At 39.2% G+C, this 144,179-nt stretch overlaps 1 protein-coding gene across 4 annotated transcripts; it reads right to left on the bottom strand.

Moving 5' to 3' along the window:
* Positions 1–26,625: 26,625 nt before the first annotated feature.
* PRRX1 (paired related homeobox 1) lies at positions 26,626–110,227 on the bottom strand. 4 transcript variants are annotated; one of them, XM_033197100.1, is made up of 5 exons: positions 108,882–110,227; positions 54,258–54,433; positions 47,684–47,865; positions 43,743–43,814; positions 26,626–26,748 (listed from the first exon to the last, which is right to left on the bottom strand). In XM_033197100.1, the coding sequence occupies exons 1-4, from the start codon at positions 109,120–109,122 to the stop codon at positions 43,760–43,762; spliced, it is 654 nt and encodes a 217-aa protein (XP_033052991.1). In that variant the 5' UTR covers positions 109,123–110,227; the 3' UTR covers positions 26,626–26,748; positions 43,743–43,759. The 4 variants fall into 4 exon arrangements, with proteins under 4 accessions (XP_033052991.1, XP_033052990.1, XP_033052992.1 ...); XM_033197099.1 differs by lacking the exon at positions 26,626–26,748 and adding an exon at positions 34,813–38,166; XM_033197101.1 differs by lacking the exon at positions 26,626–26,748 and adding an exon at positions 34,813–36,507.
* Between the last annotated feature and the right edge of the window lie 33,952 nt (positions 110,228–144,179).

Raw genomic sequence — 144,179 nt, 5'->3', positions numbered from 1 at the left:
CAAACAGAGTAGACGTAGGTGTTCTCCCCAAAAAAAGAAAGCCAGAAGGAGTGAGGGAATAATGTATGCGAAGATGAAAAGATACTAAAAAACACTTTTTAGGGAAAAGGAGAAACTGGGAGGGGGTAAAATATAGGAAATATTAGCAGTACCTGTCCTGGATCCTGTGTGTTAGAGGACCATGTTTCAGCCCTCCTCCAGCTACATGCTTTTTAAGAATAAGAAGTCCATGGGCAAGAGGACTCGCTCACCCAGAGCCAGCCCTACAGCCTTTGCAGACCAGAGTTTGGTTTTCAGGGATCCAGAATTCCCTACCCACATGGACCCCAAACCAAATTAAGGGTCTGCACAAACTTTTCCCAAAGTCCATCCTCCTAAAGACAGATCATGCTGCTGATGTGGACAACCCTACACTGAGGTGGAGAGCTATTTCTGGAGCTATGGATGAGCTTGGATGTGTGAGCTGGAGTCCACATGGTGTATAAGAGGGCCTTCACATTGAAGGCTGGAACCACACATAGAAAGAGAAGGACTAGCAGACTGTAGGGCTCAGGCTGGGAGCCAACTAACCCCGCCCCACCAAGCTCAAGAGTAGAGCTCCTAGAAGTCCAGGAATTCTAAAGTTAAACCTAGCCTTTCAGATTGCTATAAATGTAGGACAATCACCATAGCGTAGTATGATGTGTTTTATTTACCTGTTTGTTACCTTGCTTTATAGCTTTTAAATATCTAAATACATGGTATGTGAGCTTACATTGACACTCTTTTTCTTATTTATTTATTTATTATACTTTAAGTTCTGGGATATATGTGCAGAACGTGCAGATTTGTTACATAGGTATACACGTGCCATGGTGGCTTGCTGCATCCATCAGCACACCATCTACATTAGGTATTTCTCCTAATGCTATACCTCCCCTAGTCCCCCACCCTCCAACAGGCCCCAGTGTGTGATGTTCCCATCCCTGTGTCCATGTTGTCTCATTGTTCAACTCCCACTTACGAGTGAGAACATGTGGTGTCTGGTTTTCTGTTCCTGTGTTAGTTTGTTGAGAATGATGGTTTCACCTTCATCCATGTCCCTGCAAAGGACATGAACTCATCCTTCTTTATGGTTGCATAGTGTTCCATGGTGTATATGTGCCGTATTTTCTTTATCCAGTCTATCATTGAGGTTGATGGGCATTTGGGTTGGTTCCAAGTCTTTGCTATTGTGAATAGTGCTGCAATAAACATACGTGTGCATGTGTCTTTACAGTAGAATGATTTATAACCTTTGGGTATATACTCAGTAATGGGATTGCTGGGTCAAATGGTATTTCTGGTTCTAGATCCTTGAGGAATCACCACACTGTCTTTCAGAGTGATTGAAATAATTTGTACTCCCACCAACAGTGTAAAAGTGTTCCTATTTCTCCACATCCTCTCCAGCACGTTTAGTTTCCTGACTTTTTAACGATCACCATTCTAACCAGCATGAGATGGTATCTCATTGTGGTTTTAATTTGCATTTCTCTAATGACCAGTGATGATTAGCTTTTTTTCATATGTTTGTTGGCAACATAAATGTCTTCTTTTGAGAAGTGTCTGTTCACAACCTCCCACTTTTTGATGGGGTAGTTTGTTTTTTTCTTGTAAATTTGTTGAAATTCTTTGTAGATTCTGGATATTAGCCCTTTGTCAGATGGGTAGATTGTAAACATTTTCTCCCATTCTGTAGGTTGCCTGTTCACTCTGATAATAGTTTCTTTAGTTTAATTAGATCCATTTGACAATTTTGGCTTTTGTTGCCATTGCTTTTGGTGTTTTAGACATGAAGTCTTTGCTCACGCCGATGTCCTGAATGATATTGCCTAGGTTTTCTTCTAGGGTTTTTATGGTTTTAGGTCTTATATTTAAGTCTTTAATCCATCTTGAGTTAACATTTGTATAAGGTGTAAGGAAAAGGTCCAGTTTCAGTTTTCTGTATATGGTTAGCCAGTTTTCCCAAAACCATTAATTAAATAGGGAATCTCTTCCCCATTGCTTGTTTTAGTCAGGGTTGTCAAAGATCAGATGGTTGTAGATGTGTGGCATTATTTCTGAGACCTCTGTTCTGTTTCATTGGTTTATATAACTGTTTTGGTACCAGTACTATGCTGTTTTGGTTACGGTAGCCTTGTAGTATAGTTTGAAGTTAGATAGTGTGAGGCCTCCAGCTTTGTCATTTTTGCTAAGAATTTTCTTGGCTATTTGGGCTCTCTTTTGGTTCCATATGAAATTTAAAGTAGTTTTTTTTTTTTTTTTAAATTCTGTGAAGAAAGTTAATAGTACCTTGATGGGGATAACATTGAATCTATAAATTACTTTGGGCAGTATTTTCACGATATTCTTCCTATCCATAAGCATGGAATGTTTTTCCATTTGTTTGTGTCCTCTCTTATTTCCTTGAGCAGTGGTTTGAAGCTCTTCTTGAAGAAGTCCTTCATATCTCTTGTAAGTTGCATTCCTAGGTATTTTATTCTCTTTGTAGCAATTGTGAATGGGAGTTCACTCATGATTTGACTGTTTGTCTGTTATTGTTGTATAGAAACCCTCATGGTTTTGCACATTGATTTTTTATCCTGGGACTTTGCTGAAGTTGCTTATCAGCTTAAGGAGTTTTTGGGCTGAGATGATGGGGTTTTCTCAATATACAATCATATCATCTGCAAACAGAGACAATTTGACTTCCTCTCTTCCTATTTGAATACCTTTTATTTATTTCTCCTGCCTGATTTCCCTGGCCAGAACTTCCAATTCTATATTGAGTAGCAGTGGTGAGAGATGGCATCCTTGTCTTGTGTCAGTTTTCAAAGGGAATGCTTCCAGCTTTTGCCTATTCAGTATGATATTGGCTGGGGATTTGCCATAATAGCTCTTACTATTTTGAGATACATTCCATCAATGCCTAGTTTATTGACAGTTTTTAGCATGAAGGGGTGTTGAATTTTATCAAAGGCCTTTTCTGCACCTACTGAGATCATCATGTGGTTTTGTCATTGATTCTGTTTATGTGATGGATCATGTTTATTGATTTGCATGTGTTGAACCAGCCTTGCATCCCAGGGATGAAGCCGACTTAATCGTGGTGGATAAGCTTTTTGATGTGCTGCTGGATTGAGTTTGCCAGTATTTTATTGAGAACTTTCATGTCGATGTTCATCAGGGATATTGGTCTGAATTTGTTGTTGTTGTTGTTGTTATGTCTCTGCCATGTTTTGCAAACTAACCAGCTAGCATCATAATGACAGGATCAAATTCACATATAACAATATTAACCTTAAATGTAAATGGGCTAAATGCCCTAATTAAAAGACACAAACTGCCATATTGGATAAAGAGTCAAGGTCCATTGGTGTGCTGTGTTCAGGAGACCTATCTCACATACAAAGACACACATAGGCTAAAAATAAAGGGATAGAGGAATATTTACCATGAAAATGGAAAGCAAAAAAAAAAAAGCAAGGTTGCAATCCTAGTCTCTGATAAAATAGACTTTAAACCAACAAAGATCAAAAAAGACAAAGAAGGGCCTTACATAATGATAAAGGGTTCAATGCAACAAGAAGAGCTAACTATCCTAAATTTATATGCACCTAATACAGGAGCACTCAGATTCATAAAGCAAGTTGTTCGAGACCTACAAGGAGACTTAAACTCCCAAACAATAATAGCAGGAGACTTTAACACCCCACTGTCAATATTAGACAGATCAACAAGACAGAAAATTAACAAGGATATTCAGAACTTGAACTCGGCTCTGGAGTAAGCTGACCTAATAGACATCTACAGAACTCTCCACCCCAAATCAACAAGATATACATTCTTCTCAGCACTACATCACTCTTATTCTAAAATTGGCCACATAATTGGAAGTAAAACACTCCTCAGCAAGTACAAAAGAATGGAAATCATAACAAAAAGTCTCTCAGACCATGGTGCAATCAAATTAAAATTCAGGATTAAGAGACCCACTCAGAAATGCACAACTACATGCAAATTGGAAAACCTGCTCCTGAATGACTACTGGGTAAATAATGAAATTAAGGTAGAAATAAATAAGTCCTTTGAAACAAATGAGAACAAATACACAACGTATCAGAATCTCTGGGACACAGCTAAAGCAGTGTTTAGAGGGAAATTTATAGCACTAAATGCCCACATCAGAAAGCTGGAAAGATCTAAAATCAACACCCCAACATCACAATTAAAAGAACTAGAGAAGAAAGGGCAATCAAATTCAAAAGCTAGCAGAACACAAGAAATAACTAAGATCAGAGCAGAACTGAAGGAGATAGAGACACAAAAAAAACCCTTCAAAAAAATCGATGATTCCAGGAGCTGTTTTTTTGAAAAGATTAACAAAATAGATAGACTGCTAGCCAGACTAATAAAGAAAAAAAGAGAGAAGAATCAAAAAGATGCGATAAAAAATGATAAAGGGGATATCACCAGCAATCCCCCAGAAATACAAACTACCATCAGAGAATACTATAAACACCACTATGCAAATAAACTAGGAAATCTAGAAGAAATGGATAAATTCCTAGACACATACACCCTCCCAAGACTCAACCAGGAAAAAGTCAAATCCCTGAATAGGCCAATAACAAGTTCCGAAATTGAGGCAGTAATCAAGAGCCTACCAACCATAAAAGCCCAGGCCAGACGGATTCACAGCCAAATTCTACCAGAGGTACAAAGAGGAGCTGGTACCATTCTTTCTGAAACTATTCCAAACAACAGAAAAAGAGGGACTCCTCCCTAACTCATTTTATGAAGCCAGCATCATCCTTATTCCATTGACCCTCTTGACCTGAGTTTTGTAAATGTTAGACACAGTTCTATATTTAAAGAGACTGGTCAAAGATGAAGCTGGAGAGAGAGGTTGGGACTAGCCTCTGAAGGGTTGTACATGAGAAGCTTAGTAGGGACATTTCTAAAAATAGATATATGAGCTGTCAAATGGCTCAAATCCTTCCTTTCACACCTTCTCCTACTGCTCCTGTCCTCAAAGGTGTCTTTCTCTCTTAAACTACTATTGTAATTTTTATCCACAACATATAATTTAGCTCTTAATTATAGAATCTCTAATTGCTTAATGAATATCAATGTTATCTCCCCAACCTGACTATAAGCTTTAACATTGGATGAAAAACACATAATGTTTCCATTTTATCTTCCACAGATGTGTTATATAGCTTTCGGGTGGTAGTTTCTCTAATGACTATTTAATGAGTCACTATAAAGGAGCTGTTGGTGTAAAACAAATTTCAGCATTACAGCTGAGCCAAGTTCTTATACCATACCTTTTATATTCCTTTACCTCTTCAGGACTGGCTGTATAATTTGCAAGACCTGGTGGAAAAAAAAATGTGGAATCTTTTATTCACAAATAATTGAGAATTTCAAGAAGTGGCAACAGAGCATTTGATATTGTTTGGCTCTGTGTCCCCAACCAAATTTTATGTCAAATTGTAATTCACAGTGTTTTAGGAAGGTCCTGGTGGGAGGTGATTAGATCATGGTCATGGGTTTCTGCCTTGCTGTTCTCATGACAGAGTTCTCATAAGATCTGGTTATTTGACAGTGTATAGCACCTCCCTTTTCTTTCTTTCTTTCTTTCTTTCTTTCTTTCTTTCTTTCTTTCTTTCTTTCTTTCTCCCTCTCCCTCTCCCTCTCCCTCTCCTCTCCCTCTCCCTCTCCCTCTCCCTCTCCCTCTCCCTCTCCCTCTCCCTCTCCCTCTCCCTCTCCCTCTCTCTCTCTCTCTGTCTCTCTCGCCATGTGAGGACCATGCCTGCTTCTTCTTCGCCTTCTACCATGATTGTAAGTTTCCTGAGGCCTCCCCAGAAGCAGAAGCCTGCACAGCCCACAGAACTGAGTCAACTAAACCTTTTTTCTTTATAAATTACCCAGTCTCAAGTAGTTCTTTATAGCAATGTAAGAACAGACTAAAGCAGGCATGGGGTCTTTCTGAGTGCAGGGTCCTGTGTAACTGTCCAGGTTTGCTTCCCTTATTCACTTAAGATGACTTTCCTTTAGAGTTTGTTACTAAACTCAGTGAAAATCGCCTCTGAGTCTTCCCAAAGTGTGGTCCAGTGGTTGATGAGATGATTTTTGATGGTGCACAGATGGACATTTGCTTAGTGTTATAGTTATCTACCAATGTTATGATATATGTAATAGTTATGTAAATGTGCCTTAGACAAATATAATTTGCACATCAATCAATAATTTCAGGTTTATTACTGTTTGGGATAAAACTAAGTTTAAAAATGGGCCAGATTAAAGAAAAATGCTAAGTGAATAAGAATACAGGTGTTATGCAAATATTGTAGAAAGTATAAAATGGTACTTCAACAATGGAAGTGTGGAAACAGTGGAAAACTGGATGACTACGGTGTTCTAATGACCTCAAAAATGTGGTAGCATTCTTGGGCCACACCTGACCTTTGATTTTCTGTTCTGGCTGATCTTTTCTTTGTGTTTTCTCTTTAGACTGGTAGAAGGTTTTCCAATATTGAACAAAGAAAGGCTACTGAATCTGGAGTCCAGTTGGAGGCAGCAGTCACCAATCGGATCTCAAAGTCCACCAGCCATTCCCCACACCCTTTCATGATCCTCTTTTGTACACAGAAAGACTCCTTACCAGGGAGGGAACACATACTTGGAATTGGTCACAAAGCTTTTCCTACCAATTTTCCAGTCAGCCCTGAAGTACTAATAACAGTCTTGACACTCTTTATTCATTATTGTGTATATCTTTAAAATGTGTGTATAATAATAATTATTAAGTAATAAATAATACTCATTTATTATTAACTCCAGTTATTGTCCTACCAAAATTTATACATGACACAGAAAATTTAGCAAAAATCACTTGAGATTATTGCCTGAATTTGTGCTCCTTATTTATCTAGAGTACACAAAGGGGTAGCATTCCTAACCTTATTTGGTATTATCAACAATCCAGCAAGTATGAGTATGTCCATATTGTAGATGCGTCTCAAGAGACCAGGTGACTTGCTTAAGGCCAGCTAGAGGTCAAGTTTCTGAAGGAAGGCCCATTTCTACTCTTCCAATTCCTAAGTTCAACATGTTTTCAACATTCTTTGCTTGGACACTTCACACCAGGGCTCCAGTATTCCATTCTAGAATGAAGTTTCTTCCTAAATTCAGGTAGGACTAGCATTCCAAATTCTCAAAGGTGTTAATCTTAGGGATTTAGGGTGAGAATTTCTGGGAATTCTCAGGAATTTCAAAAGCCCTAAGTTATTCTTAAATTACTTCCAACATTCCTTACACTCTTGACTCATTATGGATATCTAAAAATTATTTGCTTAAATTATTAATGTTATTTAAATAATGTAGCATTCAGATTATCTAACAACAGGAGCATACAGAGTCACATATCAATATTACCAATATCAGAAATTGTTTTGCTTCCAAAACCCATAATTTCTTGAAACACTACTCACAGAATTTGTGTAAAATATTTAGTACAATAAAACATAAAAATATTAATTTTATTTACAAGAATGATTCACCATTAGCAGCACACAAGGCCATGAGCACATAGTTAAACCACTGGTGCAACTACAAGCAAAACTGATTACACTGTGACCATGTCACTCTTTTTTTTTTTTTTTCTTTTTTTATTTTTTATTATACTTTAAGTTCTAGGGTACATGTGCATAACGTTTATATCATGTATAACTCCCCAATGCAATCCCTCCCTCCTCCCCCTCCCCATGATAGGCCCCAGTGTGTGATGTTCCCCTTCCCGAGTCCAAGTGATCTCATTGTTCAGTTCCCACCTATGAGTGAGAACATGCGGTGTTTGGTTTCTCTTCTTGTGATAGTTTGCTAAGAATGATGGTTTCCAGCTGCATCCATGTCCCTACAAAGGACGCAAACTCATCCTTTTTGATGGCTGCATAGTATTCCATGGTGTATATGTGCCACATTTTCTTAATCCAGTCTGTCACAGATGGACATTTGGGTTGATTCCAAGTCTTTGCTATTGCGAATAGTGCCGCAATAAATATACGTGTGCATGTGTCTTTGTAGTAGAGTAATTTATAATCCTTTGGGTATATACCCAGTAGTGGGATGGCTGGTCATATGGTACATCTAGTTCTAGATCCTTGAGGAATCGCCATACTGTTTTCCATAATGGTTGAACTAGTTTACAATCCCACCAACAGTGTAAAAGTGTTCCTATTTCTCCACATCCTCTCCAACATCTATTGTTTCCTGACTTCTAATGATTGCCATTCTAACTGGTGTGAGATGGTATCTCATTGTGGTTTTGATTTGCATTTCTCTGATGGCGAGTGATGACGAGCATTTTTTCATGTGTCTGTTGGCTGTATGGATGTCTTCTTTTGAGAAATGTCTGTTCATATCCTTTCCCCACTTTTTGATGGGGTTGTTTGTTTTTTTCTTGTATATTTGTTTGAGTTCTTTGTAGATTCTGGATATTAGCCCTTTGTCAGATGAGTAGGTTGCAAAAATTTTCTCCCATTCTGTAGGTTGCCTGTTCACTCTGATGGTAGTTTCTTTTGCTGTGCAAAAGCTCTTTAGTTTAATGAGATCCCATTTGTCAATTTTGGCTTTTGCTGCCGTTGCTTTTGGTGTTTTAGACATGAAGTCCTTGCCCATGCCTATGTCCTGAATGGTACTACCTAGATTTTCTTCTAGGGTTTTTATGGTATTAGGTCTAACATTTAAGTCTCTAATCCATCTTGAATTAATTTTCGTATAAGGAGTAAGGAAAGGATCCAGTTTCAGCTTTCTACTTGTGGCTAGCCAATTTTCCCAGCACCATTTATTAAATAGGAATCCTTTCCCCATTTCTTGTTTTTGTCAGGTTTGTCAAAGATCAGATGGCTGTAGATGTGTGGTATTATTTCTGAGGACTCTGTTCTGTTCCACTGGTCTATTTCTCTGTTGTGGTACCAGTACCATGCTGTTTTGGTTACTGTAGCCTTGTAGTATAGTTTGAAGTCAGGTAGCGTGACGCCTCCAGCTTTGTCCTTTTGACCTAGGATTGTCTTGGCAATGCGGGCTCTTTTTTGGTTCCATATGAACTTTAAAGCAGTTTTTTCCAATTCTGTGAAGAAACTCATTGGTAGCTTGATGGGGATGGCATTGAATCTATAAATCACCTTGGGCAGTATGGCCATTTTCACGATATTGATTCTTCCTATCCATGAGCATGGTATGTTCTTCCATTTGTTTGTGTCCTCTTTTATTTCACTGAGCAGTGGTTTGTAGTTCTCCTTGAAGAGGTCCTTTACATCCCTTGTAAGCTGGATTCCTAGGTATTTTATTCTCTTTGAAGCAATTGTGAATGGAAGTTCATTCCTGACTTGGCTCTCTGCTTGTCTGTTACTGGTGTATAAGAATGCTTGTGATTTTTGCACATTAATTTTGTATCCTGAGACTTTGCTGAAGTTGCTTATCAGCTTAAGGAGATTTTGTGCTGAGACGATGGGTTTTTTCTAAATATACAATCATGTCATCTGCAAACAGGGACAATTTGACTTCTTCTTTTCCTAACTGGATACCCTTGATTTCTTTCTCTTGCCTGATTGCCCTAGCCAGAACTTCCAACACTATGTTGAATAGGAGTGGTGAGAGAGGGCATCCCTGTCTTGTGCCAGTTTTCAAAGGGAATTTTTCCAGTTTTTGCCCATTCAGTATGATATTAGCTGTGGGTTTGTCGTAAATAGCTCTTATTATTTTGAGGTACGTTCCATCAATACCGAATTTATTGAGCGTTTTTAGCATAAAGGGCTGTTGAATTTTGTCAAAAGCCTTTTCTGCATCTATTGAGATAATCATGTGGTTCTTGTCTTGGTTCTGTTTATATGCTGGATTACGTTTATTGATTTGCGAATGTTGAACCAGCCTTGCATCCCAGGGATGAAGCCCACTTGATCATGGTGGATAAGCTTTTTGATGTGCTGCTGAATCCGGTTTGCCAGTATTTTATTGAGAATTTTTGCATCGATGTTCATCAGGGATATTGGTCTAAAATTCTCTTTTTTTGTTGTGTCTCTGCCAGGCTTTGGTATCAGGATGATGTTGGCCTCATAAAATGAGTTAGGGAAGATTCCCTCTTTTTCTATTGATTGAATAGTTTCAGAAGGAATGGTACCAGCTCCTCCTTGTACCTCTGGTAGAATTCAGCTGTGAATCCATCTGGTCCTGGACTTTTTTTCGTGGGTAGGCTATTAATTGTTGCCTCAATTTCAGAGCCTGCTATTGGTCTATTCAGGGATTCAACTTCTTCCTGGTTCAGTCTTGGGAGAGTGTAAGTGTCCAGGAAATTATCCATTTCTTCTAGATTTTCTAGTCGATTTGCGTAGAGGCATTTATAGTATTCTCTGATGGTTGTTTGTATTTCTGTGGGGTCGGTGGTGATATCCCCTTTATCATTTTTTATTGCGTCTATTTGATTCCTCTCTCTTTTCTTCTTTATTAGTCTTGCTAGCGGTCTGTCAATTTTGTTGATCTTTTCAAAAAACCAACTCCTGGATTCATTGATTTTTTGGAGGGTTTTTTGTGACTCTATCTCCTTCAGTTCTGCTCTGATCTTAGTTATTTCTTGCCTTCTGCTAGCTTTTGAATGTGTTTGCTCTTGCCTCTCTAGTTCTTTTAATTGTGATGTTAAAGTGTCAATTTTAGATCTTTCCTGCTTTCTCTTGTGGGCATTTAGTGCTATAAATTTCCCTCTACACACTGCTTTAAATGTGTCCCAGAGATTCTGGTATGTTGTATCTTTGTTCTCATTGGTTTCAAAGAACATCTTTATTTCTGCTTTCATTTCGTTATGTACCCAGTAGTCATTCAGGAGCAGGTTATTCAGTTTCCATGTAGTTGAGCGGTTTTGATTGAGTTTCTTAGTCCTGAGTTCTAGTTTGATTGCACTGTGGTCTGAGAGACAGTTTGTTATAATTTCTGTTCTTGTACATTTGCTGAGGAGTGCTTTACTTCCAATTATGTGGTCAATTTTGGAATAAGTGCGATGTGGTGCTGAGAAGAATGTATATTCTGTTGATTTGGGGTGGAGAGTTCTATAGATGTCTATTAGGTCCGCTTGGTGCAGAGATGAGTTCAATTCCTGGATATCCTTGTTAACTTTCTGTCTCGTTGATCTGTCTAATGTTGACAGTGGAGTGTTGAAATCTCCCATTATTATTGTATGGGAGTCTAAGTCTCTTTGTAGGTCTCTAAGGACTTGCTTTATGAATCTGGGTGCTCCTGTATTGGGTGCATAGATATTTAGGAGAGTTAGCTCTTCCTGTTGAATTGATCCCTTTACCATTATGTAATGGCCTTCTTTGTCTCTTTTGATCTTTGATGGTTTAAAGTCTGTTTTATCAGAGACTAGGATTGCAACCCCTGCTTTTTTTTGTTCTCCATTTGCTTGGTAGATCTTTCTCCATCCCTTTATTTTGAGCCTATGTATGTCTCTGCATGTGAGATGGGTCTCCTGAATACAGCAGACTGATGGGTCTTGACTCTTTATCCAGTTTGCCAGTCTGTGTCTTTTAATTGGAGCATTTAGTCCATTGACATTTAAGGTTAATATTGTTATGTGTGAACTTGATCCTGTCATTATGATATTAACTGGTTATTTTGCTCATTAGTTGATGCAGTTTCTTCCTAGCCTCGATGGTCTTTACATTTTGGCATGTTTTTGCAATGGCTGGTACCGGTTGTTCCTTTCCATGTTTAGGGCTTCCTTCAGGGTCTCTTGTAAGGCAGGCCTGGTGGTGACAAAATCTCTAAGCATTTGCTTATCTGTAAAGGATTTTATTTCTCCTTCACTGATGAAACTTAGTTTGGCTGGATATGAAATTCTGGGTTTAAAATTCTTTTCTTTAAGAACGTTGAATATTGGCCCCCACTCTCTTCTGGCTTGTAGAGTTTCTGCCGAGAGATCTGCTGTTATTCTGATGGGCTTCCCTTTGTGGGTAACCCGACCTTTCTCTCTGGCTGCCCTTAAGATTTTTTCCTTCATTTCAACTTTGGTGAATCTGGCAATTATGTGTCTTGGAGTTGCTCTTGTGGAGGAGTATCTTTGTGGCGTTCTCTGTATTTCCTGAATTTGAATGTTGGCCTGCCCTACTAGGTTGGGGAAGTTCTCCTGGATGATATCCTGAAGAGTGTTTTCCAACTTGGTTCCATTTTCCCCCTCACTTTCAGGCACCCCAATCAGACGTAGATTTGGTCTTTTTACATAATCCCATACTTCTTGCAGGCTTTGTTCATTTCTTTTTCTTCTTTTTTCTTTTGGTTTCTCTTCTCGCTTCATTTCATTCATTTGATCCTCAATCGCTGATACTCTTTCTTCCAGTTGATCGAGTCGGTTACTGAAGCTTGTGCATTTGTCACGTATTTCTCGTGTCATGGTTTTCATCTCTGTCATTTCGTTTATGATCTTCTCTGCATTAATTAGTCTAGCTGTCAATTCTTCCACTTTTTTTTCAAGATTTTTAGTTTCTTTGCGCTGGGTACGTAATTCCTCCTTTAGCTCTAAGAAGTTTGATGGACTGAAGCCTTCTTCTCTCATCTCGTCAAAGTCATTCTCTGACCAGCTTTGATCCGTTGCTGGCGATGGGCTGCGCTCCTTTGCAGGGGGAGATGCGCTCTTATTTTTTGAATTTCCAGCTTTTCTGCCCTGCTTTTTCCCCATCTTTGTGGTTTTATCTGTCTCTGGTCTTTGATGATGGTGACGTACTGATGGGGTTTTGGTATAGGTGTCCTTCCTGTTTGATAGTTTTCCGTCTGACAGTCAGAAGGACTGTCTGTTGGTCTGTTGGAGATTGCTTGAGGTCCACTCCAGACCCTGTTTGCCTGGGTATCAGCAGCAGAGGTTGCCAAAGATAGAATATTGCTGAGCAGCGAGTGTACCTGTCTGATTCTTCCTTTGGAAGTTTCCTCTCAGGGATGACTCCACCCTGTGAGGTGTGGGGTGTCAGACTGCCCCTAGTGGGGGATGTCTCCCAGCTAGGCTACTCAGGGGTCAGGGACCCACCTGAGCAGGCAGTCTGTCCGTTCTCAGATCTCAACCTCCGCGTTGGGAGATCCACGGCTCTCCCCAAAGCTGTCAGACAGAGTCGTTCGCCTCTGCACCGCCCCCGCTGCTTTCCCTATTGGACCTCAGCTGTGGGCTGTCCCCAGAGGTGGAGTCTACAGAGACAGGCAGGTTTCCTTGAGCTGCTGTGAGCTCCACCCAGTTCGAGCTTCCCAGCGGCTTTGTTTACCTACTTAAGCCTCAGCAATGGCGGGCGCCCCTCCCCCAGCCTCGCTGCTGCCTTGCGGATAGATCGCTGCAGACGGCTGTGTTAGCAGTGAGGGAGGCTCCGTGGGCGTGGGACCCTCCCGGCCAGGTGTGGGATATATTCTCTGGTGTGCCTGTTTCCTTAAAGCGCAGTATTGGGGTGGGAGTTACGCGATTTTCCAGGTGTTATGTGTCTCAGTTCCCCTGGCTAGGAAAACGGATTTCCTTCCCCCTTGCGCTTCCAGGTGAGGCGATGCCTCGCCCTGCTTCAGCTCACGCTGGTCAGGCTGCAGCAGCTGACCAGCACCGATTGTCCGGCACTCCCCAGAGAGATGACCCCAGTACCTCAGTTGAAAATGCAGAAATCACCGGTCTTCTGTGTTACTCGCGCTGGGAGTTGGAGACTGGAGCTGTTCCTATTCGGCCATCTTGCTCCACCGACACCATGTCACTCTTATGTGCTCCTGTCCTGGTAACAAAAACACGAACCTTAAACTTCCGCTCCAAGTGGCATCACTTTATGAGACTCATTTGACTCAATAACATTTCTATGTTGTTTATTGAGTTTAATTCTCTCAGAATATACTATTTTTCACATTTCTCCACTTTTTCAGCTGATTTTTCTTGGGAGCTAGGATTTAGAAAAGTGTATTCAGGTAGAAGAAATGCTAGGAAGAAATACCTGTGGGGAAACACTACTTAGGACAGGCAGCAATCTGGGATCATGAGCATTTGGGTACAGCAGGTAGGGCAAATGATTCGTGTTCCAAGAAAGAGAAGGGCAACAACTAAGTGAGGTTTTTTTTTAACAATATTTCCTCCTTTTAGAAATAAAGAGCCTTTTAAACCTTGTATTAGGTAATGAGTATCTACATGGAATTAAAATCCACTATCTTCCCAGGAAGAGGTATTATTTAGGAGTTAATTGCTAGTTGCTTGTTTAGTCTTTCTGTGGCTGTCAGATTATTCCTGAATGGGAGCCTCATAAACAAGAAGCTTCCTAGCATGTCCTCGCCAAACCAAATGGACATATGTTTCTCATTTAAACATTTCATTGCCCCAACTGAAAACAAATTAGCTGTGTCTTTCAGATCTTAAGGGGAGAAGGTTGGGATTTATTCCTGGACAAGCCTGAAGAAAACATTACCCTAATGGATGAAATATGTTTGCACAAAAAGACTTTTTAGATGTGTTGCATTGGTCTTTCCCAACTTGATCTCCTTTTCCTTGAAAAGAAAGAAAGTTCAGAAAAATTCATCCATATTAGCCTAGCTTTGTCCTTAAATGAGGAGTAATGGATTAACTTTGTTTTGGTTTAGATAAGCACCAAAAGAAATAGTCACTGTCTCCAGGAATTATTCGCACACCTTCAACAATGTAGTCTAGAAGTCCCATTCTCTCCTGGCCATATACAGCAATAGAAACCCACTTCCTGTTTTCTCAAGCCAGATTCCCCTATCAATTCAATTTTTCCCAAGAAGGCTCTTACTGATTTCTCAATGCTCAATGTAGTCAACAAGAAAAATGGTCCTGGAAAAAATATTTGACTTTCTGTGTAGAAAATAATGGTGTCTTTAAGATTGCAAGCCCACTGTGGAGGAATTTTGGCTTATTTTATGTTTTGTACCCTGATGAAGCACAGGAAATAGGAAAATAGATTATTTTTCTTGGCAAACCTGGGGTATGTTTGGTTTAGCAATTGGACAATTTTTAGTTTAAACTGAGCAGCACAACATGAAGCCACTCTCAAAATTGTGTGTCAGGTTCTCAAGCATAATTAGGAAAATTCATCATCACTGATTTTTTTTTTCTGAAATCTATGTGATAGAACTGCACAGCAAGTAAAATATGTTGGGTTTCTCTTTTTTGTCTTTTGTTTCTGATTTTGTCATAAGAAGGCTTAGAACCTCCAAGAAACTTGGGAGATGGCAAGGTCCACAATGAACCCGAAGAACAGCTCTTGTTAGCTAACTAGAAGCTGGCATCTTGCTCACATTGGTGCCATGCCACTCAGCATTGCAGATTTATAAGAATAGTATAAAAGGGTATTTTTAAATTATTCTAATATGGGTATCTGATTCAAACTTAAAATGAAATGTAGACGTCACTTTTTCATCACTCAAACAGGTGAGGCTCCATCTGGACAGAGTCTGATATATAATTCTCTCTTTTTTTTTACATTTTATGTTCTCGGGTATGTGTGTAATGTGCAGGTTTTGTTGCATATGTATACATGTGCCATGTTGGTGTGCTGCACCCATTAGCTCGTCATTTACATTAGGTATATCTCCTAATACTATCCCTCTCCCCTCCCCCAACCCCACAACAGGCCCCTGTGTGTGATGTTCCCCTTCCTGTGTCCAAGTGTTCTCATTCTTCAATTCCCACCTATGAGTGAGAACATGCAGTGTTAGATCCCATTTGTCAATTTTGGCTTTTGTTGCCGTTACTTTTGGTGTTTTAGAAATGAAGTCCTTGCCCGTGCCTGTGTTCTGAATGGTATTGCCTAGGTTTTCTTCTAGAGTTTTTATGGTTTTAGATCTAACATTTATGTCTTTAGTCCATCTTGAATTGATTTTTGTATAAGGTGTAAGGAAGGAATTCAGTTTCAGCTTTCTACTTATGGCTAGCCAGTTTTCCCAGCACCATTTATTAAACAGGGAATCCTTTCCCCATTTCTTGTTTCTCTGAGGTTTGTCAAAGATCAGATGGCTATAGACGTGTGGTATTATTTCTGAGGGCTCTGTTCTGTTCCATTGGTCTATATCTCTGTTTTGGTACCAGTACCATGCTGTTTTGGTTACTGTAGCCTTGTAGTATAGTTTGAAGTCAGGTAGCGTGATGCCTCCAGCTTTCTTTCGGCTTAGGATTGTCTTGGCAGTGCAGGCTCTTTATTGGTTCCATATGAACTTTAAAGTAGATTTTTCCAATTCTGTGAAGAAAGTCATTGGTAGCTTAATGGGGATGGCATTGAATCTATAAATTATCTTGGGCAGCATGACCATTTTCATGATATTGATTCTTCCTATCCATGAGCATGGACTGTCCTTCCGTTTGTTTGTGTCCTCTTTTATTTCCTTGAGCAGTGGTTTGTAGTTCTCCTTGAAGAGGTCCTTCACATCCCTTGTAAGTTGGATTCCTAGGTATTTTATTCTCTTTGAAGCAATTGTGAAAGGGAGTTCACTCATAATTTGGCTCTCTGTTTGTCTGTTATTGGTGTATAAAAATGCTTGTGATTTTTGCACATTGATTTTGTATCCTGAGACTTTGCTGAAGTTTCTTATCAGCTTAAGGAGATTTTGGGCTGAGATGGTGGGGTTTTCTCAATATACAATCATGTCATCTGCAAACAGGGACAATTTGACTTCATTGAATACCCTTGATTTCTTTCTCCTGCCTGATTGCCCTAGCCAGAACTTCCAACACTGTGTTGAATAGGAGCAGTGAGAGAGGGCATCCCTATCTTGTGCCAGTTTTCAGAGGGAATGCTTCTAGTTTTTGCCCTTTCAGTATGATATTGACTGTGGGTTTGTCATAAATAGCTCTCATTATTTTGAGGTACGTTCCATCAATACTGAATTTACTGAGAGTTTTTAGCATGAAAGGCCGTTGAATTTTGTCAAAAGCCTTCTCTGCATCTATTGAGATAATCATGTGTTTTTTGTCTTTGGTTCTGTTTATATGCTGGATTATGTTTATTGATTTGCATCTATTGAACCAGCTTTGCATTCCAGGGATGGTAGCAGCTCCTCCTTATACCTCTGGTAGATTTCAGCTGTGAATCCATGTGGTCCTGGACATTTTTTGGTTGGTAGGCTATTAATTATTGCCTCAATTTCAGAGCCAGTTACTAGTCTATTCAGGGAGTCAATTTCTTCCTAGTGTAGTCTTAGGAGAGTGTATGTGTCCAGGAATTTATCAATTTCTTCTAGGTTTTCTAGTTTATTTGCATAGAAGTGTTTATGGTATTCTCTGATGGTAGTTTGTATTTCTGTGGGGTCATTGGTGATATCCCCTTTATCATTTTTGATTGTGTCTATTTCATTCTTCTCTCTTTTCTTCTTTATTAGTCTTGATAGTGGTCTATCAATTTTGTTGATCTTTTCAAAAAACCAGCTCTGGGATTCATTGATTTTTTGAAGGGTTTTATTGTGTCTCTATCTCCTTCATTTCTGCTCTAATCTTAGTTATTTCTTGCCTTCTGCTAGCTTTTGAATGTGTTTGCTCTTGCTTCTCTATTTCTTTTATTTGAGATGTTAAGGTGTCAATTTTAGATCTTTGCTGCTCTAAAATTTGAGGCTTGCCCCTAGAACTCATCACACATGTGTCTCTTTGCAGAGAAAATTTTAACAGAACCAGTAGAGGTCAGTCTATGATTTTTATCTTAATTATCTTCTAGCTTTTATATTCCATTCTATGATGTCTATCTTTTTTAATTCTTAAAGACTATTTTTCCATATAATAGTCATTCTGGGATGTACAGTGAGACCTTACTTGGCAAGATAGTTCATATTCATGTGAAATATAAGCACATTATCTCCATTGAAAAATCTTCCTCAGTTTGTATTTGGTATTGAAATTATTGTTTTTCAATAAAAGACTATAGAAAATTTGATGTAAACATAGAGATATATTAATGTTATTCACCAAGAGAAGTATATATGTTATCAAATATAATAGCTAATATAATAATGATTATCAGTACTTGTTGTCTGATGTTAGCCAATATTATTTAGGCCTCAAGGGCAGGTCTGCATATATGATACTCTCTGAAGTCATAGTGGGAATTTTGTTTGGGTGTGGATGTCCAATTAATTGAATTAATCAACATAGGCCAACAGTTTGTTTACTACTTTGCAGCTCAATCTATTGATCAACAGCTTCTGTTCCTAGATCCCACATCTTACAGATCAAAACCTACATCAAAGGGGCATTCATGGAGCTTCTGTTTCCATTACGACATACTTTATTGGTCTGTCTACTTTTTTGTAGATTTATACAATTATCCTATTTTAATCAACTGTATTGAGGCATAATTTACATAAAATAAAATGTACATATTTCATGAATACAGTTTAATAATAAGCTTTAACAAAAGTATATAGTCATGTAACCACCATGCCAGCCATGAGAGGGAACAATTCCATTAGCTCAGATAGATTCCTGATGACCTTCCCAGTCAATTTCCCCAACCCAAGCCCTAGGCAACCACCTGGACTTCTTTCTGCTCCTATAGATGTTTCCTTTCTAGAGTCTCACATCATGGAATTAAATATATGCACTCTTTTGCTTTATCTTCCTGCACTCAACCTGTTTTTGAGATATATCCATGTTGTTACCTGCATCAGTGATTTGATCCTTCTTATTGTCATGCAATATTCTATTTTATGCATATGCCACAAATGTCTACCCACTCACCTGTTGTGGGCATTCAGGTTGTTTCCATTTGGTACTATTATGAATAAAATTGCTACAAACATTTGTGTTTAAGTCTCTATATAAACGAATGTTTTCATTTCTCTTGGAGAAATACATAGGAATATAATTTGGTTTAATGACGACAGTGTTTTCAGCTAGGTAAGAAACTGACAAACTGCTTTCCACATGATTATATACATTTTAATTCCCACCAGCAATGTTAAAGATTTCTAGTTGTTCTACACCTTTACCAATATTTGTTTCTGTTCATATCCCTAATTTTAGCCATTGTAATGGGTGTGTAGTGGAAATTAAGACTAGTGAAGAATGTTGCTTCAATAGCATTTCATTTCTCCTGGAATTAGGAGCCCACTAACCCATTATCTAACATCTATTTAAAAGGAGGGCCATCTCAAATGAATCTTATGATTCAAGTGCATTAATTATTTTTTCAAGAGTTGGGTCAAAGTGACCCAAGTTACTTTGGGTCAGATATGCCAGGTTACTTTGGCTCACTTTTGGGTCAAGTCTTTAAAAAACAATACGCTTGAATCACAAGATTTTTCACTATTTTGAGAAGCAATAGAATTTTTTTTACCTTTACAGAAGTAATTGATTAAAATATTGAGTAAAAATGTACCTACAACAAAGTCTTCAAGTATGCTAATGAATAAGCATGAACTTTGGGCATGATTATGCAGACAGTAAAAATTTTTATTCATTTGTACAATATCACCATCTGTCTCGTATTTGTCTATTTTTTCCTGTTAAGAAAGGAGGAACTTACTCAAAATCTTCTTGGACATTTTGAGCTTTCTAGCTACCAGCCTAAGGATAAAGCCATCAAGTAAAAGAGTACAAAAGGTCCACTATAATAAATTTCCTCTTTTTTTTTTTTGTAAAGGTAGAATATTTTATATTATTAGTGACAAAAGACATTGTTGTGTTCCTTCTCATGCCAGTTCAATATACTTTCTTCCCCTGTGTCCTTGAAAGGCTATGCTTATACCATAATACCTAAGTTCAGAATTTAGAAGGAATTTATTATTATTATTATTATTATTATTATTACTATTATACTTTAAGTTCTAGGGTACATGTGCATAACATGCAGGTTTGTTACATATGTATACTTGTGCCATGTTGGTGTGCTGCACCCATCAACTCGTCAGCACCCTTCAACTTGTCATTTACATCAGGTATAATTCCCAATGCAATCCCTCCCCCCTCCCCTCTCCCCATGATAGGCCCCGGTGTGTGATGTTCCCCTTCCCAAGTCCAGGTGATCTCATTGTTCAGTTCCCACCTATGAGTGAGAACATGCGGTGTTTGGTTTTCTGTTCTTGTGATACTTTGCTAAGAATGATGGTTTCCAGCTGCATCCGTGTCCCTACAAAGGATGCAAACTCATCCTTTTTTATGGCTGCATAATATTCCATGGTGTATATGTGCCACATTTTCTTAATCCAGTCTGTCACAGATGGACATTTGGGTTGATTCCAAGTCTTTGCTATTGTGAATAGTGCCGCAATAAACATACGTGTGCATGTGTCTTTATAGCAGCATGATTTATAATCCTTTGGGTATATACCCAGTAGTGGGATGGCTGGGTCATATGGTACATCTAGTTCTAGATCCTTGAGGAATTGCCATACTGTTTTCCATAATGGTTGAACTAGTTTACAATCCCACCAGCAGTGTAAAAGTGTTCCTATTTCACCACATCCTCTCCAGCACCTATTGTTTCCTGACTTTTTAATGATTGCCATTCTAACTGGTGTGAGATGGTATCTCATTGTGGTTTTGATTTGTATTTCTCTGATGGCCAGTGATGCTGAGCATTTTTTCATGTGTCTGTTGGCTGTATGGATGTCTTCTTTTGAGAAATGTCTGTTCATATCCTTTCCCCACTTTTTGATGGGGTTGTTTGTTTTTTTCTTGTAAATTTGTTTGAGTTCTTTGTAGGTTCTGGATATTAGCCCTTTGTCAGATGAGTAGATTGCAAAAATTTCCTCCCATTCTGTAGGTTGCCTGTTCACTCTGATGGTAGTTTCTTTTGCTGTGCAGAAGCTCTTTAGTTTAATTAGATCCCATTTGTCAATTTTGGCTTTTGTTGCCATTGCTTTTGGTGTTTTAGACATGAAGTCCTTGCCCATGCCTATGTCCTGAATGGTACTACCTAGGTTTTCTTCTAGGGTTTTTATGGTATTAGGTCTAACATTTAAGTCTCTAATCCATCTTGAATTAATTTTCGTATAAGGAGTAAGGAAAGGATCCAGTTTCAGCTTTCTACTTAAGGCTGGTTCAACATTCGCAAATCAATAAACGTAATCCAGCATATAAACAGAACCAAAGACAAGAACCACATGATTATCTCAATAGATGCAGAAAAGGCCTTTAACAAAATTCAACAGCCCTTCATGCTAAAAACGCTCAATAAATTTGGTATTGATGGAACGTACCTCAAAATAATAAGAGCTATTTATGACAAACCCACAGCCAATATCATACTGAATGGGCAAAAACTGGAAAAATTCCCTTTGAAATCTGGCACAAGACAGGGATGCCCTCTCTCACCACTCCTATTCAACATAGTGTTGGAAGTTCTGGCTAGGGCAATCAGGCAAGAGAAAGAAACCAAGGGTATTCAGTTAGGAAAAGAAGAAGTCAAATTGTCCCTGTTTGCAGATGACATGATTGTATATTTAGAAAACCCCATTGTCTCAGCCCAAAATCTCCTTAAGCTGATAAGCAACTCCAGCAAAGTCTCAGGATACAAAATTAATGTGCAAAAATCACAAGCATTCTTATACACCAGTAACAGACAAACAGAGAGCCAAATCAGGAATGAAATTCCATTCACAATTGCTTCAAAGAGAATAAAATACCTAGGAATCCAACTTACAAGGGATGTAAAGGACTTCTTCAAGGAGAACTACAAACCACTGCTCAGTGAAATAAAAGAGGACACAAACAAATGGAAGAACATAGCATGCTCATGGATAGGAAGAATTAATATCATGAAAATGACCATACTGCCCAAGGTTATTTATAGATTAAATGCCATCCCCATCAAGCTACCAATGAGTTTCTTCACAGAATTGGAAAAATCTGCTTTAAAGTTCATATGGAACCAAAAAAGAGCCCGCATTGCCAAGACAATTCTAAGTCAAAAGAACAAAGCTGGAGGCATCACACTACCTGACTTCAAACTATACTACAAGGCTACAGTAACCAAAAAACATGGTACTGATACCAAAACAGAGATATAGACCAATGGAACAGAACAGAGTCCTCAGAAATAATACCACACATCTACAGCCATCTGATCTTTGACAAACCTGAGAGAAACAAGAAATGGGGAAAGGATTCCCTATTTAATAAATGGTGCTGGGAAAATTTCCTCATTTTTTTAAGGCCTCCAAAAATGAAGATGAGCAAGTGTTTTTTAGAATCTCCTAATCTATCAGTTTACTAATTCTTCTGACCTAAAAAACATAGTGAACACATTCTACCCCCTTGTGTCCATATTCTCTCCTCCCCCAACCCCCAACTTTTTTTACTCAAAAACTATCTACTCAATTGTTTTCTGGGAAGCAAAATCAAACATGACAACAAATTTTAGTAGGGGGCTTGGATTGACCAAAAAAACAAACACAGACATCACATCAGTAAAAAAATCTGGATTCATTTTTCTAAAAGATCTTTAAAGAAATTGCTGTTAGGATACCTAACACATGTTCCAGGACAGAAGGATGAGTAAGTTTCCATACCCTAAATCCTGTACATTTGTAGATTACAACATCCAAGTGAATGATAGTCACATCAGTCTTCAGGTAGCCTACCTGCTATGCCTTTTCAGGCTATCATATATAAAACCAGAGGCTGGGTGCAGTGACTCACACCTGTAATCCCAGCACTTTGGGATGCTGAGGCAGGCAGATCACCTGAGGTCAAGAGTTTGAGACCAGCCTGGCTAACATGGTGAAACCCCGTTTCTACTAAAAATACAAAAAATTTGCAGGGCATGGTGGTGCACGCCTGTAATCCCAACTACTCAGGAGGCTGAGGCAGGAGAATTGCTTGAATCTGGGAGACAGAGGTTGCAGTGAGCCAAGATTGTGCCATTGCATTCCAGCTTGGGCAACAAGAGCGAAACTCCATCTCAAAAAAAAAAAAAACAACCAGAGCAGGTCTGAGCACTGAGCATAGGTTGGTATGCATATATGCTTGAGATAATCAAACTTACTACTATATAATATACTATATGATTACTGGGTACAGTTTGATATAGTACATTCGGGCATCTCTCACAGTCTGGGTAGACCAACGTGAGCCCAGTCCAGGTACACTCCTGAACTCAATACAGTGGAATAAAAAATAAGGTTGTTCTGATGTACCCAGAGGCCAAGTCAACCAAACCTTAGACTTGGTATAGGGCTTGTCCCTGTATACATACATAATAGGTATAATGCCTGTTATCGTCCTTTCTTAAAATGTTGAAATATCTTCCTGGCTCTCCTATTTTGTAATTCTTTCTACTGTCTATGACTTTTCAAACATGGGCCATGATGTTTACCCCATCGTGTTTCTTTTGTTAATTTTATTTAATTACAATAAAAATGAGTTCTTTGATGTTTAAAATTATATTATAAATATTTATAAAGATTATGTTTGTTAATGGTCTTATTTAACTTTTCTATGACCGTTCTAATTTTAAATCTTTAGCATTTACTGACAGAGGTATGTTAAAATTTCCAACTGTGGTTGTGAATTTATAAATTCCTTTTTGTGATTCTATTGATTTATCCTTTATAAATCTTAAAGCTCTGTTACTAAGTGTTGTTAGGTGTTATCTAAAATTGTTACAGCTTCATGTTGAACAATTTTGTCTTTTTATCGTTATCTAATGATCTTCCTGATCCCTAACAGTGATCTTTGCATTAATATCCACATTATCTGTTATTGATGTGGGGAGACCAGATTTCTTTTGCCTAGTATTCATCTGATGTATATTTTCTCACACTTTTATGTTCAAAATTCTATCTTTGCATTTTACATATCTCCTGTCAAGAGCATATTTGCAAAATTTTAAAATTCCGTCTGACCACCAGCAATTTATTTGGTGTTGGGGTGAAGTGGAGAAGGAGATGTATTCTTTCCCTGAGATGGCAAAAGCTGAGTTAGGTACCCAGAGGTACACACAGCAGGGGCTTATGGGAGCCAGCCCAGATAATTGGTTTTCTGAGGCTCAGAGGACAATTCTGTATTCATTCATAGGCCTACGATGCCTGCTTTCTGCCTTACTGACGGAAAACCAAGCATTAACTTCAAGTGGGCCCTTTGAAAACTCACCTGGAGCCAGGAAGGGTGGAACTGAGCAGGTGAGGAGAATTAGGGACTGCTCCCCTGGACAAAGAAAAGTTCTCCGTAACTAACTGGCTTCTAACACTTCATCCCTGACAAGAAGGGGCATTGCACAAACAGCAGGAAGAAGGGATTTAAGCCAAAGACTTCCGGGGATTTTTATTCACTCAAAAATTAACTCTGCTCTCTACTGCTTTGGGACTAGGCTATTTTGTTACAAGAAAATAGTTATTTTGTTAGAGGAAAAAGAAATTCTTCAGAAGTCCTCTCAGTTACTATTCTGTAGACTTTCCATTGTGCTGGAAAAAGGGGCTTCTAAACTTCTGAGTGCTGTTTTTATACATAAGGGGGAAGAAACTCAAACCCTCAACCTTGTGTAGCTAAGCAAGAGGGAAAGCATGTTGTATATACTTCTGGAAAGAGCAGAGCAGTCACAGATATTCCATGTACTCCCTCTTTTCCTTTCTGCAGTTTTCTTCCTCTTCTCACTGCCACGTTGCCCTTGTCTTTGAATTTCTTTTGCTGTAATGCCACACGGAGAATCTGAGCCTCCTAATCTGCAGCCCAAGACTCTTGCCAATGTATCTGAGTTGTCGTTTGATAGTATGGAAGGAAAAGGGAACCTGAAGTGTGACACAGGTACTGTGTTAATGTTTCATGTATGTTGTCTTTTTTAATTTTGCCACTAATCTCTGATGTAGGTATCATTTTACAAAAGAAAAAAGGCTCAGGGGATAAGCAACTTGCCCAAGATTACTCTGAAAGTAAGCAGCTAAGCAGGAACTGGAACCAAGGTCCATGTTTTTTCCATTACATCATGTTGTACCCTGAAATTCCCCTCTGTAGAATTCCTGTTAATGCTTGCTATTCCGCAGCAGAATCCTCCCAGACTTCACACATGTACTTCTCTTTTGCCTCGTCTCATGCATCAAAACTATGTCCTGTTCCTTTAAGACCAAGAAGTTGTGGAAATGGTTAATAATTATCTCAAGGCACGGGTTGAGCCCATGCCCCTCTTGCAACAGAATTAGTGAGAGACTCCTGGAAACTGTGCGGTGACGGCAGGAATAAGTCTCTGCTTGTGTCAATTTAGGTACAGTAGTAAACCAAGGGAGACATTTTTGGTAGAAGTCTTCTAGACACTTTGACTCTTTTACATCTAAAAGCTTGACTGGACAAGTTGAATTGCATGCAACTAAACTTTCTGTAGTTTTCTTAAAAATATATTACAATTTCCCTCCTCCCTGCTTGGCTAGAGCAAAGACAAGGATAGCACAAACATACCCACCCCAATCCCACATCTCCCTCTGCTGAGGTTGTAAAATATACCTGCCCATTCGTTCTTTCTACATTTAACAAATTTTAAACTATAACAAGCACAGAAAAGTACAGAGGTTAGCACCATAAACATGTTATACTCACCACCCAGCTTGTATCAAATTTAATATTTTGTTATATTTTCTTTTCATATTTTTAAGAAGTAAAATATTTCAAACGTGTTAGAAGCACCCAGTATACCTGTCCCAATCCTATCCTCTGCGCCCTTGTTCAGAAGTTGCTTTTACTGAAATTGTTTCTGAAACAATTCAGAAATTTTATGAAATTATTTCTCACATCTATGATTTTTTTGCTTTTTTACTACATACATATATGTTTACAAACAGCATGCTATTAGAGTGTGCATTTTTAAACTTTTTATAAAGGGTGGCACATCTTTCTACAACACGTCCTCCCCTCAAAGTTATGTTTCTAAGTGAATAAATGTAGCTGTGTTTCCTTCATTTTCTATTTCTGAATAGTATTCCATTGTTTGAACATGTCACAGTATGTTTATTCTCCCATTGAAGGACATTTTGTTTGTTTCCAATACTTTGTTATTGCAAACCATGCTGCAATGAACATTTTTGTTCATGTCTTCCTGTGCACATGTGTGAGTTTCTCTGACTGTCCAGGATTGCTAGCCTTATTTTACCTTTGCTTAACTGAATGACACTAAGCAAATGAATATGTGACTCTAGGAAATAGTTCTCAGATGCCTTTAATTTGTTGACGACCTAGCTATCTTTCTTTTAGGAATGCTGACTTTTTATAACTAAAATAACAGTTTGAAATATCTTCCATGAACTCCAGAGTGTCAGGCATTAATTTCTTGAAAGGGTTATTTAGTGTGTTTATTTACTATAGCATTCAATTTACTTTATTAGATTACAATAATCTAAGGGCACCAGGTGCCACAAGACTATGTATTACATATTCAAATATCTAATGTGGGAGAATAATTTCCCCTGTTCATTGAGAACTAGAAGTCTATGAGTTACCACAGGGATGTTAAAATGCTGGTCGTATGGAAGGAAGAAAGGCAGAAGGGAAGGGAGGGTAGGAGGGAAGGGAGGGAGAAAGAAAGAAGAAGGGGATATTTTTACGTAGGGCTGAGTTGCAGTAACAAATAGACCTTGCCATGTAATGGTTCAACATAATAGAACTTTATTTCTCTGTTGTACAACACTTCTGTATGGTTCCAGGTCAGTGAGGGTTGCAGCGTTTCTTTATGCAGTCACTTTTCTGGGTCCAGGCTGACTGTTACTTTACTATCTTTAAACTGTGGCTTCCAAAGTTAATCAGAAGTTGCCATCTCAGTCAGCCAGCTGGAATAAATAGCAAGAAGAGCGAATGGGAGGTCTGAGTCAGGATTGAAATTGTCAAATACCATTTATGCTCACATTCCATTGGCTAGGAATTAGTCATGAGACCAGATCTACCTGCAAGAGATGCTGAGAAATGAAATCTATCTGTGTGCCCAGAAGGAAGAACAAATGGACTTTACTAAAATGCTAATTCTCTCTTCCACAGGAAAGAGGAAAGAAGTTGTTATAGTTTTAATTGAAGTATTTGCAGCAAATATTTGCCAACATTAGTAAGAAGAAATAGGTAATACCAATTGAGCTAAAAACAATTTGCAATCAAAAGTGTTCTCTTTCTTCTTCCTTTCTCTGGTGTACCTGTGCTATTTTTGTCTGCCTACATTTCATTTCCTCATCTATCTTCTGATAACAACAGATCTCCACTACCCAGTCCTCATAGTTTTGATAAGAATGCAGCCTGAGTGGCCTCCTCCAAAAAGTGGAGTTGGAGGTAATGGCTGATAATGCAGGAAGTTTACTTGGAAAATGATCCCACAGAGCAGGAATGAGGGGTTGAGAGAATACAGGTAAAAAGCATGCATGATCAAGGTGGTCACCATTTCTATGGTGACTGATGGTCAATAACTGTATGCACACAGATTAAAATTGGGGAGCATTTATCTATTGGTTTAGTTGAAGTTCTATCTTCAAGGCTGGTGGAAATATCATGGAGACTGGGCACTGCAGTAATGACTGGGCTACAAGTGGGGACAAGAGGAGTTGCATTGGTACCCAAGTGGTGTCTTAGACAGGCAGGCAATGCTGGTCTGGCTACTCAGTACACCTGCACCCCCAAGGCACAATGATAGACTCATGAGTGTTACATACACCAAGGCAGGACAACAGAATTCTCCCTTGGGATTTCTATAATAGCAGCTTGTTTCTAAGATCCTTCTTCCAAAGCTAAATGGAGGTAAGTCTGTACCTTCAAGCAGCCCCTTTCCCTACTACAAGGAGAAAACTTGCCTGCAGAGGTAGGAGATGGAGTCCTGGTGACATCGAGTCTTGGTTCCAGGACCTGAGGTTCTCAGAGTTACTCTGATTCTTATAAATCCCCCTTTCATCCTGTGACCATATCTCATCCATCTAATAAATATTCTGATTGACTATCTTAGCCTAATTTGAGTTCGGTTGCTGCCACTTATAGTTGAAATGTACCTGAACAGAAATGTAAAAATGGATAGATGAAAGTGGAGTGTTATTTTTTTATTTTTTATTTTTTTTTAATTTTTTATTATACTTTAAGTTGTAGGGTACATGTGCATAACGTTTATATCATGTATAACTCCCCAAAGCAATCCCTCCCTCCTCCCCCCTCCCCATGATAGGCCCCAGTGTGTGATGTTCCCCTTCCCGAGTCCAAGTGATCTCATTGTTCAGTTCCCACCTATGAGTGAGAACATGCGGTGTTTGGTTTTCTCTTCTTGTGATAGTTTGCTAAGAAAGTGGAGTGTTATTAAGTGCATGCCTTCAAATCTAGACCTAGATCACCTGTGGTAGTTTGAAGAGCTGGAGGATCTCAATTTCAGACCAGCTGCCCAAGACTCCTGAGTGTCATACCAAGGGTCAGAATCTGCCAAATGGTAGAAACATTTTCCCATTTTCAAATAAAGCCAGGAATTGTGAAACACAGTGAAAAGTATTGAGGCTTAAAAGGAGCTAGAGAAATGACTGCAAATCTTCTTTCCTTAGCCCCTTCCCAATGCCTTCCTGCTGTCCTTGCTCCCCACGGGCCAGGACTCCACTCTCCCTCCCACTGTAAATTATAATCTGCTGGGATCTTGCCTGACAAGGACAGATTATCTCTGCCCAAAACTCTTGTGTCATTCTATCCAAAAGGCAGAAGATTAGAATGAAACCTTTAAATTGAGGTCCTAGGAATGAGCAGACCACTGAGTCCTGTCAAGAAAAATAAAAGAAGAAGAAGAAACAAAGTGGGGTTGGGATGGGTTCAGACTCAAGTATATAACTCAACAATATTTCTGACTCAACAATATTAGTGTCTAGTTATGGAATCTCCAGAAATTGAATCAAAAAGCAGCCAAGCCAGATCTAAAAGCATGTATGTCACTCATCCATGGGGATAATAGAGCAGGGCCTGTTTCCCAGGCCTGGGCATGCATGGGGAACAAAGCGTAAAGTAGGCAGATGTGTGTGCTGGATAGACTGGCCAATGAAACCACTTTATTGTCAAGGGATTGAGTCCTCCGTGTTCCTGGTGTCACATGCTACAGACAAGTGAACACTACATATATATATATATATTCTCCTTTAATCTTCCTTAAAAGAAAATTTTACTGTTGTTAGCCTCTCTTCTCCACACCCATTAGGAATGGTTAAAATACCTTAGCTATAGATGACAGGATCATAAGTTAGACCTACAGATCTAACTGAAAAATATGGGTGCCTCAGAGTTCTGAGATAAGTGTTCTTGAGAGTTTTTGGCATCATGTTAAGCAGAGGCACTACGAATTGGAAGAAAGTGGTGTGTGTGCTAGGCCCCCCGGCATGGAATGAAATTGAATCTTTGCTGCTTTTGTCAGTCTGTTGTCCCTTTCCTTCCAGTATAGCACTTCCCTTCTTATAGAAGGCTGATCCTGCTCCATGACTATTTCTCTGTGGTACTCAGGGATCTACATATCAGAGTGTCCCTCATAAAGCAGTCTGGTCAATAAGAGGGTCCCCCACCCCCTGACCACAGTGCTGTTTCAGAAAGCAATATAACCCCAGCCAGGCTAACCAGAATCTTTCCCCTAGATTGTTCTGCTTAGAACCAGCATGGAAGATTCTTTGCCCCTCATTAGAATGTGAATCTCAAGCTGCCACTACCCATACTATTTGTCTGCTCAAAGGCTGATTAGTTGGAAAGAATCAAGATAAGAGAAAGTAAGAGGCCAAAATAAGAGATGGAAATAGAAAGAATGCTGGAGTGTGGAGCCCTTGTCCAGTCTTGTGCTCAGAGCAAGAGTAGAAATGGAAGGTCTGCATATTTATATCCATATATTTGTGTTATAAATCAAGCTAACAGATTGTTAAAGTGTGTTCTAGTCTCCTACTACAACAAACATACCTTCATAATGACTTGAACAGCCAGGTTTGCTGTTAGGATTCTCATACTATTTGAAGTTTCCTTCCAGAACATGGCAGTGGTGGAGAAGAGAGTTAGACCTTGGCCCCAGCCTGTAGCCTTCCCATTTCTCTCCTCACCCCAGCCCCATTGTTCACCAAAAGTGGACGTGTGTGTGTGTGTGTAAACTGTAGCACACATACCCCAGGTCTACCTCCACCAAAAGTAGCCTTTTGACTGCCCCTCAATGATATATGAACCACAAGAAGAGGCCTGTTCAGGCCCTAAGAGTGGGTTTGGGATCACTTGTTTAGGGAATTTCAAATCTCAAGTACCTGGAGTATGGTCAAGAACTGGGGACGTAGGCTCCAGGTGGGCACATGCAGGTGGCTCCATAAACTCTTTTCTCAGGGGAGGCACACAGTCAGAGGAATATAGGTAAGGCTCAGGGCATGGTATATGGGCCTTGCCTGATAGAAGGGTAAGGACTTACTGCTATGATTTGGTTGTGTCCTTACCAACCAAATGGAGATAATTGAATCCCAAATGGGACCAAATGGAGATAATTGAATCATGTAGGTGGTTTCCACCATACTGCTCTCATGGTAGTGAATAAGTCTCATGAGATCTGATGGTTTTAAGAATGGGAGTTCCCCTTCACAAGCTCTTTTGCCTGCCACCATGTAAGACATACCTTTGCTCTTTCTTCGCCTTCCACCATGATTGTGAGGCCTCTCCAGTCATGTAGAATTGTGAGCCCCACTAAGCCTCTTTCCTTTATAAATTACCCAGTCTTGGGTATGTCTTTATTAGCAATGTGAGAAGAGACTAATGCAGTACATTGGTACCAGTAGAGTGAGCTGTTGCTGTAAAGATACCCGAAAATGTGAAAGCGACTTTGGAACTAGGTAACAGACAGAGGTTAGAACAGTTTGGAGGGCTCAGAAGAAGACAAGAAGATGTGGGAAAGTTTGCAACTTCCTAGAGACTTGTTGGATGGCTTTGATCAAAATGCTGATAGTGAATGATATGGACAATATAGTCCAGGCTGAGATGGTCTCAGGTGGAGATGAGGAACTTGTTGGGAACTGGAGCAAAGGTGACTCTTGCTATGTTTTAGCAAAGAGACTGGTGGCATTTTGCCCCTGCTCTAGAGATTTTTGGAAAGTTGAACTTGAAAGAAATGATTTAGGGCATCTGGCAAAAGAAATTTTCTAAGCAACAAAGTGTTGAAGAGGAAGCAGAGCATAAAAGTTTGAAAAATTGGCAGCCTGATGATGCAATAGAAAAGAAAAACCCATTTTCTAAGGAGAAATTCAAGCTGGCTGTAGCAATTTACATAAATAACAAGAAGACAAATGTTAATCACAAAGACAATGGAGAAAACATCTCTAGGGCATGTCAGAGACCTTCACAGCAGCCCTGCCCATCACAGGCCTGGAGGTCTAGAAGGAAAAACAGTATTATGGTCTGGGCCCAGGGCCCCTTTGCTGTGTACAGCCTAGGGACTTGGTGCCCCTGCATCCCAGCTACTCCAGCCATGGCTAAAAGAGACCAAAATACAGCTTGGGCTGTGACTTCAGGGGTGCAAACCCCTCAGAAGATGCATGGAAATGCCTGGATGTCCAGGCAGAGGTGAGCTGCAGGTGCAGAGCCCTCATGGAGAACCTCTGCTAGGGCAGTGCAGAAGGGAAATGTGGGGTGAGAGCCCTCAAACAGAGTGGGGCACTGCCTAGTGGAACTGTAAGAAGAGCACCACAATCCTCCAGACCCCAGAATGGTAGATCCACTGACAGCTTGCATTGTGCTCTTGGAAAAGCCACAGACACTCAAGACCAGCCTGTGAAAAAGCAACCAGGAGGGGCACTGCAGCCTGAAAAGCCACAGGGGTGGAGCTGACCAAGGCCATGGGAGCCCACCTCTTCCATCAGCATGCCCTGGATGTGAGACATGAAATAAAAGGAGGTCATTTTGAAGCTTTAAGATGTAACTGGGCTGCTGGATTGCAGACTCACATGGGGTCTGTAGCCCCTTCTTTATGGCCAATTTCTCCCTTTTGGAACAGGTGTATTTACCCAATGCCTGTACCCCCACTGTATCTACAAAGTTACTAACTTTCTTTTGATTTTACAGGCTCATAGGTGGAAGGGACTTGCCTTGTCTAAGATGAGATTTTGGACTTGAACTTTTGAGTTAATGCTGAACAGAGTTAAGACTTTGGGGGACTGTTGGGAAGGCAGGATTGGTTTTGAAATGTGAGGACATGAGATTTAGAGGGGACCAGGGGTGGAATGACATGGTTTGGCTGTGTCTTCACACAAATCTCACCTCAAATTGTAATAATCCCCACTTGCCGAGGGCAGGACCAGGTGGAGATAACTGAATCATGTGTGCGGTCTCCTCCATACCGTTCATGGTAGTAAATAAGTCTCACGAGATCTAATGGTTTTATAAATGGGAGTTCCCCTGCACAAGCTCTTTTGCCTGACACCATGTAACATAATCCTTTGCTCTTCCTTTGACTTCTGCCATGATTGTGAGGCCTTCCCTGCCCTGTGGAACTGTGAGGCCACTAAACTTCTGTCCTTCATAAATTACCCAGTCTCAGGCATATCTTTACTAGCAGTGTGAGAACAGACTAATATTCTTACCTTAAAAGGACTGCGTGTTTGTGTACCCTCTAAATTCATATGTTGGAACTTTAACTCCCAATCGGATATTGCTAGTAGGTAGTGTCTTTGGGGGTAATTAGGTTTAGCTGAGGTCATGAGAGTGGAGCCACCATTGTGGAATTGGCGTCATTATAAGAGAAAGAAGCTAGAGCTCACTCTTTTTGTCATGTAAAGCCACAAGAAGATGGCTGTCTCAGGAAGAGGGCTCTCACCAGATATGGAATCTGCCAGCATCCTGATCTTGGATTTCCTAGCCTCCAGAACTGTGAGAAATAACTGTGTGTTTTTAAAGCTACCAGACTATGGTATCTTGTTAGAGCAGCTCAACTTGACAAAAACAGGTACAGGTTTTGTTCCAGGGTCTAGGATCCCTGGGGCTGTTCCGGCTCTGGCAGCATGTCTCGGCTGCATGAGCTGTCCTTCAAATAAAGCCTCTTTATAAATTTGACTGACTAGTTTGACGTTTCTGCTACCTGCAAATGAAAGAATCCTTATTAATAGGCTTATAATGCCATGCAAGTGGTTCCATTTTTTTAAAGCATTTATTCCTACCATAACTGGCTAAATCAACCTTCCTCCTCCAGTACTCAGGTAAACTGTACTTTCAAAAGTCATGAATCCAACGGCCTTTCCTCCATTCCCAATTAGCTGGTCTTCTCTATAACATTTGAATATATCAAACATTCCATTCTTATTGAAAACCTCTCTTAACTCTGAAATAATAAAGAAGATTAAATCTCCTCCTATTTTTCAAACAGCTTCTTTTAAATAGACTTTATTAGCCATCTCTCCAGCTAGAGATGTTCTTCAAAGTATAATCTTCCTCCCTGGCTAAAACTACTTTCAAAAGTCATTTACTGGCAATAATTATTTGAGTCATAATGGCACTCTCTCATTTCAATGAACCCATGTGTTATTGTACCTCTAAGTATCACCTCCTTAAATATTAATTTCAAACTTATATCTCCATCTTTGACTTTGGTACCAAGTCCCATTTTTTTGTCTTCACTTACTGGATGCTTACCTTTGGATTTTCAGCTTCAATAATACAACGAAAACGGTGTTTATCTTCTGTAGCTGAATCGTTCCCATTTTGGGTAGATTTTGTCAGTTTTGTCAATGATTCATTTTCCCAGTCCCCAGGTTTTAAACCAATATTACCTTTGACTCCATTCTCTTTTTCTTGCTATGAAGTCCCAGTGATTCTTTCCTTGCAAGATGTTTTCTAACCATCCTTTCTTTTTTGTTCTTCTCACAGTAACTTCTATCTGATCTGCTTCCAGTTCCTGTTCTGTTCTAGTTTACCTTCATTCTTTTGATCCTGCTAAAGTAGCATTTTTTTCACATGGCTTTTTTTAATGCTCAAAAGCCTTCAGTGGATCTCTGTGGCCTGAGGAAAAGTCCAAACATATTTGACGTGTAGTACCCTGCAAGATTAAGCCTCAACTTGCATCTCTAGTATCTTCCATTCAACTTTAAAATTAACTCTCCATCTCATCCAGGCCCATCTTGCCATGTATCTTTGAACACAAATTCCTCATTCTTATATCCCTGTCTTCACCCCTTCTTCTCCACACCCTCATTTGAAAAGCCATCACCTGTTCCTCACCTGTACAGATCCTACTGATAAAATTCAAGTCCCAGTTCCTCTGTAAAACCCGTCTCCCACTTCAGCTCACAGCGTGCTCTCTTTCTTGTTCTTCTGAACTCCTTTTATCTGTTCTGTTTAATACTTAATATATTATCTTGAACTGTTGCATATTTTTCCATGCTAGGGTTGCTTTTTAAACCAGATTTTAATTGATTTTAACCAGATTTTAACTGAAAACAGCATCTACGTCTCACAATTTGGTTTTACTGTCTTTCCCCATGACCACACACCCCATGCTATGCACCATGGATGCTTAAGAAATTTTATTTTTTCATTTCTTTACTCCAAAACAGTCATGCTTATATGAAGTATTTTGCCATATGGTGTCCAGTATTGTGAATGTTAAAGATACTGATTTTAATAATGCTAAACTCTCATAAAAGTTCCACTCTATTCTCATCTATTATAATAGTTAAGTGTCCCCTCTTCTTCCTACCGTTGTCTTTGTTTCTGAGGAAAAATAGATTATTTTCCTGTTTTATAGAAAATAATATCACACTTGGATATAGTTCTCTTGTCTATGAGCCCTTCTTACCTTCACTCTTCTGCATGTAATCTCAGATTCTAGCAGATCTGTGTTTTCGAAGTTCAAAGAGAAGAGAATCAGCAGGCTCAAGTGTATATAGCAAAAGACATGGTAGTGTCCTTTCTTTTTATTGAAAAGAAATCATTTCTATTCTAGCGCAAACAATGTATATTTTACAACATAAAGCAAGATATAATTTACATATTACATTTCTTATGAGATCTTTATACCCTAAATGTCATTCCCTTTTTTATTAAGTCAACTCTTCTGGTTTAATTTAATCTGCCAAGTACCCTACAAATCAGCATCTTGTTTGGAGGGAGATCGAGGACACAGGCAGATAGTTCCTACGTATTCACCTGTATCTGGTATCAGGAGTACCATGATGGTGAAGAACAGAGATATGTCTTGACGTTTGTGGCCCTGAGGCCCTCAACTGACAACTGGCTTGAGATCCAGAAGGTTTCTTTTCCAAATCACATACCAAACTTGTATTTTAAAAAACTGATACTAAATGAACAAAATTGAGAGCTTGTACAACATGTATGCTTCTTGATCAAGTGCTTAGATAATACATGCTTATGGTGTTGGTTCACTGGCAGTGAATGTTTCTTTGGCTGACCAGCACTGGTTACTCTAAGATATTCCCAGACATTGCTTGCCTGGGACATTGGATAAAACCACCCAATTTCACCAATCATTTGGGTTTGTGGGTTCCGGCTTTGCTGTTTGCCACTGGAAATGGATGTCTGAATCAAAATTTCAAATGATTTTGTTTCACATGTCCCTCTATCTAAGGTTTTTCCCTTCTCAAGAAAACCTTTTCGTGTATGGTTTCTGTTCCCTCCCTATAATTCAAATTCTTAGCCATTCTCTCCAAACTCCAAACCTCCAAAGTTCATCCATTTCTTGGATTATACTCATTTCACTTAGAATGTGTCAGTCTGTTGGGATGTACTGTTCCTTCAAAGCTTGAAAATCCACAGCAACTAGCGGGACAAAAGGATGAGCGGAGGAGCTCTTCAGGAAGCAAGTAATGCATGCTGTTCAGCAAGCCTACATGAACCATTCAGTAAGACATATTTTAATAGTGTGTTAAAAGAAGAAGGAATCAATTGGTGAAAGCAAAATGCATAAGATGAGCTTCATTGTTATTTAAAGAACTACAGAATCAACATTTGAAATACAATTTCAGATTGGTGGCTGTTAGATTGAAATAACATCACCATTAGCTCAATCTGATATGCCAAGGGAAATACAAATGTGTGCTAAAAGTGCATCTTAAATCCAAAAATCCTTGCCTGTCACTCAGACTACAAAGTTGCCATATTTGACCAAAATTGATCCAAAGTTTTTTAATCACTCACAACTAAAAATTATTAGAACTAAGCTGGTCAGGATGAAAATATAAATTAAAAAAAAATTCTGTTCTATGTGTCTTAAATTATTCTTTGGTCAAATGATGTGATTTTTGAGAGATCTGAAAATATAAACCTATTTCTCATTTCCAAATACAAGGTTATAAGTATGTACAGCAAGGTAGCATTTTCTTACTAGAAAACAAGGCTTTCAGGTACCGTATCATTCCATTAACACTGTACACTTTTATAGTCCCTTTCCTCCCATGGCTACAAAGTGCTGGACATACAGAGAATACAGGAAAGAATAAAGGAGCAAATGAATACAGCCTCACAACACCCCTGTGAGGTAGGTAAGTATTGTTAATCCCATTTTACAAATGGGTAAACTGAGGCACAGCATGGTAATATAGTTGATCAAGTCCACCTGGCAAGTTACAAAAGCATGGCTGGGAACAAAGAAAAAGAAATGAAAGATCAGTCCTGGCTCCCAGCCCTAGACACTAAACTTTATTTCAAAATATTAAAAAATAAAAATAGCCCACAATTGCCTTTTAAATGTTGGAATTTAGAAAAACCTTTAGGTATTCCTCTTAAACATGTGTCTTTCATATTCCTGCTGAGTGAAGAAAGGGTAGATGACTAAATGGTTTTCCCTCCTCTCTCTAACTGCAATTCCCATGATAGATCAGATGTATCAGCATTTCACCAGAGCTCAGGCTCCAAACTCAAGGACATTTTTATAGCCTCAAATAGTTTCTAATCCATTTAAAGGCCTAATGTGAAAATGAGACCTGTTCTAAAACAGCTGCTGTATCAATTATTCTGTGGCTTTAATGAAAATTTTGTGTAGAAAAAGAAAAGCAGCAAGATCCCTAATTAATGTCTCATCACTATAGAGATAAGAACAGTGGTGATGGTGTATAATTTGCTTTTTGTACTGTTTGGGAAATTGCAAACTGAAGCTTGCAATATTATATATATATATGAAATATATATATAAATATATAAATATATACAGTATATATATATAACTGTGCATCTCACTATCCTTAAGGCATGAAAGAGATGTGGGCATGCCTTTTGCGACTCACTCTTTGTGTTACTAGAGAAATTTCTCTTCCTCTCTCAGGTGAAAAATATTTCTTCTACCAAATAGTCTGTGACAGCAAATCATTCAAAGACAACAAATATCTTTAAGATGATTGATATTGATTGATTGATTGATTGCATATGGTGAGGGGTGGTGGTGATAGTGATATAATCTATAGCTTCAAACTTAAATCTATAGCTTAGATGTACACCTTAGTGCTTAGAATTAGCCAGACACAGCCAATTACATTGGATCTGACAGTCCAGTGACCAGATGTGCACAACTGTTTTTTCAGAGGCTGATGGAAAAACCTTACCATGACCAACAAAGATGGAGACAATGAGAAAGGGAATTATGTCTGTCTGGAACAAATTCTCCAGAAAGACTTTGGCTTTTCAAAAGCTCCTAGAGCTTCTATCAAGAGAACTGGGAAGAGGACAGGGTAAGGCACTGAGGTTCAAATAAGTCAATGAGGAGAGTAGAGGCAATCATTCTGGATGTATATATGGTTTCTTTGGCTGCTGTAGTTTTTTTAAAAACCTCATACAATCATGGGGTTGGGTGGGCTGAACCTAGCTGAAGAAGCTTGGAGTATATTAAGCAAAGCATGAATAGAAAGAAAAACAAAATAAACACACACAGAAACAAGTGGTGGTGGTATCCCAGAGGGAGGAGGAACATTTGTTAACTAATTTTCATTTTGCTCCTCTCCTGCTTTTCTCTGCCATGGTCCCAATATTTTAGTTCTGTTTTTTGTTTGTTTGCTTGTTTGTTTGTAATTTACTTTTCTCCCCCAGCAGATGAAGAAATAACAGAGCGGGATAGGTGTCTTATGGTTTTTGATTTCTTCTTAGGCCTGTTTAATAATTTTTTTCCTCAGTTGACTGTTGGCACCTGGTTCCTCTGTAAACTATATTCCTTGGCCTTCAGTCTCAGGTTGGCAATGCTGTTGGCCATGTTGATGCCCTGTGCAGGGCTATTGTTGGCACATGTGGCAGAATAAGTAGCCATGGCGCTGTAGGGACAAAGGAGAGAGCAGGGAGAATAACAGGCATTAGTTTCACAAAGCTGCAAGTCCATGCCCCAGATGGAGGTACTCTCAGCATGGGGGCAGGCAGGGGCAATGGCTTGGACTAGATGACCTCTAGGGTCCCTTACAGCCCCAGCTTTCCATTTGTCTAAGGTACTTAGAGAAGAGTGATCATATTTTGAAGAGCAGGAGAGAGTGGTGTAAAGTGAGGAAAGGGAGGGAGAGGTATTTGTTGTGGTGGATACAGTGAGTAATGATTTATTTCTGGGGTAGGAGAAGAAAGTTGCTCAAGTTGAATAGCAGGTGTTTCATCAGCTGACTAATTAGAACAGTATTTAATCTCTTGTCCTGCCTACCTCCCCAGCCTGTGGGAACAGTGAGGAATAGAAACAAACTTTTGAAAACAAACTAAAGGGAATTTTGCTCCTTCACTCTAGATAACTGACCTTAATTCTAACACATTTTAGATAATAAATAGCATAATAAATAATGTGCCTGGAGAACCAGTTAAACATCCCGACATAAGTTCTCTGCCATTCTTAATTTACTGGTTGATAGTACCAAGCATTGCTGAATCAAGAGGTTACTAACCCACTGGCCTTGATTTTAAAAACTCCTCAAAAGAACTTGAATAGCACACACTGCCTTTTGGGTCAGTTATTTTGAAACTGTTTAAATCTACTAGATAAACTATCAAAGTCTCCATTTTCAGCATTCTTGACTTCAGAGGTAACTGTTTCTCACTGTCTTTATTGCTGAGAAAAATCTGAAGTTGTTTTTCGTTGTCAGAGGTTACAATGAGGACCTAAGAACCTAAGAACACTGGTAGGCAGAAATTTATCGTTGGTGAGTTTCTGTTAATTGCATCCATGAATCTCTATTAAAGGAAAAAGAAATGGTTTCATAGACTTAAGAGTAAATTACTCTTTCTACTAAATAGTTAAAAGGATATGCATTTTAATTAAATAAAAATGTTTTTAGTTGCTTCTAAGATTAGCAAAATCTTTCAACTCAGGGCTGGAATGAGATAGACTTATAAATGGAATGACATGTGCTCTTCTGTTGCCTACATTCCAATGGAATTTCGTCAGCCATATAAAAGTTTGTGGTTCTGGGGATCAAGTGACAAGATCAGAAAGAGAGAAAAGTAAAGCTACTCCACAAATAGAATGTAAGTCATTGATTCTTATTTGGGACACACAGAGTCAAAACTCATAATAACCTATTTCAGCTCAGTTACTAATAATTAACTCAAAAAATTAAGAAATATAATGAGTCCCAAATCACTATGTATTTCCAGAAATATACATCTTTAATTTAAAATCTTTATAGCCCTGGTTAAATGTATGGGTGACCCTGTGTGTGTGTGTGCACACAGCTAGACAAAGCTATGTTCTATCATAGCACACTAAACTTTTGCTTTTAGCCCTCGATTCAAGTTTAGTTAATAATTTGTTTAATATCTATCACTATTTCAACTATAAGCTCCATAGATTAGACATCACATCTGCCTTGTTCACACTGTTTCCTCAGGTAGAAATGACACCATATCTAGTACTATGTGTTCAATGAATAAGCAGATAACTAAGAAATATCTGGATATAGTATGATTAAATTGATTCCTGCTCGATGTCATTGGTTTCTGTCATTCTGCTGTGAGCAATGATTTCTAAATATATATATATATATATCTTACCAATATGCTTCTATTCACAGGAACTGGTCCTTACTGCCAATTTTACTATCTTAATAGAAAGAGCAAAGTCAGTAGGTCATGACAAAAGCAGAAGCTGATGACTGTGTATACCTGGACCCATCAAAAAATATCTTTCACAATAAAAACTGAACAAGTTATTAGTACAGTTAGACTATCACTTCTACCACTGCCTATCAAGGGATAGAAGCAGAAGAGTTCCCAGTTAAGGTAGGTTTAAATTAGAAGTGAGATAAATGACCGGAACAATACACTAAAGTGGGACAAGTTTTTTTTAGAATATACCAAGAAATGTCATCTATTTTCAAAACTCATATATGTATTATCATTTAGTTCACAGTTCCATTCACGACCTTACCATAAATGTACGTAAACCCACAAAACCTATATTCAAAAAATTTCTAGGATATGCCAAGAATCCGAAGATCTAAGTATTGGAGAAAAAACAAAAAAAGATGATTGAATTTGGGAAATGTACCTAAGTCATAGATTATTATAAAATCAACCAAGTCCACCTTTCATAATCAGGTTTCTGTGACAGAATTAAGCCCTAAAGATGATGCACAGTTAGTATAATTTTAAACACATAGAAGAGAACCTGGAATTAGGAGTTGCCTGTATTATTTGCTAAGTATTGAGAAGAAATTTGGATGGCTTCTGAAAACAGAAAGCTAAAACTTCATGAGAGAGGATAAAGAAAAATTTTCCGACGCTAAATTGTAGATTGTCATAGAATATTGTGCTTTAAGTACTTGGTCTAATTTTCTGAGAGATGTGTTTTTTGAGATTCTGAACAAGCAAAGTCCTATTTAACAGAAATTTGCCCTTTCTTAGATAATCAAAGTTGTGTTCCATCTCTTTAGCCAAAAAGGGAGATGAGAACCTTGGGGAGATTATTTTAGTTTACTGCAGATGCTATTGCTCTTTCCCAGATATGTCTCCTAGAATAGTGACTACGAGTTGTCTATTTCATAACCATTTTTGTTGTAGTGATTTCATAGTCAACTAGCTTTACCACCTGATATTCTAGTCTGAGGACTTAGTAGGGTCATACATTTCTTGGAAATATTGAGTTTCTCTCTCAAATGTAGGCAAGACAGTGATAGCCCAAATGAGATGAATGTTAATGCACTTTCTATCTCAAAAACAAATTAATGGGATTCAGATCATCTATTGCACAGGAGATTGGATATTCACTGGGACATTTTTCACATAAATTGCAGCCTGCTTTTCCACAGTAAAGAACAGTGCCCTTGTCTGATTCTACAGTGACGTTGTATAAGAACACCAGCAGAGGCAAGTCTGTGACAATGCCTTATAGCTATCTCTCAAATTAGTGGAGCATGAGGATTAAAAAGCAGTTGTTTTTAATGAATGAATTTTGCAACTCCCTAGGAGCTTGATAGATGATAACATTTTCACTTGATAAATGCTTAGGTAATGTATAAACTTTCAAAATTGATTTAACTTGTTCCAGCATTCCATAGCCATAAGAAGTAGGATAAAAGAACCAAAGCCATCTTAATTCACAGCCTCTTAAACATTTTTAGAATATGTAATCCTACAAATATGGATTCCAATAATATTTTGTACACATACTAAATAATTGCAAGTCTGTTTTCCAGTAATTTGACATGGATCTAGCTTCTCAATTTAAGCTAAGGGTGCAATATAGCAAGCAGTGAGCAGTCCTTGGATTTACTCGTGAAAAGCAAAACTTATTACAAGTCAGAAAAGACAGAATTAGTGAGTCCTCTAAGAGTAGCTTAGTCATTCTTCAAAAATGGCATTAGAAGTAAGATGGAGAGGACCTGCCTCCTAAAGTGTCAACAGATGCAAGAGAGTCTTGAGTGGCTGCCAATATGAAATTGTTTGTGACCACCTGCTTTCCATGTCATGGAAACTTCTGAAGTTCTGCTTTAGGAAAAGAAAGAGAACCCTAAAATGTTTTCTTAAAAGTCCAATCAGGATAATTAACTGTTTTCAACCAATTTATAGAGCCATTCAGAGCATGTAAAATGACCAGTCCTTCCTATACAGGATTAAGCTTGCTCGGATCAAATGGTGAGATTGAAACTAAGTGATTTGTACAGATTAAGCACATGACAACAACCAAAGCCTGCTTAACAACAACCAGAGATCCTGCCTGTTGGTCTTGTCTTCTAAGTAAAATCCATTTATTCTTGGAAGTAGGGTACAGACATAAGTTCTGGGACTGAGTTTTTAGGCTTTGGCTAAAGCTCCATTTTTAGTTAGTTTTAGTTAAGTTCTTTGTGTCAGTGACCAAGAAACCACATTACTGAATAAAGTGCATTGAGGAATTAGAGATTAATAATAAATGCTTGCACCACATCTGTTGATTTAGCTAGTCTGCACTGAGACTTACGCGGAGCTGACACATTTAAATCAGCTTCAAATGTTTGCATTTCCTTATTTGGAGATTCCTAACAGATGCAGCACAGCCATAGATAGCAGAGTGCTAATCACCAGCAGGGTTCCAGGACTGTTTTCACTGGGGACAAATCATTTTTTATCACTTCAACCTACCTTGAAAGTTGTAAGGAAAAAAAAATGTGTTAAAATGACTGCCAAACATTGAGGAAGTACAGAAAATACTATTCGTAGTACGATTTTAAAGCCAGGAAACTTACGGACAACTGCCCCTCTGCTTTCTAAAAGCCTATAGTGTTGAGTCCCACAAATCACAAAACAATTGATAGCTTGGGAAAAAAATAATACCTGACTCTATTTTCAACTCTTTGTTTTCTATGTGGCCCTTTGAACAAATGATGACGTTTACAATTTCACCCTAAAGACAAATCTGTCAGCCAAGAAGTCTATGAGTTTTCCTGAAATCCTTGGGTTTCACCAGCTCAGGATTTTTTCAAAGACTGTGGGGGTTACAGTGTTCAAGACTGTGATGCATAGAAGTTGCAGAAAGTCTCTGATTTGTTCTTTTGTCAGTGCAAGTACAACAGAGGCATATTTGCCTCACCTGATAAAATGTAATACCAGTTTTCCTAGGGAAATTTACTTTTAAAAAGAGATCTGGTAAATTCTTTGGAAAGGGATCTTTTGTGATTTAAATAACTAACTTCTGTTTCTAACTTCTGTTTTGAAATTCAGAAGTTGACTTTCTAAGATGTATATTTATCTCTTAAAGTGAACACACTTGCACATTTCATTGGTAAGCTTTCAGTTTGTACTATATATTCAGTGATCTTTCTGCTATTTTTAACTTTTCATTTTAGAAATACTTTTATATACAAAGCCTCTTATATCTTTCTATTGTTGCAAGACTTTTTTTGAAGTGCACATTGCTTATCAGTAGGTTCCAAACACCCCTGTGAAATAAGCAATAGGGAAACTATTGCTAGCTTCATGTTAGATACAAAACTAGGTAAAAGAGCAATGATCTGATTGGCCTGAGGAGCAGCAGAAGCCAGGACAAGAAAGTAATTCTTCCGAACCCTGTCCTGTAACCTACAAAGTCTCACTATTCAAAGTGTGCACCAAGTGTCAGCAGCAGCAGCATCACCTAGAAGCGAGTTAGAGATACAGAATCCAAGCTCCACCCTGGACTTCGTATCAGAGTTTGCACAGTCACGTGATCCCAGATGTTTCCTGTGCACAGCAATCCCCGAAGAGCCCTGCTCTAGACTAGTATCATCCTACCCTTCATTTCGTGGACATGCTTTCTTGCAGCTCTGTTTCCCAACAGTATTCCTTACTTGAGGACTTCACTGCTGAAATTTCTAGAACTGCAACCCCCACTTTCTTAAACACTCTGAATTCCCACTTAAACCCTACCCCAAGCAGCCGCCCTCTTCCCCCTCTGACAAGTTACCTTTTCAGTGTCTTCCGTTAGAATCCGTTATGAAGCCCCTCGTGTAAACAACATCTTGGGAGGGACGAGGATCTATTTTTGAAAGTGTGAAAGGGAGAAATAAGCCAAATGCGTTCAGCAGATGTCAGGCAGCACCATGACCACGATCAAATGAGGGGAGGAGAAGGATGGGGAGGGAAGCTGTGGACGAGGACAGCTGGCCTCTCTTTCACTGATCACTAGCTTTCTTTTAAGCCCAGGCTTCCCCCTGGAAATGGCACTTCAGGTCAATAATGCAGAACTAGGCCATTCACTATCCACTTCACCTAGGAAAGGATGTTTCTGGGAAAATGTTTCTTGGCTACTTCATTTCAAATAACAGTCAAAAGTTCAGGACTTGGTTGGTCACTGCTACCCAAGAAGCAAAGCACTGCAAGATTAGTGAGTCTGAATAATTCTGGTGCTTGTGTGTGCTTTCATTCTTACAAGTTGCCTAAGAAAAATAGCTCTGAGTTAAGCAATGGGGGTGTGTGCCAAAAACAAGCTTCCTTTAACTGGCCATGGATGGATAAAGAAGACACCTGCCTGGACAACAGTGTCCATGTTAGGGAATACTTTATCCCTCTGGTGACTCAGTTGCCTGCCTAATGTCATCACCTCTAACATGCTCAATCAAGGGAATGAGTGAGGTCATGACATGCTATAATTAGAGCAAACTATATGTCCTAGGGACAATCCTGGCTTATACCTGTTGTCCTGGTATAATTATTAATGGCGCTCCCCTTTCACTCTAAAAAAATGCCCTAGTTTGAACAATAAGTTACACTTCCATCACTCTGGATGTAAAAGACACCCAGAAAAAAATATGTTGGCTGTTTTCCAACCCAAAATTCTGACCATATGCAAATAACTGCTTTTATGCCTTGGTTTTCTCCTTTCTTTTTTCAGGGGATAACTGAGGAAGTCAGCAAACTATCCTTTCTAGTAAAACTGTCTGCTCACTGTCTCCGGCTTCTATGACCAAGCCACATCTATCGGTCCATTGGGATGCCCATGCCCCATGGAGTGTGGACCTCAGCTGCAGGCATGCCTCACTGATCTGAGATAGCTCTTGAATAAAAAGGGGATTTTAAATAGTTTTCCAATATTATACTTTTTTACTACTTTCGATACAATGCAAGGTTTAATTTGAATGAAAGTACAGTCATGTGGCTTAACATGTTGAATAAAAACAGGGATCACAAGCATTAGTTCTAATTCTGCTTGCTGAAGACTTAAATTTGGGTAAGTGTTTAGTCTCTTCTTTGGAAGCAAAGCAAGACAGAGCTATCACACAGGAGTGTTCCAAGAATTAACCAAGAGAAATGCCTTTTAATGAGTGTCACATGTAAGATAACTAACTTGACATAATAGTATCAACAAGAACAGTGAGTTAATTTTTCATAACACGAAAGGTCTATCATTTCCTTTGCTTTGGATCACTTGTTTTTCTTTTTTATTTCCTTAACAATATTTCCTATCAAGCTTCAAAGTGTGAAATTATAACATAGTTTGGTTCTAAACATAGCAGAAAATTCTCCAAATAACAGAATAGCTTTTTGCTGCTTTTAGAAATTAACCAAAATATAAACACTTCAGTCAACATTGGATCAAAAACATTATTATTGATTAAATTACTGTTTTAACATCACTTTTCTACTTATATTTGAAGAATAATTTATTCTTCATACAGAATATGAACATTTTATGATTTTTTAATTAATTTTTACAAATTCAATTTCTAAGAGAGAAACGATATAAAAGCATACCATGAAATGAGTAAAAAGTACTAGGTTATATGATTTTAAGTGAAAAGATGAGAATACAAAATAATATATACACTAAGGCTACACCTATATAAAATATTGAACTCTAATCACAAAAATGAATATACTAGTTATGTCAAGATGGTGAATTATGCATGTTTTTAAAAATGTATCCAGTATTTCTACCTAATTCTTTCCATTAAAATAGAATATTTCCAAAACAGGCACGCATAAATTGCCATGTTAATAATTTCAGTTAGATGTCCATATACTAAACACGTATGATGCAGACACTGAGGCTCAAACGGCTGAGGTCCAAGTAATATAACCCTACATTAATTCAGGAAGGATTTCATCCCCATTCATGCACTGTGCTGTGTGAAGCCTCTCACTGGTAAGGACCACGTGGCAGCCATCTGGATTGTTTATTGCTGGTGTGAAAAATTCCTATGGAGGACCCAGACAGAAAAAGGAGCAATACTTCCTGGTTGTGACCATATTCAAACCAGAGATCTTGAAGCATCAGGCTTTGAACCACACCCATTTTCCAAGTCATTTAGCATGTTCATGAGCATACTAAATTTCTCTTATACCAATATTTATAAGAGAAATCAGACTTTCATTTATTTAAAATATTAGAGAATATGTGATTTTACAATGATCTTCAAAAACTATTTTTAGTAAATCTTATAGGAGAAGAGTTTAAATTTAAAATAGGGCACACAGGTATAACTAATGTTTCAAGATCAGCAAGGCACACCACATCTGAGTGCAAGAGGGCCCAGAATAAGACTTTCCTAGATGGAGGGTCTCTATGTGCTAAGACCAAAAGAATTCAGGCTAATTTTATAACAGGGGATTAAAAGAAATTTCCAAATGCATTTACCGTGTTTCTCTAAAGGAACTGATTCGGAACAGAAAGAAACTTTTAGATGAGGCTTTTTGCTTTGATTAAAGCTATGAACCTTTGAAAAACACTTGCATTTTAAAAATGTAGCATTTCATGTCAGGAATTCAACTTCATCTGAGACATAATCTCCTATATTTCATTTAAAACCTCTCCTTAAACCAATAATTAATGTTGACAATAAAAAGGTAAACAAAAGCATAATAAATGAATTTGTGAATAGTTCTGCCTCCACTGAAATCAGCTAGGGAGAACACGTAGGCTTGGCCTGGTTTCTCAGAGTACTCAGGTCTGCTTTCAAAGAAAGGCACTCTAGACTAATCCAATGGGTTAGGCACTTATGTCTCAGCTTCCTTTGTGGCAGCCTGTATTTTCTGAACAGCATAATAATCGGAGGTTAAAAACCTCTTTATGAGATTGAAATAGTACTCTTATTTGTTTCTTTAAAATTGTTCAACTTTTTAATATAAAAGTTTAGTGTAAATTATACATTCCTTTTTTATTTAAAAGAAACACACACATAAACACACACAGACACACACACACACACACACACACAAATACACACAAACTGATCCCCAGAGAAACCTTCAGACAAGTAGACAAGAATTAGCAATAGATTAGGAAGGCATTTGGCATTATAAGAAATTCACACCTACTAACAAAGAACCTTGGCCATGAAAGTGATCAGAATGAACTTGGGTTTTCCTTCCTTCTCTCTCTGTCATAGTCCCTCTCTGTCTCTCTCCTTCCTTCCTTCCTTCTTTCCTTTCTTTCTTCCTTCCTTCTTCTTTTTCTAAATTCAAAGTCAGTTTTACTGCAAAGTTTGCCTTTGGCCCTATACTTGGAGCTTTACAAGTTAAGTCCCTACATTTGCATAATACAACGAATTTATCCTAAATTTGGAAACAGGGTAAAGTTTTGTTGCAGAATTGTTGCAAGAGGGACACTGGGCACAGCTTAATGATCTTTTCTTTTAAATTCTTCCTCATCTTTGAAATCTTTGCAAGAGTTCCTGAGTCCAAGAGGAGATTGCTGAGATAGCCTGTCCCTCTTACTTCTGCCCCAAACCCTGCTCCTGGGGCAGCTAATAATCTCCTGGGAAAATGTGGGGATGTCAGCAAGTTGAATGTCTCTGAAGAGATTAACTCAGTAAGAAATGTCGGTGGGCTGCACAAGCAGCTTGAAACATGACCGACCGCTGAGAAACATGTGGAAGTGGAGCAAGGGAGAGTGGGCCAGTCATTCACCTGTACGGAGACGCTGTTCCCCAGGAGAGATAATCGGTGGGTCTCGGAGCAGGACGAGGTACGATGGGCTGCTCCATAGCAGTCACGTCTCCTGAGTAGGATTTGAGGAGGGAAGCATTTTTATTGGCTAGCATGGCTCTCTCATTCCTGCGGAACTTGGCTCTTCGGTTCTGAAACCATACCTGGAGGATTGTTAGGAGGTGAGAAGGCATAAGGAAAGAGAGGAAAAATAAAGAAGAAGGGGTTACAAGGATGAAATTCTGGTTGATTTTACTATATAATGCCTTCCCAAGGAAGATATAAGATGGCTGTGGAATTCTCCTTAGAACAATAGAAACATGCCATACGCCTTCCCTCATGAGGGCCATTCTTAAAGGTCTAGACTATTACAACAAGACCATGAAATTCTCCAGTAATCAGGTCTCCGGAGATGGGATCTGTGACTTACAGACAGAACAGCAAAATATGGGTTATAATCCCTGTTACAATTGTAATCAAGAAAAATCTCATTAGACTTCTGCCACAGAAATAATGACTTTTCTAAAAGCTTTTTCAAAATTCTTCAAAATGTGAAAATGTCATCTGCTTTCACAACAATTATATTTTAAGAAAATTCCCCATCTCCCAAAAGTAGATGTTCCAACAAAGATTTAAGAAGGAAGTGTTTTATTTGGGAGGTGCAAGGAACACCATTTGGGGAGCAAGGAAGTAACAGAGAAGAAAAGGCAACCACTAAAGAGTGTGCTACTAAACCAGCTATCTCTGTGGTAGCTCAATCCTACAGAGATCCTGAAAACTAAGACTAATGTAGGACACACACTTCAGAGTTATCCCTCTCGGGGCTGACGGAGTTGGGTGTGTGTACACTGGATCCTGTCAGTCGTTGGATATTAATGTTCTAGCACTTCTGGAATGCTGAAGGCAGGGCAGTCTCCTGAAGTTCTAGAAAGAAACTGCTGGCACAGAAATGCAGGCACTAAAAGTTGGAAGCTGACCAGACTACACTTAATTGTAGGGTTCAAGGGAAATGGACAGCACAGACAGCATTTGCTACAGCTAATAATAAACCTATCATTTAATTTTATTTATTTTTATTTTATTTTACAAGTTCTGGGATACGTGTGCAGGATGTGTAGGTTTGCTACATAAGTCAAACTGTCTCTGTTTGCAGATGATATGATCCTGTATCTAGAAAACACTATCGTCTCACCCCAAAAACTTCTTAAGCTCATAAGCAGCCTCAGCAAAGTCTCAGGGTGCAAAATCAGTGTGCAAAAATCACAAGTATTCCTATACATCTACAACAGAAGAGCAGAGAGTCATATCATGAATGAACTCCCATTCACAATTGCTACAATGAGAATAAAACATCTGGGAATACAGCTCACAAGAGAAGTAAAGCACCTCTCCAAGGAGAACTAAAACCATTGCTCAAGGAAATCAGAGAGGACACAAACAAATGGAAAAACATTCCGTGTTCATGGATAGGAAGAATCAATATCACGAAAATGGCCATACGGCCAAAGTAATTTATAGATCTAATGCTATTCCCATTAAATTACCATTCACATTGTTCACAGAATTAGAAAAAACTACTTTAAAATTTATATAGAATGAAAAAGAGCCCATATGGCAAAGACAATCTTAAGCAAAAACAAACAAACAAAAAAAAACAAAGCTGAAGGCATCACACTATCTGACTTCAAAATATACTACAAGGCTACAGTAACCAAAACAGCATGGTATTAGTACAAAAGCACACACACAGACCAATGGAACAGAATAGAGAACTCAGAAAAGACTGTACATTTACAACCATCTGATATTCAACAAACCTGAAAAAAACAAGCTATGGGGAAAGGATTCCTTATTTAATAAATGGTGCTTGGAGAACTGGCTAGTCATATGCAGAAAATTGAAACTGGACCTCTTCATTACACCATATACAAAAATTAACTCAAGATAGATTAAAAACTTAAGTATAAAACCCCAAACTATAAAAACCCTAGAAGAAAATATGGGCAATATCATTCAGGACATAGGCATAGGCAAAGACTTCATGATGAAAGCATCAAAAACAATTTCAACAAAAGCAAAATTTGAAAAATGGGATCTAATTAAAGAGCTTCTGCACAGAAAAATAAACTATCATCAGAGTGAACAGGCAACCTACAGAATGGGAGAAGATTTTTGTAATCTATCCATCTGACAATGGTCTAATATCCAGAATCTACAAGGAGCTTAAACAAATTTATAAGAAAAAAACAAACAATCCCATTAAAAAGTGGGCAAACAATATTGTTTGTTAAGTGTTACTAGGGCTAGGAACTTATATAAGCACACTACATACATTATTTCTAGTCAACATGACAATTTCACATATTAGGTTTTAATATTTCTATTTTACAGTTGAGAAAGCAATTTCAATGAGATTAAATACAGTCATATACCACATAATAATGTTTCAGTCAATCATGGACCTCATATACGATGGTGGTCTCATTAAATTATAATACTTATAATTTAATTGTAATATAACTAAATTAAATTGCTATTTGATATGTTTAGATACGCAAATACTTCCCATGCTATTACAATTGCCTACACTATTCAGTAGAGTAATATGCTGTACAGGCTTGTGACCTAAGAGCAACAAGCTATACCCTATAGCCTAGGTGTGCAGTCAGTTATACCATCTATATTTGTGTAAGTAGACTCCATGATGTTTGCACAATGACAAAATCACCTAAAAATGCAGTTCTCAGAACAGATTCCCCATTGTTAAGCATTACATGACTGTAATCTCTTGAAATTCATATAAATAATAAATGGCTGAGTTTCTGAACTCAAGGACATCCAATTCATGATCATACAACTCTTCTAGAGTGCTGTGGAATTCTACTCATTCATTTACTCATTCAAGAAATCTTTATGGAGCTCCTGCTATGGTCCAGGCCCTGTACTAAATGCTGGAAAGAGAGGGATGAGAAACTTATTCTCTGCTTTTAAGCAGCTCATAACCTATTAAAGGAAGACATGTAAATTTGAAAAACTGCAAAACAAGTATTTTAAATGCAATTATAGAAATGTATAACAAGGTATGGGAGAAGAAAATTATTTTTGTGGAGTGAGCAGTTGTACAGCTCAAGGGGACAACATACACATAAAATACCATGTGATCAGTTCCCTGTAGAGCTGTGCAGCATGAAGGGCCTGGGTGGAAATTGGCCAAGGTGGAATCGAGACTTGGCTTCCCAGACTCCTGGCTCTTCTGTTTCTATTGTACCTTCACATTGCTCTTAGAGCTATCATCTTAAATGTTAATATAATCACATTAGTGCCTTGTTTTATATCATCTACTGGCTCCCCATCAGTCACAGAATGAAATAAAAACTTCTTAACCATAGAACTAAAGCGGTTCAGGAATTAGCTCTTTGTCCATCAATCCAGCCACAAGCCACATCACTCTAATCTCATACACTGGCCCTCTATGGCTCCAGCTCCTACCCATGCTCAAAATCACCTGTGGACTCCTAAATGTGTCAGGCTATTTCCCACCTAAAAATATTCACACCAGATATTTCCTTTGCCTATCATATTCTTTCCTGCTTTGTCCAGGTATCTAAGGCTACATATTTTTTTCAAAGTTCAACTTTAACATTGAACATAACTTAAAAGTCACACTGGCTACACTACTTTCAAGATTTGTCCTGGGGGTTGTTTAATTTCTCTGCTCCTTTTTCTCCTAATCAATTGGAGATGATAATATCTACTTACAGGATAGTTTTGAGAGTTGGCCCAGAATTGGTGTCTAATAAACATAAATTCTCTCCCTTTTCCCCCAGGCAGATTAGATCATTCCTTCCTCTGGTCTATCACTAATTATTGTACATTCCACTGATGTAGGAATCATATTATGATATCATAAATGTATGGTTTGCACATCTATCTTCTCCACCCCAGTCCAAACATCCTTAAGGAGAGGGTCGGTGTCTTATTCATCCCCAGCAAACCAAAACTGGGTTCAAGAGCATAATATGTGCTTGATAAGTGTATGAGGAAAAAAAGAGGAAAAAGAAGAAAAAAATAAATTTTGCAAAGATGAATAAAACATGGCCTCCATCCAAGAGGCCTCCTCAGTCCTGCGGGGGAAGTTGGCCCAGATACAACTCAATATAATACATTTCATGTTATGATAAATGCCATAAACATCAAGAAGCCCGGAATCAGAAGGGATTGGTTCAGACTGGGAAAAGGTAGGCTTTCATGGGGGAAGAGTAAAGTCATGGAGGGAAATCTCTGTCCTACTCACTTAGGAAATGTTCACAGCTCTAAAAGTCATTAAATCATAGCAAGGTGGGAAAAGAGAAAGAAAAAAGTAGTTCCAACATATAAAAAAGACATTTCCCTGTCATGATAGGGGCAAGACAGTCCACCAACCCCAAAATTGGTCCTTCTTTTTTTTTTTTTTTGAAATGTCCACCATTGCCCTCTGCAGGTTTCCTTATTTAAAATTTAGATCACCGTAACAAAAGTGGCACATTAGTGTGCTGTGGGTTACTGCACTAAAAGTATTCATTACACCACTGCAAGCTGAGGTGTGGCATAAAAGACGTGGGGTTTTTGAGGAGAGAGGAAAGGATTTAAGAGCGGAGTTAGAGATTTGCGGTGAGCCGTGTGGGGGAAGAGGGTGTGGGAAGACAAATTTCATAATCTGCCCTGGATGGCGAATGGGGGAGCAAAACTGAGTGTTGTCCCTATGGGTCACTCTGACTTGAGCCCAAAGGGGCACCTGCACTCACACTTCCTCCTAACCTACCCTCAGGGACCCCACAGGCTCCCATGACTTTCTTCTTTTGTCACTGACATTTTCATTTTTTCTCTTGGGGAGTACTTCTTGGTGAAGTCCCTGTTTCCCCATAGGGAAACTTTCACACTTTCTCTTCAGACTGAAGGGAGTACCAGGATCTCTGCATTAACTCCACAGTGGTCTCCCACTGTATACTGTGTCTCCTCCATAGACACACACCCTAATCAGTGGGGTAGAAATCTACCCTGAGGTCTAGCTCAAGTTCTGGCCTATCAAGAGGGTTATCATTTACAGAAAGAAATTCTTAACACTCAGACGGGACATAGATATACAAACAATAATTTCGTAAGGAAGACAAGACAGACTGGACCTACCCACCTTATCAAAACAGCATCTTGCTACTGGCAATAGGGCAAACAATAAGATCTTTCAGCAGAGAGCAAAGCACTACTCCAAAAGGCATTTAGCCAGGAGACTCTCATTCATTCGGTTTTTGGGGTGGGTGGGTGAGGGTAATTAAAAGCATGAACTCTGGATCTGCATGTCTGCATTCAAGTCCTATTTCAGACACTTCCTAGCTATGTGATGCTGTGCAAAATACTTTAACCTCTCTGTACCTCAGTTTTCTCATCTGCAAAATGAAGAACACTATCCATATCGTTGAATTAGTGTGAGGATGAAATACATTACTTATGTAAAGAACACTATTTGGCATATAAGGGCTCCAGTAGTGTTAGTTATTATATATTGTCATTATTGTTATGACTGTTAATCACAGGTTGTCTGATGTTCTAGATGTCTGGCTTGCAGTTGATGTGTCATAGCACTAATGTTAGAAAGAATGGCTATTCTCTGTTTCCTGCCTTTCATGCTCTTACCCTCTTTCAGTTCACAGAGACCCTGAGGGTAAATAAAATCATCCACTTGAGTGTGCTCTTAACTCAGTTCCTAAGTATTCATTTCCCACTCCATCAGTGCTCATATTCACGGGTACTTACAACAAGTTTCTTGAAGACTGGGGAGGAGAGCTGAGGTAGGGGACAGAGAATTCATCTCTTTAACCACTTCAAGATCAAAGTGAAATCTAAGGGTTCAGAGTAAAATGCTCAGATGGACAATGTATATCACATAAATCTGGAAGTGCCAGAAAGAAACGGGTGCTGGGAGAGGAACCTGTAGCAAAGATTATTCTGCCCTACCTGAAAACATTCAATTTTATTTAAAAAAAATACTTGCTGCCCAAAGAAACACAGCTGGAAACAGGATTCTATCCTCATGCTGACCATTTGTAACCCTTAGGAGTACCAGCTCCCATCTGAAGGCTCTAACTTGTGTATTATTTGTTTGTTTATTTATTTATTTATTTATTTATTTATTTATTTATTTTTGAGGCAGGGTCTCAGTCTGTCACCCAGGCTGGGGTGCAGTGGCACAATCTCAGCTCACTGCAACCTCCACCCCCTAGGCTCAAGCAATTCTCCCACGTCAGCCCTCCAAGAAACTGGGACCACAGGCACGCACCACCATGCCTGGCTATTTGTTTATTTGTTTTGTATTTTTGGTAGAGATGAGGTCTCACCATGCTGCCCAGTCTGGTTTCAAACCCCTGAGCTCAAGCAATGTGCCTGTGACAGCCTCCCAATGTGCTGAGATTGCAGGCATGAATCACTGTGCTGGGCTATTATTTGTGTTTTTAAACAGTCTTCAGAGATGTGCCTCTGAGGAGGGGACCACCTGGTACCAGCTTCCCACAGCTTCAGTTACCTGCACTCTGGCCTCGGTGAGGTTCACCCGGCGGGCAAGGTCTTCTCGCACAAAAGCATCAGGATAGTGTGTCCGCTCAAAGACACGTTCCAAAGCCTGCAGCTGGCTGCTATTGAAGGTTGTCCTATTCCTTCGCTGCTTTCGCTTCTTTTTTTCCTCTGAGTTCAGCTGATCATCTGGAATAGAATACAATGATGAAAAGAAGCCAAATTCACTGTAGGAGTCCCAGTTAAAACATTTTTTAAGGTCTATATATAGTGAGATATTGCTCCATTTGCTCACATCTTCATCAAAGTCCTATAGCCAAATGCCACTTTGCATGTGCAAATGTGGGCATTAGTGCTCTCAAGTTCGTATGTTAAGAATCCCAGCAATTCTAATGCTTGGCTGTTGTCTCTAAATCTGGGACAAGATCTGAACTGTCAGAGAGAAATTACTTGCATGCTCCTTGATGCCTTGACAAACATGTCAAAGAAAATCGTAACCCTGTCCATGTTCTCTGAACTTCTCTAGAGATAAAGGAAGAAGAGTAGATGTTTTTGTACCTTGTTTGTCTTTGACAATATTATGCTCACTCATGCAGTTTAACAATCAAGTAGACCAATTATCTCCTGGTTCCTTCTCTCCTAACATATATACATGAGCACAAATGTAGAGTTATAGAGAAGAAACTCTGTTCAAACCACATTACATGGATGTGTTTTACCATGCACTCCCCTTGAAGCAGCAAGTAATTTCTAACAGCATTCACTGAAAACTCCATGCTGTTGCAAAGGCAGGCTTCAGAGGCCTCAGCCTAGATCAGGACTAGTGCTACAAAGCCATCAACCCAAGCTAACATTAGCCTTGGGCTCACTCCCTGGGAACCCAAGAACAGGAAACAGTTTAGAAAGATCCCTGAAAATGTTTCACTCAAACTTGAGTTCTAGGACCCTAAGATCTTAGGCACCTTTGAAGAATCACACCACCATTTTTACCTGTCAAGATCCTTCCTTGTTTTTTTCTGAGCTCCCCTGAAGGTAGCCTGGTGAGATAATTGTCCAGGTTGTCCATAGCAGTCAGAGAGTAGTATGCTCCTGTCCTGCTGCCCCCACCCGGACCAGTCAGGAGCGATGTATATGTGAAACTGAGTGGAATACCAGCTGTGCTGACACCTTCATCAAACTGTCACCCTAAAGCCTGATCTCTGTAGAGCCCATGTGAGTCCCAGAGATTTGCAACACCATGCTGCCAAAACCAAAGTCATATGCTCCATCTAATGACCTGGACTTATGTTCCCCTTAGCTTTTCCCCAAAGAGGCTCAGCCCCAAGAAAATTATGAGGCATTGTAGTGAGGATGGGGAGAAAGGAGAGCTTGGCCATTCGCTGTTTAGAAAGTACTTTTGGCTGTCTCTTCTAATATGCAAATTCTCCTGATTCTTTCTGATTATAAACAGAGAGAATATAAACACAACGTACTCAGTAAAACTATTAGCACGAGTCATGATGACACCTACCTCAGCTATAATATTGTTCTTATTACAAATTGAGGGAATGTTCTAGATTTGTGTACAGAGTCAAAATGTAGCTTAAATCCAGAGGCCTGACAACTGAGGTCTCTAAGTCTTTTTGCTAAGAGAACCCTTCTACATCAATGCTTCCTTACCAGGAAAACCCTTGAAGCTTAGAATAGAGACTGCACATTTCCTCTTGATAATTAAAGCACCCATATATAGTAAATGCTTGTTGAATTTGTTTTCAGGGAAAGTGTGAAACTCCTCTTGTCCTTAGAAGACTGTTTCCGTAGCAAAAATGTCATATGATCTCAACCAGATTCCTGCAGCCAAGAAGCTACCATTCTGTCTGCTTTGTGGTTTTGTGCAGTCAACTTTCTCTTTAGATTTTTGCATTTATGGTGCCTCAACTAGGGGCCCAGCTTTGGTGGCACTTCTGTGACACTCAGTAAGAATGTAAGATCAGCTGCATCTTGGAAATTGAACAAATTTAATAATAATTTTTGACATCTACCAACGACTAAAATATTCTAACCAACATCACTGATTGTACCACTAGCGATTAGCAAAATTAGTTTGTAATAAGATTAGCACTAGAATTCAAACACCTAGGATTAAATACCTTTTAGTAGTTACCTTGCACTTGTATTCTCCTTCCTATTTAATATTTGGAAGCATTCCTCCCGTTCATGTTCATTTTTCCAAATCATTTTGTCTTGTACTTCAGGTCTTTCTAGATAATACAAGCCCTTGTGATAGCACAATAATCTGAATTTCATGCCCCCGAAACAGAAGTCTGCAAAAAAAAAATCCTTAGCTTCTATACTTTGTTTTAACTGACACCAATTAGACCCTAAGCCATTTTAATCATACAGATAAATTTCTGTTTTTAATAATGTAGAGATAATAATATTTTTAATCATATAGAGAAAATCCCTTATTAAGCCAATCCCATGATTTGTTTCCTTCTCTCAGAGAAAATTCTTTCTTAGGTGCAACCACAAATTGTAAATCTTTTATGTTTTTTATAAGCCTATTTCTTCTTGTACTGCCAACTGCAATCAAGACCAAGAATATTTTATGTTTTGTTCTTAGTATTACAACCTGCTACATAATCTCGGTAGTTCTTTGAAATATTCCACTGTTCAATCAAATTCCACTGACTGTCCACCATAAACCACCAACTCCCCTGATGTGGGAGTAAGGGAAATGGAGAATTACAGTTTATGACAGGGAATAAATAGCTATGATGACCTGAAGCAATTCCAGCAAAAGTTTCCCAGTGAATGTTCTTGTTGTTTTTAACAAATGAAAACACTAGTTCAGATCATGTTGAAGGTGAGAAAAGACACAAATAACAGGGATCCAGGGAGTCTGGCTCTGGCAAATGTCCTTCAGGGTGCAAGTATAATAGAAAGAGACGATGAGTGGGCAACAGAGACAGCTCAAGCAGCAGTGCTGGGGATGGTCTGTCTTTGCTCACTAATCACAAAGTGTGAGCTCCCTGTTTTTCCCCAAGAATGCAGAACAGGACCCAGCACAGTATCTTCAGCAGTACAAAAGGAAACATAAACACTGTAGAGGTTTACATCTGCAGGGCATCTGAAGGACCTGTGATAAACACATTTATCAGATTCTTGGCTCTGGCTGAATACAGGGGAGAGAAAGCAGTGTGTTTTTACAAATTCCAAGAGGGTCAAAACAACTACAACTAGCAAAAACAACTACAGTGAAGGTTAATTTTGAAACATGCTGTCTGAGGATACTGACATCCAATTGAATATTAGGATGCATCTCATTCTTTCGCATACTAAAATGGGAAGGATTCACCAAGTTGCAGAATAACCAGCAGAAACATGAATACATTTTTTTTTTTTTTTGAGACAGAGTCTCGCTCTGTCGCCCACGCTGGAGTGCAGTGGCTCAATCTCGGCTCACTGCAAGCACCACCTCCCGGGTTTATGCCATTCTCCTGCCTCAGCCTCCCGAGTAGCTGGGACTACAGGCACCCACCACCACCTGTGGCTAATTTTTTGTATTTTTAATAGAGATGGGTTTCACCGTGTTAGCCAGGATGGTCTCGATCTCCTGACCTTGTGATCCACCCACCTCAGCCTCCCAAAGTACTGGGATTATAGGCGTGAGCCACCGTGTCCGTGTCCAGCCTACATGGATACATTTTTATCAAAGTCACAGTGTTTCAAATCCAAAGTGTGTTTGGATTTTATACTTTTTTGATGATTGAGTAAACTGAAAATATGTAGTTATTGTTGCCCTTAATAAAAACAAGTGAAACATCCTTATAAATAACTGTAGTCTTGCTTGGGATCATGAGTCATAAAATATTGGCATCTAAGAAAACCCATGAAATTGTCTAATTCAACCATCTTATTTTACAGATGAGTTAAATTAGATCTAGAAGAACAATGTGACTTGCCCAAAATCACAATGCAGATTTGGGACCTCTAGCCAGAGTGAGAAACCAGGATTCCCAATTCTATTCCACTCTTAAGTGCAAATGGCAGCATCCACGTGGTGCAAGAGAGAAACAACAAAGCATCCGACACATAAATGGAAACCATTCCCCAGGGAAAATGGTTATAAGAAAGACAGATTTTTCCATACTAGCTGTTATAAAAAGGGTCTGAGAAAGAGGGTCGATGAATATCACATGTTGTCCTTCCTACCAGAATAGCCATTAAAAAATGCAGCCATTCTCATCTAGAAAGCTATTTTGATCCAGATGTTCTTGCCTTCTTCTTGACAATGATATCCGTAAGTCCTTGCTTCATCAGTTGAATACGTGCAGGGTTATTTCAGCTTAGTAGTATGCCCTATCTTCTATCTTCTCCCACAATCATGGAAGATGATTTTCACTTTAGGACACAGTTTAAAATGTCTCTGTTCCTAAAACACATCTCAAATCTTACCTTCTCTATAAACCTTTTCTGATAGCACCAATTCATATCGATTTCCCAGGCTCTAAATTTATATACATATATGAGTATATTATCAAATACTTTTTTAAAATTATGGTTCAATTTTTTCTGTGTAAATATGTTGTCACCTTAGTGCATTCAGGTATTTCTATAGAAAAGAGATAGGATTCCTTGACATAGTATGTTACAGTAAAAGTTGAAAGAGTTATAGTAATGTCATGGTATACAAGCAGTCCCAGAATATCAGAACTTTAGTGATTTATTTGAAGTTTTAAAGGACTGAGTAGTTTCTGAATTCCAATTATTCTTTTTAACAATACATAGCAAGTAATTATGTTAGCATTGTCTTTTGTCTCTGGATAGTTTTACCCACAGAGGAAAAATTCTTTCTTTATCAGATAGAATAGTTACCAGATTTAGAGAGGGAAAAGGGCTTGTTGTCTGATTGCTTTGCAAATGTAGGAATTATTCTTTCATTTTTATCCTTTACTAGAAAAGCGGCTGCAGGACACATGAATTATTTAAACTACCAGGAACGTACACAAGAAAGAGGTACTAAAAGAGATGGGTGTTTCTAATTGGTCACAATGTTAGAATACATATGAAGAACTTCTTGAGAAAAGAAGTCTGCAAGCCCAAGGTAGGATACCCTCTGTGTATTCAAATATGAGTTAAAGAGAACAATAGCCCTGACCTTGACTCTAGTGTGAAGTTCACTCTGGACTCCTCATGTGGCTGCTGACATTGCTCTAGAGGGAAGGTGGAGGAGAAGGCAGAAAGTGCCATCCTCAAGCATGGGGACCTGACAGCATGTAGTGATCCCTATTCACTAAGGCCTTGCACTCACCATGCAAGCTTCAACTAACTCCAACACCCCTCACCCTCTTCTGCTCTGCATCCTGTGGGAGGAACCTTAGAGATTCCAAATCATTGGTCAGCCAAATGTAATTTAAAGGTATGGTAAAAACATATTTTAGGAATAAAATCTGAAGAAAAATGTGTTTCCTATGCCTGGGTCACATCAGTTTGGGAAAAAATCTGATGCAAGAAGATAAAATGCCAGCTCCAGTAGCAGAAACCAACTACCACATCAAAGCTTGTCATCTGCCTGTTGGTTGAAAGCATGGCAGGCAAGCGGATCTAAAGTGCAGCCCGCTGATCATTTTATGGGCATTGAAGAATGTTTTCAAAGGAACTTATATTGCACAACAGCTACTTACTTTAATGGGATTTGTGTGGTTCAGGCCCTGTAACCTTTGGAAAATTGAAAGGAAGTGTAATTGCAAAAGCCACTAAAAACCATTTAGCTTTTATTGCAAGGCCTATGAAAAGCAGTGAAATAGAGCTGTGGCATTCATTTGAGTTTCTTTGGCTACACTCAGCATTAACTGAAATTAGGACAGCATCTTTCTAATATGTGCCCTGATAAATGGCACATGGGTCACTTAACTGGGAAGACTGTTGCAATATAGACTGAGCTTAGTGCATCACAATGACCAAAGCCAAGTTGAGCAGCACACCCATACGTTCTCAACAGCATAGTCCTTCAGCGGTCCTCCACTATTGACTCCCAGCAAGTATCAAGAGTGAACAGGTCTCTGCCAATACAAATACCCAACTGTGTAGCTACTATGCATTACCACAGCGCAGCTACCTGAACTAAAGCACACTAAATCCCCTAAACTTTGTTTGGTGGTCTTGACTGTCATCTTGATAGAGACTTGGTTCATTTTTAGTCAAGTATCAGACTAAACCTTAGCAAATAGGATTAAAACACCTTATATGTAATTTGGGAAATGACATATGTTCTCTGGAGAACAAAATGCTGTAAGAAGTGTGACATTACATTATTTTGAATGGTTTTGATCAAAAAGATGTGTCAGTGGCTCTGTGTAGACAGCTCAAAATTTAACTCTCTCAATAGAGCCAACCCTCCTTTCAAGTAGAAAACACTCAAGAATATGAGGTACTCTAATGTGATTTGCACTGCTTTTAGCTTCTTTGTTATGTATTTCTTTTCACTTCTATAGAACAAATACATTTCTATAGCACCAAAAATGTTAACACAATCCATATCACCTTAAGTGCTTTAACTCTCTTAAGGCTTTTTCCTTAAAGGATTATTGACCAGAACCCCTGAGAATATCCAACACAAAGCAAGGACACTTGCCAGGACTGACTTTCTGTGTAGTCCCATGTTGGAACCATACTTACTTCTGAGGCTATGTTGATAAATCTCCCCTCCCCCCATTGTGTGGGCATTTTCCATGTGATGATGAATCTGTTTTAGACTATAACTCCAGAGCACAACATTTGTGTTTGCATTTAATTGAAGCTCTTATCAATGCTCAGTAAGTGAATAATCAGACACGAAATAATAATACTAATAATACTAAGTGCTCATGAATGCATAATATTACTAATACTAATAACAATAATGTATTCATTAATACATTATTTGACTTAGGAATTTGACTAGGATTACAAACAGAGCTGAGGATGAGGCATATGCTCTTGCCTTCTTCTGCTGAGCTTTTTTTCCCTTTGCAGTGAGACTGCTATCACTTTGTAAAAGAGACAATATCAATCTTGCCATTACCAGTAGAAACTAGTGTTTTCATGAGAGGCAAGCATCATATGTCATCTTTTTCAATGATTCCTTATCTTTTTGGTTATAATTTTTAATGTTCTAAAGAAAAATCTGGTAAACACAGGTTCTAAAAAACCGAGACTGGAAGCAGACAGGAATGAAGGAAATGTACATAGTTAATGAGTAAGCTCAGCTCTTAGAAGGACAGGAGTGATGGAGCGGAGCTTCTCCGCTTAGACAGAAAGAGAGTTACAAGGTATTTGAACTTGTGAGAACAAAAGCATGACTTGAATTTTCTTATAATTGTTAATCTTGTGTTAAATAGACAAGGTGCTTATAGCAGAGAAAGCCACAGTAACAGAGAATTAGCTTTCCATCACAATAAGAGAGAGAACCAAGTGTAATTCTGTAACACTATATAGAATAAATGAAGAGGTCTGAAAAGGATATCAAAGTTCTTGGTATTACTCTGGTCTTGGATGCCAAATAAATCTGAAGATGAAAACACACTAAAATGGTCAACATAAGAAGCTTGATATTTTAAAATATTTTTTAGATTAAATAAAATTCTCTTTAAAGAACAAAAATTCAAATTTTATTTAAAGAATAAGAAAAGTTGAAGTGTAAATAATGGCTTAAAGCTTGACTTTTTAGAGGAAAATACCATTCTTTAACATCTGAAGCTTTCAATTTCAGTATCTGTAAAATGGTTGTTGGCTTAGTCAGCTCAGGCTGCCAAAACAAAATACTATAGACTGGGTAGCTTAGACAACAGAAATATGTTTCAGAGGCTGGAAGTCTCAGGATGAGGGGGCTGGCCTATTTGGGTTCCTGTTGAGGGCCTGCTTCCTGGCCTGGAAACAACTGCCTTGTTACTATATCCTCATATGGCAGAGAGAGAGCAAAAGAGAGCAAGCTTCCTGGTCTCTTCTTCTAAAGACACTGCTAAGTCCATCATGAAGACTCACTCACACGACCTCATCTAAACCTAATTACCTTTCAAAGTCCTTAGTTCCAAATAGCATCACATTGGGGATTACGGGTTCAATATATGAATTTGGAGCAGATATAAACATTCAGTCCATGACAATTGCTTTAAGATACAAGTGATACATATATTTTTAAATCATACAAATTGTGATTAGTTGTACACATTTCCTTATATTTTATTGTAAAATATGTATTATGGAGCAATTGTGGAAATGGCTTTGGATTGGGAATAAGGAGGCTTTGATTCTAAATCAGGGGAGTTACTGGGAAAGCCTGTGATGTTAGCCCTCAAGTGTCCCAACTGGCATAATTATAGGTTGGGCTATGGGACTAAGATCTGTTTCAAATTCAGCATTGTGGAGTTATAGGATAGTTTTTACATTTCTGCTGCCTAGCCTAATAAAAAAAAACTTTCAATAATTGCTCATTTAGGGTGATGACTGAATTATATTCTTTTGGTGGTGATGGTGTTGGTGGTGGTGTTTTTTACTTTTTTGAGAAACATTTAGGCTGGATTTTATCTTGTATAAGGGCTGCAATGTAATTACCAGGCCTGGAGAAATCTTCAGTGATTGACATATTCCTCTATGCCCACAGCACTCTGTAGAGACAACACTCCAGACTGAAATCAATGTGAATCTTTAGAAGACATTAGTTTACCTCTAACCACAGTCTAGAGAAAGAAGAAATGTATGATTTTTTTTTAAGAATAACCATAAAGAGTTATTCTATCTTCTAAATTTACTAAAAGGAGATAAGAATAACTACATACTTCTTTTCTCTGCCATCCTTGACCTTCTAACCATGAGTCAAGTGGCATCAGCCTTGCTGCAAACACTGCCTATATCAACCATTTTAAGCTAATCCTAAAATGGATGCCACTAACAATGGTTACATTCAATCTTGACTTTCGCATCCTCTCACTATCACTTTATTCATTCATTTGAACAAATATCTATTGAGCACCTACATGCCAAGCAATGAGATGCTCTGAGTAGACAGAAATGTTGTATGTTGTCTACACTTCAAGATACTTACTTTATAACTGATCTGGAGAGAGAAGTAAAAAGCACTTGACAAGTAAAGTAACAGTAGAGAAAAAGACATTCCAGTACACTTGGTGGCCATCAGAGCCAGGAAAGGGCTAGGAAGGAGGGCAGAGATACCAAAGTGAGTACAAGGTTAGAAAACACTGCATGGGCCTCTCTTTGTCATGCCTAAAGCTTAGCATCCTTTTCTCAGCTGACCTATTATTTCTCACCCAATCACTCCACTCTAGTTGTACTGCTAATGGTGATAAAAACATAATTTTCTTGTCCTTTTCATTTGTATTTTTCTCCGTCCTTGTCTTTCTTTGCCTAATAACACATCACAGACCTTACCCATATCTACTAACTTTTACATTAACGGCTCCTTCTCCTTCCCTAAGTCTCGGCTGACCTGTCAGTTCTTTGTAGAAACCTTCTGTGATCAACAACCAGAAGTAGTCTTCTCACTATTCTTCACCCAGCATCTTAACCATCTGCTTTATAACACTTATGACAACCTGTAACTATTTATGTTGATTGCTTCACACTAGAATATAGCTTCATGAATGTAGGCACCTTACCTGACTCGTTAACTGTGCTATCCCGGCACTTGACATTAGTCTGCCATATTTTGGGTACTTTTCTTAGAATTATTAAATTAATATGTTAGACTGTCCTTGGTGAAAGTGCCTACTCTGAACAACCTGGTCAGTTCACACTCAGCCACCAAACCTGACCACTCTTTCAGGGATCAGTTTCTTTAATAAGGTCTTGACACACACAATTTCCTGCTTACTGCATTTTTGTAAGATGTAAATTCCAGGACCAAGTGTTTTGCAGGTTTTTCATGCACTTTCTCAGTGAATGACTTTGCAGCAGTAATTATTCCAAATAGAAAGTAAGCCTTGAAGGCAGGTGAACAGAGTTTATAGACTAGAGCCCTAAACCTCTTAGTAGTGCTCAATAAATGTTTGGCTTTGATAATGATGACACATATGGAATTATTGACCATCTTGCTCCTAGAAAAGACAAAGGAAGTCTCAAAAGGCATGACCTGATACAGTTATTTCTATGTTCCAAAAAACATATTTAGCTTGAGGTTGTATTTTCTTCTAGTTAGTCATTTCCAGTCACCGTGTTTTCTGTTCCCTTTCTCTGGCAAGGGAGCTTGGGCAAAAGCCTAGCTAATTAATTCATTCTCCAATATACAGGAACATTACTGCCTGACAACCACACCTAAGCCTTAATTATATGGTGATTTCCTCTCCAAGGATATGTGACTGTTTTAACTAGTAAGGAAGCCGATGCACTAAGGTCATATGAGAAAAAAAAGTTACATTTGGGTAAAACACCCAAAAATTCATGTGGAATAATCCTATTCCATTGAGTCATGTCCCCTGTTGTTGAACAGCCCTAAAGAAGTCCTTGTTAATAGTCATTCTGTCTGCCTGGAGTGGAAATCTATGAGTAATCTACGTGTCACTGTGACTCATGTCATGGCCAACACTTCCAAATCCTCATCATCTGAAATTTGGCAACAAGAATTTACACCGCTCAATTCATAACAGGAAGAAAGTGGATGAAGGAAAGACCTAATAAAAAGTTGTACTGATTAAATATAAAATGATAACCGGAAAAGGAAGATAATCAAGGTTAAGGAAGGACAATGACTCTTTAATCACCACCTGGGTCATTCTCTACCTTGGCATCTGTTTCCAATATGACTTCCACGGCAATTACAGATATATTTCCTCCTATCACCTTGGGTCTTTTTTCAGGTTTTCCCTGTTTCTGAAAGGTTTGCAATTTTTAAATTACTTTGAAAAAGGACTTTGATAGTGATATGTTGAACCAACAGCAAGGACAAACTGGATATACTATTGTTTAATTCCACTGCGAGAGCATTCCCAACAATTGATAAAAGTTTCATTTACCAGCCTTCTTATTTCTTTTCTTTAATCTATTTGATTAAAATGGCACAGAGTGTAATTAGGTGGCTAATTTATTCAGAAGTCAGTACCTTTAAAATAAAGTATCATAAGAATAAACTTGAAATTTTCATGGACTCAGAAGATTCTTATAGAAAACATTTACTGACTAAGTGAGTAGATGGAAGAAAGGATTTGAGAAAATCAGATTTTATAAACACAGTGTTTGCATTAAATCAATTAAAGAAGATGTGTGCATGGTAACTGATTTGGGCAAAGGTGGGGACATTCTAAGCTGCATTTTATTTTTTTAAATCTAGCCAAGAAGAGAGTTAAAGTGAAATATTTTCCTTTCTTGCTATTCATCTGTGTTATGCAGACCCCTGCTGGGCTCCTTCACTTTGTTCTATTTGGTTATTTCTATACTAGGGCTTTTTAGTATTAGCGGTCATACCTTCCTTGATGATATCATTAAACTTATTCCTTTACTACAGATCTGTTAGTTTGAGGAGAAAGCTTCTTGGCTGGAAGGATTATTACAATTTTCTTTCCTAGAGACATCCAGGGATTTCTTTTTTTTTTTCTTTTTTTTTAGGGACAGGGTCTCACTCTGTCACCCAGGCTGGGGTGCAGTGGCGTAATCACAGCTCACTCCAACCTCAAATTACCGGGCTCAAGTGATCCTCCTGCCTCAGCCTCCCCAGTAGCTGGGACTACAGGTGCACACCAACATGCCCAGCAATTTGTTTTTTTGGTAGGTATGGGGTCTCACTATGTTGCCAAGACTAGTCTTGAACTCCTGGTCTCATGCAATCCTCCTGCCTCATCCTCCCAAAGTGTTGAGATTACAGGTGTGAGCCACTGAGCCTGGCTGAGACTTCCGGTTTGAGCACCAGTCTCAGGTCTTCCCAAGACCAAATGGCACTGAGCTTTTCTGGCCATTAAGTGTAGGTGGTCACCAAATGATACCAATGTAGGTAACTTCTTAACCTGAGAGAGCCCATTTTTTATGCCAAAACTTATCTCTAATTAATCATAGCCCCAGACCAAAGTATACAACAATAATATTATATTCTTTCCCACATTTTCAGCAATTCAATGTTAGTGAAAGTTTTTTTCATATAAATTTATGAGAAGTCAACTTTATATAATAGGGTATGGAGGAATGTCAGTGGATTAGAAGCCAGACAACCTGAGTTCTCTGTCTCTGGCCCAAAAATGTCATGTGATCTTGAGAATGTAACTTTGCCAATCTAGATTTCTATTACTGTTGCTGTTGGAAAAGGGCATAGTATTAAATTGTTTTTAATAACTCTTTATAATTTTAAATTACAAACTCCTCTTCAAGTACTTGACCAATAGATAATTCTGTGCCTTCAAAGAGGTATATATTAAAGAATAATATACTTAATTACTAATTATCCCCATTTTTGGAATCTATGAATTTAACAATGGATTAACTAGATACTGTGTAATTCCATGGATATACATTGCCGTGGTCAAATCTGCAATGTCTTTGATTGTTTTTAAATAACACTAGTAATGATATTTGCAGAAATTAGGATTATTTCAACATTGCATGAATGCTTATTTTCTTTCAGATAATTTTTAAAGATAATGTTCAGATTTAGCAGGTATTCAAATACTTAACAAGAAACCAAAGAAAACTATTGAAAAACCATGTATAAAGTTCTAGAGTTTTAAAACAATCTAACATTTAAGGGTGGAGAGGCATAATTTCTTATAAAATGTGTGTGTGTGTGTCTGTGTGTGTATCTATGCGGGTATATATGTGACTTAGCTCAGAGAACCCAAAGTTGAACTGGTAACAACAGTGCTAGAAACATGAAAACTAGAAGCAGATTCAATTGCTCACAGTGGGAAGGAACAACCTCTTGCAATGCGAAAGTTTTACTTGTTTGAGTTCTCTGCATAGCCCACTAAACTGCTGAGACCTACTGTCATTACCTAGTACAGTACTGACTGTATCTGGTAGCTCACTTTGACATAGCAGTTTCTGGTAGGAGATCCCAGACAATAGCTAACATGATATCAATGCCTGCTGAACTCAACTGTAAACAAAATACATATATATTTTTTAAATAGATATTTCATGGCCAGGAGAGGTGGTTCACGCCTGTAATTCCAGCACTTTGGGATGCCAGGGCGGCTGAATCACTTGAGCCCAGGAGTTTGAGATCAGCCTGAGCAACATTGCGAAACCCTGTCTCTACAAAAATAACAAAAATTAGCTGGGTGTGGTAGCGTGTTCCTGTAGTCCCAGCTATCTGGGAGGCTGAGGTGGGAGGATCACCTGAGCCCAGGTGGTGGAGGCTGCACTGAGCCCATGATTGTGCCACTGCACTCCAGCCTGGGCAACAGAGTGAGACTATATATATATATAAAATAGAATATAATATATTTTATATATAATATGCATTATGTATATTTTATATATAATATGCATTATGTATATTTTATATATGATATGCATTATGTATATTATATATATATATTATGTATATAGTCTAAAATTTAAATAAACCAAGTCAGAGGATATAAGTTTCCAAGTGAAGTAAATTGCCAGATTATACTGGTTGGCACAACCATGAACTATATAAATGAGGTCTTAAATTGCTACATAATGCAAACACGGAGTAGGAAAGTGGCAAAGTGGTGACAAAAAAAGGAATGGGGTACATTTGAGATGAATCACTAAGGATGTTTTTCCATTTAATTGTGAGAGTTTATATATTGAGACCATTCCACTAGGACCCAAATAACACGTGTGCCTTTGGAACTATTTGCAGTATATGTTTCAAAGTTCAGACCAAAGCCACTAGGTAAGTTTTATGGGTCCCTCTAGAAGAGCAGTTTCTTGTCAGGGCTGGAAAAATAATGGCACAAAGCATCCAGTAACAACAGAATCTAGGCCTGTTAGTTTGATCCCAAGATGATGCCTCTTCCAAAAGGAGAGAATCCAGAAAAACAATGTATTCTCCAGACTGAGTGTGAAAGACTAATATTTAAGATTTGGAAATGTTTTGGGTATAGTCTATTACACACTGGGTGCAGATCTGTTGGGGAAAATCTATTTACCATTTTATTTGTTCCAGCAAAGACTCTCATGAAGTTGAGTTTCTCCAAGATCATCATTTGTGGAGGCTAAGGACAGGAAACAGGAAAGATGTATGACACCAGTTTTCCAAAGTCTATCTTACTTCTCAAGGTTCCTTTAAGAACACAGTACAGCGGAGAAGGCAAGTTTGCATTCAGGCCTATACAATGACTGCAGTGACCAATGGCCAATAAATCAATTACATCTTGTGTACCCTACTTAACCTATGAATATGATTAATATTTGGAGTGTGTTTTTTGTGGTCTCATGCCAAAAGTTAACCACAGCTTAGAGACTCTTGAACTTCAGAAAAATAAGTAGAAATCTATGTCCCCCACTTTATTCTCAGTGCAGTTGGAAAGAACAGAATTCCATGAGAGAGAAACTTAATTGTGTTCATAACTTCTGAGCGTTGAGAGGTTGTATTTATATAGGCCTTTCTTTCAAAGATCATAAAACACCTCACGTATGTTATTTCATTTATATTCCAAATGTGTTTATAGCATAACAAAAGGACAGAATACAATTTTAATTTTAAAGTGTTAATTTAATAAATTTTAACAAAACTAAGCAAAGTTACATTTATCTAATTTAACATTTGGGGAAATCAATGTTTAGTTATATTTCAGAATAAAAATGGTCAGTGGGTAAGTTGATTAGTTTAACCTTTAATTAAAATTTTTATTTTTGCTTTGCTTTTCCCAGTACTCTAGGTCACATTGATTATTCTCCTTCCTTGACTCTGAGCTAGTGCTCGATTCACACAATTTAGCACATGGCTGTATATTTTCATGATGTCTTCTTTGTTTTCTATGTATTTTGGTCTCAACTACATATTCAGGGGGAAGAGCTGACATAGACTGGAAATGACATTAATTAGAAGACAGAGCCTTGAGAGCCAGTCCTGTCACTCACTGTCTTTCAGCAAACTTGTTCATCTTGCCTGAGCCCAGGGCATGCAGCTGATATCTGGTAGTTTGGCTACAGAGACCAAGTTCTGAAATAAAATGTAAAATACAAATGTAAAGTGTCCTAAATGTTTTCAAGAGTTGTTGTGAGGTTCAAGTAAGATGACTTAAAAAAAACACACTATTATGTAATTTATTATTATTATAAACTCTGTGAAGACAGAGACAGTAATTTGTACTTTTCCTATATACTTTCCAGGAACTAATGTAATGTCAAGTCAATATGATTTACCAAGTAAATACTTAATAAATATTTCTGAATAACAAACAATTATTAATTACTAACTACTTGCTAAGAACCTCTGTTAAGTGCTGTATGTGGACCATTTCATATTTCACTACACTAGGAGGTCTTGCACATGAGGAGACCAAGGCTTAGGGAGCTGATCATCCAGGCCCAGGACACACAATGGACGATTTCTGGTAGTTTGGCTACAGAGCCCAAGTTCTGAAACACTTGACATTCATAGAACCGATGATCCTGAAAGAATTCAGAGGTTAGAAAATTTTCTTCCTATAAACTATTAAGAAGTGGAGGAACTTTTAAGAAGTGGATAGGAATTTGTGGCAGTGTATCGAGTATAATTTTAACTTAGAAGTTAAATTAGATAAACAGATAAACTTCTTGATATGATTGGATTGCAGCTCTATGATTTTCATAAGAGATGTTTTCGTCAAAGAAATGCCTCTGAACATTTGATTTGGCTTTACAAACTGAAGTTCCAGCCTGCAAGATATTTCTGTTCTTCTCTTGATCAAATGATTATAAATCCCTCTCAGAAAAGTGGGAGCATTAATCTGATTATGCACGAAGCCAATGAGAGCAAGATAATTGCGTAGATCTACCCATCCATTTCACCGAACATTGTAAATTATTGAAATGCTGCAACCTAGCTTTCTGGAATCTCCAAGTTTTAAAAAAACACTCGGCTATTGCCACTTATGGGAGAGCCACATTATATTGTCTTTTTTCCCTTAAGTACCATAAAAATAAAGTTTTAAATTTGAGCATTTACCCTTTACAGGGTACTCATGTGATAGAACAACGGAAAACATGTGATACCTTCTTCTACGAACACGGGCAAAAGTCTTAATCCTGGGAACTAGTTACCCTCGCTCTTAGGAAATTAAGTTGAGGAGTTCTCTTTTTACTTGTTATAAATTACATTTGTTAACAGAAATGTGGATCTGCTTTGCCTGCACACATACCCAATGTACAGCACTGCCAACTCCATAGGGAGGAGTCCGACAAATCCACTTCTTAAAAGTTCTTCCAAGTAGAGAGTACAATTGTGGTTATTAGAGGCTTGAAAGCGTGAGGGGAGGGGAGAATAGGAAGAGGTTGGTTAATAACATACAAAATTACAGTAACAGTCCGTGACCTGATAGGAACAGGGTCACACAGCAGGAGTTGAGCAGCAGGTGAGTGAGCATTACTGCCTGAGCTCTGCCTCCTGTCAAATCAGCGGTAGCATTAGATTCTCATAGAAGCAGAACCCCCCCATTGTGAACTGCGCATGCGCGGGATCTAGGGTGCAGGTTCCTTATGATACTCTAAATTAATGCCTGATGAGCTGAGGTGGAAGTTTTATCCCAAAACCATTCTCGCCCCCTACCCCCGCCTTCCCCCATCCATGGAAAAATTGACTTCCATGAAACCGGTCCCTGATGTCAAAAAGGTTGGGGACTACTGTTCTATACTGCTATCGGGTGACTATAAAATAATTCACGTATATCTTCAAATAGAAAAGAGGATTTTGAGTGTTCTCAACACAAAAAAAGATAAACGTTTCAGATGATGGATATGATATTAATAATTACTCTGATTTGATCATGGCACATTGCATACATGTATCGGAATATCATGCTGTACTGAATAAACATGTACAATTATAATGTGTCAATTGAAAATAATAATAAAGAACATCTATTTTTGGTCGGACTTTAGGGCATTTGTAAAACTTGTAGTTGAAGCATTCTCCCTGTTGCAATAACCCTTTTGAATAAAATCTTTCCTTAAAAAAAATTATTCTACTTCTTAATAGTTTTGGGAAAGAAAATTTATTAAACTCTAAATTTGTAATTCTCGAACAAAACAAGCAAAACATTTGGCCTGAGTAGAAATAGAATGATCAGATGCCCACAAGTTAAACTGATTTCATGCCCAAGGATTATATGAGCCTTTAAACCATGGAATTCAAATCAAGTTGCAATGACAAACCACAATTCAGAGTTCCTATGTTGTGTTTTCTTTCTATTTAGTGTAACATATGTTTACTACTGGTGATGAGTACTGGCCGATAAGTATGAAAGGTCAGTGGTTCCCACAAGGAGCTCAAAATTTAGTGAGGTAAAACAGATATATAAGCAAGTAACTTCAAACTTGAATTATGCAAAATAATGGAGGATATATAGAGTAAAGTTGTGATGCAAAGGAAGGATCAACTGTACCTTAATAGATGAGATAACAGATGAGTCATAAAGAAGAGGAACTAATTGCACTAGATTTTGATGGAAAAATACACATTTTGACCAGTGGAAAAATACTGTTTGTAATGTACAGATCAGGATAATAAAGGCAGTATTACTCAATCCTAAAAGTGGATTTTTACCTCATTTATTCCTCGTAACAGCCCTATGAGAAACTATGTCACTGTCCTAATTTCAGGGATTCAGAAAAGTAGACTTCTCAGGAATGCAGTACTGATAAGTGATATGATCATGATTTCCCTGTGTTATCTCAGCCTAGCATTTGAGAGCCTTGAGAAGATGAAGCTGTAGTGGGAAAGTAGGACCAGATGGTAGAGGACCTTTCCCAACACGCTAAGACTCTTGAACTGCATCCTCCAGGGTAGGGCAGTCAGTAATGGGTTTTCAGCAGCAAAGTGGGTGATAGGGGCAGTTTTGTCTCCAGGTAGCAACCTGGTAACATGGAGCTTGGTTTTTGCTGAGCATGAGACAAATATTAATGCTTTACAGATTCAGAAGGACAGCACTAATAATACGGCCTGTCTGCTACTTTTTTTTTTTTTTTGAGACACAGTCTCGCTCTGTCGCCCAGGCTGGAGTGCAGTGGCGCGATCTCGGCTCACTGCAAGCTCCACCTCCCAGGTTCACGCCATTCCCCTGCCTCAGCCTCCCCAGTAGCTGGGGCTACAGGCGCCCGCCACCACGCCCAGCTAATTTTTTTGTATTTTTAGTAGAGACGGGGTTTCACCATGTTCGCCAGGATGGTCTCGATCTCCTGACCTCGTGATCCACCCGCCTCGGCCTCCCAAAGTGCTGGGATTACAGGCGTGAGCCACCGCGCCTGGCCAACTGTCTCCTACTTTTAATGAATAGGATGCTTAAGGCCTCTCTGATAGCTAAATTTTCGCCATAGTATCTCTGTCCATCATATCCCACTTTCTCCCCTGTCTAGGTCTGTTTTTAATTCTCCTGGTCATCTTTGTTTCAATCTATGACATATATGTATATCTAAATGACTAGATAAGTAAAGCAGGAATTCAGGACAGGAGAACATGCCATTTTTGAACGTATGGAAGAGCTCTGAAGGGCTTTCCAAATGTTCTGAATATATATCCTAAAGGTTCTCCCACCCTATAATAGAACCTGCAGTAACACACTCATCAGCAGTTCTATACTAGCTAGAAGCACCTCCACCTGCCAACGTTTCACCTGAGACCTACTGGACTTCCTGGGCTCTGGAATTATTTCCTATGAAGGAGGTTGGCTTGAACCAACTCATTCACAAAAAATAATTTCCAAATGCATCAAATTGAATATGATGTTTCATTTGCTTAAAAAAATGGCCATAGGAGGCCATAGAATGTTTTCAAGTTTGTAACCCCATCAATACATTTAAATGTGATTACAGTCATATATATGAAAACCCTTGAAATCCATCCACTTGGCTGGGCTCAGTGGCTCACACCTATAATTCCAGAACCTTGAGAGGTTGAGGCTGGCAGATCACCTGAGGTCAGGAGTTCAAGACCAGCCTCGCCCCATCCCTACTAAAAATACAAAAATTACCAGAGTGTGGTGGCAGGAGCCTGTAATCCCAGCTACTTGGCAGGCTGAGGCAGGAGAAACGCTTGAACCCAGGAGGGAGAGGTTTCAACGAGCCTAGATCATGCCACCACACTCCAACCTGGGCGACAGAGCGAGACTCCTTCTTAAATCCATTCACTTGTACTTTTGGGGCACACTGGTATTTCTCGGTGCATTTTTGTGTTGCTTTGTTACATTGTGAAAGGTATGAATCTCAATTTATATCCAAGCAAGCCAGTCTTCCTCTCAGCTCATAGGAACCTGATTTCTCTCCTTTTTGCCATCCTCTGGCCCATTTTACTATAATTTTCCCTTCAGTCTTGTGGTGCGCAGACCCTTGGGGAAGCCTTTCCCCAATCCCTTTGGCCATAATACAGTTTTCTGTGAACGGACTAGAGAGCCATCCTCTTGCCATTTATCTAGAGGAGCTGTGTGCAAACCAGATCTCCTGAATGGGACAGAGAAAGAAATGAGAGCCATTTAAAAACTCAAACAATTCTCATTGCAAGGAAGCAAACATTTGCCCCTCTGAAAGGGTTTTGTAAAAGAATAAGATAAAAAAGTAAAATAAATAAAAATCCTTATTAATGTTCACTAGAGAAACAGAAAAGTCTTTTCCACAGAAAAGTCCTTTCTGTGCTGAAATTGGCAGGCAGAGGGCCTGAGCATTTATCTCCTGCATAGAAAGTGCTCTGTCAGGAAAGCTGTGACTAACAATAAGCTGAAAAACACACCACAGACTTCCACTGTATTTTATTTGGCAGAGAGGAATTATTCCTCAGCACAAAGTATTTGCAACTGGCATCAGTTAAACAAGAAATTACAACCTTTAAAGGCTCTATTTGTCATTAGCTGCAAAAGTGCAGACTTCACCGTCAATTACTCTGACAAAGGATTACAGACCATCAACACTGCACACAGGATAACAGTCTTGGCAGTCAAAAGGCCTTGCTGAGGGGAGGATTAGACAGCTAGCTAATAGCCCGGGGCCCCTTCTCCAGACACCCCCTTGACACTTTCTCAGCCACCCTCCTCCCCTCTCAGGACTGACTCTCCCATCTCTAGCCCTCCTCTCCCTTCACCTCATCCAGTGGAGACTGCTGGACTGACAAGGTTTTGGCAGAAAGATGTGACAGTTGTGCCACTGTCATTTCTTAAGAATCATTGGCCAAATCAAGTCAGCAACAACTTTACTCCAATTCTGCTCTGAATGTGTTCTGTGGATTAAAATGGAAATTACTAGATAGATATCTGAAAGCTGAAGAAATAATATGGTGTTACTCCTCTCAGCTGCTTTGCAAGGCTAAATGGTCAGGAAAATAAATGATCTATTTTAATAAGCAAAAGGCCTCTACTGTGATTCTAAAACAACTTTCTAAACCCTGAATAGTGCCTATGTATTTTTGGAAGAAGCCTTTTTGCATTGAGCTGAAACATTTCCCCATCTTTAAATGATTCCATTCTCTAGGAACAGAAAAATAAAGAGACGCTTTGTTTTTCAGTTTTTAATTTTTTTAAAAAGTGTTTTTCTCAAGTGGTTATATAATGGTAAGAAATCTCTTTCAAGAAACATATATAAGTATATAGCCTTATTTAGCTTTAAGTTTCCAAAAAAGTACAAGGTAATAATCAGTGTTTCAGTCACCTTGTTGCCAGTTAAGTTAGTTTGAAATGGTCCTGGAGTTTCTCGCAGAAGCACAAAGCTTACAGATGATTATTATTCTCTTAAATATTTTTGTTTTTATTGGCTATATTTGTCTCCATTTACAAACGTGAATAATTATTGAGAATAAAGTAAATTAGTGTAATATGTGTAAACCACTTACATATGGTTTGGTTCATAATGTTTAACAAACGGTGATGATAATGATCTTGGAGACGATACTAATAAAGATGATGATGATGGGAAGGTGGACTATGCAGTATTAAAAGTTATGTTATATAAAGGCCTTTTAATAATACAAAAGAACATGCTGATTTATCTATAGATCTAGATCTAGATACATATAAATATATCCAGACCTAGATCTAGATCTGGATATATTTATATATGTATATACATATTTATATGTATATATAGATATACATATTTGCATATGTATATATAGATATACATATTTGCGTATGTATATATAGACATATTTCTACATATTATATATTTATATATTTTTTATATATGTATATATTTATATATGTATACGGATATCTGTATTTGTATATTTATAGATGCATATATAAATATATATGCATATTTATAGACATGTAAAAAATATGTATTTTTTTTAAGGATTCCAGCTACAAATGTGGTGTATTCTTAACTATAAAAGAAAATGTTCAGCAAAAGATTGGAAGAAAGTGCCTCTGAATAATGTAAAGATTGGAAGAAAAACCTCCGAGTGATGCAATAATGAAGACTTTTTCCCTTATCTTCCTTTCTATATATTTCTCTAATTCTTTAAGATAAGCTTGTCCTACATTTATTATTAGAAGAAAATAGAAAAGGTCAATACAGGAAAGTAAATAAATCAAAACAAAAATATCACACTTAGAAGATTATGCATTTATACACATGCAATATTATAACCCTTCAAGGGACACCATTGTTCCCATTTTACAAAAGGAACTAATGTTCAAAGAGATGAAGCTGTTTTCCCAATGGAAATTAGTTCCCCAGCACAGCCAAAGCTAAGACATGGCTTATCTTATTCCTAGGCCTCTGCGCTTTCCATTTCTCCTGGCTGTCTCCTGCCTGGAGAGCGTGTGCATGCATGTTCACATTCCATATCTTTTCCTGTTAATGTGTATTTAAGAAGTGAGTCTATTCATGTATGAGGCCCCTAATCTCTCCAGATTAGAGAATGTTCCTTCACGTTTAGTCTGCTATGTTCATGAAAACTATCACAGGGCTATCGCTTGTAGATGACCTCCTCCAAAAATCACAAGAGTTTGGATAGTTTTATTTAGCTCTATTAAGTTCAAAAAATGTGCCAGGCAGATTCTCAGTCCAAAAATAACCTCCTTTTATTGGTGTTCTAAATTAACTCATGGAGGAATGAGCCGAGCTAAATTAAAGCTTTCATACAGTGAGGCCCAGGGATTTTTACTGAGTGGTAAACGTTTTCTTTCTCTGTGAGAACTTTACTGTTTCCTTCCTCTAAGAGAGGCTGTGCTTAGAGGCAAAGAAAGTAGCTCAAAGCAGATCTGCGAGAATTCATTTTATTTGACAAAGACTCTTAGTGTAAGCCCCCAGTGTGGAACCTTTAAAATTTTATAGGTTTTCCTACCTTTTAAAGTAATTTGCATGTAAATAAAGGGATATTAATCCCTAGCACAAATGGCAAAATGTGTTCTTTGCCCTGTTTTAACTGGAAAATTGAATTCATAAGAATCACTGAGTGAGGTATTTTTACTTATAAATGATTTCAAATAGTTTCACAAATCTTAATCACATCTCTTCTGGACTGCTGGCTGCACCTTATGTTATCTTTTCATCACTATCGGAATACTATGGTGCATTCCTCTCTGAGAACTGCACACTAGAGAATAGGCAATGTAAGACGTAAAATATATTGTTAAGATTCAGGGTTGCCTCTTTTTCTCTAAAACAGACATGTCACTGCTGGTCATGGTTAATGGCGTATTTATCGCTGTTCTTGCAGTGTGGGGATAACACCCACAGGGTTTACAAATAGACCTAGACAAGCATGCCTGGACTGTCCTACTGCCATCTGGCCTGGAAACTTTTCATGTGTCATTCTCTCCTTTGCTCCTGCCCACCTTGCACCTTGAATGAGTGACCAGTGCAGGTGTGAAGCATATGCTGATCCCTTCTGTCTCTTTTTCTGTACTGGTCTTGTCTACTGCTAAAGACAGAGAAAACTAAAATGCCAAACAAAGCCTTTATGTTGAAATGTAGAGAAAAGCATGTTTTATTTTATTTCTCCACACTGGACATCTGGATGATCCTAGAAAAGTCATCCTAAATTGCTCCAAGCATGTGCTATGCATTCAATAAAGGTTCCAGCAAAGGCCTCAGAGAATAGAGAGGGGGAAAAAAGCATACCCAGGAAAATAAGGGAAAATAGAAAATAAGGATGGGGTCATGATATTTGAAGGAAAAGATGCACGTTCTTACTGATCACACAAAGAAATGTATGTGAGAGTGAGGGCACGGATTCAGGGACTCTTTACAGATTTCTTGTTGACTGGAGAAGTGTTTGAACTAATAGGAAATATAATTGATTGGAATTGATATGTTTAATTAAGTTGACAAAACTCAAGGCTGGCCACATAAAAAAACTGTGGTCTTGATTCTGAAGAAGAAAATACTCTCTTCTATCCAACTGTGGCTGAGGATCCCAAACATCCGCAGCAGAGAAGAATAGCCTTTCTATCCCAGGACACTTACTCCTTCCACCAAGCGTATGTCAACAGACAAATGACACTCATAACAAATACATTCTAAAAAGGTTTTGGTAAAAAGAGAAAAACATCCAACTGATTGAACTTTTAGGTATGTAGTATTAAAATAGCATCTTGTTTAGAGTGGCTACAACCATAATGCAGCTACGGGAAAGCCATTGGTGGGACATAATGAGCATTACATAGGGACTCAGATTCCAGTCACAGTTGTGTAGCTAGCTGGCTGATCTTGTGCAAATCACTTCAGCTTCCTCATTTTGCCAGTAAGAGATTTGGAAGGGCACCCTCTCTAGCTTTTTCTATCTCTAATGGTTCATGGGGTATGGTTATTGCATTTAATCATAACAACATCAGATATCTTGCAAATCAGGCCTTCAAGGACATTTAGCAAGCCATCCCCACCATCGCTGGGGAGATAGACTCTTCCAGTGCAAGTCTTTGCAACTCCAAGTAAGGTCAGATCACCACAGCATATCTCCCAATGCATCGGATCATTAGACTATGTCAGTTTCTCCAACTTACTACATGAAGAGACTGACTGACATATTAGAAGCATTGATGCCTTTAGCCTACTCTTAATTCCTAAGTCTACTGTTATTCTAACAACAACAAAATCCTTAGATGTTATCATACTTTTAATTTTTATCTATAAGGACACTTCAAGCACAGCTGTTACTCATTAGATCCAGTGACTGAGAGCATTTGATTACTACAGGAAAAGGAAAAAGGAAAATCAGTAAAGTTTCATTTACAATCTGCTTTCATTGTAAAAGAGCAGAAGTCCTGAATCAACAAGAAGATCTGCTTGGTATTAAAAGCATAAATATGCTTTCTTAAAACAGCAGTAAATACTGTGGGCACATTTCCCAGATTTAAAGTACTATCCTAATTCTATCTTATTTTCCCCATAAGTACCCTCATACTTCTCAACCCGTGCGACTAGCTTTTGAATAAGCAAATGCAATTATATAGGGAATATGCCTCTCCTAGATGGAAATATAAATTATGCATGCATACACACATAGACATTCACAGAATTTTCATATAAATTTCATAAGAACCATTTCCACTCTACAACGAAAACAGCTGTTTTGTGTGAAAATCTTTAAGTAAGGCCGGATCCTGTCTGCCAGGAATACCAGAGAAGGAATTTCAGCTCCCAGAATAGGTTTGGTTTGATCATTTATAAGCTTTCTTTCAACTCTGAATTCAAAGTTTCTGTAAGTTACTATTTTTTCCTAAATTCATTTTAAAAATTCATCAAACCTTTCTACCAGGTGTTTCATGTGTTGGCAGGTACTATACAAAACACAAGTGAGAAACTGAAAGCTTATGGTGCTGAAATGTGGAGATATTTGCACCTGGGGTTTGGACGCACCCGCACCTGGAAACCAAAGTATGTGGTAATAAAGTTCTTCACGGCGACACCTTTCCTCCAGGAAAATTGCAAAGTTCTTTACAAAACTAAGCCTCTTTCTGCTTCATGGAATCTCTGTGTGGTGAACACATGAAAAAAAAAAAAAAACTAGTAATAAAATATGTATAAATAAGATGGAATTATTGCTCCCAACCATTTTTCTTTGTGGGCACAAACCTTGCCTGAGTTGTATACTACGCAGACCCATTGCCTTGCCACTATATCTTGTTTTCTCCATTCGGGTCAGATTTCTTAGAGAATAAATGTCCCTCGATCTTCTATCTCCTCTTATAAATTTAGTCTGATTCAAGGTCTGAGCTTCTCATCTTTTTGATCCAACTTCCAAAGAAATTTTAAATAGCAAATTGCCAGTTTCCATCATACTATCCACACTATCAAATTTCTTGTTTCTAGTAGTTTTTCTTTTAAGAGTCTAGCTGAGTAAGTTTTATCTAACAACATACATTTCCAAATTATTTACAACAGTGATTATTTATTTTAGTGGGAGCTGGCAGATAGGGAAAGTGGAAGATCACAGCCCAGCAAAAAAGTCAACTGTTGTTCTTTCCTGGTACCCTTCAGAAGAAAGGCTGTACTGCCATATCAAATATCCTGCTTCCTGAGAGCCTGCCTCTGAGATTGGTATGTGCAGGAAATTACATCATACTAGAATTTGGTCATACTGACCCTAAGTACACCCGTATTCCAGTGTTTGCCCTTTGACCCCACCTCCCTAATCACATTTGCATGCTGTCTCCACTCTTTATAGTATATTTAGAACCTTTCTACAGCATATTCTACTTTGCAAGTCATTTATCAATGCTAATTCATCTCTTCTCACCCTGATTCCTTTGAGGTAGAGTCTTGTAATTAGTAGTAATAACAAAACCATAGTATTTACCTTTTCTATAGCTTCTGTCTCCTGAGAACTCTACAAATATTAACAGCACACATTGCAGTCTCCCAGAATTGCTTAGGTCACAGAAGGACTGGGGGAAAATGTTGTGACTAGCCTAAGTGGAATAAATTGAAGGTTGGGTTGGAAGTGAATCAAGATGCTGGTGTTAACATCCCTGAATATTTAGGAAAAGTTCCAGGATCACTTAATGATGAAAAGCAATAAGGCTGTCAAAATTTGTCTGGAATATATATAGGATTAGGCCAAGTCCTAAAATTTCCCAAGGCACCTCAAGGTCAAGGGCTTTCTGCAGAAGGTAAGTCTTTTGATGATATAAAAATTCTGGAAGTCTCAGTTGCAGAAAAATGTGAGAGATGCATGTGCGTGTGCATGTGTGTCTGTGTGTGTGTGTGTGAGAGAGAGAGAGGATTAGTTGTTAGCTAAGGGGTTTTTTCCACTTATTTCCATGAAGATTCTCTATTGGACCCATTTTAATCCCCAATACTTGTTGTAGATTATTACTTCCTATCTTGAAAAAAATAAAAAGATTCAACTAGGACAGACCTGGTTCTTGAAAAAATAGTGGAACTCTAGTGGTCTGAATTAAAAAAAAAAATTAATTTTTCGTCAAATATACACAACAACTTAAAAATAATGTAAGGTGATCCCTTAACTACATTCTAGAAAGTTAGCTACATTCTAAAATATGTCAAGCGTGAATTAAGGAAAGAGATCCCAAGAGGCTCATCAATTCTATTTGTTGGAAGTTTGTAGGCTTTTATTTTGAGTTAAACCTTTCAAATTAAGAATTTAATCAAAAGTATTGAAACAATGGAAAACAAATTGGATTCTTACCCCATAAGGATTTATGTCAGTTATTAGAAAGGGCTTCCTGATCCTGGACAATTGTTAATAATAATACAAATGTACATTTTTCCTGGAAATGTAAACCTGAATAGATCCAACTTCAATTTTGGTCTGCCAAGATAAAAACAACTTTATTATGGAATTGGCTCCTCTCTCATGGCATCACTTTCCATTTGATATTATATTTATGTGTATATCTAGAGTCTAGTTTCTAGACCAATATATGACCTCTTAAGTTTCCTAAAGGACAGGGATCTTTGTATTTCTCATAGCACTTAACACAGCACCAAGCACACAATAACTGTTTATATTTTATTTATATTTCTTGAATAAATGTGCTGATAAGGCAGGCTTAGAGAACACTACTTCCCCTCACCCTAACAGAAGGCCCCATAGTGCTCTGAAACCTGCTGCTGGAATTCTGTTGATCACGACCCAGGGCACAAGGTTAATATTTTCATACTTTACATTAAACCGTTTGGACTATGCTTCATTTTGTTTATTTCCAATACTATCTTTGTCACAACACACAAGAGTAGAAGAGAAAGAGGGAAGGAGAGGAGGGGAGAAAAGATGAAAAGAGAAGGGAAAAGAAAGGAAGGGAGAAGAGGAAAGAATAAAATTAAAGAAAGCAATTGACATAACAATATATCTGAAATAAAAACAAAAATATTAAAAAGAACTAAAAAATGGAGAGAGGGAGGAAGAGAGGCAGGCAAGGAGGGAGGAAGTAAGGAAGAGAGGGAGGGAGGGAGGAAAGAAAGGGAAGGGAAGGGAACGGAAGGGAAGGGAAGGAAAGGGAAAGGAAGGAGAGGGAAGAGAAGGGGAAGTAAGGAAAGGAAAGGGAAAGGGGAAGGGGAAAAGGAAGGGAAGGAGGGAATAAATTTTTTCTTAGGGATGTCAGAATCCATTTGAGTGGCAACTCTATAAAAGCAAGCTGTTTTTCATCATTTGTGTAAGTTTGATCTGATTAAATCCATCAATAGTTTCTGAAACACATTACTTTATATTTCACTCTCTGGTTGGTTAATAAACATTTTTTTAATCCAATCTTTGGTTGCAAACATGCAACCCATCTACTTTATTTCTTTCATTTATTCATGCAACAAGTACCTTTTGCACAACCATTTTCCAAGTCTGTGATTGGCACTGGAAAAACAGTGGTGAATAAAATATGGCCCTCACTTGAAAGGCTACATTACTTTGCTCTCTCAATAGCTTTCTAAAACCCAAATTAGTGTATTATCCGTCCCTAAATTTTGTCAAGCATCTTTTTATTACATTATCCTCTCAAGCCTCTTTTTGTCTGTCTAGATAAAACCATGAGTACCTTCTCTTTGGAATCAAGCATTTTCTGATGGACTATGTCTGATCAGTTCATGCATTTCCTTGTTTTGATGCTCACAGCAAAGAGTGCATCGAGCTTACTGTTCTCTCTGTAATCTCTTACATTTTCTGAAATATCCATCTCTCTGAATATCTTCTAAATTTAATTTTATTTATACCTTTTCCAGAGTCACAGTTTCAGGGCCTCTCTGGTACATAATTCAGGTGGCACCTATTTAATCTGCCCTGACCCAATAAAAACATTTGAATGCTTAAAGTCTAATTTATATTATAATTATTCTTATCACACAAACTCTCATATGTGGGAGAAAGTGGGGAAGTTGAATTTTACCAAACACGTATTTTCTCACATTTTCAAATTCAAAAACTAGGCTGATAATGTTAACTGCAGATTGCGCTTATGAATATTACTATAAATAAATGCTAAGATCCAACCAACTTCCTTACATGCACCACACACACTTGAAGGGTTCAAAGGAGTAAAATCAATTATTATAACTTCTCTCTCCAAGTCTAAGTGATGGATATGCACCACACACACTTGAAGGGTTCAAAGGAGTAAAATCAATTATTATAACTTCTCTCTCCAAGTCTAAGTGATGGATATCTGTTCATCTACCACTATTCAGCTTATAGTTCATATTTCCCATGATGTTTTTCTTTACCCATTGGACTGACAACTTCATCTTTGTGATTCTTCTATATCCTGCCTTGATCCTGACTCCATCGTAGAAGCCATAACATGCAGCTGATTTAGGGTTCACATGTCTGTCCCTGCTAAACTATAAGCTTGTAGGGGGCAGGGACCAGATCTTATCTGATACAATATTTCTAATACTTATTACAGTGCATGGGACATTATAGGTGCTCAGTAAATGTTGAATAAATGGGGGGAAGGGAGGAGTAAGGATCTTATATACAGTGAAATGCTAACCAAATGCTAGCAAGAACTAGAGACCTGGCAGCTCTTGAATTTTCCAAGTGATATATTGTATGGAATCTGTTGAGAAAAGCGTTTCATACAGATGAGGAATGCCAATCCAGTCTTTCTCAGACAAAATGGAACCAAATCTTTACAAAGTTTTCTCTTTTTTGATCTCTCTCTATCTCTCTCTCTCTGTCACTCACACACACACACACACACACACACACACACGCAGATGGAATATTAAATCTCATCAGTTCGCTCTACAGATGCTTGGTCTTTACGACATTCCAACCCCTGTGCCCCATGCACTCCCCACCTCACTCCATATTGCCACCTGGTGCCCAAAAGCAAGAAAAATACCTAAGAAATGAAAACGATTTTTTTAAAGCTGATTAGTATCAGGACCTTGGAACCATAAACTGAAAGTTTAAAACAAAAACAAAAACATGTGCTTCTTGGCATAGACATCTGGTCACAGGCATATAAAGATTAAATACACAAATCTTCCTCAAAACTCACCCTTGTTTCCACTCACATCTTTATGAATGTTCTCAATTGTTCAGCCCCATGGACTGCCTTCCCACATAGATTCCATGATTTAAAACCTTTTCTGCTAAATCACCTATATTTTGTCATTTGCATTAAGTAAATTCAAAATTGTCAGACTATGATATCATTTAGCCTGTGATAGCCAGGAAGATTGTTCATTCATTGATTGATTCAGCTCTTTAATGAGTCCCTACTTTGTTCTAAGAACAGTACACAGCTCCACAGAGTCTCACTAAATTATTATCAATTCCGCCAAAAATCTTAAAGTTCTTTTTTTGCTTATAGAGAGTAAACATACATTTTTATTAATCTTTTTGAAATAACAGGAAAAAAAATACAGGTCCTCTCTTATGTTTCAAGAAATTGGGGAATCTGAGATTGGGAACCAATGGATTAGAAAAGAACATATGCTGATAGATTACATACAACTTCACATCAAGAATTCCTGAAGAAACAGCCTCAAATCTCTACGTTTAGCTCATATTATCTTTCATCTCATTATAAATGTGCTACCGATTGCTAATGTATATTGATGACAATTATATTGTCACAGAACTAAAAACCAAAAGATGCAAAGCTAAAGAATAATATGAATTTTACTTGAACTTGAGTCAGCACAAAATTATCAAATAAGTTTCAATACTGAACTTAGCAAGTATATAGTTAAGAAATTGGAAGAAAAAAAGCTGTCAATTAGAAATTCCTGTAAACAGTTCCCAGAACAAAGACAAACTCTTCAAGTTTCACAATTAAATGGGTACAACAATCAGTACAACATAGTAAAGTTTTATATGTTAAATATGCCCTTTTATTATTTTACTTTGCAAGTACAATTAGTAGTAATTAGTAGCCATCTTATTATTTTGGTCTTATAATGTTCTTTCATCTATGAAATGATATAGTCAGCAGACTATAGGAAGTTTATTTAAATGTCTTTATTTAAGTAATATTCATACCTTTTAAACATAAAATTGTATTGGTAAATAAATTTCATAAATCTGTATAACCCTGAGCATTCACCTGAAATTAATTTTCAAGGATATTAAAAGTTAGAAACTGTTGAAATATAATGGATAAAGCTATCTTTAAGAGTAAATTTTTAGAACTCCTATTACTTTTTCAAATGGGTTGGTTAAATAAAAGCAATTTTTAAGAAAAATAGAAAAAAGTAGATACCTTAATTTTCTGCCTCAGCACAGTCCAGTTTCAGAAATATATATTAACACTATATAACATTACATTTTTTGGACCAACTTTGTACTTGGAGTGTTAGTTTTCCTTACATTCTTATTTTATACTGCTTTCTGGGTCCAAAGTCAACAAGGAGCTCCAGGATTTATTTCATCTCTCAAGATCTTTAGGGTAATAGGAAAATAATAATAATAGCAATTTTTGAGAAGTATGACAATGAATTTAGAGGTCACATAGCAAGTGAATGAATGTATAGCCTACATGCTTGACTTCTAAATTATAGAGTAAGCAACATGTTGCTTCTCAATCAAAATATTCTTGATGATTAGCTATTTCTCTTTCCCGGTCCTTCTCTTTCTCCTTTCTTTTTCCCCTTTTTCTCACCACAGAGCTTTCTGAATTGAGTAGAAGTATTTGGTCACTTGCTCTTTGACCCTGGTGTCTCCTGAGACTATATATTCATTTTAAGAATGAGTCCCTTTAGTTACCTAAAGTGTCCTCAGACTAAATTGTTTCCAGATGTTTACAAATATTTCAAGGATATATCCACACAGTTTTTATGGATGAGTGATAACGGACTCCACAATGTCTGTTCAATTGTAAAATAAGAATTAAGTACATGCTATAAAATAACTTTCATTAAGCAGGGACTGGCTACATGCAAGGCACAATGCTAACCACATCCTATACCTTATTTTACTTAATGCTCACAAAAACCCCATAAATGACATATTATAATCCTCATTTTAGAGAAAAGGAAAGTAAGGCTCAGAGAGTGACTTCATAGAAGTGACGGGAGAAGGGTGCTATACCAAGTCCATGTTCTTAGCCCTTGTGAACTGCTCCTATGTCAAAGCAAAGCTCATCTACTGTTAGCTTACAGCAGGAAAGAAAAGACAAAATTCACAAAAGTTGGGGAGCATCCCTGAGCATCCAAAGAGACTGCCTTTAAGAGGCCAGAGAAGGAGACTTGTAGACCAAGAGTTCTTGTTTAGTTTCAATAAATGCCTCCAACGGGCTTGTTCACCAAATATGCTTTCAACAGACTGTAAATGTGCAGTGCAGACATTTTCTCATCGTTTAAAAACCAGCCTTCACAAATGGGGTTTTGGAAATTGCCTGTTTAGTGTTTATTTTGTTCTTCACTCACAGCATTCTGACTTGTAAAATTAAAAAAAAAAAAGAGAGAGAGAGACAGAGAGAGAAATCCTAAATGGTCAAGGTGACCTTTTTGTAAAAAGCTCTTCTTATCATAGAAATCGGGCTTTTTGTTTAACCTTGTGGTACTCTGAGGGTGGGGGGTGGGGTGGGGGAGGATACTTAATTAGTAAGAAACTTAAATGACGTGCATTTGGGATTGGAGTGGAGAAGCATCCGGTCAATTCTTGTTTATTCTAACTAATGGAGAGAGGCAAGGCATAACCATTTATAAGGCACTCAACCAATGTTATTATAGTTCCATCTTCCACATTACATAGTTGCCTCATTTTCGTTTCATTTCCAAATGATTTTGAATTCTCAAAGTGTAGATTCTTTGATAATGAAATAAACTCTGGAGTGTGCAAGTTAGAGAGAGGTGTCAACTACAGATTTTAAAAGAATGCACCAAGTGGTAAATCCATATGCAGGCAATTAGGAGGTGACTGTTTGTTCTGGAAATATCTCTCATGGAATTGACTGCACAAGCCGCTGCAGCCGCCCGTCTCCTACCAATGCTAAATGTCATCTATTCATGCCACCTCCTTCTCTGTTCTTATCAAACAGCTACCCCCTAAGGCTAGAATTTGAATCAGTGTCAGAATTGCTGACCTTGGCAGGTCACATTTTCCTTAGACCCACTCCCCAAGGCTCTACACAACTCTCAGACTTTTGACCTTGCTGAAAACTATGGGATTATTGGAAAAAGAAATTCTATTCCCCACGTCTCTTCCTTCCCTTCTGCTTCCCCCACGGCCCAGTGCTGCTGTAGCTCCTTTTAAAGAAAAGCTCGCTTATGAAGCGCAGAGCTGCCTGCTCTTGCCGTCTTAGGTTTTTGGCCCTCTAAGCCAGCATTTTTCCAAGCTGCCATTTTCCACTCACCAGACAGTATTTTTAAAAAAAATCTGAAATGCAAACAGTAACTTGTTTTTTTGTACCCTTAACTAAGGATCTGCCAGGCTTTTTTTAAATGTAATGTTTCAAATCATTTTTAAGTGAGGTCAGTGCTGGTGAAAGGTGCCAGATTGACAGCTTTGGAGGCAGACGGTCTGTATTTTAACTATAACAGAGTGAAGCAATATTGACTACTGCCAATGAAATTCACAGGCCTCACCCTTCAGTTCAATCTCTTGTGGGAATGAACAGGTATATGCCCAACTGAATTTGTTTGTTTAGTGTTTATATTGTTCTTAACTCTCAATAGTCTGACTTGTAAAAAAAAAAATCAATTACACTCAAGTTGCATTCACATGCTGCCTTATGCACTCAAGTCCTGTCCTTATATATCCTTCTAGGTATGAAAAATCCACCCTCTGAATCCCTAGCAGCTTGTTACCCTCTTATTATATTAGAGCTTCATAGAGGTATTCATTAGACTTCAAACCATATATAACTTTTCCACCACATTGTGCCCTCTTGAGACTCCATGATAAAAAAAAAAAAAAAAAAAAAAAAGGAAAGAAATCAAGCAGGCATTACCATTTTCATTTTACAGGTAGGTAATAGAAGCCAAGAGTGGCAGAAATAGAGACAGGATTGAAATCTAGATTTTCTGACTCCAAATTCCAAAGTCTTTTAGTCTCCATCTATCAAAATGAATACCTTTTAAACTTTCAAGTTTGGATGACAGCACTTTCATTCCCAGATCATTTTCCCTCTAAATGTGTCTTGCAGATGGTCTAACAAATCCCCTAGCTTGAGTCAACCCTCAGAGCACTGCCGGTTTGTTCCTGAGTCAGCTGCTAGCCCACACTTGAATCACCCTTTGACAAGACTTCCCAGGCTGTGGCCTCACCCACCTCACACAGTTCTTGGTGTCCTCCTGCATGGGTCCAGCCACAAATGGTGTCAACTGGCTTATTCTGACCCAATTTTCTTCTCCATTCCTTATTTCAGATCATTAATAAAGACAATAGTGAAAGCTCAAAAGAAGAGATAAACTTCAAATAAGTCCTGGTCCAAAACCAATATTTCAGCATCAGGAAAAAATATTGATTAAATTTCCTGTGCCAAGAAATTAAAAAACTGGTATATTTTAAATTGTAATTTGGACGTCAGATGACTGTCTTTCCTGTTCCAAGTCTCAGTTTATATGAAGTCCAGTTTTTCTTTTCAAATACGAGACTTCTCTGCATGGTTTGCCTAATCAATGGCATAACTCTAGGTTTATGCTGATTATAACTGATCCTTTGCCAAATTATTTTTAAAATCATGAAAAATGTTGGAAAGCTCAAGATGCTAAGAAAAATGAGATAGTGAGGCATTTCTTAACTCTCTTCATGGTGCTACAAACTGCAGAATGCTTAAAGTATCTGAGATTCCAAATCGCGCACGTGTGTGTGTGTGTGTGTGTGTGCGCGCGCGATGGAGTCTCACTCTGTTGCCCAGGCTGGAATGCAGTGGCATGATCTTGGCTCACTCCGTCTTCTGCCTCCCGGGTTCAAGTGATTCTCCTGCCTCAGCCTCCTCAGTAGCTGGGATTACAGGTGTGCACCACCACATCCAGCTAATTTTTGCATTTTTAGTAGAGATGAGGTTTCACCATGCTGGCCAGGCTAGTCTTGAACTCCTAACCTGTAGTGATCTACTTGCCCTGGCCTCCCAAAGTGCTAGGATTACAGGCATGAGCCATCACACCCTGTCAACTCCAAATCTTTAAAAGCAACATGTATCTATACAAATAGTTTATTCTGATAGTTTTCCAACTAGTTGTTTCTTATGGGTTTAAAATTCTCATAGCCTGGAATCACTTCAGGGTCATAGAAAGTTCCATCTGTAAGAAACTACAAGAAAAGATCTGATTAAGTTTCTGAGATAAAATGTCTGTCTTGGAAAAGAGAGGATAAGCCTGAGAAATACGCATATAGCATAAAAGACAGGAAGGAGTTGAGGTTGCTATTAACATTTTGAGGAGGTGCCACCTGAGAGCATGAGGGACCATTGAGTGATAGGGAAAAGAGGAGGAACAGGATCTATGACCCCAGGAGCAGACATGTTAAAATCATGCTGAATACGAACTATGTGAGGCACAATTTTAGATCCATCTCGCCAGCTGGATGATTGGCAAGAGGCCATGCCATTCACTTCTTTAATATCTTCCAAAGTGCTTGGCGTGATGCTGAATACAATGCATACTTGTTAGTCGACAAACTGGTGGTAGGTATAATTTTCTGATTTTAGCTCCCCTGAATTTTGGTTACTATTTCATTGTTTCCTTGGAGGAAAGACCTGACTGATTTCTGACCTTTGGCTCCATTAATGCATACATACTAAAAAGAAGAGACTCAGACCCAGGAAACACTAATAACTTCTGAAGACATTTCAGTTACACAAGTCTTCACATATCTGAATTGCAGTCTTTGGCAATGCTGCCTTCTGATGTTTTGCTAAATTACAAAGAGGCTGCTTTTGCAGAATTTAAAGCAGAACCCTTCCTTTCTGGGAAAATTACAGGCAATACCTGAATTATAGGCTCTAACCTTTCAAATAACAAAATCAAGATAAATTGCTCCTATTTCATACCCCACTACACACAACCAACCACTCCTTCTCCCATGCAGCTGCTTCCAGGGAGCCCACCATGGTAAGGGTTTTTGAGAGAAAACCCAGGTACAGAAACAGAAAAGATGAGCCTAAAAAAGATGAATGTCCTAGGTCAGTCCTCCAGGCCAGGCTGCACAGCTTCATTGACATTGTCCCTTCTTTTCCTCTTTCATTTGCTAAACTCTGCTGGCTCCATCAGCCTCCTGAGCCCCTGTAGGAGGCATACTCTGGGTGCCTACCACTGCTGCTCTATCCTCACTCATACAGCTGGTTCAAGACACCATTATCTCTCATCTGGTCTCTTGCAATAACTTCCTAACTGCTTCTTCCTCCTCTAATATCCATTCTCCATACAGCAGTCGGGTTGTTCTTTTAAAGACATAAATCACATTACAAAACTCTCCAGTTTTAATTTCTCCCCTGGCTTCCCATTGTCATCACACTTAGAATATAAGCCCAGTTCCTCAGTGCAACGTACAAGTCCCTGTCACCTAGCCCCTACATACCTCTCTGACTTTGTCATCTCTCAAAGTCCCATCGCTTACTATCTTCCAGTCACATTGACCTTCTTTCTATGCCTTGGCCATATCAAGCTTGTTCCTGTGTCAGGGCCTTTGCACTTGCTGTTCACTTCCTCTGCCTGGAAGGCTTTTCACCCTGCTCTCTACATAGTTAGCTCTCCTTCTTTTCTTTCATATTCCTGCTCAAATAACCGGTTTCATTTCTTTCATAAAACTTCTTAGTCTCAATTGAATTACTTATCTAGGTGTGTGTTCATTTATTTGTTTATTGCCTCTTTTTCCCAGGAGAATGTAAGGTTCATGAGAAAAAGCAACGTGTCTATTTTATTCACTGCTGCATCCCAGAACCTGGCATAATAACTGGCACATAGTAGGTACTAAAGACATATTTGTGTAATATGTATGAAAAAAATAAGTGAGAGAAAGAAAAAGAGATGGGCATGGAAGTCTGTTCTACAAACATAACAGATTTAAACCTAGGCCTCCAACTTTGTTATACTAACAAATCCTAGGAGATGGGGCATGGGGTGCCAAGAGTTTATGGAGTGTTTGCTAGATGATGATAATTCAGTACCTTAGTTCCTCTTTAGCTACTGTTCTATGTGTTTATCTTCCTTATGGGGAACTCTAGAGAAGAGGAGTGAGTAGGATGTAACTGAGGCACCACAACCTCACTGGCATTCTTAAGCCACACAGTGTGATAATACTGTTAAGGGTGACTGAGAACAGGGGAGCACACAGAAGGAACACTGAATTCAGACATTAGGGGTCGGGGAGAAGGGGTTTGGAGAAGGCTGCCTAGAGATTAAATTCATCTAGTTCTAAATTTTACCTAAATTTTGGTCCTATACCAGTAAAGAGAGAAGGGCCATCCCTTTCTTCCTCATTCTGAACCACAAATCTATTTCTTCCAGGATGCAATACACTAGCTACTTCCATTTACACTACAGTTCAACTGTATCACTCATCAACTAATCTTTTGGAGGTTTCCTAGGAACCTAATAACAGATTAAAACATTGCATTTGGACAAATGAATTTCCAGTTCCAAACAGCCAAATTAGAAACAACTGTCTGAATATTTTAAATAAAATTCTATTCTTGGTTATAAAAATTCATTTCCATAGCAACAGAGAACATAATCAGAAATGTTGAACCTGTCACCTTTTTCTCAGTGTTTTACAATTCAATATTAGATGATACAAATTAGGAGCTCGGTTCCATCTGTGAGGTAAAGTTGATACATAAATATCTGATTTAATATTTAATAGACTTGTCAAGAAGATATTTCTATTATTCCCATGATTAGAGCTCAGAAGGGCTGGGTGGCATGTTCAAGGCCATACTGTTGGAAGGACTGTGGTCAGAATCAACTCCTCACCTTCAGGAAAGCTCTCTGGCTCACCTGTTTCTTCTCTAGTACTATCTTCCGACTCACTTCTTCACTTATGTTCACCGAGCCCTGTAATTGACCTCAATTTTGCTGCTTATCTGACATCTAAATGTCTAGTGCTATCAAGAGGGGTTTTTTTTTTTGCAACAATAATATTTTCTGAAAGATTATTTGCATGTTTTAATTTGTAATTCTAGCAGTCAGGTACCACAGTTACAAGAGTTCTATGTTCCACTGAATAAATGCCACTAAAAAACCATTCAACTCAACCACTTCCTTCCAATTTTCTAGCCACTGGAGGAAAAGTTAGAAGATACTGGAACACTGTGGAACAGAGTGGTCAAGACAAGTTCTGGTTTGTCAATCACTAACTTTGAGGCTTCAGGCACATTGCTCCAACTCCTCTGAGTCTCAAAGCCCTATTTGTAAGATGGGGATGGTAATATCTGTCACTCAGCATTATTGTGAAAATTGAAACAACATAATTAGCACAAATTACCCAGCTAGTACCTGACCCATTATGGTATTCAATACATCTTAATTTCTTCCCTTTAGCTCCCTTCTTCCATTAAGAGACCCAAAGGCACAAGTTAAGTGGAATCATTTCTGAGTCTCAAGGCTCAACACAAATAAATATGGAGACAAATCCAGAGTCTCCTCGCTCACCTAGAAACTGCCTTTGTTGTTTCGTTGATACATTTTACATGCCCGTGGGTTAACAGGAATAGAACCACATTTTACAGTCACATTATAGAAGTCACTCCTCCATGGTGCTGGAGTTGTCTTTCTATGGAAGCGTTATGCTTGCTACTCAGAAAATTGTATTTTATTTAAACCAGAAAGCCTAGCTGTCTTTGGTAACTGTTCCTCCAAAACGAAAACTCATTGAGGAGGTGATGCAGCCGGGATAACTTTCAGGACATTCATAACCAACACCAGCATCTGCAAGGCCTGAAATATGGGATGTTATGACACTTGGTGAATTACTTCTGACGTACTTAATTATGCAACAACAAGATTTGCAGGAGCATAACCACATAGTTCCCCTGAGTATGCTGCCAGTATGCTCCGCTAATGATTAAATATAAAATAAACAAGAGCTAACTGTGAATTATGAAGTTGTAATCCCACCAATGGGGCTCCATGGATGTCATAAACCACTAGAGCAAAGTCCATGTCACCAAAGGATCCCAGATGGGCTTAGAGAACTGTAACTCGGTAGTGGTCTCTACTACAGACATGGGTCCAGGAAACCCTTTCACCTCTGTTTTCTGCCCCTTCACATCTCTACAAGAGCCGTTCTTTCTTGTTTTCTTCCTTCAGGTTTTCTAAAATCATACGTATCCTGCTTTTCTAAATGTAGTTCCTTTTCATTCATTCATTGGTCTGTCATTCAAGACAGACCAACAAATACATCCTTTGGACAGCAATTCATGATTACATGTACTTCATTAGAAAAAAAAAACAAAGCCTGGTATTTAATAGAAAATCCATTTAGGACAGGATCCCTAAAACATACCTTAAAAGGGGATATTTGAGATATAACTTTAGCATGTGCCAAAACCTACTAGTGGAATAAATGCAGTTGTCTTTAAATAATACCTTTGGAAAGGTTATGTTGAAATTTCATACACAGCCTTTTCAAAAATCAGCATCTGAAAAAAGGGAAAATTAAAACTTGGCTTTATCAGACCATAAAAAAGATAAATAAACAAAATTTCAAAATAGAAAAATTGTGCTTTATCAATTGTCTGAAAGTAAGGAAGGACTTTGTAAGAATAGACGATAAACTTTCATTTAAAAACATACTTAAAACTAAAATTAAATTGCAAACATTATCCACGGGGTAGGTTGCCACTTCTTTGATACATGTTTCTTCTTCAAGAATAAGTGCTAACAACCACCTAAAACTAGTTTTAATATGTACAACCACAATTTGTCAATATATGACAAAAAATAAAATAAAATGTCTGTAATCCCAGCACTTTGGGAGGCCGAGGTGGGCAGATCACGAGGTCAGGAGATCGAGACCATCCTGGCTAACACGGTGAAACCCCGTCTCTACTAAAAATACAAAAACTTGGCCCAACGTGGTGGCGGGCGCCTGTAGTCCCAGCTACTTGGGAGGCTGAGGCAGGAGAATGGCGTGAACCCGGGAGGCGGAGCTTGCAGTGAGCGGAGATTGTGCCACTGCACTCCAGCCTGGGTGACAGAGTGAGACTCCATCTCAAAAAAATAAAATAAAATAAAACAGTTAGTCTTACTTAGAATTTTTACATCCCCTGATAGTTGCCTCACATTGTTTTTCTTGATTTTATGTGGAGTGCTTAACAGAATGCCAGATGCCTAATACGTGCTATATGTGTGCTCTTCGTTTCTCACTTGTTTGTTCACATATTCATTTATTCAGTAACTGTTTGTTAAGCCCCCTATAATATAAAAAGCACCATGATAAGTGCTCTGAGGCTTACACTGTTTGCCTCTGCCCTTGTCTTTAAAGCTGTATGCACTCCTTTGAAGAGATGAGACTGACACTTAGGGAGAGTTAAATAACAATGGAACACACAAGATACAGTGGATGTCACAAGAAAGATATTATTCAATACCAATTGCTATGGGAGAAAGTGGTCTAGGTCAGTGTTTTCAGACTTTGTGGGATATAAAAATCATCTGGGATATTTAATATGCATATGCTTTGGAGATTCTGATTCACTGGGTATGAGTGGGGCCCTGAAATCTGCATTTTGAGAAACCTCAGTTCATTCTGATGCAAGTGAACCAGGCATCACATTGAAGATATGGAGGATTAGAGTATAAGGACACTAGAGAAAGAATCCGATAATCTGTTATTTATTTCTCTTTTCCCTATTCTCTAAATTATTAGACATGAACTGCACATATGGGAGAGACACAGACAGAAGAAGAAAAACAATGACCAAAGGAAAATCTTCCTAGATGAGGAAGGGCTTCATGCACTCCAAAGAACAGAGACCCAGAGTTATCTACAGCCCCAATTAGAGATCCTACACAATATGATAAAATATTGACAACATTTTTAGCAAACACACACACAAACACTTTTCTATTTATCAGAATGCTATTGCCAAGAGAACTGTGCTCCTAATCTTTGCCTAACACTCACTTAGCATGTTGAGGCTGACCTGCCCCTTCTCTCTTGCATAAGGCACATGTTAAGCTACTTTCTTTGACCACAAGCACACTAGCCTTGCAATAAACTTGTCAAAGTGCCTCAGCCATGGTGACCAGTTTTCTCCACATATACCACAACTGTTAGCCACTCTGATCTATTGCTCGAGAATGCCAGAGAGATTTAATTGTTGATTGCTTGGCAAAAAAAAAAAATAGAGTCCTGGATGCTTCATGATATAGAAGTGCTATCTGTATGTCTTCCAGGCTTATCAGATTTCAAAGGAAAATATGTATGAAGACAGGTCACATATCAAACGGAGGACAGAATGTTTATCTTACTCAACTGGTTTAGGAAATCTAAGTTGGCAAAAGAATGGCAACTTTATGTATAATTATAGTTAACATGGTGAGCATTATTCATGTACCAAAAATTAAGTAAACCCACAGAAATCTCAGTGGAGTAGTAAGGTAGTGCTATGTTAGAGGCACTATATGACAGAGAGAATTTAATGTGGTTGGCCTCCAGAAATTTACTAGCTATGTCAGATCTGGAATAAGAAGCCTTAACATCTTGTATGCCAAGCATATGTCATAGAGTCTCTATACAATTCAGAAGCTAAATAGAGGAAAGGAATTTGTCTTCTTCAATCCCTGTAACATCTCCAGTCCCTGTAAAATCTTTAATATTGGTACCATCCAAAAATAGAAAATGATCTGTTTTATTGTTTCATGCTGAGAGAGGAAGGGTGGCCTAAAGGTGATAACCATAGTCAGGAACTTCTGAGCCAAACTCCTGGCTCTGCCAGATACTCATGGTGTGGCCTTATAAGTATCACTAAAAGTTATGAGGCATCAGTTTCTAACTGTAGATAGAAAACAAATAGACTCAATCAGTGACATGCTGTAAGAGTATGGCTTTTGGAATATGCAAATATTCCTCATTTCAATGGCACTAAATGGCCTCCAACATTGATTGGGAAGCCACAGTGGACATATATCCATGTCTGAAAAAAGTCATACTAGTCAGAGATGCTGTGGGGTGGAAATAATGTAAGCAAAATGCCCAGTACCCTACTACCATTCCCACTGAAGGCACTCAAATAAATGCTTGCCCTAAAGGGCATTTATAACAATTTATAATAAAGCACTTATTTGAGTAGGGTACTAGGCATTTTGCTTACATCATTTTATTATCCCAAATAACAAACCTGTGTGATAAATATTAATGTGCCAATTTTATAGATGAGTAAATTGAGACACAGAGATTTGTCTAAAATCAGTTGGCAAGTATTAATAAATGGTGGAACCATAATTTAATGCATAATTTGCTGAATCTAACGTAAAACACATGAAGACTTCTAATGTATCTAAATCTAAATTTAAAATATTTCACATTTTGAGACCTTGCTGTAAATCCAACAAAATGCATTCTTTTTTTTTATTGTTACTTGATAACTTAATATAGAAAATTCTCCATTCACTCCCTTATAGTATGATAACACACATACATTTAGCCCTTTATTTCTCAAATATTTTCACAAACACAATTTCTTTCTGACCTGCTATGTTAGCATGAAGAAGATAGGTGCAGCAGTCACATGCCAATTTTATAATGAAGAACACGAACCAGAGGAATTTAAAAAGGTCCGTGCAGCATGGCAATATGTTATGAAATGGCATGCTAGACTCTTCATTCCTAACTCAGTATGATTTCACCAGATAATAATGCATCTGGAGGAATTTAGTTGACATCAAAGATCATGGAATATAATGAAAAATAAATAAAATGGGATCAGAGCAGCTCCAAGCCACAGTTTTCCTATCTGTAAAATGAAATAATTACATTAGCCCTATCTTACTTCTTAAAATTGTTTTTACAGAACATAGTAAGTAGCATTTGCATATGTTCTTAAAGTTAGTGAAGTAGTTTTATGTTTTATGTTTTATCCCACCTTATCTCTCATATTAAGAATTTTATTAATTCTTTATGACAAAGTAAGTCATCTAAATAAACCAGCAGTCTGAGTATATTAATTCAGCTGAAATGGTTATATTTCAAGGCCTACATAGATTAGATTTCCTGACCTTCAAGGTAGCTCTGAATCTCCAAATCAAAAAGCCCAAAACAGTTCAGAAAACAAATATTCTCACCACCCAGAAAAAAAAAAGAATGTTGACGTAAAGAAAAAAAAAGAGAGAGAGGGGAGATACAAATTTAAATAGCAGTCCATATATTCTGAGTAAAAACGATCATACCAGGAAAAATTTCTTCCCTGAGGGAAGCTAAGAACAGACTGTAACAGTCAAATGTGGAGTGATATTATTTTCTATTTTTCTTGTCAGAAGGGATTCAGTCTTTGAGATATGTCTAGCAAAACTGCAGATTTTGGTTCCATGATTAATGAACTAAATTACATTTTATTTCTTAAATGTGTTGAGGATTCATCCTGTGGTCTTCCCCTGATCTTGAGGATTAGAGCTGTTGAACAGCACATCTGGTTATAGGCAAAGAGCTCTCTGGGTGGTTCTCTTTCTTTCCTCTCTTAGAAATAGGCAATGTGGGGGAACTTCAGAAACTTTTATTAGACAAGTGTGGTTTTTAGTTTTCAAAAATGGTGTTTACTCTCTCTGTTCTCCCTTTCTCATGAGGAGAAAGATTAATTATTAACATACATGTAATTCATAATTTAAAATTTCTGTTCTATCGGATTTTATATCACTTGTTAATACTTCCCCTAAATAAAATATTTGTATTCATCAGACAAATGTTTTGATGTCCATTTGGTTGGGAACAATTTCTAAATAGACTTCATAATAATAAAATACATTGTTTCCCTGAAAATATCACATTTGAAAAAGCTGAGACGCTGTAGATGCTCATGTCTGGGTAAATGCACTATCTTCAGTTTTTTATAATTGCTTCTTCCTCTGTCAAACCACACTATCATGTCCTGGAAGATGTCACTATCTTACCTATACCTCTAAAAGGTATAAAGAAATAAATGTCATTTTCCTCCTTTTTTCTTTCAAAAAGCAGGTATGAGCCTTAAGACATTTCATTTTAAAAATTCAAGATTAAGGGACCAATAGTAATAGAAAATATCTACTTTGCTACAAAATTTTCTCCCACTAATTTTGTGAGCTCTTCCTTACCAAATCATGTAAAAATTGATTTTTGGAGCAGTAGTTGTCTAACTGCAGTCTAGGAACATCCTTTCGGTATTATGCAGGCTTTTCCAGTTTCAAAAGAAGACATGTGCTCATGTCTAGGGAAGGTTCCCAGCTAGAACGAGCAGAAAAGAAAAAGAAGCTGTTAACTCTGAAGGACTTCACTGCTGAAAACGTCCCCACTGGAACTTGAGAAAGCTGGGAATTAACTGACACCACAGCTTTCACAATCCTTGTAGAACCGTTGTTAGTGTGGTGCGTGTTTGTTTAATTTTTCTGATCAGAGCAAGTGAGTTAAATGTTTAGGCAGTTTTTCAATTTTAGAGAAACATAGTCTTTGAAAATGGGGTTAAAATTTTTTCCACTGAGTAAAGAAAAATCAATAAAGAAGAATGTTAATGCAATACGATGCCAATTGTGTAAAAAGTTTAAAAGAAAATATTTTAACACCAAAATATTAACTGTATCTACCTCAGACTTGTGAAAAAATTGGTGTCTTCATATTCCCATTTCAATTTTTAAATATACAACAATACATTTTCAAAAATGAACATGTATTATACTTTGGTATTACTCCTATAATTTAAAAAACTACTTGCAGCTAAAGATTACAAAAACAGAGATGGGGAAGAGGGGAGGAAAAAAAGGATTACAAAAACAGTAGAAGTACTATGTACAAAAAAAAAATCTATTTGCTTACTGCAGCAGTGTTGTACACTGCGGAATACACCTTTTCCCTAGAAGTCTCTAAATCTTAAAAAAAATCTAGATAATCATAAAATATTTAGAAAATAATTGAGCACTACTTGTGGAGCCACTGACTGTTATTTTCATAGTAAGTCTTGAGAAAAGAGATTTGTGTGGTCTAGAGAAAGTAGTCAGAGAAGGCTTTGCAAGGGGGTGTGATGGGAGCAGAATCTTGGAAGATAGCATGGGAAGATTTGCAAAAACGAGGCACAGAGCAAGGACACTTCACATCAGAAGTCAGAGAAGCCAAAATGAGACCAGAGCACATGAAAGGAGCACGTGGAGTTACTATACTAGCCTAGCTAGCATACTAGGGAACAATAGGAAAACAGTTACAATCTGTGTGTGTGTGTGTGTGTGTGTGTGTGTGTGTGTGTGAGAGAGAGAGAGAGAGAGAGAAAGAGAGAGAGAGAGAGACAGAGAGGTAGACTATCAAGTGATTTTTTTAAAAAAAGATAAACAATTCAATTTTGATGTAAAGGATGAAAAGTGATTGTGAGTTCTAAAGAAAGAACATGACATGATTTTTTAAATGTATTTGTAGAAAAATACACTAGCATTTGTCATTTGGATATTCAATAAATATTCTTTAGGGATCTATTATATCCAATCTTTGTCACCAACACATCAAGGACAAGTATGGATGCAGAGAGTTTCCACAGGCTAGGAGGGTGGTACAGCAGTGCAGGTGAGCCAGGATAGAGATTTAAATAGTAGATGAATTCAAATGATTTTAGAAGGTAAACTTGCTAGGATTTGGGGATGGATGGAACAGAATCATGAAGGAAGGAGAGTCAAGGATGAGTCTGAAGTGCTTGAGTCTTGCACCCACATGTTACCATATAGGAAAACAGGGAAAGTTGTAGGAGGATCAGACTGGGGAAAGAAAGTTCATTAGTTCCATGTTTTGTTGATTTTTGAGGTCGAAGCACATTTGTGGTGTTCAAATGCAAATGTCAAATAAGTGACTGTGGCTATAGAGTGCAGCTCCAATGGAGGGTCTTGAAGCTGTCAACTGGGAGTGGTTAGTATATAGATGGTTATTAAAATGGTGGGCCTAGAAGATACCTCCTAGGCAAAAGGTATAAAATGAGAAGGGGAGGGTAAAGTGGCTAGAACTTAGGCTAGATTAGAAGGGTGTTCCACCAAGGATGGAGAAGTCATTCTCTCACTTGGTAAGCATTAACTGAACACAGGCAACAATTTAGCAACTGTCCCAGTAGTATACTACTGCTGGAATCTAGACCAGTATTTAGGAAAGGAGCACTGGTAGAAAATGGAAAGTCACAATGTACATAATTATTTAATGTTACCTCCCAGTTTGAATTAATGGTGATACATGAAAATGCCCAGGTATAAAGGTTTACATTCAATACCTACTTCCATGGGAACTTTCAACTTCATATATTTATGAATTAGCTGAAAATAAAACAGAATGATATCCAGTCCCCAAAACCTAAGTCTCCAAGAAGTCTCTAACTTGACTATTATAAAATGAATTAGCAGAGAAGAAAAATACATAAAGAGGTATATTAGATATAATTGAACTCAACAGTCCTCTTGTTTTCTGAGGATCCTAGAAAACAGCATTTAGGAGACCTCTGTGGCCTCTAGGTGTCAGTTTTCTCTGCAACACAGATTTTCGGCAAACTGTTGAAGCAGAGAGAGTACCAAAAAAAAGGGGAGTAGACAAAGACAGGAGCCTGGAGCACTGACTCTCATCACCCTCCAAATCTAACAATCCCTTTGAAGACTAACACTAAATTTGTGTGGAAAATAACAATGGAAACTTGAGAAAATGTGGTTCTCTGTATATATCTGAAGAGCTGGCTAGGTCTAACACTTTGCCCATAGTCAAGCTGATTGAACTTAGCACATCCTGGCTCAAATTTTGATTGAGTTGGGCTCCTTGGCCTTTAAGTTGTATATCTGAATTCTCTTTGAAAAGATTTGGCCTCCCGGTACATATTTAGAGGACTGGGATCACCCATCTGTTTTTATGCTTATTTGTAACTACACCACTTTCCAGCACTGTGAGGTCCTTGAAAATATAATGACATGACTGATGATGAGAAATTAAGTGAATGGGGTGAATGTTCTTATTCTCAGACAAACGTTTGTGGGAAAGCAATTTCCCTTACAGTTCTGGCCTTGTGCTCCTGTTTCTAGTGAACATTCCAGCTCAGATTATCTTGGAAGGTATGTATTAACCATCATCTATGCTATGAAGACAAAACATTCATTCTTCCAGTTTGTTACTCTCACTGTTGCCTTGATTTGTTGACCCCCATTGTCAGGGTGTGGTAAGAAGTCGAAAATCCCTAAATTTACAGAAGGGGTTAAAAATTTATCCTCATCTGTCCTGTGAGTCTCTTGAAACTCTTGCCCAAAAATAAAGGATCAGTGGAGGCCAGGAGTCAGATTTGCAGATTGGAAATGACTTTAGGTACCCAAGTTGCAGGCTCACACAAGATTTGGGGCAGTTATTGTTCTTTTGTGGAGAAGAAAGGTTACCCTGATCCAAGGGCCTAGAACTCTATGATGCCAGGTTTTCTCTTCTGTCTCAACACTCCAGGCACTGTGAGGGCTTCTGTGACAGTTTTTCAACATCTCACTAATACCAACCAGTTCTCCATTTCTCAGATCTGCCCTTTTTTCTTTAAAGACCTCAAGTACATATGCAGAAAAGTCCACACAGCTCCATGAGGACAAACCCTCTCCTCCACCATGGAACCCACTCACCAGTCCTAGCACCCACCAATTCCATCCACGGTCATCTGGCCCCACTCCCCTCCTGCCACCCTGGAACCCCGACCACCCTCATTTGAAAGGAGGAGAGGCAGGCAGCCAGTGCTCCTGCCAGCTGTCTACATGTTTCCATTAAGACGCATGTGTGTGCAGCTTATATTCATATAGTCCCTGAAGTGTCTTCAAGCTATTATTTCTCACGTTTTGTTACTTGTGTTCAAGAGACTCTCTCTCCTGCAGGAGCCCAAAGATTTTTGAAGGCAGGATAGGTACCAGCGCCGCCTGGGAGGAGCGCGCCCCCTTTCGGCGAAAGAAGGCAAGGAGGAATGCGTCTGGCGAGGCTCGCAGCTCATTTAAGCAGCGCCTGGCGTCGGTGCAGCAGAGAGGAGAACTGCGGCGATGGGGTGGCGGTGTTTGTTTCTTTGCCGAGGCAGAGACCACACCATAGAACCAAAAATACTGTGGGCTCTGTTTTCAACGTTAAAATTCTTCATAGAGTTAATTACTCTTCCACCCATTCCACAACCTCAATCCCCAGTAAAGGTGAGATCCAGAAAGAGCCCCCTGTTCCGACCCCTATGTCAACTTTATTACTGCTTCTGAGTTTCGTTGTATTCTCTCCCTGCCCGTTGAGAAAGTTTCCAATCACTTTACAGTAACTCGGTGAATGTAAACAAAATAGGAATAGAACCTGCCCTTGCCCTTTCTCATAACTCGGATCTTGGGGATTCAAATTAATACACGCATTTCAGATTTATCCCTTTTTAAGAGAGCTGAGCCTGGGCGGACTCAATAATGGTAAAAAATAAGCCCCAAAGTTCTGGGGAATTAGAGCTTCTTCATTACGTGGCATAGCTAAGGGACTGGGACATGCAGTACCTGACGAATGTATTCTGGGCATAACTCAGACCCTTATTCCTCTATCTGCGAACCTCGGGAACAGAAGAATCCCCAAGATGCTGGTTGTCCTCAGATTCCTCTAACACATTTGTGCATCTGATTGATTCATTCTGACATGTTTTCTTTATTTTCTTTCATAAAATTTCCTTAACCAACCACCATTTGTGCCTTTATTCCCCTCCCCTACACTAACATGGCCCTAAAATAGTCTTCCCAGATATTTTTTCATCAAGAAAAGTAGTCCCAGGGCAAGTGAAATATGGTATTTTTTTTAGGCTTAAAGTTAAAATCGATACCCCATAATTGTCTGGATGAGTACTTCCCTGAGGCTGCCGCACTAAATTAGAAAAATGACAATGACAATCTACTAATATTTAGTCCACAGTGGAGAGGTATTACTCAAGAACATCTACACCTGAAAAACAAACCTGCCGACCCTGAACCACTGACGACTGTTTCTCTGCAATGTATCTCCTAATTTACTGATTTTAGAATAAACAGCATTTGGAGAAAAGGGGCGCATTGCAATCATTTGTTGATATTATTATTACTGTTTGAGACTGTTGAGTTTTGAGTGTTAGCCTGCTCACCAAGCCATTTGATTTTAAAGGAATCCAAATTCTTGTGGATACATAACGCTGACGTATGCATCCTCTTTATTAATATACTGTTGTAAACGGAGTTAAAGGACACCCAAACAATGTAAGTGGTACTCAAAAGGCATCAAAGTAAAACACAGAATTCGACAAAGAGCGCCCAATTAAGTTACAATGGCATTCACAATTACAATTACACTCACAGGCAGTTCTCTAAATGTTTGGACACGGAGAGTTGGCCCCTTATCCAAATATTGCCTGTAATTTTTTATCTGTAGCTCTAAGGAATACTTTAAGGGTTCTGTTAAACTTCCAAAGGCTTGGCTAGAGAAAGCGAACCCCCACGTTTTACTTTTTCTTTAAGAGGATACTCTGACCCCCAAAACACTTCCACCACCTGTAGAAAAATAAGCAAAATGCAATGCTCATCTCCGTCTCTACAAACACACTCCCGATTTCAAAAAGTTGTTCCTCGTATAGCTCCTTCTAAAGCACGGGGGGGGGGGGGGGGGGGGGGGGGGGGATGCGGGGAGGAATACATGCATATTTCCAGAGCGGTTGAAAGTGGGCTCGGCTCTGGAACTGGAGGGGCGCTGGGGGGTCGCAATGCAGGCACAGGGTCGCGCAGATCTTTGCAACAACCCCTTACCTGTGGCCCAAGTGCTTCCGCTAAGGAGGAGGGTTTTCCAGGAGTTAGGGGTCTGCGATGGTGGTGTGGGTAGGCTGATGGATGGAGCGGGAAACAGTGTGTAGGAGAGGGATTGTAAAAGAAACATGCCTCTTAAAATAAAAAATCAAATTGGTCTAGGGATCGTCGTGGTTGAAAATCTACACTTGTTATTTCGTGGAAAAGGGTCCTGGCTGGGAGAGTCATTCAAAGCTGGGTCGGTGGAATAGAAAGGCATCATCACTGCTTCTGAATGGACTTTTATTTTTTATTTTTTATTTTATTTATTTATTTATTTATTTATTTATTTTGCAGCTGGGAGCCTGAAGGTGACATCTTGTTGGTTTGGAGATGACTTATTCGCTCGTGTTGTAAAATCTAAAATGACACCCCTGGGAAGAGGAAGAAACTATAGGGAGCCGTGTGACCCATTCCTGTTTGCCTAACTCCCTGGCTCTCTGAACTGAGCGCGCACCGGGGTTAGGTCTCTCAGCCAAAATGCAGGACTGCACGACGTCCTAACGCATGGGAGAGGTGCTCTGAAGCGTGGGGGTGGGAATTCACTGCATTCCAGAGTTGGGGGATCTGGAGCCCCAGAGAGGACTGAAAGCCTAGGGCTTCGGACTTTACAGGCCTATCTCTCCACACTTCAAATTCCAAGTCGTCCTTCACCCAAAAGTGGGTAAGGAGTCCCTGGACTATCAATTTCCCCAAAATTCTAAGAGAAGAAGGTCACCCGGGCCCCTACGTTTGCGTGTAAAATAAACCGAAATCACCACCTATTGACCGGCCTTGACATTTGACTTTGGGGACTCAGTGAGGCACCTTCATCCTGTATTTCTCCTCCTCTAAAGAGAAAAGTTTCCAGGCTAACCTTAAAATGATATATTTCATTGGCTCCCCTCTTCAACGAGATAATTGAAGCCCAAATTTAGACTGCCAGCACTGGCTCCCAAGTCCCAGGATGGTGCTGCATAAGAAAATTTCTGGCGCCAGGGTTGTTGCAAATGCTGAGACTCTAGAAGTTGATATTACTGTGATGCGAATTCCAACTTGGGAGCGCCCTAGAAAATGTTCCCGCTCTCCTGGGAGTTTCTCCGGCGAAGAGAAGTTGGCGGGGCAAGGTCCTGGGAGAGTGTGGCTGGTAGATTGGGCAGGCAATTCCTTTGCGCTGCGTTTACACCTCTCCCTTTGTGACAAATCGATTTCCCGCGTCGCTGTTTTGCATTTGCATCCCGCCGCGGCCCGGGAGCCAGCTGCGCCGGGTGCACACTTAGCACCGGCTTGTGAATGTGTGCGTGTGTGCGCGCGTGTCTAATTGACTTTCCGTCTACCTTTTTATGACTACATGTGTTTCCAACAAAAGGTCTTATTAGGACAATCTGGTTTCACTAATTTAGAGGTTGGAAACCTGGAAGGCAGGAGCATTTTTTTGAAGAGTTTGCAGAAGTTCAGATTAAGAAATGACAGTGGGATTCACTGTCCTCATTGGAGTATGTCTGCCTATTTTAATGACCCGTTCCTCTTTCCTCTCCCTGATTACCCAAGTTCTGCCACCACCCCCATTCACACTCCACACTCTCCCGTTAGCCACTGGATTCCAAACAATGTTAAAGAACTATTTCTTTGGACACTTAGTGTATTTGAGCCCAGAAGTTGAGAATTTACTAGTAAGAGACTCAGTAAAAAGGGAAAGAAAGCACTCTACAGAGAGGACAGTGCAGTGAATGTCAACCAAGGTGGGGGTGGGGACAGAATCACTGATGGTGAGTGGGATGGGGAGGGTCTGGGAGAAGCCCTGACTTTAGACAATACCTACTCCTTCTAACTGTATTCGGCCCTCGTTGTAGTTAGGAATTTTGCAAAATTAAGAACCTAATATTGAAGGTGTAAGTGGAGTTTGTTTTGCTAATTTCAGCTGAAGAGAAAATTTACAAAGGACAAGGACTGTTTCTATATAGCTAAAAGAGTCAAAGGCTTCTTTTTAATGTTCCCCATCTCTCTGAAGGAGACAATCGTTTCCCACTGGAGTAGACTTTCAGCGGGATACAAAGAGCGCTAGACTCCTGGTTCCATCCCTGAGTCCCTTTGGGGGTGGGGGAGAGTCTGCTCTAGCCATCCTTTCCCGTGACACTCCCCTCTTCCCTGATTCACAGTCTGAGTCTCATTGTCACTGCAGGCTGGAGGCCCAGCGGTCCTGATTTCCAAGTAGCTCACAACAGCCTTCTTGGCAACTCTTGATGGGAGCCCAAGAACTAGGGATTGGGTTCCCCTGGAAGCCATAAGACTCATCAGGCCCTCCCTTTCTCATCCCAGTGGAGACAAAAGAGGTTGAGAAAAGTGCTTATAAAAGCAACAAACTATTCGTTAGAACACTACCCTCATCTCTCTAGGAAGCAAGGCCTGGGGTGTGTGTGTGTGTGTGTGTGTTTGTGTGTGTGTGTGTTTCTCAGCTACTTTCCTAGCTCCAGGTACCTGTCACTTCGTCCCCATCACCTCGCTCTGCCTTCTGCGGCCTCCCCCAGAAGCTGTCTCTTGATCATGCTTCCGCAGAGCATCCTCTTTCTGAACCTCAGTTTCCTTTCAGGGTCTTCTCCCAACAAGATCTCTCTAGTCATTGTAACTCTGAGATGCTCCCGAGTATCACGTGGGCGAGTTTCTAGAGACGTCTCCCCTTCTCCCGGAACATACAGTCCCCAACTCCACCCGCAATGCTGAGTTTGTCCTTGAGCGCCCCTGAGGACGCCCACGTGCTCCACAGGGCCTCTGAGGCGCCAGGCTCAGGTCTCACAGAAGCCAGTCCCCAGTCCAGGGAGGCCTCCCAGCCACCGCGCCTGGCCTCCCTAATCTGCTCGGTGGCGCTCCATAGCTGGCTTCCTTGGGCCAGCCCCTCTCCATACCCACTCTAAGGCCAATACGAATCCCGCGTTCCCTTCTCAGGAGTGGCGTCCACTCAGAGCCAAACAACCTGTACAATTTGCATCCCTCTTCCCCTGCAGTATCTGAGGGCCACCACAGCTGGCTTGTTCCCCAGGCTGGCCGAGGCCGCTGGCCTCGGCCCTGGTTTTCTCATCCTCCAGCTTCCTCATAGGGCAAAGCAGCATCTAGTCTCTCCTGCTCCACTCTGGTCTTCTAAGCAGAATTTTCTTCGTGGTCCTGTTTTCTGTTGTGGGTCCAGCCTCTAGTATCCGAACAGTGGTAAATGTCACAATTAATAAGTCGTCTTGGCAAAACAGAAACGACCAGACGTGCAGAATTGATGAAGCTGGGGTCTACACCGAATGCTGTTCTCCCTACCTTTTTGTTTTGAGACTGAGTCTCACTCTTTCACCCAGGCTGGAATGCAGTGACACTATCTCGGCTCACTGCAACCTCCGCTTCCCGGGTTCAAGCGATTCTCAACCTGCTGAGTAACTGGGACTACAGGCGCGCGGCACTACGCCCGGCTAATTTTTGTATTTTTAGGAGAGGGGGCTTCACCACGTTGATCAGGCTGGTCTCGAACTCCTGACCTTGTGATCTGCCCGCCTCGGCGTCCCAAAGTGCTGGGATTACAGGTGTGAGCTACCGCGCCTGGACTCTCCCTACTTTTTTCGTTTTTCATTTTCCCTAGTAAAAGGTTTAAAAACAATCATAGTATTTCTAAGTGCGTTTTGTTAGAACTAAGAGTGCCTATGCAAACACTGAAGTAAGGCTGCAGGTGCCGGCAGCAGAAGCAGCCTCTCAAGAACCCAAACCCTACACAGAACGTCTCTGTCTCTGCGCCTAGCTCTTTATGCGGAACTTGGGGACAGCCGGTTCTTCATTCCTCAGAGTTGGCCACCTTTCTCTGGTGTCCAGGCCAGACTTCCTCATTCAGTTCCTGTAGCAGTCTGCTAGTACATTGGGTGGATCGGCCCTAGGCCTATTTTGGCTAAAAACACCCAGGGGCACCCAGGCCAGAATTAAGCAAGCAGGGTGAAGACCGGGCGCCCGGAGCACACCAGAGGCTCTCTCTGCGGCTTGCTTTCGCGTGGCCCGCTGGGCCACCACTGTGCCCGGGCCCTGTTTCCAGTTGTTTCTATGTCCAGTTTGACTTGTATGTCTATTCTTTGAGAGTCTGAAATAGACAATGTTTTGTGAAAATCATAGAATGCTGGCGGGTCCCCTGGTTCCAAGGTTTCCAAATTTGAAACAAAATGGTAACCAGCAACTACTGACATAGAAAGTGAACAGCCTCATTTGAGAACTTACAGCTAAGTTCAAACTCTTGCAACCTCGAGGAGAAGAGGGAGTATCTGTACATATCTGGCCACATGTCACCTGGGATGAACAGGGTGACCGGTCTGTTACAGGCTTGGGGACATGGGGATACATTTGCAGTCTCTTTTTAAGGCACTAGCGAAGCGAGATTTTCATGGGGTGCGAGGTTGGTCAGTGAGGATGGGGAAGGGAAACTAGACTTTTTTGGACGTTTAAGAGCCAATAGGGAGAGCTCCTCTAAAGTGACTCTGACCTCCGCACTGAAACCCGTGCCTCAGAGATGCAGCTCGCCTGTGCGGGATCATGCGGGGCTGGATTTCAGGTTTCACCCGTAAAGGACATTCCCCTTGCTTGGCCTGAGTTTTCCAGAGGCAGCCGGGCTTTTGACTCTGCCAGTCTCAAACCCATTTGCGGTAGAGGCAACAGCAGGGGGCAGAGAGCAGCTCCAGTGTCTCGGGCCGGGCATTCTCTCGCGGCCTCCCAGTCGCGCCCTGCCTTACGGTGCCCGCGTGGGGTGTGCAGTCTGAGCAGCGCCAAGTCCTGCTCCCTGTGCCTGGTGCCCTCCCACAAGCCGTCATACGCTGCCTGAGAGAAGCCCTTCGAACTCGACTCAGCATCTTTAACCCGCTGCTTTCCCAGACAGCGCTGGCTCTCTGAGTTTGCACCCCGCTAAGACCTTTTCCCATCCCAGTCCCGCCGCGCCGCATGCGGGATGAACCGAGCCGGCGCCCGACCAAAGTAAAGAGAGTCCGCGGCGGACAGAGTTCCTGCCTAAGACCGCAGGGCCTCGGAGTGTCCCCGTTACTTGGAGCCTCTCTCCAGCGTCCTCCTTGGCTATGCCCCCGACCGAGACCGGCTTTTCTCATCTGATTTCCCCTGTAACTGGCCCTTCCTTTGAAGTCTGCCACCACCTATCCTGGTCCCAGGACCTTGTCTTTCTGGCCGCAGAGGAGCTCTCGCTGCCCTACACCGGTCCCCGCCCTCTGTCCCGGGCACACACCCCCGTGGGCATGCGCCCCTCACTCACTGTCCTGCTGCGGGGTGTCGCTGCCGCTGGTGAGTCCCGGCGACTCCAGCAGGCTCCGGCCAGCCTCACCCACGTTCTCGTCCGCCTGTGCCGCCACCATGTCCCCGGCTTCCTCCAGGTCTAGCAGGTGACTGACGGAGAAGTTCTTTTTCGCCTGCAGAGTGTCGAGGTTGCCCGGGCTGTCCAAGCGGCCGCCCAGCGCCGGTTGCCGCTCCAGAACGTGCCCGTAGCTGGAGGTCATGGTCTCCCCCACCGATCCCACCCACCCCCCTCTCTTCCCGCTCGAATCAACACGAAACGCTGTGGGCGCAAGGGGGGAGAGGAGCCGAGTGGGGAAGAAAGGGGGGGTAGTGGAGAGAGAGAGAGAGAGAGAGAGAGAGAGAGGGAGGAAGAAAGAGGGAGGGAAGGAGAGGAAGGCCAAAAAAAGTGGAAAAGAGGGCGGGGGACCCCCTTCTGTAGAGCAGAGCGTTCTGCACCAGCCGCCTTCCACAGCCTTGGTTGCTTTCCTGAGGCCAAGTCCGGGGCGGTCCAAAGAGATAATCCACACTAAAATACAGTATTAAAAAGTCACCCTATGTTCAAGTCAGGAGAAAAAAATCCGTTCCAACTCTCCAAAAGTGTCCACACGCACAGACTAAAAATAATAATAAGGGGGAGAAAGGAAAGCGGAGGCCAGCAGGGCGGGGGAGTTAGGCAAACAGAAGAAGAGAGAAGAAGGGGTGGGAGAGAAGAATCAAAGTGAAGGGTTTTTTCAAAGGTTAAAAAAGTTATTCCCAGGCAAGAGTTCAAGCACCAACAGAAGAAGGCTTGTTCCAGCTTTAAAACATCTTCAAGAAAACGTGTTCCCCCCTCTCTGCACTCCTGTGGATTCTCAGGAGTGACTAAAGTTTCAGGAGGAGAGGGTGATGTCTTGCAGATGTATTAGAGAGCAGGATTCTCACTTTACTTTTTGTAAGGAGTAAAAAAAAAAAAAAAAAAAAAAAAGATGAAGAATTAAAAAAAAAAGGCTTCAAGAGTCCGACGGAGGGTGCTGTTGGGTTCCCCCCTTTCCCTTCTCTCTCTCCCCCTCTTCTTGCTGGGCTCCTTTTTCCTTCTCAGTTGGATCAAGAAGCTCTCTGGCACTTCAAAAGGCACAAACTGGCATGCAGAGGAGGCTTTGTAGGGAATACAAGAAAATTGGAGACCCCTGGGAGGGCAGATCTCGACTTAATAGGAGCCTGTAATTACGTGGCAAAGCCTTTGTGCGGTGCCTGACGTTTCACAGACCCCCTTTCTCCATCACAATCTCCTTCTTCCTCCTTTCCCTGGGACCAAAAACAGTCTGATTAAGAAAACCCCCTTTGCCAACATCAGAGTTAGAGAGAAAGGGAGAGGGAGGGAACAAGAGAGAGGGAGGGAGAGAGGAAGGGAGGGAGGGAGAGAGAGAGGGAAGGAGAGAGAGAGAGAGAGAACGAGAGAAGAGAAATGAGAGAGGGAAGAAAGCAAGAGAGCCCCTTTGGATTTCTAAAGGTCTAATTATCATTCCCCTGCAATAATATCACGGGAGAAAAGACAAACTGAAACTCACAGTCACTTCAAACGTGCGGATTATTTTGCTTCGGCATTAACTCCTCCAGATTTGTTTAAGATCCTGTTGGAAAATCTCATTTGCATGTTTTGATAACAGCTGTGGGGAAATTTGGAAAAAAATCCGCCACCATCACAATCAAATTTTCTTCTTCTTCTGCCTTCCCCCACCACCTTTAAAACACACACACACACACACACACACACACACACACACACACACATTTTCTGCTGTTCTAACAGTTTTAGGGAGAGTACAGGGAGAAAGTAAGCATATTAAGGCTATTTTTGGTTCCGTAAAGGGAGCCTATTAAATAATGTAATAAAATAACAAGAGGGATGATAATGGGAAGCTCTCTTACGTCTCTCGCAAGGACTAAAGGCAGGTTGGGGAGATCTAGAGGGCACCGAGTTTATTTGAGGCTTTCCCAGCCATTAGGAATACCAGGGCTAGAGCAATGAGAAATGTACGTGTTTATTAAGCTGGAAGAGAGGACTCCAAAAATATATTATAATATTTCTCCCTACCCCCTGCCAATTTTGTAATTTCTATGGTAAGGCCAAGGTTGCTTCCCCAGGCGAGGACGCTAAACCTAGAGGGTCCCGCTGCCCAGATTCTTTGGAGCAGGCAGGAGCACTCACAGAGGCGGGAGTGGGGGAGGCTTCCGTGCGGTTCTGCGTCCGGCCTGGCTGTGGTGGCGGGAGGACAGAGAGGGGCAGAGGAACCCCCATCTAAGTCTACGGATAATCCTCTGTCGTCCGTCTGCGGAGCCCTAACTTGACAGAAGACAGAGAGGTGCTGAGCAGTTTTTTCATGACCTGTTGGAATTTGGTAACAGCTTTAACAGTCTCATTAGAAATGAGTTACTATATGACGACTAAGTAAAATATTAAGTGCTTATTTGTCGCGTTTTATGTTCTTTAAACGCGCGCGCACACACACACATGCATCCGTACTCCCGCACTCCCTTGATTGCTAGACCTTTTTTTTTTTTTTCGTCCTATAGCCAAGAGGCTTGACTGGAGAGAAAGAAGGGTACGAGTGTGTGTAAATGGTTTCTGGGCTCCAAACGGCCATAGTTAGCCCAGAACTTCCAGCCCTGATCTGGGAAAAGAACATTTGATGCCATCAAAGGGCTGCAGATTGAAACCAGATGTGCTCGCCTCGGTTCTTTCCATGCATTTAATTAAGGAGCAGGGATGGAGGAGACTTTTTCATCATTAGTCCACCCACTCTCCCCTCCTTTCTGCAGTCCTTCTCCCTCCCCCCACTCTCCCCACCCCCACCCCCATCCCTGGGCCGCTCGAACCCCCGACCGGGAGCCCAGAGCCCTGCCAGCGCCGCACTGTGCGCCGCGCACGTTGCTCGATCTCCCCAGCGGTACCGGCTCTAAGCTGTAAACATCTGTGCGCTTCTGAGCTAGGGCGAACTGGACGCGCGTGGGGGGTGGGCGTGCACGCGGGTGGGCCAACGCAGAGTGGGAGTGTGTGGGTGCTTTCCGTCGAGATTTCCAACTCAGCTGCCTCCGAGAGCCTAAGCTGAGCGCCGCACATGCTCGTGCCATCTGCTGTACTGGACGCAATCTAATAGCGCAGAGAGGTTTCCACCCGGCATCCAGTTCGACGTGGGCCCTTTCTCCCTTCCCAGCGGTTTGTCCTTGGAGCGGATCAGACTCCCCAAAACCTCCCTAGAATTGGAGCAGCTCCTTGCCTCTCCCTCCTTTCGCATTCTCCATCCTCATTTACACAGTTGCGTTTTAACGTTGCTGTTTGTCCCCTACACAGACCGAATTGCCCCTCGTGACAAAGGTCTGGGTAAGGGCTGGGGACTTTCGGCATCCCCAAGACACGATGTTCGCCCTAAAGATCCAGCGTCCTCAGTCATTTAGGGGGTCAGCGTCCTCAGATCGCACTTCGGAGGAAGTTGCCTTATCCGGTGAATGGTCAATATGGTTGGTGAGTGAGGAAGAGCCACAAGTAAGAGAGTTTATAGATGGGCATCCGGAGGCATACGCAGGCGTCTCCGATGATATTCGGAGGGACCGGGCGCTTCTTGAAAATCACCCACTTGTCATTCGTGTTGATATCAACCAATACCACTAATACCAACTAGGATGCTAACGGTTTCAAGAAAAACACAGCACACATTTGCTAATGTATCGACTATATACATAATATTATATAATATACGTAATGTATAATATAAATTTCTATGTGCAGTATTTTCCCCAAATGTCTTTCGAACTGAGAGCTCAAACACCCGCCAATGTGCCGGGCTTGTTAGACCTGTGCTGCGCCGCTCCTGCAGCTCTAGAAGCACAAGGTCGGGGAGCCCACCTCTAGAAAAGGAGGTGGCCTTTGAAGAGTGAGGAACGGAGAGTGTCCTCGAGTCCTTGGAGCTGGAACTCGGGAGCAGAGTCCCAGAGTCCTCAGGGAAAGGGAAAAGCGGCGTCGGGGACTTAGTCGCGATCCCCGGGGAGCGCCAGGCAAGCAGCAGGGCCCTCTTCCGCCGTTCCGCACTGCTTTTTTCAGAATTCGGCGGAGGCAGGCCACCAGAGCGCGAAGGCTTCAGGGACTCTTCACCACTCGTGAGAGGCTGCTCTTTCCCGGGATATCCCGTAGGCCTCAGCTGCAGGGACCAAGCCCTGGATTCCTTTAGCCCCGACATCACCGCAGGGAGTCGGGAGGCAGGGTGGGCTGCGGGACGCGTTGGGAGAGTCCCCTAGGAAGCAAATCACAAAGGCAAACACCCTGCAGAACTGATCCCCCCCGCCCCCCAACCCCCCCTCCCCGGCTTTTCTTGCTTGTTTAAGTCTTTGTGGGTTTTCTTCTTTTCCTTTTTTTCTATTAGCAATTACAAGTGGATTGCATCCACACTCTGATTATGTTTACACACATTCGTAATTTGTTAAGAGTCTGGATTGTAATTTTAAAATATCGGGATAACCCTATAGGGAAATTCAAGTCAGAGCTGATAATACCTTCACCTCATAAACGACAAAAGGCGTGCTTGAGCTGGAGAAGGCTCTCCGGAAACCCTCCTAGCCAGAGCTGATGCTCTCCCCAAGGCACCCATGGACAAGCTGGGAGCTCCTTCCCAGAGCGCCATAGATCGCTACTCCTAGCCTCTCCTTGACCTCCAGGTTCCAGGTCCTGCTCGCAAGAGGGGTGGAGCAAGGGAGAAATGGATGGACCAAAGTTCTCTGGGCTTGGCTCACGTTGTAGGAACCAGGAGGGCCAAGCGCCTTGAGAATTCGAACTACCAGCTGGCAGAAAGATGTCAGGAGACGAGACTTGAGGAAGTTTTGGAGGAGAGCACATACTCATCTCCCAAGCAGGCGGCAGGCTTGGCCTGGCATTTAGAAGGCCCCAGAGAATAGCCTGCTGTTGCCCCTGTAGTTCCTTAATCACTACTTTGCTTTCCCCATGTGACTTTTGGGGGTGGGAGAGAGAGCTGGAAAAAGAGAATTTCCAACTCAAAATCTCTGAACATGTGTAGGCCTTTCTTTGGCTTTAGCTTTGACTTCCATCTATCAATGATTATTTTTTGAAGTTTGAAGCCCTGCTTGATGTAACTAACCAGAAACTTCTCCCTTATGACCCTTCCAGCATCTGAGACCCACTTTCCAACCATTCCTTCTGCCCTATCTCCTTTACAATTTCTGTTTTTGAATTCCTCCCCATGTACGTGGGAGCAAAGCTGGATCTAGCAGGGAAACTTGCCAATAGATCAGACCAAGGTAGGAGAGAGGTTTGGTTCCCAGCCATGTGCCTTTGGGTGGTCCTAATAATAGTCGGGTTTGGTACTGATTACTGTCTAGGGTTTCCCTGGCACTGAAAGTTGGCAGAACTCTCCCTTATCTGGCTAGCAGAATGTCTCCCACCCTAAGCAATTCCCTTTCTGAGGTGGAAACCAGGGGTGGCACTCCCTGACATGTTAATAAACTAACATGACAATCAGGTGACAGGTCACAGGTTCCATGACACATAAAGAAGACACCACCACTCTCAGGCAAATGACATGCTGTGGGAATGAAAATGCTTTCTTTCTCATGGTTGACAATCTAAGACATATTCATTAGCAATGATACAGGGGAAAAGACAAATGCAGAATGGATTCTGCAGGGTTCCTATATTTTAATGTTTTTAGAAGAAGTCTTTATGTCAGGCCTGAAAGGAACTCTCCTTTATCCTTCCAATTCTGATTCTTGTAATAAAAGTGTTATTTCAGGAGCATTTCTCCTATGCTCTATTCTTTATCCAATAGCCCCACTGAGTTATTTTGAAATTTTATAATAATTAAAGGAAGTCAGACTAAAAATACATTTCCAAGTAATGAGCTGCTAATGGATCTACTCTGTGATAGGCTGGGAAGCCCAATATATTCAGGTGGGACCTAGAATAGTTTCATTAAGCCCATCTGCTCCTCAAATCACTGGCTGGACATTGACTTTGCATATACCACTGAGGCAGCTTTAGCTAAAGACATTAGTGACCTGCACATTTACAAATGCAGTAAGTATTCCTCAGGCCTTATTTTGCTAAATGCTTCTGCTATAATTGATAGTGTTGAGCATCTTTTTTTTTTTTTTTTTTTTAATATTTTTCTCCTGGTCCTCTGTTTCTCTGACCACTTATTTTGGTTTTCATAGTGTATTACTGTATCTCTGCTCACTCCTTAAATATTTATATTCTCCAGAATTCTGGTCTTCATTTTACTGTCTTTCAATATAAATAGGTTGCTCTTAGAAGATATCTTACTTTTTATGGGTTATGTCTTGGTCTGTTTTACGTTGCTATAAAAGAATACCTGATTGGGAGGCCGAGGTGGGCAGATCACAAGGTCAGGAGATCGAGACCATCCTGGCTAACACGGTGAAACCTTCTCTCTACTAAAAATACAAAATATTAGCCGGGCGTGGTGGCAACTACCTGTAGTCCCAGCTACTTGGGAGGCTGAGGCAGGAGAATGACGTGAACCTGGGAGGCCGAGCTTGCAGTGAGCCGAGATCGCACCACTGCACTCCAGTCTGGGCGACAGAGCGAGACTCTGTCTCAAATAAATAAATAAATAAATAAACAAATAAATAATAAAAAAAGAATACCTGAGACTGGGTCACATACAAAGAAAAGAGGTTTGTTTAGCTCATGGTTCCGCAGGCTGAGAAGTTCAAGGATAAGAAGTTCAAATTCAAGTTCAAGTTCTGGCTTCTGGTGAGATCTATTCTGCTGCATCACAATATGGCAGACAGGGTAAAAGGGGAAGTGGACATGTGTGAAGACAAGGAAACCTTAGGGGCATCCCAGCTTATAACTACCCACTCTCATGAGAATCCAGTCTCCTGAGAACTAATTCACTCTTGTGAGAACAAGAATGTATTTACTAACGTTGGAAGAGCACTGAGCCATTCATGAGGGATCCACTGCCATAACCCAAACACCTCCTACTAGGCCTCACCCCCAACCCGCCCTCACTAGGGATCAAATTTCAACATGAGCTTTGGTGGTAACAAACAAACCATATCCAAATCATAGCAGTTAACTACCACCTGTTTGTCAGTGAGTCCAAAATGTAAACCTTAAGCTTGTCCACCCACTTACTGTCATCTGCTGCAAACTGGGCAAGTTACCTCTCCAAGCCTCAGCTTACTCATCACTCAAATAATGCTAATTATGGCACCTACCATATATATTTGTGAAAATTAAATAAGAATTCAGGCAATCAATTTATCACAGTGCTTAGCATATAGTAAGCTCCAAAGAAAAAAAAAAGATAGCTATCTCCTTGCTGGATCTGCACATTTATTGAAGAAACATAAACTTAAACTCTTGCCCCAGTAGTAAACCTAGGAATTATCCCAAATTCGTTCCTCTTTGATGCCACCTCCAGGTCTGCCTAAATTATCTAGCTAGCATCAATCCTGACACAAAATAGCCAATAAATCCTTATGGAATTGGAACTGAAAATAAAATAATACTGGAGGAGGTGAATAGGCAACACTATATATGAATATGTAGGTATTATATTTATAGTGTGTTCATATTATATAAACATAACAACAGTTAGTAGTCCAGGTGTCTTGCCAGATGCTCTCAGAGGAAATATGAGTATACAGGTGCCATAACTTCTCTGTCTTGAGGAACCCAAATCTTACTCACCAGGCAGATTCAGATGTACCACAAATGGCTATTGAGAGGATTAAGAAAGAGAATAAAAGAAAAATGCCTTATCATAGTCAATATTCAACAAATGTTAGTTCCCTTCCTCCACTCTTTACCTTATGCTCAGATTCTTCTGGGCTGCACAGGGTAATAGGAGGCTTAATTCTTGCTATCTTTCTATTTTAGAAAAATCCTTTAAGGATGGGCATAGGCATGTAACTTAGATGCTTAAAACTGGGAATGGCTCTAGGCAAGCAGCAGCACACAGAGCTGTAAGAGAAACCAGTGCCAACCCCTCATTCTTTTGCAGGAAGAATTCATGCCTGGTAGGTTTTCTTGTGTCTCACTCTGAGAATTTGAGAACCTGATACTCACCAGATTATTGGCCCTGAATAAGACATCCAAGCTGAGATCCCAGGCTAGGTTGGTGCCTCTGCAAGCTCTTCAACTTTTGGGCCCTGAAGCTCTGTTTCCAGGCCAGGTAGACATGAGATGGAATCTAACAGTACAAATACAAAATTCTCTGGACCTGGGTAAGTTAGGCTGATTTGAAATGCATAAGGTCCTTCAGCTGACTTTGGTGCTTATTTACAGCATACATAGTGGGTGTGCCACTTTGGATAACCTTCCTTGGCTTGCTGCTCCCGTAAATCTGGAACCAAGTACAGCCCACTTCTCTACGTGCTTTCCTCCCCTTCTATAAATCTCTAAATTTCTAAACGTGTCTCTCTCTTTTCTCCCAGATCTCCACTTTTCCTATAATACTAGCTCATAGGTAAACATCCAAGCTGATCATAACTTCTTTTGTCACTTTATACCTGTTAGGTTAGGTATATATTTTACTCTAATTTTTCTTGTTTTTACCTTGTTAAAAACACCTGGATCTGCCTTATTTCAAGTTTTTCTCCACAGTAATTTCACAAAATTTCAGAGACTTTTTTTTTCTTTCCTGCCTCAAAGTGATGCTTTGAGATAATGTATATGTGAGGAACTCAGTGTAAAAGGTATGACTGTATATAGGACCAGTTACATTTGTCATTACCTCCAGTTGTCATTCTTTCCTGACATTCTTTTCTTGCCTTTCTCACTACAGAAAAGAAGTAAGGATTTATACAGTGGAAATAAGAAAACTGATTTTTATTAAAAAGTCTAAAATAATGTGTTATATCAGCACTTTGCAGATCACAAACCTATTATTTCTACATTTTGTCAAGTCACCATTCACCTCTTTGTGCAATATATACCTTTGTCTTTCATGAACCTGGTATGCAGCTCTGCATTTAAAGCACCACAACTACCTATCTCCAGAATACATACTGGAAAAAAAAAATGAATTCCTTTTGTTACTTACCCTTTTATTATTTCCCCTTTCCTGATTTGTTCTTTTGAGCATCTTCTGTTCCTTTTAGCCAAAAGTTAGAATTATTTCCTTCAAAATATGAAAAGAGATTTAGTGACCTCTCTAATATTCGTTACTATTGTGTGTCTCAGTCTCCATCAAAAATTGTTACACAGGATCAAAGATATCAACATTTATATTCTATTTTGGACCAAATGACATAAAGTAGTAGTTCACCATTAATCTTTAACCATTACCAGACACTGTATTACATCCTACTTTGTCCCTAACGTGGTGTAAAGACTAGAGGCTGTAGAGGCTTTGAAAGTTTATTCTTTGCTTCTACCTCTTTAAAGAAATTCTGAGCAAGTAACTTAGTTCCTCTGAGTCTCACACTTTGAGTCTCAGAAGCTCAAAGTACATCTGAAAATAAAGTAAGATCATAAGTAAGACCTAACATAGTGCCTGACAAGTAATAAATACTCAATAAAAGTTAGTTCAGAAGTTCATTTGGCAATGATATAGTAGCTTACGGCAGAAGAGGAGTGCTCCCTCCAAAAGCAACTTAAGAACCTAAAAATATTCATATCTTCCTCACTTCAAATATCAGACACCTGCCAAGGCAATCAAGACTTGAGCAACTCTGTATTCCAGACAAGGATGCTCTGAGGTAAGTCAGACTTGTTTCGCTCTGTTGGCCAGGCTGGTCTCGAACTCCTGACCTCAAGTGATCCACCCACCTCAGCCTCCCAAAGTGCTGAAGTGCTGGGATTACAGGCGTGAGCCACCACATCCAGCCTAGAATCATTTTGATGTTTATACAAAATGTCCAACATTTGATAAAAATAACAAAAAGGTACCAAAAAATCTAGTATATTAAAAAGTAAGTCCAAGAGAAACAATACACAATAGAAAAAGATGGCCCAGGTTTTGGAGGTAGCAGACATGAACTGAAAAATAGCTGTAATTAACATAATCAAAGTAATAAATGATAAGATGAGAATTTCACCAGAAAACATGCAACTATAAGAATCAAATGAAATTTCTAGAACTAAAAAATGCAAAAACTGAACTTAAGAACTCAATAGGTGAGTTTATCAGGATATGTGACAGCTCAAGAGAGAATTCGTGAGCTGGAAAATAAATAGGTCAGAAGAAAAGACTGAAGCAGAGAGCAAAAATAATGAGAAGTATAGAAAAAAAGATATATATGATAAGATATAGACATATGGATAATATCTAACATCCATGTAGTTGAATTTCAGAAGAAGGATAAAGAGAGGATGGGGCAAATTTAAAGAAATTGGATCTGACTGAAATTTGTCCAAAGTTGATGGAAGACATCAAGTCACTCATTCAAGAAGCTCTTTAAACAAGATGAATAAATACAAATAAAATAAAATGATACCTACATATATCATAATAAGACTGGTGAGATACAAACAAAACACAAACAACAAAAAGGAAAAAATTTTAAAGGGCCTGAGAAATAAAGATATTTTGACCCCAAAGTAGCAAAAGCAAGACTTTAGGCTGACTGCTCAACGGAAACAATGAAAGCCAGAGACAACGGGATGACATTGTTTAAATACTGAAAACAAATAACTGCCCTCCTGAAGTTCTATGCCTAGTGAAAATATCTTTGTTAAAACAAAATGAAGATAGTTTCAGACAAAGTAAAACTTGAGATAATTTGCTACCAGCAAACTCACAGTAAACACATCATTCTAAAATGATTTTACCTAGAAACATAGAAATTCAGGAAGAAATAAAGTGCAAAATAAAGGCAAATATGTCAGTAAATCGGAATGAATATTGACTGTAAAAATAATAATAACAATAATGTCTTATGGTCTAAATACACAAATTAAAAGACAAGAAATATCATGCTGCTACAGATTGCTACAAGAGTTACCCCTTAAATATAAAGGCAAAGAGAAGTAAAAAGCAAAAGAATGAGAAGAATATTTTGTGAAAAGATTAGCAAAACAAAGAATATGAGTACCAGAAAAGATAAGCTTACAAGGAAGAAACAATTTTAGAGATGAAAAAGGATATTTAATAACAACAAATAAAGTGAATGTTATAGGAAAACATTACAATTAAATTTTGTATGCATCTATTAGTGTGACTTCCAAAAATACATATTAAAAATTAGATGAACCAAGAGGAGAAATATACAAAACCATAATTATAGAGAATATTTAATGTCTCTTTCTCCATAACAGAAAACAAACAAACAAACAAAAACAAATTAAAAAGAGGGGAGGTCTGAAAAATACTTGGCCTTAGTTGACACATATGGAACACTGAAGTCAACTATGACAAACTATGTCTATTTTTTCCAAGTGCATATATAACATTGACCAAAATATTAATGACTACACGCACTGTGGTTTGCATGTTTGTCTCTTTCAAAACTCATACGGAAACTCAGCCCCCGGTATAACGGTATCAAGAGATGAGAACTTTGAAATGTGATGGAGCCTTCAAAAGGGTTATAGGGATCTGACCTCATCAATGGATTAATAGGTTTGCAGGAGTGGGTTAGTTATCATGAGAGTGGATCTGTTATTAAAGCCAGTTTGGCTGTCTCTAATAAGCTCCCTAGCCATATGATGCCCTGCAGCACCCTGGGGGCTCTTAAAGAAAGTCTCTACCAGTAATAGGGCTCTTACCAGATGTAGCTCCAAGACCTTGGACTTCCCAGCAACCAGAACTATGAAAAATAAATGTATTTTCGTTATAAATTACCCAATCTTAGGTATTCAGTTGTAGCAACAGAAAAATGACTAAGGCAGAAAAATATATGCAGAGCCATTAAATGAGTTTCAAAATTATTCAAGGCATTGGAACTAGTCAATTAAATGCTCAAGCTAGAATTCAAGTGTAAAATAAAGACATAATCGGAAGAGATAACCAGAAGATTCCAATATGCTTGGAAATTAAGCTATTTTATTCCATTAACTATTTATCAAAGAAGAAATTTAAATGGAAGCTAGAAATATTGAAAATCCTACATGTCCAACATACAGAATGCACCTAAGGATATTTGTAATGGGGATTTTATAGTCTTATAGTCTTAAGATATATTAGGGAAAAAAGGTTTTCAGTCTTTTTTCCTGTGATTCAAGTATCTATCTCAAAAACATAAAAAACTGAAGATTAAACACTAATAAAGTAGAATAAAAGAAACAATAAAGATGAATTGAAACTAATCAGATAGATAAAAAGGAGGTACAATGGAGAAAGTCCACAAAGCTAAAAGCAGATACTTTGAAGAGACCAAGAAAATCAGTAAGTTTATTGCAAGTCTAAGAAAGAACAAAAGAAAAAACACGTGAATTATCAATATTGGGGTAAAAAAGGGGAATCAACACAGATCTCTATATATTAAATACATCTTAAGAGAGTAATTATGTTTTCATTCAAAAAAATTTGAAAATTCAGAAGAAATGTACAGATTCTTTAAAAACAGAATTTAACAGCCAGGCAAGGTAGCTCACGCCTGTAGTCCCAGCACTTTGGGAAGCTGAAGCTTCCCGGGTGGATCACCTGAGGTCAGGAGTTGGAGACCGGCCTGGCCAACATGGTGAAACCCTGTCTCTACTAAAAACACACACAAAAAAACAGCCAGATGTGGTGGCAGACACCTGTAATCCCAGTTACTTGGGAGGCTGAGGCAGGAGAATCGCTTGAACCTAGGGGGCAGAGGTTGCAGTGAGCTGAGATCGTGCCATTGAACTCCAGCCTGGGCAACAGAGTGAGACTGCTTCTCCAAAAAAAAAAAAAAAAAAAAAAAAAAAAAAAGGCCGGGCGCGCTGGATCATGCCTGTCATCCCAGCACTTTGGGAGCCCGAGGCCCAGGCGGGTGAATCACAAGGTCAGAAGATCGAGATCATCCTGGCTAACATGGTGAAAACCGGTCTCTACTAAAAATACAAAAATTAGCTGGGCGTGGTGGTGCGCCTGTAGTCCCAGCTACTCCGGAGGCTGAGGCAGGAGAATCGCTTGAACCAGGGAGTCAGAGGTTGCAGTAAGCCAAGATCGCGCCACCGCACTCCAGCCTGTCCACAGAGTGAGACCCCGTCTCAAACAAACAAAACAGAATAGAATTTAACAAGATTAACACAAGAATAATTAGAAAATATGAGTAATCTTGTGCATTTTAAAGAAATTGAATTAATCTTTTCCACTCAGAGATCTTCAGACAGACTCAGATGGCATGAAGGATACATTTTTTCACTAATTTAAAGAAGAAATAATAGCAGTATTATAAATATTCTTCTGAAGAATGAATAAAGAGGACACAAGTCTCAACTTGTTTTATGAGGCCAGCACAATTCTGAAAACAAAACCAAAATGGGACGTTATAAGGAAAGAAAATCACAGAAAAGGAAAATTACAGGCCAGTCTCTATAAGTAAACAAACAAAACTATTATGTGAAATACTGACAAATCAAATTGAGTAATATACAAAAATCATAATACTTCACAATCAAGTTGAGTTTATTCCAGGAATGCAAAGCTGGTTTAATATTAAAAAGTCAATCAATGTCATTCACCACTTTAAGAGAATAGAAAAGAAAAACTAGATGTTTATCTAAACTCATGAAGAAATAGTATTTGATAAACTTACACATTCATAATCATTTTTAAAAACCTTAACAAACTGGGGATACAAAACAAGTCCCTCAATCTGGTAAATAACACTTAGGAAAGGTCTACTGAAAAAATCATACTTGCTGGTAAAATATTCAAAGCTTTCCCCTTGAGATTTACAATGGAACAAAGATGCCTACTAATATCATTTCTATTCACATTCTTTTAAGGCCCTAGGCAGTACAATAAAAAAGAAGAAAAAGTAATTTAAAAAAAAATTGGAAAGAAAGAAATAAAGCTCTTTTTATGTGAAAATGACATAGTGATATATCTAGTCTAAAGCCACATTAAGATAACATCAGACAATCACCAAAATAGTTAAACGAACTAGACAGTGCTTTTAAGAATTTAGAATAGTTACAACACCACTCTCATACACTGAAATACTCATATACTGCTGGTAACTTGGTACAACCAACTGAAACTCCCATACACTGCTTCAGGGAATATAAATTGACACAATTTTTGAAAACCGGCGGCACCTACTAAAGTCAAATATATGCCATGACCCAGACATTCTATTCTGGGTCATAGGTAACAATCCAACAGAAATGCTTTCATACATGTACCCAAAGAAATACACACACATACAGACACACACACGCACAAACAGTAATGCACTATTTGTAATAGATCCAAACTGCAAATAACCCAAATGTCAGTATTATGGGTAAAAAAAAATTGATACATTTATATAGTTGAAAACTGTCTGCTGCTACATGCAACAACATGGTTAAATCTCACAAAGATAATGTTGATTTAAAAATGTCAGGCACAGAGTACAGTTTGTACATTTCATTTATTTAAGAAAAAAATTTGGTTTTCTCCATATTCTACTTCTCAAGCTGAAAACATCTCATATGATTACATTTCTCACAGAAACTATAGTTCAAGCAAGAAATCAGAGGCTCAGTTTTTGATATTTATCTACCACAGAGGATTTCTGTAAGGATGAGTAAGAAATGTGAATAAATGCTTAAAACAGAATATTAATTGCTCTAAAAAACAAAGTATTTTCACAAATTGCCTTCTAATATTTAGCAGGATTTTAACTATGTTTTTTGTGTCTGATGAAATTATATACTAAGTATATAGCATTGCACACAGGCATCTGAAATATATAAGACCATGATAATTCTCTCCCAGCTATCCAGTTGTTCACACTGACCTCAATTTTATAACCAAGTAACTGTAATAGTAGTAATAATGGCTTAATGAGTATTCGCTATATGATAAACACTGTGCTAAGTGTATATCCTTTATCTCATTTAATCTTCACAATAACCCCATAAGGTAAGTTTTACTATTGTCTTTTACAGATAAGAAAATCAAACTTAAGTAGTTTTCCCAGGGGGTCACCCAGGCATGATTAGAATCTGGTTCCCTCTGATGACAAGGTTTGCACTCTTAAGCACCTTGCTAGATGGTTTATCATGCCGGAATGCATTAATGATGTAAAGAAATACCAATTCAAGGGTCTGAATGGTATTTCAGATGTGAAATACCATTGTATTGACATGGCAAATGAGTTTTTCATTGCAAAGAATGAATACCTTTCAAAAATAGGGTGGGTGTAAAGATAAAGAGAAAAAATAATCTAAGTGCAGGTATTCTCTGATTTATAGGGTAAGTATTCATTTTGTAATCCCCTGTTTTCCGTTGTTTTACCAAGAAAAACAGCAAGTCTGGATGCTGACTATATAACCTCCCTCTTTACTCCATCTTCAGGAAAATAATTCAAAAACTAGACAGATTCTAAAACAATCTGTGTTAACCCTATTTTGGGATATGAACCTTTTAATAAGATAAGCATAGGTATCAATGTTTTCCTCTTCCTTGTGATATTTTTATGTTTTGAATTGCCAGTGTAGTGCAAAGTAACTCAAGGGGATCAAGTGAGGGTGAAGTAGAGGCTAAAGGAGGAAAACAGAGGGATTTGGGGGACTAAATTTATTCTATTTCTCAAATCTTAACAGAAGTATTGTTTGAAATTTCTATGACATCTATTATCCTAGCCCTTCATCCATCAGGGCCAAGGAAAAGCCTAAATTAAGTAATTAACAGCATCTCAGACCCGTGGGAGTATGTAATAGTCTCTCAAAGGTAATTTCATCTTTTTTGGGATGTCAGTGCTCAGTCTTTCAGTTTGCTTCCCCTTCCTCTGACTTTCTTCTACAATGGCATCTTAGTACAGCAGGTCTTCAAATAATGTCATTTTACTCAATATTGTTTTGCTATAAAATTGAAGAAAAAATTCGATTTCTGACCAGGGCCACTGTCTGTGTGAAATTTGCATGTTCTCCCCATGCTTTCATGGGGTTCATTGGATACTCGTTTCCTCCCATATCCCAAAGCTGTGCACATTAGGTGAATTGTTGTGTCTCACTCAGTCTAAGTGAGTGTGGTGGGGGGTGAATGGCCCTGACATGGAATGGTGTCCTGTTCAGGGTTGGTTCTCGCCTTGCATCCTGAGCTGCTGGGATAGGGTCATGGGAGGCCATGCATGACCCTGAACTGGAATAAACGGTTTGGGAAATGAATGAATAGACACAAATTATTGTCAAATAAAAATCAGTAAAGTGTACAATAATCATACAGTGCATGGCAATAAATGATGCAGTACAAAAGCACTTGGCAAGTCCACCACATTTGTTATATTTTCTAATGGCGTGTGGATAGGAAGAGCTCATTACAGTTTTTGCTTTGCAAACATTCTTTGATTTCACCCACCACCACTATGACCATTGTCACTCAATGATTGGCCAAAACTTGGATAAATACATGTCTTACTTGCTTTTATTAATCTTTCTTTAATGTATGTAGAGCTCACTGTTATTTCAATGTTTAATATTTAGAAATATTTGGCCTTCTTTTTTAAAAAAAGCTTAGTGATTTTTTTGTGTGCATGACCAGAAGTATGCCATAGAAACTTAAATCTTGTTTATATCAATTAGCCTATGGTAAAATTGATTTTGTTATATGCTGTTTTGCTTTAGTCACAGTTTGCAAGAACCTGTGGACAACATTAAGTGAGAACTTACTGTATATCAAGGAGGGGTCTGAAGTCTACAAGAAGCTGGGAAGAGAGAGTCTAAGTTCCATGAATAAAAATTCTATGTTGACTTTTAGTTTATCTGTGACAAAGTGTTTGGTGGGGAGGATCAATCCTTGGGCTCCCTTTTGCAGTTATTATTAATAAAGGTGTTTTTTCACTTAGCTGATCAGTTCATATTAGTCTTCCCTGACTCACTAAGCTCCAGTTTATCTCTCTCCACGACTGCACATCCGTCTCAATCTGAGCCAGCTGGGTTCAGCTTCCCAGCACTAGCATACTGAGTAGGTCCCCTCACTGTTTACCCCAGCAGTCTCTTACAGGTAAAATGGCTCAACTCAATTACCTTTCTCACTCCCGCCCCCCTCCACACCATGAGGCATGAAGACTTCTGGATCCCTTCTATATACTAAAGGAGAGGAGGAAGTCTTTTAATGGCTAACTCAGGTCTTACAAGCAAGCCAAGTCTCTCCACCATTTTATTTTAATACAGGATTGTACCCTGTGAGGCCATCTCTTTCCAGAGTTCCAAAACTCTGGTCTTTGGGAAGTAGGGAGACAAGCTCTTGGAGTTAGTGAAAGATGGGGAAGATGGGGCCCCTGTGGGGAGAACATCTGAGGGACAAGGTCTGACCTTTAACTCCTCCTACCTCTTTTTTTCTTTTCCTTCTCATAATCTATTAGACCAATATTAAACCATATTATTCTCCCTTCCCTGTATGGAAAGGAGTTATGCCTATGAATTCTCTCTACCCTTGAGAGCTTGATATTGAGGTCAGCCTGTCCTAATTCTTGATATTATAAAGAAAGTTTAAAAACAAATTTATTTACTTTCTCCACAATGCCGGCCTTCTGAGAATACTGTCACAAAAATGACTAAAAAGTCCCATTTTTGGTAGTCAGAAGTTGAATGTCAACTATTTTCTTGCTTTTTTCTTTTTCATTCCTATTTACCACCTTCAGGTAGATTAATATTTCTGAATAACTAGAAAGTTACATGTATGGAAATATAAAAGAAAGGTATACATTTTAATATGCATTATATATTATGATATATTTATATCTTATGACATTAAATATATTACACTTCTATAGTTTTACAATATACTATGTGCTATTATATATTATTTTGAAATATATTATCCCATTTTAAATGTACAAATTACAATGGAAACACCAAGAAGGAACATATAACTATATAGAAAACTAGAGAAAGGATTAATTAAATTGCTAGAATTGGCTGTGTTTCTAATATTTAAAAATATAGCTAGCACAATCTGGATACCAAAGTCTTAGAGCATAAAAAATCAAAAGACTCACCAATTTCCTAAACAAAATATTAACTAAACAACCTAAGCTATTTATCAAAATGATAAGCCACAATGACTAAGTAAAAGAAATGGACAGTTTGATATTAAAATATGTATTACCATTATTCATCAAAGAAAAAGTATCAGAAGTGATACTTGGAAGGCATTTAATAAAATTGAGCATATATTCTCAATAAAACTTTAAAAAATACAATTAGAGAATGACTTTTTAACATGATAAAAATGCATACCTTAAAATGATTGAACAATGTCATTCATCATAATGTAATCCTAAGGAAATTCTCATTAAAGTCAAGACTACTGAAAGGAGTCTATAACTGCAATGATTATATAAGACTATACAGAAAATGCCAACTAACACAATTAGATAGGAAAACTATGTAATAATGTAATAATACTGGAAAGAGAAAGTAAATTTACCAAATATCATAAAATAAAAAATCAACAAAAAAGTTCCTTAAAACTAATGAATTCAGTAATGTAGTCAGTTACAAATCAAACATTTAAAATTCCAAAGTTTTTCAAGATATCAAATATGGTCAGTCAGAATACATGATGTTAAGTAAAACACCCCAATCATAATGATAATAAAATGTCAAATACCTAAGTGCAAAATGAAAAAGAAATGTGTAAGGCATACAAAAGAAGACTAAGAAAGCACTATTGAAGGACATAAAAGAAGATATACCTTGACATGGACGGGCATTTCCTACCTGGATGAAAATACTCAATATATTAAAAATGCCAATTATATCCAAATTAATCAGTAAATGTCATGCAGTCCCAATAAAAGTTACTTGTTTTGGCCAGGCACCGTGGTTCATACCTGTAATCCCAGTACTTTGGTAGGCCTAGGCAGGTGGACTGCTTAAGCTCAGTAGTTCAAGACCAGCCTAGGCAACATAACAAGACCCTGTTTCAAAAAAAAAAAAAGTTCCATTTTTTTTTTTGCAGTGTGAGAAAATGGTTTTTGAGTTCAGATAGAAGGAAAGTGTCTGATTTTCTGGAGCATATTTTGGTAAACTGTATTAAAAGCATTAAAAAATAGCTATGGCATAATAATACAGCTTTTAGGAATAAATCCTTAGAACATAATCAAACAAGAAGACCATGATCTATATAAAGTAATATTCCTTACAGCATTTTTATAATAGAAAATATGGAAAGAGCCAAATAGTCTAATAGTGGGGTGATTAAATAAATTATAAATTCAATTAAATATTGTGTAGCTATTAAAATAATGAAGTCATTGGAATTACTGATTTGGAAAGATATTCACAGTACAGGTGTTATGTGAAAAAAATTAGGCAAGTATATTTATAAACTATGTATTTGCATAGAAATGAGACTGGAAGAAAGTGCACATGTTGGAATTTTTCATGATTTAATTGTATAAATTTTTGTTTGGTGCTTATTTATTTCTTCCAAAATTACATTCATTTCTTGTATTATAAGCAATAAGTAAAAGTAAAATAAAGCAAATAGAAAGGAATTACCCAGGGCTGGGATCAGTGGCTCACACCTGTAATCTCAGCACTTTGAGAGGCCTACATTGGCAGATTGCTTGAACCCAGGTATTCAAGACCAGGCTGGGAAAACAGTGAGATCTCATCTCTACAAAAAATACAAAAAAAAAAAAAGCCAGGCGTAGTGGTGCATGCCTATAGTAGCAGCTATCCAGGAGGCTGAAGTGGGAGGATCACCTGAACCCAGGAGGTAGAAGCTGCAGTGAGCTGTGATCACACCACTGCACTTCAACCTGGGTGGCAGAATGAGACCTTGTCTCAAAAAAATAAAAAATAAAAAAAACCCTATATCAAAAAGAAATTAAGTCCTTTCAGTTCTCTTTCCTTAATATTGTTTGCCTCAATTCTGTCTCCACTGACTGGACTACTGCAGTAATTTGCTAACTGGTTTCATTATGATCAATATCTCTCCACCATGCCACCAAAGTGGATATCTAAAAAGAATATTATCATATTTGTCTCTTTTAATATTATCCCGTGATTCCTTATTGCCAATAAAAGAGAAGATAAATATCTTAGTATAGTGATGGCAGGCACTTCCTTTCATTGACTAGATTAGCATTACCTCCTACCTTCCTTTTCATGTATCAGGGACTTAGCTTGTGCCCTTCACTTGTCTGTGATGGTTATCTCACCTCCTTTGCTAAAGATTAGCTTTTGCTCATTCTTCAGGTGTCAATTTCAAAGGCACCTCTCAAAAGAACACTTACTGAACTTTAAGGAAAATTTCTTCCCTTTCTCATCTTCTTTGCCCAATTCTCTATCTCAGCCCCCACTTTTCTTTTTATACGCAGTTATACTTTGTAATTATATTATTTATCTGTTCACATAGTAATTTTTAAAATCTGCTTTCATTACTATAACATAGTCTTCCTGTGGGCATGGACTAAACATATCTTGTTCACTCCTCTACAGAACTTATTTAATAAATAAAGGGTTGCACCCTTATTCTGATTGAATCTATCTTCAGCTGTATAACTGTGTCAGACTATTTCAGACTCTACTTTCACATTTTTAGTTTTCTCTGCTTGGAGAATTTGTCCTTCTCCTAAAAACCTGTATTTGGTCCTATTTCAGGAAATTCACTCAAACTTTACTTCCTCTAGAAATCCCGATATATTCGATCACTCTCATCTTTGGGCCCTGTTGAATCATAGTTTACCCTCTTATCATAGAATATATCACATTCTATTGCTTTTATTAGTTCACATGTCTATTTTCCCCTGTTAAAATGTATGTTTCTTCTGGGTATGAAGTGTTTTTATTATCTCTGTTCTCCCAGCCAAATAGTTGGTTCTCAGGGATCAATGAAAGCTGGTTGGACGCATGAGTAAATATGTTTCTGTGAAATGCTTCATAGCATTTGTAATTAGTATCTTCACTTTATGCCACATAATTCATATTTAAAATCACTACAAGATTACTTGATTTATAGTAGGAAGAAAAGACAAGAGCTTTTTAGAGGAAACTTCAAAGGACAGTCCATCTCTCTGTTACCAATGCGATGTGTTAAAATAAAGCCCAGAAGATATTCTCTTTATTAGGATATCACATAATCCTTCATCAAAACCACCAATAACTATAATGAGAAATAACAGTTGAAAGAAAGGTTAAATTCACTGGCATTGGCAACTTCAGCCAAGCACCTATTGTATTGCAGCTGCCTGGCCCTTTGAAATAATTTTAAATGGGCATATACTAGAATTCTCAAGTCTTTGGTTTATATCTCATTCAAAAAATAACTGACACTGACTTTATCTCTGCTTACTACCTCTGAACTGGAGGCACTTTTACTTTGATGGGACCAAGCTTTGGAAACTGGTCTATCCAGTGGGACTGAAATCTGTGTCCTTTGGTTTTGGAATCACCATTGTGCATTCCTTCTCCAGACCCACAGTAGTGGTATTATTTCCTCAGCCTCAGACTCACAGTTATGCAAGGACAGCCTCCAGTACACAGATGAGCATAAAACAGCTATCACTGCAGGTGCAGGGTTGCTTTTATAATGAATTAGTGCCTCCTTACTGGGAACTAGGAGAGTCCTGCTGTTTGACACTTTTTAGTTATTAGGCAATGTCTGAAGGCACCCAATATTTCTATTCCACACTTGCCCTTTTCTGGAGCAGAAAGTAAGTGCTGTAACAGCTGTGTGTGTATTTGTTTTCTTTGGGGGCAGATAGAAGCCAAAGAAACCACAATAAAGTCTAAAGCACAGCACTTCCTTCACTTACATAAGGATTACAGAAGCAGGTGCACAGTGTTTGTTTCTTCTGGTGTAAAATAAGGCATCAGTTTTCTTATTAATAATTCATATTTGACAATTTATATTTCATTTTTAAAAACTTGCACCAACTTAATCTCTGCTCACCCGCTCTGAACTGTGGGTACTCTTGGCCCTGGTGGAACCAAGCCTCAGGAAACTAGCTTATTCCGGTGGGACTGGAGAAAAAGAAACACTGTTGGTAGGAATGTAAATTAGTACAGCTATTATGGAAAACAGTATGGAGGTTCCTCAAAATTAAAAATGGAAGTACAATATGATACAGCAATCCCACTACTGGGCATATACGAAACCAGACTCTTGAAGAGATAACTGCATTCCTCTGTTCATTGCAGCACTGCTCACAATAGCCAAGATGTGGAATCAATCTAAATGACCATCAGTGGATGAAAAGAAAATATAGTATATATCCACAATAATGTAGTCAGTTACAAATCAAACATATATACAGTTATAAATCAAAATATACACTATTCAGCCTTTAAAAAGGAAGAAAATTTTATAATTTTCGACAACATGAATGATCTGGAGGACATTACGTTAACTGAAATAAGCCAAGCATAGAAAGACAAGTACCAAATGCCCTCAGTCACATGTGAGTATAAAAATGTCTAACTCTGGCTGGGAATGGTGGCTCACATCTGTAATCCTAGCACTTTGGGAGGCCAAGGCAGGTGGATCACAAGGTCAAGAGATTGAGATAATCCTGGCCAACATGGTGAAACCCTGTCTTTACTAAAAATACAAAAATTAGCTGGGTGTGGTGGCATGCACCTGTAGTCCCAGCTACTCAGGAGGCTGAGGCAGGAGAATCAGTTGAACGTGGTGAGTCCAGAGTTGGTTCCCTCCGGTGGGTTTGTGGTCTCACTGACTTCAAGAATGGAGCTGCAGACCTTTGCAGTGAGTGTTACAGCTCTTAAAGATGGCATGGACCCAAACAGTGAGCAGCAGCAAGATTTATAGTGAAGAGCAAAAGAACAAAGCTTCCACAACATGGAAGGGGACCCCAGAGGTTGCCTCTGCTAACTGGGGTGGACAGCTTTAATTTCCTTAATTTCTCACCCCACCCCCACCCCCACCCCCCATCCTGTTTCTGCCCTATCAGAATGCCATTTTCTCAATCCTCCCTGTAATTGGTTACTTTTAGAATCCTGCTGATTGGTCCATTTTACAGAGCACTGATAGGTGCATTTTACAAACCTCTTGCTAGCTACAGAGCGCTGATTGGTGTGTTTTACAATCCTAGCTACAGAGTGCTGATTGGTGCATTTTACAATCCTCTTATAAGACAGAAAAGTTCTCCAAGTCCCCACTGGACCCAGGAAGCCCAGCTGGCTTTACCTCTCACTGGGAGGCAGAGGTTGCAGTGAGCCAAGATTGTGCCACTGTACTCCAGCCTGGCGACAAAGCGAAACTCCATCTAAAAAAGAAAAGAAAAGAAAAAAAAAAGTCTAACTCCTAGAAACAGAGTAAAATAATGGTTGCCAAAGGACGGAGGTGGGAGAATCAGGGAGATTTTGGTCAAATAACACAAAATTTCAGTTAAACAAGAGGGATAACTTTAAGAGATCTGTACATCACGGTGACTATAGTTAAGAACAATATATTTTATACTTAAAAATTTCTAGGAGAGATTTTACAGGTTCTCAGCATAGAAAAATGGTATGTAGGCCGGGCGCAGTGACTCACGCCTGTAATCCCAGTACTTTGGAAGGCCGAAGCTGGCGGATTACGAGTTCAGGATATCGAGACCATCCTGGCTAACACGGTGAAACCCCGTCTGTACTAAAAATACAAAAAATTAGCTGGACGTGGTGGCGGGCACCTGTGGTCCCAGTTACTCAGGAGGCTAAAGCAGGAGAATGGCGTGAACCCGGGAAGCAGAGTTTGCAGTAGGCTGAGATCACGCCACTGCACTCCAGCCTGGGCGACAGAGTGAGACACCGTTTCAAAAAAAAAAAAAAGGTATGTAAGGTAATGTATATATTAAATAGTTCAATTTAGCCATCTCACAAGGTATACATATATCAAAACATCATGCTGTACACCATAAATGTATACAATCTTTACTTGTCAATTGAAAAAATGACAACACAAAAAATAATTCACAAGCAGCCCATCATCATGGCCATACATATGGTGTGAGGGCTATTTCAGCTATGCTATAGAACTGCTTGACAAAACACACCTGATGATTGCCTCTGCTCTGTTAACTTGATCATATCAGCATCATTAGCCTTAATCTCATATTTGAAGACCCACAACGTGAAGGGTCACACCTATAATGGTATAGATGAGGTCTACATTAAACTGAAACCCTCAGTTTAAACATTGTAAATTCCAAGGAGCCAAAAGGGCCAAACAGAAAATATTTTACGTTTTGTTTTTTGTTTTGTTTTGAGATGGAGTTTCACTCTTACCCAGGCTGGAGTGCAATGGTGTGATCTTGGCCCACTGCAACCTCCACCTCCCTGGCTCAAGCGATTCTCCTGTCTCAGCCTCCCAAGTAGCTGGGATTACAGGTGCCCACCACTGCGCCTGGCTAATTTTTGTATTTTTAGTAGAGACGGGGTTTCATCATGCTGACCAAGCTGGTCTCAAACTCTTGACCTCAGGTGATCCACCCGCCTCAACCTCCCAAAGTACTGGGATTACAGGCATGTGTTTTATGCTTTAGGAATATTTCTCACTTTGCTCTAACCTTGGTTGTTCACTAAGATGAAGAAAAGACTGTTCCAGAAATATCTTTTTTATTTTATTTTATTTATTTATTTTTTTGAGACAGCGTCTTCCTCTGTCATCCAGGTTGGAGTGCAGTGGTGCAACCAGGGCTCACTGCCCTACCCTGAGTTTAAGTGATTCTCCCATATCAGTGTCCTGCCCCCTCAGTAGCTGGGACTATAGGCAGCTGCCATCACGCCTGGCTAATTTTTGTATTTTTTGGTAGAGATGGGGTTTTGCCATGTTGCTCAGGCTGTTCTCGAATTACTAGGCTCAAGCAATCACCCACTTCGGCCTCCCAAAGTGCTGGAATTACAGGCATGAGCTACAGTGCCCGGCCAAGATCCATATCTTGAAGCACCTAAAGACGAAGGCTGGTCTTTTTCATGTTCCACAAACACTCCAAGCTTTTGCCTCCCTAAGAGCCATGTAGAATTGCTCGGTCATAGATTATCATTACATTTGAAAGTTTTATAGATATCACCAAATTGTGAAACACTGAATTTCAGAAGATGTTTCTTATGTGGGATTTTATTTAAATATGTGGGTGATACGGTGAACAATACCCTTGACAATGCTTATGAGTTAATGCAATAGTGAATTATGTGTTTGAAAGAGATTAATCCTAATCATTACTATTAAATAGATATATAGTTATATAGCAAAAATATTTCTGAAGCCCAAGGGGTGGCTATCCAGTTTACCTCTCCTGATAAGTGAAGGGTAAGGAGTGTGTGTTGTTTTGCTGCTGTTTTTCCATAGGGTAGCGGCATCCTGGCTTTGGCTTCAGTGCCTGAAGCCAAAGAACAGTTAACAGAAGGTAGTGTCAGGTGAGGATCAGTGTAGTAGTTTGCTAGGGCTGCCATAACAAAGTACCATGAACTGAGTGGCTTAAACAACAGACATTAATTGTCCCCCAGCTCTGAAGGCCAGAAGTCTGAAATAATATATCAGCAGCAGTCGTTCCTTCTGAGTATTGTGAGGGAAGGATATGTTCTAGGCCTCTCTTCTTGGCTTATAGATGGCTGTGTTTTCTCTGTGTCTCTTCACATCGTCTTCCCTCTACGTCTTTCTCTCTCCTTTTTGTAAGACACAAGTCATATTGGGCACCAGTGATTTTACCTTCATTACCTCTGTGAACACTCCATCTTTAGGTCTTTACTAAGGTCATATTCTGAGGCACTGGATAAGACAAGACTACAACATATCATTTGAAGGGAGAGGGTGAGATATAATTCAACCCAAAACAATAAGGATGGTCTGAGGTTGGGCAGCCAACAGATGGCAAAGCCAAGATCCAAAGGCAAGGGAGACTGGAGATTTGAGAAAACCCATTCATGATGGGGGTTCAAAGAACCCTGAATGATCGGAAACTTGGAATAATTCCTAAGCTGAAATGCCAAAAATTGCAGTAATTTTTTATGTGATGTCCCTAACAATAATAATGTTTGGGTCAGGATTTTTTTTTTATTATACCTTAAGTTCTAGGATACATGTGCACAACGTGCAGGTTTGTTACGTATGTATACATGTGTCATGTTGGTGTGCTGCACCCATTAACTCATTTACATTAGGTATATCTCCTAATGATATCCCTCTCCCCTCCCCCGACCCCACGACAGGCCCCGGTGTGTGATGTTCCCCTTCCTGTGTCCAAGTGTTCTCATTATTCAATTCTCACCTATGAGTGAGAACATGCGGTGTTAAGTTTTCTGTTCTTGCGATAGTTTGCTGAGAATGATGGTTTCCAGCTGCATCCATGTCCCTACAAAGGACATGAACTCATCCTTTTTTATGGCTCCATAGTATTCTATGGTATATATGTGCAATATTTTCTTAATCCAGTCTATCATTGATGGACATTTGGGTTGGTTCCGAGTCTTTGCTATTGGGAATAGTGCTGCAATAAACATACATGTGCATGTGTCTTTATAGCAGCATGATTTAAAATCCTTTGGGTATATATCTAGTAATGGGATTGCTGGGTCAAATGATATTTCTAGTTCTAGATCCTTGAGGAATTATCACTCTGTCTTCCACAATGGTTGAACTAGGTTACAGTCCCACCAACAGTGTAAAAGTGTTCCTATTTCTTCACATCCTGTCCAGCACCTGTTGTTTCCTGTCTTTTTAATGATCATCATTCTAACTGGTGTGAGATGGTATCTCATTGTGGTTTTGATTTGCATTTCTCTGATGGCCAGTGATGATGAGCATTTTTTCATGTGTCTGTTGGCTGTATGAATGTCTTCTTTTGAGAAGTGTGTGTTCATATCCTTTGCCCACTTTTTGATGGGGTTATTTGTTTTTTTCTTGTAAATTTGTTTGAGTTCTTTGTAGGTTCTGGATATTAGCCCTTTGTCCGATGAGTAGATTGCAAAAATTTTGTCCCATTCTGTAGGTTGCCTGTTCACTCTGATGGTAGTTTCTTTTGCTGTGCAGAAGCTCTTTAGATCCCATTTGTCAATTTTGGCTTTTGTTGCCGTTGCTTTTGGTGTTTTAGACATGAAGTCCTTGCCCATGCCTATGTCCTGAATGGTACTACCTAGGTTTTCTTCTAGGGTTTTTATGGTATTAGGTCTAACGTTAAGTCTCTAATCCATCTTGAATTAATTTTCGTATAAGGAGTAAGGAAAGGATCCAGTTTCAGCTTTCTACTTATGGCTAGCCAATTTTCCCAGCACCATTTACTAAATAGGGAATCCTTTCCCCATTTCTTCTTTTTCTCAGGTTTATCAAAGATGAGATGGCTGTAGATGTGTGGTATTATTTCTGAGGACTCTGTTCTGTTCCATTGGTCTATATCTCTGTTTTGGTACCAGTACCATGCTGTTTTGGTTACTGTGGCCTTGTAGTATAGTTTGAAGTCAGGTAGCGTGATGCCTCCAGCTGTGTTCTTTTGACTTAGGATTGTCTTGGCAATGCGGGCTCTTTTTTGGTTCCATATGAACTTTAAAGCAGTTTTTTCCAGTTCTGTGAAGAAAGTCATTGGTAGCTTGATGGGGATGGCATTGAATCTATAAATTACCTTGGGAAGTATGGCCATTTTCACGATATTGATTCTTCCTATCCATGAGCATGGTATGTTCTTCCATTTGTTTGTGTCCTCTTTTATGTCACTGAGCAGTGGTTTGTAGTTCTCCTTGAAGAAGTCCTTTACATCCCTTGTAAGTTGGATTCCTAGGTATTTTATTCTCTTTGAAGCAATTGTGAATGGAAGTTCATTCATGATTTGGCTCTCTGTTTGTCTGTTACTGGTGTATAAGAATGCTTGTGATTTTTGCACATTAATTTTGTATCCTGAGACTTTGCTGAAGTTGCTTATCAGCTTAAGGAGATTTTGGGCTGAGACAATGGGGTTTTCTAAATATACAATCATGTCATCTGCAAACAGGGACAATTTGACTTCTTCTTTTCCTAATTGAATACCCTTGATTCCTTTCTCTTGCCTGATTGCCCTAGCCAGAACTTCCAACACTATGTTGAATAGGAGTGGTGAAAGAGGGCGTCCCTGTCTTGTGCCAGTTTTCAAAGGGAATTTTTCCAGTTTTTGCCCATTCAGTATGATATTGGCTGTGGGTTTGTCATAAATCGCTCGTATTATTTTGAGATAGGTTCCATCAATACCGAATTTATTGAGCATTTTTAGCATGAAGGGCTGTTGAATTTTGTCAAAAGCCTTTTCTGCATCTATTGAGATAATCATGTGGTTTTTGTCTTTGGTTCTGTTTATATGCTGGATTATTTTTATTGATTTGCGTATATTGAACCAGCCTTGCATCCCAGGGATGAAGCCCACTTGATCATGGTGGATAAGCTTTTTGATGTGCTGCTGAATCCGGTTTGCCAGTATTTTATTGAGGATTTTTGCATCGATGTTCATCAGGGATATTGGTCTAAAATTCTCTTTTTTTGTTGTGTCTCTGCCAGGCTTTGGTATCAGGATGATGTTGGCCTCATAAAATGAGTTAGGGAGGATTCCCTTTTTTTCTATTGATTGGAATAGTTTCAGAAGGAATGGTACCAGCTCCTCCTTGTACCTCTGGTAGAATTCAGCTGTGAATCCATCTGGTCCTGGACTTTTTTAGGTGGGTAGGCTATTAATTATTGCCTCAATTTCAGAGCCTACTATTGGTCTATTTAGGGATTCAGCTTCTTCCTGGTTTAGTCTTGGGAGAGTGTAAGTGTCCAGGAAATTATCCATTTCTTCTAGATTTTCTAGTTGATTTGCGTAGAGGTGTTTATAGTATTCTCTGATGGTAGTTCGTATTTCTGTGGGGTCGGTGGTGATATCCCCTTTATCATTTTTTATTATGTCTATTTGATTCTTCTCTCTTTTCTTCTTTATTAGTCTTGCTAGCGGTAGATCAATTTTGTTGATCTTTTCAAAAAATGAACTCCTGGATTCATTGATTTTTTGGAGGGTTTTTTGTGTCTCTATCTCCTTCAGTTCTGCTCTTATCCTAGTTATTTCTTGCCTTCTGCTACCTTTGAATGTGTTTGCTCTTGCTTCTCTAGTTCTTTTAATTGTGATGTTAGAGTGTCCATTTTCGATCTTTCCTGCTTTCTGTTGTGGGCATTTAGTGCTATAAATTTCCCTCTACACACTGCTTTAAATGTGTCCCAGAGATTCTGGCATGTTGTATCTTTGTTCTCATTGGTTTCAAAGAGCATCTTTATTTCTGCCTTCATTTCGTTATGTACCCAGTAGTCATTCAGGAGCAGGTTGTTCAGCTTCCATGTAGTTGAGCAGTTCTGATTGAGTATCTTAGTCCTGAGTTCTAGTTTGATTGCACTGTGGTCTGAGAGACAGTTTGTTATAATTTCTGTTCTTGTACATTTGCTGAGGAGTGCTTTACTTCCAATTATGTGGTCAATTTTGGAATAAGTGGAATGTGGTGCTGAGAAGAATGTATATTCTGTTGATTTGGGGTGGAGAGTTCTATAGATGTCTATTAGGTCCGCTTGGTGCAGAGATGAGTTCAATTCCTGGATATCCTTGTTAACTTTCTGTCTCGTTGATCTGTCTAATGTTGACAGTGGAGTGTTGAAGTCTCCCATTATTATTGTATGGGAGTCTAAGTCTCTTTGTAAGTCTCTAAGGACTTGCTTTATGAATTTGGGTGCTCCTGTATTGGTTGCATATATATTTAGGATAGTTAGCTCTTCCTGTTGAATTGATCCCTTTACCATTATGTAATGGCCTTCTTTGTCTCTTTTGATCTTTGATGGTTTAAAGTCTATTTTATCAGAGACTAGGATTGCAACCCCTGCTTTTTTTTGTTCTCCATTTGCTTGGTAGATCTTCCTCCATCCCTTTATTTTGAGCCTATGTATGTCTCTGCATGTGAGATGGGTCTCCTGAATACAGCAGACTGATGGGTCTTGACTCTTTATCCAGTTTGCCAGTCTGTGTCTTTTAATTGGAGCATTTAGTCCATTAACATTTAAGGTTAATATTGTTATGTGTGAACTTGATCCTGCCATTATGATATTAACTGGTTATTTTGCTCGTTAGTTGATGCAGTTTCTTCCTAGCCTCGATGGTCTTTACATTTTGGCATGTTTTTGCAATGGCTGGTACCGGTTGTTCCTTTCCATGTTTAGGGCTTCCTTCAGGGTCTCTTGTAAGGCAGGCCTGGTGGTGACAAAATCTCTAAGCATTTGCTTATCTGTAAAGGATTTTATTTCTCCTTCACTTATGAAATGTAGTTTGGCTGGATATAAAATTCTGGGTTTAAAATTCTTTTCTTTAAGAATGTTGAATATTGGCCCCCACTCTCTTCTGGCTTGGAGAGTTTCTGCCGAGAGGTCTGCTGTTAGTCTGATGGGCTTCCCTTTGTGGGTAACCCGACCTTTCTCTCTGGCTGCCCTTAAGATTTTTTCCTTCATTTCAACTTTAGTGAATCTGGCAATTATGTGTCTTGGAGTTGCTCTTCTGGAGGAGTATCTTTGTGGTGTTCTCTGTATTTCCTGAATTTGAATGTTGGCCTGCCCTACTAGGTTGGGGAAGTTCTCCTGGATGATATCCTGAAGAGTGTTTTCCAACTTGGTTCCATTTTCCCCCTCACTTTCAGGCACCCCAATCAGACGTAGATTTGGTCTTTTTACATAATCCCATACTTCTTGCAGGCTTTGTTCATTTCTTTTTCTTCTTTTTTCTTTTGGTTTCTCTTCTCACTTCATTTCATTCATTTGATCCTCAATCGCTGATACTCTTTCTTCCAGTTGATCGAGTCGGTTACTGAAGCTTGTGGATTTGTCACGTATTTCTCGTGTCATGGTTTTCATTTCTGTCATTTCATTTATGACCTTCTCTGCATTAATTATTCTAGCTATCAATTCTAGCTATAGCTCCAGGCTGCTCTTTCACCCTGCTGGAGCCAGGGACACTGGACAGCTCAGTCCCAACACTTGTCCCCACAGCCCAACACACCAGCTGTGGTAGCCTACAGCCAGAGTGCATCTTCAGGCCTAACCCTGATCCATCCTTCCTCAGTGGGTGGGATCTCCAATAACTGCAGCCAGAGCCTCAGGGACAGAATTTGGATCTCCCTGGGCCAGAGCCCCTAGGAGGAGAGGTAGCTGCAGTCTTTACAGACCAGCCAACTTAGCCTCTCCTGCTGGTAGTTCTGAGGAATTCAGACAGCCCAGATGAGTGGGTCCCCCCACCAGTGAAACACACCCTCTCCACCAAGGGACAAAGTGCTCTGTTAAATAGGTCCTGTTCCCTGTTCCCCCAACTGAGTGAGACCCTCCAACACGGGTTGTCAGACACCCTATATAGGAGTAATCCTACTGACAACAGGTTGGTGCCCTTCGAGGTCATAGGTTCCAGAGGAAGGAGCAGGCACCCATGTTTGCTGTTCTCCAGCCTCCTTGAGTGACATCTCTAGGCGTGGGAGTGAATCAGATAGATAGGGCCTGAAGTGAACCCCCAGAAACTTCAGCAGCCCTATAGAAGAGGGACCTGACCATTGAAAGGAAAACAAGCAGAAAGCAACAACAACAGCATCATCATCAACAACAAAAAGCCCCCACAAAAATCCCATCCAAGGATCAGCAGCCTCAAAGACCAAAACGAGACAGACTCACGAAGATGAGAAAGAATCAACAATACAGTGTTGAAAACCCAAAAGAGGGAAATTTATAGCACTAAATGCCCACATCAGAAAGCTAGAAAGATCTCAAATCAACACCCTAACACCACAATTAAAAGAGCTAGAGAGGCAAGAGCAAACTAATTCAAAAGCTAGCAGAAAACAAGAAATAGCTAAGATCAGAGACAAATTGAAGGAGATACAGAAACAAAAAATCCTTCAAATAATCAATGAATCCAGGAGGCGGTTTTCTGAAAAAATTAACTAAATAGATTGACCACTAGCTAAACTAATAAAGAAGAAGAAGAGAGAAGAATCAAATAGACATGATAAAAAATAATAAAGGGGATATCACTACTGACCCCACAGAAACACAAACTAGCATCAGAGAATACTGTAATTACCTCTGCACAAATAAACTAGAAAATCTAGAAAAATGGATAAATTCTTGGGTGCACATATTCCACCAAGACTAAACCGGGAAGAAATTGAATCCCTGAATAGAACAATAACAAGCTCTGAAATTGAGGGAGTAATTAATAGCCTCCCAAACAAACAAACAAACAAACGAAAAACAGGACCAGACAGATTCACCAGTGAATACTACCAAAAATACAAAGATGAGCTGGTACCATTCCTTCTGAAACTATTCCAAAGAATTGAAAAGGAGGGACTACTCCCTAATTCATTTTATGAAGCCAGCATCATCCTGATACAAAACTGGGAAGAGACACAACAACAACAAAAAACTTCAGGCCAATATGCCTGATGAACATTGATGTGAAAATCCTCAATAAAATACTGGAAAACCAAATCCAGCAGCACATTAAAAAACTTATGCACCACAATCAACTCCACTGCATCCCTAGAATGCAAGGCTGGTTCAACATATGCAAATCAATAAATGTAATCAATCACATAAACAGAACCAAAGACAAAAACCACATGATTATGTCAATAAATGCAGAAAAGCTCTTTAATAAAATTCAACATCACTTCATGCTAAAAAACTCCCCCAATAAACTAGGTATTGATGGAACACACATGTAAATAATAAGAGCTATTTACAACAAACCCACAGCCAATATCATCATGAATGGGCAAAATCTGTAAGCATTCCCTTTGAAAATTGGCACAAGACAAGGATGACCTCTCTCACCACTCCTATTCAACATAGTATTGGAAGTTCTGGCCAGGGCAATTAGGCAAAGAAATAAATAAAGCATATTCAAATAAGAAGAGAGGAAGTCAAGTTGTCTCTGTTTGCAGATGACATGATTGTATATTTAGAAAACCCCATCATCTCAGCCCAGAAACTTCTTGAACTGATAAGCAACTTCAGCAAAGAATCAGTATACAAATTCAGTGTGCAGAAATCACAAACATTTCTTTACACCAACAATATAGGCAAACAGAGAGCCAAATCATGAATGAACTCCCATTCATAATCGCTACAAAGAGAATAAAATACCTAAGCATACAGCTAACAAGGGATGTGAATAAGCTAACAAGGGATGTGAAGGACTTCTTCACTGCTCAGGAAAATAAGAGAGGACACAAACAAATGGAAAAACATTTCATGCTCATGGATAGGAAGAATCAATATTGTGAAAACGGCCATACTGCCCAAAGTAATTTATAGATTCAATGTTATCCCATCAAACTACCATTGACATTCTTCACAGAATTAGAAAAAACAATTTTAAAGTTCATATGGAACCAAAAAAGAGCCCGTATTGCCAAGACAATCCTAAGTCAAAAGAACACAGCTGGAGGCATCACGCTACCTGACTTCAAACTATACTACAAGGCCACAGTAACCAAAACAGCATGGTACTGGTACCAAAACAGACATACAGACCAATTAAGGAGAACAGAGACCTCAGAAATAACACCACAGATCTATAACCATTTGATCTTCAACAAACCTGCCAAAAACAAGCAATGGGGAAAGGATCTCCTGTTAAGTAAATGGTGCTGGGAAAACTGGCTAGCCATATGCAGAAAACTGAAACTGGACCCTTTCTTTACACCTTATACAAAAATTAATTCAAGATGGACTAAAGACTTAAATATAAAACCTAAAACCATAAAAATCCTAGAAGAAAATCTAGGCAATACCATTCAGGACATAGGCATGGGCAAAGACTTCATGAAAAAAGTGTCAAAAGCAATTGCAACAAAAGTCAGAATTGACAAATGGGATCTAATTAAACTAAGGAGCTTCTGCAAGTGAAAGAAGCTATCATCAGAGTGAACAGGCAACCTACAGAATGGGAGAAATTTTTGCAATCTACCCATCTGACAAAAGTCTAGTATCCAGCATCTACAAGGAACTTAAAGTTACAACAACAACAAAACAAACAAAAAACAAAAAAAAATCAAACAGTGGGCAAAGGATATGAACAGAGACTTCTCAAAAGAAGACATTTATGCAGCCTACAAACATCTGAAGAAAAGCTCAACATCACTAATCATCAGAGAAATGCAAATCAAAACCACACTGAGATACCATCTCACGCCAGTCAGAATGGCAATTATTTAAAAGTCAGAAAACAATAAAATAGATGCTGGCAAGGCTATAGAGAAATAGGAACACTGTTACACTGTTGGTGGGAGTGTAAATTAGTTCAACCATTGTGTATGACAGTATGGCGACTCCTCAAGGATCTAGGACCAGAAATACCATTTGACCCAGCAATCCCATTACTGGTATATACCCAAAAGAATATAAATCATTCTACTATAAAGACACACGCACACGTATATTTACTGCAGCACTATTTACAATAGTAAAGACATGGAACCAACCCAAATGCCCATTAATGATATACTGGATAAAGAAAATTTGGTACATATAAACCATGGAATACCATGCAGCCATAAAAAGGAATGAGGTCATGTCCTTTGCAGGGACATGGATGAAGCTGGAATCCATTATCCTCAGCAACTTAACACAGGAACAGAAAACCAAACACCACATGTTCTCACTCATAAGTGGGAGTTGAACAATGAGAACACATGGACACAGGGAGGGGAACATCACACACCAGGGCCCTTTTGGGGGTGGGGGGTGAGGGGGAGAACTTAGAGGATGGGTCAATAGGTGCAGCAAACCACCATGGCACACATATACCTATGTAACAAACCTACACGTTCTGCACATATATCCCATTTTTTTAGAAGAAATAAAGAAAAAAATAAAAACAAACAAAAAAAGAACTACATTGGGCTTATTTTCAGAATGCATGCAAACAAGAAGAGAGTAAAGTGAAATATGTAATGTATTAAAAGAAAAAACCACCAGTCTAGAATTCTTTATTCTTCAAAAGTAAAAGACAAAGATTTTCTCCAACAAGCAAAAATTGAGGGAATTTGTTACTAGTAGATCTGCCTTGCGGGAAATGTTAAAATAATTTTTTCAGAAGGAAGAAACATGATATGATAGATACCTGGATCTATATAAAGAAAGGAAGGGTCGGGTGCAGTGGCTCACACCTGTAATACCAGCACTTTGAAAGGCCGAGGCGGGTGGACCACAAGGTCAGGAGTTCAGAA

This window comes from Trachypithecus francoisi, unplaced genomic scaffold (genome assembly GCF_009764315.1).
Source record: "Trachypithecus francoisi isolate TF-2019V2 unplaced genomic scaffold, Tfra_2.0 Lachesis_group5, whole genome shotgun sequence".
Lineage (NCBI taxonomy): Eukaryota > Metazoa > Chordata > Mammalia > Primates > Cercopithecidae > Trachypithecus > Trachypithecus francoisi.
The sequence above is the reverse complement of the archived record's forward strand: the minus strand, read 5'-3'. Positions and strand labels throughout refer to the sequence as shown.

Bases quoted from the DNA above. Each gene is read 5' to 3' on its own strand.
- PRRX1 (XM_033197098.1), bottom strand. From the start codon at position 109,122: ATGACCTCCAGCTACGGGCACGTTCTGGAGCGGCAACCGGCGCTGGGC. The intron at 54,434-108,881 runs GTGAGTGAGGGG...ATTCTATTCCAG, and splicing joins CGACACCCCGCAGCAGGACA to ATGATCAGCTGAACTCAGAG. The intron at 47,866-54,257 runs GTAACTGAAGCT...ACAATCCTCCAG, and splicing joins TCACCGAGGCCAGAGTGCAG to GTATGGTTTCAGAACCGAAG.